Consider the following 128680-nt stretch of genomic DNA (forward strand, 5'->3'; position numbering starts at 1 on the left):
ATGTTGGGTCGCGGTCGCTCGTTTTCTCTCCGCTCAGGTGCGTGCGTGTGTTTAGTGAGAGCTAGTGTGTGTGGACTGGTGATTGTCATCAGTAAATTGAATTAAAGCCAACAAAAAATAAATGAAATACTGCCCATCACCGAAATATGTTGCTGGCTTGAATTAATAATAAAGTGTGATTTGCGGGTGAATAACGCCTCGCAGTTTAGAAAATTCCAATAGGAAGGCCAAAAGTTCTGCAAAGCACAAGAGAGGGGCCAAAAGAGAGAGAGCCAAACAGAGAGCAAAAGCAGTTAGAATAGCAGCAGCAATTTCTGCATTTTGTTTGTTGTTCTCGATTTACGCGAGTGATTTTGTTGTTGTTCATTAAAACTCGTTTTTTCTGAATGATGAAAAGGAGATTTCGAAAATCTAAAAAACCCTCCTGCTTTTAACTAAATAACCATCCCGCGCCACAAGTCTCAAAGGGCAGGAAGTGTGATGTCACTACATTTTGCCCCGCGGCAACAACAAGTTTCACTATCGTCAGCAGAAAAGCAAATATTCTCCCTTCAACCACAAATATATAGCAACATCAGTTATACAGCATTGATCTGAAGATGTTGCAAGTGCATTTGTTTTTGCTACCGCTGCTGCTGCTCAACACATGCTTGCAACACATTTTTCAGCCGGCGGAAGCGACGGCGTTCCACCAGCCAGGAGAAAAGCCAAAAGGTGAGTTCCCGGAAAAGTCCCGGGGGGGAAAATCGGACATTGTTCGTTCCCACTAATCTACAGGTGCAAGTAAAGAAAACAACAGTTATCAGTTTTTTTGCATTTAATAGTTTGTGGTGGCTATAGTGTAATTTTCCCAAATAAAAAGTTTCAGTAAAAATACATATTATTGACAGAAAAAATCCCAAACAGTAAATATAAATTCCAAATTATGAATTGCATAATAATTTGATTCATATTTTATTTAAAATTCCATAATTCAAACAATATGACAGAGGGAAGCTAATCTTCCATTTGGGGTTATTCTCAATCTATCGCAACACAAGACGAAAATATTAACAGATGCCAGTGTAAAATATATACCGTATTTTTGCATACACATAATATTTTACGATTAATGATATAATACGATATTAAAGGACATCCCCCTAATGAAACAAGCACACTTGAACATTTTAAGTTTATAATAATTAAAGTTATCTTAAACCCTTAAACCCTTAAACCCTTAATTTAACAATTTTTTCCATCGCTATATGTTGGTAACGGTGTGGTTATACAGACTACAATCAATATTCTTTTCTGCTCTCGTGTCGAGTTTGTTGCCAAATAAACTTCAGCTAGCAGCACGCACAAGTACAGTGGCTGCAAAAGCTCAGCAAAAGAATGTGTTAACTTTATTTGGGCAAAATATGCAGATAACAATTCGAGCTAGTGTTGGACCCACAAATGGAATGAGTTAATTTAATAGATAAACTACCAGTTCGTGATTCACTTTGCGGTTGGTCTACTTTTAAACCAAAATACAAACCGCTTGTCACATTAGATAAATGCTAAGGTAGTCCCCAGTAAACACAAATAATTTCCTGTTATTTTAATAGAAATCTAAGTTTTAAAGCAGCGGTCGGCAAGGCCCTGCATATTTCAACTGTAGTCTTTAATTTGTATTGATAAGGCAAAAACCGTTTTCTTATAATGACTTAAAATCGCTAGGCTTTAAAAATTATTGTGCTATTAAATTAAGTTAGGTATTAATAGATGCATTATGCAACAAGTTGATACTAGGATTGGTTTGCTGACGAATTGGTGGAACTCATTTAAATTATTAAAGCGTATTTGGACTATCAATTATATTTGTATTCCAGTGAATCACACTTGATAATTTCTTATTAAAGCACAAACAAATTTGTTGATTATTAGGTTCAAGTAAGTAAGTGTGTTAAGTATTTGTTTCCGACAAGTATTTTTGTTTTTGGCGATATCACATTATTAAACCAGTGTGCCGTCGCCCATTTGCCGCCTAACCCGCCTCGCATTTATTAATCTCGCCCATCTGAACAACCTTGAAAAACCAGCTTCTATTTTGTTGATTTTGCCACTGGCTTGGCTACTTCCACTACAGATTCGTTGCAGGGCCTCTGGATTGCGACAGTCACAAATAGAGATACATCTTCCCGGCCCTTGAGCAAATCCCCTCCTCGAACCCTTTGGGCCACTTGCCACTTGGTTATCTGTGGAGTGGCTTTCGCTTTGTTTTGCCCATTTCTGATGAGTGCCATTCGGGGTGTTTGGCTATTGGCAGGTTGGGCGTTTACCTTATCTGAGTGTCGCTTTTATCAAAATCTCACGTAGTTCCGAGATACAGAAGGCGCCCCTAGGGCAGCACTTTCCATGCAAATTCACTGATTGCCTTCACTCACGTAGCATTTAATATACCAGCTCAAATGATTCGTTTGGCCCTTGCCCGTCACAAAAAGTCTTTCAAAAAAAAAAAACAAACACAAAAAGTGGCAAAAGTAAAAAATCGATTATAAATGCAGTGGCGTGCTTTACTTTTACTCTCATTGTGGCAGATTTATCTGGGAGGTAAAAACTTTCTTCTTTAACTTTTTTCTTTTCCTTTACGAAAAAAGCCTCTTTGTGGGTCACAATTTGTTCCAACGCTTCTTGTACTGTTAAAACTTTTTTCATGTCTGAATGTATTTACTTTTTACGATTTTCATTGTCATCAATTCTGGCCCCAAAAGGTCAGCGCCTTAAGCGCACACTCGAACTCGAACCTCCATTCTGGCCAACACTTCTTTTGGCAACTCGTTTCTTGATTGTGGTTAGGCTGTTGCCATTGTTCGATTTGTTGTTGCCAACTGCTGACGTTTTCTCAACCATTTTTATGTCATTTGCGCAATTATATGGCCAAAAAGCAACCTCAGCGACTGGCCGAAAGTAAGTGGTTAGGTGAGGTAAGACTCGTTACTCAAAAATGAGTAGGAGGTTGGCTAGATAAATTTCAAAAAAAACTGTAATTAAAGGTATTTTAATTATAGGAACATTAAACTATAATTATTATTTTACTTTTGTTACTATTACAAGTGTCTAAAAAAATAAAGATATATTTATAACTTGGTTTTAGTAATAAAAACTTGGTTTAATAATAATAATAAATTATTTCACAATTAGTTTATGTTTTAATATAATTTCAATGCCTTCTTGTGACATCAAGAGTTTGTCCATCAGACACGCCCCCAAAGCAGATAGAGGTCTGGTTTGTTTTCTTTATCACGCCCTTGGTTTACCCAAGTTGAACAATTTACCATTATCATTATCATGAGCACAAGGCAAGACAGGTGGATCATTAAAATGCGGCAATGTTGAGGCTTAAATGGGCTTGGCTCAGAGCGTGGGAGCCTGGTCGACCTGGCCAGAATCAAGTATCTGCCAGAATGGCACTGCATCAAAATGCAATTGCCAAGTAGTTTTTTACCTTTCTGAGTTAGATGCTAACTATGCGGCAACTTGAGTGGCCATCAAGCTGATCATCAGTATCATAATGATCGACTTAATTGAGGCTCTACTCAATTTAAAAAACTTAAGTGAACTGAACTGGACACGGCCACAAGCTTCAAGCTTCTCTTCATTGAGTCAGGTCAAAAGAATTTAAATGGAACGGGCTTCTCCGCTACACTTCTCCAATTCTCTGATTCTCTAGTCTCTAGTTCTCTCGTTCTCGTCGCAACGGAAGCCTCTGAGCATGCATACATTAGTGGTCTTTCTCCAAGTCTGGGACTTTGAATTGAACGACATTTACATAAATTGCGTCGCCTCATAGAACGTGTTTAGAGAGCTTGACAAAGAGGTATAGACTCCAGGAAATCTACTTAAAACCCAAGCTGGAGGAGAGAAAACCCCGCACCAATTAAGAAATAATAGATGAATGAGGCAAACTGTCAATATATCAAGTAGTTGAAAAAAAGCGATACAAAATGCCAAGGATTTCTACTTTTTGTCTTCACGTAAACAGAAAAAATGTTTTGCTGTAAATTCAAAACAGCATTTTATTTTAAAAGAATAAAAAGTACAAGAAAGGAAAGCTAACTTCGGGCGGAGCCGAAGTTGATATACCCTTGCAGAATATTATGTACATTATATTCTCCAAAATTATTCACAAGATGCATTCTTAATACACATAAAAAATCCCAACTTCCTAACTTTAAAAACACCAAAGTTATGGCATTTCCAATCGTTCAGTTATATGGCAGCTATAGGATATAGTCGGCCGATCCTTATGAAATTTAATAGGTCGGATTGATTGGCCAAAAATAAAACTCACAGAAAATCCCAACTTCCTAACTTAACAAACACCAAAGTTATGGCATTTCCGATCAAGCAGATATATGGCGGCTATAAGATATAGTCGGCCGATCCTTATGATATTTGGTAGGTCGGATTGATTGGCCAAATATAAAACCCATAGAAAATCCCAGCTTCCTAACTTTACAAACACCAAAGTTATGGCATTTCCGATCAATCAGTTATATGGCAGCTATAGGATATAGTCGGCCGATCCTTATGAAATTCGGCATGTCGGATTGATTAGCCAAATTCAAAACCCATAGAAAATCCCAACTTCCTAACTTTACAAACACCAAAGTTATGGCATTTCCGATCGTTCAGTTATATGGCAGCTATAGGATATAGTCGGCCGATCCCGGCCGTTCCGACTTATATACTGCGTGCAAAGGAAAGAAGGGTGTGTGCAAAGTTTCAATTCGATATCTTTAAAACTGAGAGACTAGTTCGCGTAGAAACAGACAGACGGACAGACAGACGGACAGACAGACGGACAGACGGACAGACGGACGACGGACAGACGGACAGACGGACATGGCTATATCAACTCAGGAGGTGATCCTGATCAAGAATATATATACTTTATAGGGTCGGAGATGTCTCCTTCACTGCGTTGCACACTTTTGACCAAAATTATAATACCCTCTGCAAGGGTATAATAAGTATTTTATCTAAAGAGAATTTATCTGATAGAGAAACATTTTAGACATTAATATTGCATATGTAGAAATAAATAATCAGGGATAGTTTTCCCCATATTGTTCCGAATAAAATGCAATAATAAGACAATGATATTCGAATCGTTCGCATCTAAATAAATGTTATTCGTCCTTCCCTTAATAACTTGTATAGAAATCGATAAAAATGGATTTGCCTTGAATTGAATGGGTCATTACTATATAATTGTGGCAGAAAGAGGACACGTGCAGCGTGGCGAGTACGCTGATTCACTTTTGACCTGGCCACGTGCCTGGGATCTCCCTCGATTATCAGACCTAAGTGAGGGTTTGTATCCCCGAGCAGGTTACGTGGAAGACCATCGCATATCGGAGATTAAGCCTAAATTAAAGCTGGTTTAATTGCACCACAAAAACAAGGGAGGGTGCAGGGAACAACTTTTGTATTTACCACTCTCGAGACAAAAACGAAAACAAAGTTTTTGGAGGGCAACTCATGTTATTTATGACTCTATTTCCATAGTTTAACCAGGGTGAGTTTGCCATACAACCCCGGAAAAGAAATGTAATGTGACTTTTGCATTAGTCATCCAGTGGGAAAGCTGGTAAGAGGAATCACATTGGCACCCTGTACAGTAAAGCAAGGAAAGAATTCCCCAAGAAAGCACTTGAGCAACTTTGTTTATACAAACCGCCAAAGGAAATCACGTTTGTTTGCAGCTACAGCAGCAATTTCCTCTAAACAGGCAGCCAAACAAATAACAAAGAAATGCCTGCCGTGGGAGATGAAATGCATTGAAGTTACACGGAAAAAATAAAAATAGTTTCTAACTGATATAGATTCGATATTAAAAATAAAATATTTCGAGTCGTTCAAGTCTCTTAAAAAATTAAATATTTCTTTTATTTACATAGTTTTTTCATTTATTTAAGATTAGGTATATTTCGATATTTCAAGATGTTAAAAGGTTATATTTCTTTTACCATTCGTGCTTAAGCTATAAAATAGGACTCACTTTAAAATTAAAACTGATCGCAAATATTAATATGTAAAGTCAGAAAAAATATAAAATATTTATTCACTGTGCATTTCGTCAGGCATCAATTGTGGCTGATGTTGTTGTGCAATGCCAATGCAACGCTTGATTGGGAATTTAAGGGGGGTATAATGGAAAGGGGATGTGGAAAGAGATTTTAGGGCGAGGCTGAGGTGAAGAAGAGCTGGCACAAGGTAAGCCCTCTCGATGATTAATCAAAATAAAAGAACTGAAGTGAGGAAAACCGACCAGAGAGTCGAGCGGTTCAGAGAAATGCAATCAAGTGAATAAATAATCATAAAAACGAAGGACAATCCGAGCTTGGGGATCTTAATGGAAAATAGCACTCTGAAGCTTTCTTTCTCGTTTTGTTTCGCTTTTGGTTAATTTTATGCATAGAGCTATTGGGATTTTTGTTGTGCACTACTGACTAGCATCAGTAATGGGATGCGACAAAAACAGCGGCAGAAAATATTCGCAACGGAAATGCGACAGCACGCTAGAGTGAATCCGGGATCGAGCTGGAAATTCACACTTAAAAAAATAAATTCACCAATTTAATTCATAAAATCATTTTGCTATTACATTTTTTAATTTTACTGTAGTTTCAAAATTTTTCAATTCAATCTCAGTTTTAAAATCCCACTAATATTTTATACGTTATTAATTTGTTTTCCAATATCTGAGTTTGATACTGTATACTATGGCGTTAAATATATTAATAAATATTGGTTAAAATTGTGTTAGTAGTAATAGAAAGCATTTGTAACCTATGCATATATTTGCAATGAATAGATGGTTATATCTTAAAATGGAAACAATTAAAACTCTTAAAAATATGAATGAAAATTTATTTTGGATAATAAATGTATTTATAAAATTACCAAATTTTTTTGGCCCGATTTTCGGATTTCAATTTGTCTCAGTGTAAGCAGAAACCTCTTCCTGGTTATGGTCAGTGAGCTGGGCCCGGATTCAGAATTGTGTTCATTTTGTGCCTGGACAGTGGCTAATTTACCTTCATTGTGAGTCATTTGCGAACATTTTGGCTATTGCAGTTGCTGTTGCTGTTCCATTTGCAAATTGTAGTTTTCGCAATCAAACGCACTGGGAATCACTCATGCACTTCAGCCCGTCTCTTTTCACTCCTCTTTTTCTGTCATTGCGTAGGTGTTTTGTGCTTATTTTGAAAACTGAACAGAAATGAACGAAAGAACTGTGGCGACATCCACTATGATGATGACGTAGCATTTTAGGTCATTGATCCCTGTTTCTGTTTACTTTCTCGTTTTTTACAAAAGTTTGTACAAGTTTTGGTTAACATAGCGTTGTTGCTCTCTGTAAATACATTGTATTTGTTTGTTTTTGGGTCATTTTGGGTGCTTTACACTATTATAAATTACAGCACAAAGCTTTTTAGATCAAAAAGAGCTGGATTTTATGGCAGTGTTAAAAACTGGTTCGTATAAAAAAATAAATAAAAGTGTTTAATTAAGAAAAGTAGGGTAAAAGAGAAATAACTATAATTTAAAACACTTTAATAACTAAAGAATGTTATTTAATTTATTAAAATAAAAGTATTTGTATTTGTTAATTTTAATCGGGGCTAATATAAAAATATATAATACATTTAGCGAAAAGTAATAAACTGCTAACTTATTTAAAAATTGTCGCGGCGATATTAAAGTCAATGAACTGAACAACAATTTTTGTTTATTTCTCAATTTTTATCGCCTTATTTAAATTGTGTGAGGTCAGGAAAATGTTGTCACATTATGTTCCCAATATGCTAAACGCTTGAGGTAAACCTCAAAAAGCCATCCACCAACTACTAGAGGCTCATGTAAACAAAACAAAAAAAACTAAACCAAAATCTTCGACCCATAAACACCGAAAAGGAAAAACAGCGCCAGCCGATAGCTAATTGAATTAACATGTTGGCGCTAATATTTTGTAGGTTCTTCTCAGTCGATTTTATTTTTATCTCAAAAAGTTTCGAGTATCTCGGACTCATTTGGAGGCTGGCTGAATCTTTTATTTTGTTTTATTTCACATTATTATACTCTCGGGAATCCGAGAATCCAAGTTCTCCCCGATATTTCGGAGAGTGATAAGGCGATGGCGACGTCGCCGCTGAGCTACTTACTATATGTATATTGAGAGCGGAGCCAACGACCCATAAAGTAGCTCGGTCAAGAGTTTGGCGGGAGTATTTCGAAAAAAGTATCTGCGAGCGAAGTGCTCGATTGGAGCAACCGGTCCTCTCCTTCAGCTGAGTGGATTCCATTGTTCGAGCGCGTTATTAATTAAAATATGAAAAACAAAGAGAGGAGAGAAGACGGGAAAACTAAGTGGGAAGTGTGGAAGCTTGTAATGCCGTTCATATATTATCTGTAATATAAAATTTATTAGGGCATAATATATTAATTATTAAAACCTAATTATTAAAACCTTTTACATACATTTTCTTTTTATGAGTCAACAAAGAAGATTTTTGACATATATGATAAAAATTGAGGAAAGTCTAATGATGATGATGCGTTCTTTGGAATAACCCTTATAAGTAAAAATTTGCGTGATGCACACACTCTTGATGAATAAGAGAACATTTATTTTGATAATTAAATATTTCTCTCTTCTCTCGGTAGCAGCTTTAACGTGGTACGAAATACTGTTATCATTTTTTTTCCGGTTTATATTTCTGTTTAATAAGGCACCATATTTGTCATGCCTAAAAAATAATTAAATAATACTTCTTATAAGTCAACCAAAGAGATTTAGAACTAAAAGGATAAGAAAAATACAAGGTATATTGGTAAGTCCAATAATAAGACCACAAAAATGTATAAGCTTTTTTATATTGATATTTTAAATGTTACTATTTCATTTCCGAAGTGCTTTGCTTGTGCTGTCACAAGTAATTGTTATACCTTGTTACCTAAGCCACATTTGCACTTGGCACGTGTCTAACTTTTCTCTTTGTCGGTCACTCCATTAACTGACATTAGTTAATTGCGGTTATGCAAAGCATAAAGTTTAAAGCAAAACGAAAGTTAGACAGTTTGTTGTGTCTATCTGAGTGCCTACTATTTTATCGGGTGTAATTTTCCTTTGAGCACTTCATACTTGGAGTACTTGCAATAAAACTTTATTTTATTAAAGCTCCCTTCGGCACGATGTATCCGCCGGATGTGTATTACGTACATGGTAGGTTCGTATCTGCTACTCAGAGGGCACTTGAATGAGCTGATAAAATACTATTTAACATCAAGGGAGCTTATTTATATAAATTATTCTTCTAGAATTTATGGCATTAAGGTCGATTACTTTTATGCGTTCAGCATGGAAAAACAATGAGTGCGGGATTTTAAGGGAAAGTCTGCTTTTGTTTCTGGTATATTAGCCAGTAAATTGAATGCCATGTCAGAGTTGCCTTTGGGTTATGTTTGTATTGTTAAGTCATAACCATTTCATTTAGAATATTTATTTTTTGGGAAATATTTAAAAGAATATTATTATATCAATTGGTATTACTTTATTTATAATAAAAGGTTTATTGGTCTTGACAGAGTTGAGTTTATGGGCTGTATAAAATATTTATTATTCGTCCTTGTAGAAGTATCCTTGGTTTTTACAAGCCTTTAATAATTCCTCCCCTGACTGTATTCCCCACTGCATCCTTTCGACGCGGTTTGCAAACAATTGCGCTAATACATGACTCATTTGGCCTACCACTCACCCACAGAGATCCGCACCTTAGCACGCAAGTTATTGTGGCTAAGTTAATGGGGTACTTACATAGATACATTGCAAGTTTTAATAAAGACAATGTGCACGTGCTCCGCTGAGTCAACTGACTATAGAAAACACTATGAATCACATTGATTTGGGACGCATTGTAGGCATTCGTATTGTTTTGTATTTCGTATTTATTATTTAATAGCTCGTCGGCTACTGACATTCGATTGGTCGCGCTGGCAATTAATGTCGGATTACGTAAAATGCCAATTACGCCTTGCAATTTCATCAACGGCTCGTCGAGCGTGGCTAAAAAGATGTAGAGCATGTCGATGTGTCCACTGCTAAGACTTCCCTCCGGCTTCCAATTCGGCCTGATCCGCTCCCATTTCCTGGCTCGACTTGCTCCGATTTGCATTGTCGATTCCTTGTCCGCAGTCGGGGACAGTGGAGCGCAAACAAATATTCAACAACGACAAGCTGTCTCGGCCCCTTTTCGAATCTACAAATAACAAACTGAATTCTGAGGAACGGTTCCCTGGAATGTTTGTTATATCGTGCATAATTGCTGACAGGAAAGTTTGGTTAGCTGGCTGGCAAATTTGATGGTACGGTAGGAAAATTGTCAATTTGGTTGGCATTTGAACAAGCAAACAATGTTTGTCCTGCGGGTTGAAGGCTGTCTGTTGTACATTTGGCATTGAACAAATGCTTGCATTTATGCAAAGGGCTTGGTCTTCCCCCTTTATTAAACTTAACCAAATAAAATACAAATTGTATAATGTACTTTTAAAAGAACAATCATTTTTAATGTTGCAAATAACTGAAATGTTAAGGATTTCCAAATTATAAAAAAAGTAAATACAAAAACTATATACTACACATATATATATATATATAATCAATGCGCTGAATTAATTTTGTATTGGAAACTATATTTGTTAATTTAAACATGTACTATTAAATAATGAATGATTCAGAAAGTTTTAATATAGATAGATATAAATTTAATTTGGTAAAAATAATGATTCATAAATTTATAAACAACGCAATCATTAATAATTTCTCATAGACTTCCTCTTACTCAACATCTTGAAAATTTTCAATGATGAATTTCTTTTTGAAACATTTATACGATATATTTGGTTTAAATATCATGCGATTCATAAATAAAACACAAATATTTTCATATAATAATTATTTTCTTAACACTATCACATATTTAAAGTACATTTTGGTTTTTAGTTAAGTATCATCAAGATACCATCACTAGAACTTGGAATTTAAAAATTGTTTGCGTTTCGCTCGACATGTATTTATTAGGTATCCGTAAGATACTACCCCCAGAACTTGTAACTTCTTAAATGTTTGCTTATCTGTTGGTATGTAGAGCAAACTTCCTGTCTTGACAGCCTGGTAAATAAGCTTAATTTGATCAAATTCCCCCATCGAGATAATCACTTTAATTACACTCTAGAACAAGGCATCAGTTACACGCGTGGAATGCGGCAAAAGTATCTGAGAAATGCGTGCGGTCTCGCATGTGGATGCAAATGGCGAGCTGTTGACAAATCAAGCTTAGACTGACAGATACAATTGTGCGCAGCATGAAATCTAATAAACAGCAAGAGAAAATTGCTCAACTCAATTAGGTCAACGAGGTGACGAGAGGGCTTTTGCCTCTGGCCCCTCGGGGTTCATTGACGAAGATTCATCCGAGTAAATCATTTGCAATGGTTCTCCATCTGTATCTCATTCATAGGGCACACTATGTCTCATCGGCTCATTAGCATAACAGCGAATGTGGCAATTCGTAGAACTGGATCGTGAATCATTTGGGATACAATTCTGGCAAAAAAAGTATTAAAGCCTAAACTGGTCAGTCCAGTCCCGAGAATTCATTTCTATACATTTTTTAATATTTTCGCCAAGCGCCAGAGACTCAAGTGATCGTGCATGTTCTTCATACTTTTGGCGGGATTAATTAAGCACAAAGAAATAAGGTTAACCCAATTAGCTTCAATTGCCTCCGCGGAAACATGCATATACGACCCTCGGCCAAGTCATCGCATCATCTTTTTAGAGCATTTCCGTCTCTCAAAGCAATATTCATGCAATTTTCAACCGATCATTTAATGCTTTTTCGGCTTTTCCCACTCGTCATGGTTTTTGGTCGGCCGCTTTCATCAGCCATCAGTGAAAAGAAAGTTTCATTGATTTTGTAGATTACGTTTTTACTTGATTTTCTCGCCTGTTTGCTTAGATTTCACTTTTACGATTTGTTTAGTACAGCCCAAAAATAGCTTAATTGATGTAGATTTTCTAATGTTTGCCGACCTACTTGGATGAGATGGCGGGAAATTTTAAATTTGTATTCATTCTATACAGTGTAGCCAAGTGTTGGAAATCTTATATGCCAAAAAGTTTTAAGTCATTTGATATTTTTCGGACAGTGGCCGTCCTTCACTGCTTTTTGTTTGTGCTTGAATTGGAGTCTGTCGGGTTTGGCATTGGCTCAACTCAGCTCAACCCTCATGTGAAGGCTTTCCTCCAGTTAATTATTTCAATCTACGCCCTCTGTCACAGTTCTCGGTATTGCTTTAAAGATTGATAAGAAGCACATTGAAAAATGTTTTTCTGATGAATGTTTCAAAATAAATATCAGGGTTTTTTAAATGGCTACTGTTTTTTTCATTCCTTGCTTTTTTAAGTGTTAAAATATATACATATTCTTTATTTAAGAGTGCATTTACATTAACATGGGTTCTTTATTGAGCTGCGCAGCTGCTTTTGCAGTTGTGTGTCCTTGACACGACTTAATGGTGCTCTTGGAGGAGTTCTAAGAAGTGTAGATGCCACTGGATATTTATTTCCATGCGGGTCCTGCCCTTTTCTCTTGTGCGCCCGCAATTAATTTCCAGCCAGATTTTTTGTTATCGATTGCGTCAAAACAAAAACAAAAGAACATGAAATGTCTTAAAGGGTGTTAATTTATGTATCCTTGAGCGATCCCAGGGGTATAACCACTTGGGCAGAGATAAGAGCAAGCCAAACGGGCCCAGATGTAGAAGCAAGTTTATCTTGCAGCTACATTTACTACGAATTTCTCGAGCCTAGCTCAAATTTGCTTTCGGCTGCGTGCTCGTGTATAAGCCTTTAATGAGTGTCCTTCGGCGTTTTGCGAGGCTACATGGGTTACACGTCCGTGACATGCCCCACATGACCCATTGTTCTTGTTATTTTTCTTGTGAAATTTTTCTCCTTTTTTTTCTGTTGCAATTGACGTTGCAGGAAATTTCAGCCGTGGAAGGGGGAGGAAAATTTGCATATAAGCGAGTTGGTTCAAGGTGTGTTTCGATGCAAAAGTGGGTGTGGGGGAGGCGTGTCTGGATATTTTAGTTTGCAAGTGTTTTTCATTTGAGGAATTCTCAGCTTTTATTCGTTGCATTAAACACAAGCTTGCAGCACTTACGCCCGCTGAGTTTATTACATTTGCTGCTAAGCGAATTCCCCTTTCATTTCGTATTTTTTATCGCGTTTTATTTCTGTGTCGCGCTTTTAATTTATTGCATTTCCTGTGGGCAGCTGCAGACGCCTCCTTTTCGCTCGCTTAATCTTGGTCTTTAATTGATGTTTCTCTTTAGTCCTCCACTCCTTCAGTCCTTCAGCCTGTTTGTTAATTAAAGCAAACGCATTGCTGTAATTAGCAATTATATGGCCGTAAATACAGAGACCCATCAACGAAACAGGACAGATCCGGCATTTCTTTTATAAAGCTTCTGTTGTGACGGACTTCATTGAATTATCCGCAGTCACAACAATTAGTTGGGCGCTTGACTTTCGCATTTTCAAGCAGCGAATATAACAAAAAATATATAAAAGAGCAAATCAATTAAATTCGTTCACTGAACCCGTTCAGGCTGCCTTTTGTGGAGCTGGTAGCCGCCCAACCGGATAAACTCTAATGGAACAAGATGCCCAAACTCATATTTTTATGATGAAAAAATAAAACATGCCAAGCTAACCACTATCATGACAATTAATTGGCCAAAGATTCGGGTAAAGTTGCTTTTCCCATAACCACTCACCTGAACCTGATTGCAAAATTGATTTGCTGACCATATGGATGCAAAAAGTGAAAATTTTTAGCCGCCTTCTCATAAAAGTTTGCGAAATCATAAAATAATTTTTGTTATTTATTTTTCTGACTATCAGAGTGAGACACAATGGATACCATATTGGATTGCTGTTTTGTACAAAACTTTTATATTTTTTAAGGTGTTATTAAACTTGATATTAGAGATGTTTTTAAACTAAAACCATTTCTGATCAGAAAACTTTATGTTGTAAATATTTTATTACAGCTTATGTTAGTACTTTCTCTTTTAAATCAAATAACAAAAGTTTAAGCTGATTATGGAGCTGATTACTCTAGTCAAACCAAAATTAACGAATAAAATTGAAAGGCAGGTGCCAGGTGTCTATAAGAATGTAGACCTAGAATTTTTCAAGGTCATACTTTTGCAATTTAGAAAGCTCAAGATTCACCTTTTTTTGCCCAACACGATAAATAAACAACATCATTAAAATAAATTTGTTTTCATTTTTTTTGCCCGCTCTTTTCTTCAATAAAGGAAATTGTTTGGTCTTTCAATTCGGCAGCGGGTAGCAAGCGTGTATCTTTTAGATACCCCATCTGTATCTCTGGAATATATAACCCTATATATATATATACCAGAGTTCTGTTGATGCTCCTGTTGTCGTGTATACATTTTTGTGTTGCTTTTTCCAAAGTTAATTGGCAAAATTTTGCGCTTCCCATCGGCGACCGCAAAAACTGAACTTAACCAAGCAATCGACCTTGAAAAGTTGTCTGTCGGTGGGTAGAAATGTTTGGCGGGGGCCGGGGAGTGAAAATGGAAAACGAGAAACCCACAGACCGCCCAAACTCGACTCGAAAAATGTTCACCGAAAACCATTTTTCCGCTTTGCCATAAATGATATCGATTTCACTTGAAACTAAACAACAACAAGTTGTGGGCCTTAATTGCTGTGGTGACATGTGAGCGAGGCTACACTTAAAACAAAAAGCTAAGTCCAGAAAAATACCTGAGCTTTTGGAAACATCAGTCTCGATTTTACATATCCTTCTGTTAAATGAAATCTTTTTTGAGTCATATGATTTATTTTATACCTGCACTTCAAGTTTCATCACCGATATACAAGCGATTGTAAACATTTTTGTCTAATTACTTAAGATATTTTCGTCTGTGTGTACTGTGGCCATAAAATAATTGATCTGAACTTGTTTTTCTCACATTTGTTGTCTTTTGGGCAAATATCGAAGGGGAATTGTGTATCAGAGAGAGCTGTCTCGATTTGTATGATTTATTTGAAACGCGTGTGCGTTTGGATTTTGACGGATCTTGGGAAAGTTGTTGCCCCTTGATCTTGTCTGCAGATGCGTTGCCGCGGCGCCGCACTTTAAGTGGTTATTAATCATTATGGCAGACATTGGAATAAGTGCAGTTTCACTGTCTGCCGCCGCTACTTAATCCTTTTCCTCAATGTTAATTTAATCATAATTTTCTTTCTTTGTTCTTGCAGGTAAGTCATCGCATAAAACTGCACTTCCTGCTCGAAACCAACGGATTGAAGGAGAACCGACCCTATCCACAGTAGTGACTCACCCAAAAACAGATGGTAATGGCCACTTGGGCTTGCCCCTTGGCTTCTGTCTTTTTTTTGTGTTGGCCAGACATTAATAATATTATAATTTCTTTTTTTTTTGCAAGATCTTGATCTTAGCAGTCTTACTAGTTTTGTGTGTCAGCTAGCGGGAACACACTCAAATTGTTAAACAAACCAAAGACAGCACAACCCTGAACTGAAATATAATCTGTTGTTCATAATGGTTTAGTGCAGAAATATAAAAAAATTGTTCGAAAACTACAGATACTCTTATTCTTCAAAAGTAAAAAAAAACTTTATTTGAATTTGAGTAATAAACCAATAATATTTCGGGTTCTCAAACAAATAAAACGTGTTATTTAAAACTGAAATGTTTAGTAGTGAAACAACTTCTAAAATGATCAGACCCCTTTGAAGAAATTTTTTTGGTTTTCTAAAATAATCAAAGTAAAAGGAGCGCAATAATGGCAACAAAATGGTTTTTGGCCTGAATTGAGTCGTCATCAGCATAATCATTGTTGTGCTATGATTATTATTTTTCGCTAGGTAATGTTGTGCCAGTTGTTGTTGCACTTCTTGCCTGTCATTTCGCATTATTGCCTTATGTTTTGGCCAAACAGCTGTTAGTCATGATATAGCACATGGTTCTTATTTATTTTTTCTATTATATCTTTCTCTGTTTGTTGGCTAAATCCACCTACATTTTTCCAGTTCTCGCAAATGGAGAAGGTAGATTTATCTTTTGGGGTTTACCCGTTTTTAGCATTTGCATAAATTTTGTCTGTGCGACTGCCAAATAAACCAAGTTTGACAGCAAGAAAATCGATACACAGTTGTACTTATGTACCCAGATATGAGTGTATAAATATGTACATGGTAAATATATACGCGTATACTAATATCCTCCAGCTGACAAATATTTGGAACATTTTTTTTGAGTCATTTTCTTTTGGTTATTGAACTTTCAGAGGGGTATACTTTTAATGCAGGAAAGTTTATACTTGTGCTAAAGTTTCACGAGTTCGTTGACTTTATCTTTGGTATGCCAAATAAGAAAAGCCTTGAAAATTCTTTGAATAATGTATAATTATCCGCTTGAATGTTACTTAGAATTCAAAACTTGTTCAAAGTTTGTGTGAATAATAATATCAAATATGCGTCCCTTATATCCTGCATACTTAAACATATTCATTCTTGATTGCTCAACATTTCCATTGCGTAAGCAATTGTATGGTTCCAATTTGTGCAAACCAACTTAAATAAAATTCGCCGTTCCCAAATCCGAAAATTCTCAAACCGAAAATGGTCAAGGCTAAGCCCAAAGTCGTTGGCTACATTTAAATAAACTGGAAATGTTCGACACATTGTTGCAGCCGAAAGTGGAATGACATGCTCACTCTTGGCCAGGCCAAATTACTTTTGGCAAGTCCAAAAAAGGTTTGAAACCCCTGGTGAATTAATAATGGTTTACCTTACTTTAAACCTAAATTCATATTTTTCAATTTGCCTGTGAAAATTTTTGCCTAAAATCAAGGAAAAGTAGGAAAGAAAAATGCGGTACTGTTTGCTTAGTTTTCATAAAAAGTTTACACATAACTTGCTTTTTGGCCAAGGTTCTGGTTGCGGATGTGACCTAGTTTTTTGTAAGGCTGTTGAAAACTAATGATAATTACTCTGGGTAGAAACTAAGAAGCCATAACATAATGAAATTCAACATGAAAGGACCGAGCCGAGAGACTAGCATTAGCCGCAAAGAAGGAGGAATCCGTAGGACCATTGATACGCAGGACAATGGCAACGTTCTTCCTGCAATTTCCAATATGCAAGCGGACGGACACGCCCACAAATCCTAACAATCCGCCTCCCTTCCTGTGTTTTCTTTATTGTGCATTTTTTCCATTTTTTCTTCCGCTTTTTATGCAAACAATTTCTTGTTCCCAGAGCCTCAAACAAAGAGAATTCTTTGGAAGCGGGTGCGTTGCTCAAGGATCATTGACCACATAAAATCCGTTATGGCCGCAGAGAAAAGGAAACACTGAGCAATTCCTACCTTCTTGTCCCATGCATTTTATTTCCTTTTTTGGAAATGTTGGCAATCAGCCGAAGTAGCCAGCTTATACTTTGTTCTGGCCAAGTTCTTATATACGACTGCAAAGGGTCGGTGTGGCCAGAACTCCTACAATGTAAAGGGGGGCATTGCAGTCCAAAAATGGCCAGAACAATGTTTTCAATTTTCTCTCCTCGCACTGTGCGTAAAGTTGATGCTAAAAATGGAAAAAAAGAGAGGAGAGTTACAGAGGAAGGGGAAACTATATAAACAGATGGAAAGAAGTATATGCACTCAAAAATGGCAAACACATAAAAACAAGAGTAGACATTAAAAATATATTTAGCTAACAAGTTTTATAATAAGGAGGGCAACAAACTGATACGATCTTACATTTCTAAAATACTTTCGATTTGTCTTGTATTTATTTTCGCTATTTGGCATAACATAGTTAACATAATCCCGTTTAAAAATCATTCACTAATATTGAATAATTTTTGCCAATCAATAAGCCATATACTTTGCAATGTTTAATTACTTTTTATAGACTCAACCAATCTCATACTTTATTGACCATTCATTCGTAAACAAACCAGAATGTTGCCAAGACCCTAAAATGTTGCTGGAACTTTAAATTATCGCCCTAGAGGGCTGTCATTGAGATTGGCGCCAGCTGATATAAATCAAACTGCTGGTCATTGTTGTTTTGCATATAAACAGTCTATATGGTGAAACAGCTCAATTGAGATTTATTTCAGCAATCACTGTCAGTCGGTCAGCAACATCGTCATGATCATCAGCTGCTGCCTTATCTTCATCATGATGCCTTGTGGCCGTAAAGTTGCTAGAGATTGTATTTATTGAATTAACTTCCTATATACTCAACTGACGACAGCTGTAAATATTGTAAATCATAAAGATTCTTTATACAAAAAGGAGATAAGAATTGCACAGTTTGATGAGATAAATCAAATGAGACAAAGAGGTGTAACCGGGAAGAAAAGTGATCTAGACATCGACTTATCGACTTGGTTTCTTTATTGAAAACAAAGCTTATTATGATCCAATTCTTTGTTGAACTTTCTGTCAAGTATATTACAAACCAGTGTATTTACTTTATCATCTTGTTGTTTATTGGTTATATTTTGTGCAAAAATTGTAGACGTTTATTATCATTTTTAAAATTAAAATACATAGTATAGAAATGCTGACATCTTGAGTATTAAATAACAGTATGTGGAACAGCCTATAATATACTATAGAAAACTATTTCCTGCCTGTAAAAAGCAAGCCGCACAACTGTTGATTTAGTATCGTTTTCCAATTACGGTAAAGTTTTTATCGACTTGTTGACCTTTTCTTTACAGCTTTAATTGTCGCCCATTTCTCTGCACTTATATGAGTTTATGACAGGTGCAACAGTGGGTGATATCTGCGCAATTAACCAACAAGTTGCAATCCCCGTAGTCGTTCTTGTTCTCCTTTCCTTTAGACATGATAGTGCTGCTGTCTTTATCAGCCGGAGTGACCAATACCTGGCCCAGGTTATTGGCTTTTTTATGAGCCAAGCTGGCATTAAACAACACGGCCTGATAATAAAGTTGACAATATTAATGCTAAAGCAAACAATGAACAGGGGGACAGAGAAAACCCAAAGAAAAAGTGGGTGAGGAATGGATTTGAGAGTCGGGCAAACATTAAAATCCTTTGCCAAATAGTGAAGGTGAATAGGCAGGAATTTCGGTTTATCGTCACCTACCTGATCCTGATGAGAATCAACCACAGCGGGTGTGAAATTTCACGGATTAGCTAAAGGTGTCTACCTGAAATTGCTTTGTACTTTTTACAAGTACTTACACTTGGAAACAGTTATCTTTAGATTTTCTTTATCATTTTTGTTTCAAAGAGGAAATAACATAACCGTTGATTTAAGAATTTATATTCAACAAAAATATCTTTATTCGGTGTCTTCTAACTAATAAAAAAATTTTAATTTTTTCAATTAAATTTATATTGGGTAATAATACATATGGTCAAAAATAAATATTTATTTTATGCTAAAGATTTAGTTTCTTTAAATTCTCATTTATGAATAGAACCGAATTCTACATTTCAAGGTAATTTTGAAAACGTATTCCTTAGTGTGTTTCGATTACCTGTCCCTTGTGATGTGGGCCTTTCCATAGATTATCTTAAGCAGGAGCAGGTGACGTGCTGGGCAAGTCAAAAAAGGTGTTCAAACCATGGGTGGTCCCTCAACTTCACCGACACTTGCAAAATCTGAGGAATTGTGAAAAATGCCGCTTGGGTGTTTGTGTGTGCTAAATGCCACCCGCCAGCGCTCAGGGTGTTAATTGCCTAGGCTCTTGACCTTGGTCCAGCTGCAGCTCAAAGTCCAAGCATCGAGGAAATAGGGGGAGGATAGAATAATAGAGATCCTTGTCATTGAAGTGTTTCGGATAAAACTGCACAACACGCCTGCTGTGCTGTACTCGAAACCATTTCTTTGTTTTATTAGATTTTGCACAGATTCCGTTGCACATGGGCAATGTTGACCTGGCCAAAACCATTCTGCCCACCAGTGGAGCTATTGTTTGACCCTCAATAATGCAGAATAGCAGATGGCAGGTGCACCAAAGACTTATGATATTTATCTAAATCGGCAACGAGCAGAGAGATACCTCAATGAATTCGCACAATGCTGATTATTGCATTGAAGATCGTTTATTCATCTTTTGTTGTTGAATTTTCAGCTAGGGAGTTTTCCGCTTCGCAGGAGGTTTTAAGTAGATGAGGATGAAACTGATTTGCCCCATCAATTTGCAGAAGTAATTGGCTTGAAATTGATTGACAGGGCAGGCTCAATGAAAAGGGAGCTAAACAAATAGGTCTTTTAGGCTATAACCTACAATATAGTTGAATGAAAAATAAGAGTTTAGAATAACAGGAAGAAAATATACTACTTTTACTACCTTCAAACGCAAAATAAATGCACTCACGTAAACAATTTAATAAGTTTTGTTTTTTTGAATCTGTGTATTAACAAAAAGTTTTGCCTTAATATTAAACTCTTGATTCACGCCTTCGTAAAGACTTACACAATTTTATAAATACCATTTCAATTGCTTACCCAATCAAATTCAAATATATTGACATCAAGACAGTCCCTTAACCCACTGAATGTGCAGCGGCACAGTGGCGTACATAAAAATAAGGTCACGGCTGCTTAGCCGACATCTCCAACGATTCCTTCAGCCTGCAGCCTGTCAACAAGTACCGAGGTATTGATTTATATAAATGGCCGCTTTGAGAGTATAATTTATGCACAACGCCAGCCAAATCCTGTCGGCAATTAATTTCCGCCAAGTGAGGGGAAATTAAAACAGGAAAAAGAATAAAGAAACAAACTGAAGCGAAAGTGAAACAAAAATAAAGCAGACATGGAACTGGGGTCTCCATAGTATTTATAGAAAGTAGATTCAGAAATAAAGCGATCATCTCCCTAGGTTTCTTTTGGAGTCTTTAGATTTCCTATTTAGATCCATTTCTAGTTGTGTCCATTTTATGGCTTTCTAATGAAGGGATCCTAAGCCAGCATAATGAAGTTGGCATCTCCTCGAACTGACAGGTGCCCGGTTTTCAACTGGACCACACAGAATCGAAAAACCAAATCTGAATGTCATGGGGATGATTGGAAAGAAAAGGGGCTCCACCTTTGTTTAATTTGATCTGATGCGGGATCTACCTGTCTGGCGCCTTCGTTTTTGTTTTCCCAAATCCGACAGCGGAGACGTTGAGATCGAGAATCCTTCTACTTCATTTGCCTGAGTGCATATTCAGCCACAGGCCAAGCCCACTTCTCCGACGATTGTCAGTTGCCCAAGTGCTTTTCACGCCTCGAAATGAAAAGCCCGGCAATGAGATATGGAATAAAAAGTAAAACCAACTCGAACAAAGCGGCTTTTGTGGCCTGCCCCCATCTTATTTACCTCCTTTGTCCTTTTCTGAGTCTCGCACTCAAGTTACAATTTGATTTCTGATTCCGTTTGCTGCTCTCGCTCCCCAGTCGTGTGTCTGCAGTTGGTTGTTTTCATTTCGTTTCGTGCCCTGGCCAAAGTTTTATTTATATTCAAGTAGTTGGTCGGGGGCAGCAGTATGTGGAGGCGAGGGCAGCTTATAAATAATTCAGGCGGTGGCCTTATGCATGCCCCAGGCACAGGAACTAGCTGCAGGCAAAAACCAGGCAACCTGAAGTCCCAATTGAACTTTGACAAGATTCATGTGAACCAACAAAGGGGGTTACAAACCAATAAGCTATGATCCTAAATTGAAAACAAATCATTGTGATGTGTATAGCTGCATCTTTATTTATTGCAAAAAAAAGGTATCTAAAAACCAAAATACAAAAAATATATATGTCATAATTTTATAATCCTTAATTCGAATAGTATAAACCATATTTATTAAGATACATTTGCTTTTTGAATACATTTTTGATGTAATATAATATATTTTTCCAAATTGCATTCAGAGATTATAAATATAGATTTACATTTGCAATATAAAACGAAAGAAATAAACATGAAGAGGAAGCCGGTAGTCTCGGCGATGTCTCGCTGAAATTGGATAAACGTTTATTTCTGTTCATAAAGAGCTCCTCAGTAGGTGGTTAATGGCTTAATTATCTCGTTAAGATTGTTAAAAAAAGATATAAAGATATAAAATTAAGGCAAAAATACCCACCGATTTAAACTTAATTTCAATATCCTTTTTTGGAAATTGACGTTTTTTCTAGCACTTTTTAATCTGAATGAAATATTCCAATATACTTAAATGTTTTAAAATTTATTTTAAAACTTTTTAAACAATATTTTCAGCTATTTGTTTAACAAATTCGTATGACATTTAAATCGTTCTCCCTCTGATTTATCCATTAGAGATATAAAAGAAATGGTTTATAGTTCCCAAACCCATAAACATGTCAATAAAATCCATATGAATAATTTAAACTTCCTTTTTAAAAGTTTTCTTTAAATACATTGCTATTAATGCCATGGCATAATGTTTTCAATTCAGAACCCCTCTTTAAAGACCCAAACAATTTAATTAAATTGTGATGAGTGTGTGCGTGTCGTCTTGCTTACAATTGAGTTTGCTTTCGTTTGTCGGGGTTTGTTTTGAATTTCTCCAACATTTAATTTCGTTTGCGCACCAAAAAACAATTGAAGTTTTTTTGTATTATTCAATTATACTTGAGGCGAGGCAGTAACGCATTTTGTTAGGGGGAGAGGAAAAACTTGTGTATGCATTTCCAATTTGTATTCGGCTGCAGTTCGCAGCCCAAAATCGAAGCCGAGTCCCAAATCCGAATTCGAATCCGAATATCTCCAACCGACGTCATCGTCTCCTCGCCTTGTTTATCAATTAGGCACACATTCGATTCGGTTCGATTTTTGTATTAGTATGAATGCCTTTTCCTGCACCGAAGTGGAAATCCCCGCCCCTTTTTGGCCACGCCCTTGCCTGCACTAATCTGTTTATGGCAGCGAGATTCTATTAATATTTTACTTTTGGGGGCCCCCGTTAAAGTGTTGGAAGTTTTACGATGGCATCCTAAGAAACTTTGCCCAAATTGAGTTTGGCGTATCTTGTCTGGGGCCCGACAGTCATAATTTAAAATATTTAAATGCCCCGGGATATGATTGAAGAATGCAATGGCCCAACGACCACTTGAGAGGGTTTCACATTCTTCATCATTCAAATGGAAAGCAATATAAATGGTTTTCATTCCCCATTCTATTAAATTTTCAATGTGAAGTTCACTAAACTAAATGCCTTATGCATTGGATTCATTCAATTTTTTAATGGCAAGCCAGCAGTTATTAATAAATTTATTGTGGCCTCCGTTGATTGTTATATGGAAATGAAGGAGAGTGGGGCTGGCAGGACGGAGACACATTTATTTATTAACCCCCCATCTCTGCGAAGTTTACCCCTTGGGGGTTGACAAGTGACAAATGCAGAGAAGAAATAAAATTAAATGTGTGAGCCGAAATCAACCCCCCGCAGATAGATTCAAACAAACTAGTCCAAACAAACACAGTTTATAACACACAGCCATGAACATCCTTACCAACCAACCTCATTGCCATCAAATCCATCATCATCGGCATATGTGGAGTATCAAAGAACGCGACGACATCAGTTCGTCAAAAAATAAAATAACGCGGCATCGCGCTGAAATTTGTTCCTTGATTTAGCCTGCGGAATCCATCATCACTCGATGCATGCATGACCCGTGCGATGATGGACGGACGGTCTGATTTACCCTCGGTTAGGAACCCTTATGCCATATGTTTGCCTCGAGCTCAAGACTGCGACTTGACTTGCTTCCAGCGTGCGATAATTTCCCATTTGTTGAGAATTACACTGTTGAAAAAAAAAAACATTTAAAATTAAAAAAAACTGTATTTTTGGGAATCATGTTCTGCGTTACTGGATTCTGTTACTTGTTAGCAAAGCTCAAGAAAATTAGTAAGAAAAAATACATTTGTCATAATAAACTTATTATAAATAAATAAAATTCTTACTTTTGAAAATAATGTTTAAATTGGTAGAGTAAATTTAATTTACAATGAGTTTAATATGAAATCAAAAATTTAATTTGAAAGGTTCAGTATAAAGCACAATTGTATATAATTTTAAGGGTGTATCTTCACATCATTCTCAGTGTATTATGGGAAATTATTTCTCTGCCAAGAGCTATCTATGCGTGGGTGCTTCTGCTGTGTTCTAGTTTTAATGAGTTTCCACTCGACGGAGTGTTTCGGGACAATAGTCCTTGAGGCGCCTCCTGGCGCCAGTTGCTGAACAATCTGGTGTCATGCCGATGTGTTGTCCTGAATTCTCGAACTGCCAGCAGACATGCATTCTTGTGCATCCTTATCGCAGTTTTTTCAGCTGCTTATCAGCTGAGAAACTCGACACCCACTTGTAGATACTTTTACAGCTTGAAGAAAGTTACGTCGAAAAAAAGTAGTTAACCCATATGAGCCGGAAAAACTTATTGATGCGTAGAAGGGGGGCCCGGCAGTGCGACTCATTAGTCATTTGAGCCAATCAATCACTCAAGTTTACTTTGGGTTAATTGTTTTCCGTAAACAATAAGAAATGCCGGCAAACCCCCTTTTTCCATATGGTGATATATACGGCAGATGCTTAAGGAAGGGATACATTTGGGTCAGAGGGAATTTTCATTAGTCTGCCAGTCATTAGCTCTGTTTTACGATGTCTCACCCATTAAGTAGTTTCAGCCCCAATCCTTGTGGCGGGCACACCCTTTTAGAAATACAATTCTACACATTCCGCTTTTAATGGAATTTCGATTTGCATGGAAACATCTAAATAAACAATCCGAAAGTCATTTTAATTTATATGTGCAAAAATAAATTTGTTTACACATTTTTTGCTTTTAATGAACGAAATATTTATACTGATTCTTAAATAGATCAGTCAAATGACTGTTTTATATTCTAACACTCGTGAATCCATCAATCACCTATATAAAGAAAGGTGACCCTTAATGTCGAGAAGTTTTTGGCTTTTACCAATTTTTCCCCATTTGGCTCACTCCATAAAAGTCCCCTTAATGTGTACGTTATTTATAGTCTTTATTTGTTAGTGACCTAATAAATGGGTTAACGCTAACATATTTCTCTCATTTCATTTTCAAAAAATACTTTTTCACAACATACTTTTCTTGATGATACTTACAATTATTATAAATGTTAAAGAATATAAATTCATTAATTCAGCTTAACGTTAGTGCTGCCTTATTTTCTTGAGATTTTTTGCAAGCCAAGTGAAAAAGGAACATGTAAAAAATCATATTTTTATATATAACACACTATGAACAACTTGGCTCTTCATGATTTTGCGTTAAACGTCGGGTGTGTTAAAAATAAATACAACAGAATCTCGTTTTTCTCTGTTGGTACTTTCAGCACTTTGAGACGCGTTGCGTCGTGTAAAACAAAAAGCCCTGACGCGTGTGACATTTGGCGCTGCAGACTGACTGTTGAGCATGAAAAAGGGAGCTGAAAAATTGAAGAGTTGTTTTGGGGACGAAAGAACAGGGGTAACTTGGTCTTCTTGGTTTATTGTTTCCTTGTGTTGGCCCCAGGACTTGAGTGATTTCGCTTCTGGGGTCTGCGTGCGTGTGCACTTTTTCACTTGTACAAACATACAACATTGTGGTTAAGATTTTACCACCGTGAATTTATTTTTTATTCGATATAACAACTTTTCCAAATTTGAATATTTTTACCAAAATTGAAAATTTTAAAGAAAGTACTTTAAAGTACAAACCATTTGGCATTATTTTTGGAAATTAAGATCATCAGTAAGTTCATTCGACCGGATTAGTTTAATTTGTTTAGAGTCTTAGAAGTTATATTTTTTAAAAGAAAGTCTTGCTTAGTGCTATTCTCCCGACCGCGGCTGTATTTCGCCCTGCATCCAAGAGCTAAGCGCATCTGTATCTGTGAGATACATGCCAGGGTTGTCTGACATCTGCGCTGTCTGGCAGTTCGCATTAATAAGATGTGTTCTGTGCTTGTCCAAAACTCTGTCTCGTATCTATATAATATTATTTATGAACTTGCTAATTTTAGCTCTGCCCCTGGCCTGAAAAGGCCCAAAAGCACGATGGGTAATTCTCTGCATCTTATCAGAGTATCTCAACATGCCCGGCAACATGTTAAATGATTATCAGAGCAAGGCATTCGCTTCGCCTTAATTTCGGGCTCAAGTTGTCAGCGTTTGAGATGGCAGCGTTGACTTTAAGCCTATTAGATACAGCACACTTTGCCGCAGAAATGCTGTGTTCACCTTGAAGGGGGAAGGGGGGGTTTCTAGGTTGTAATTAACAGCATTTACATCACCACAATGAATGTTTCACTCTTCCTCTGTTGCAGCGCACACCGCCGATTATTTACCCGTCCTCGACGAGTTCTCAACTCACACTGTGATACGACCGCAGGTGCAACATGGACGCACCAAGCGCAGCCTGCTAACCACTCTGGATGCCACCGTAAGTAGCAAAGGACAGGGGTAAATCTTGGGGTAATCATGCTAAATGATGAACTACATGTGACATTATGACACTCCAGAACTTTAAATACCAAGTTTTCATACTCATTCACTTTAATGTTATAATATGGGCATATTAATTGAAAAGTTTTTAAGCTCAGGATGGCCTGTAATAATGTTTTGCTTAAGACATATAGAAAAGGAATTCTGAATACTTTAAATTATAAGGAATTTTATAACCCTTACACCATTATTGGTGAGCAATTATTTGACAGTTTTTTGCAGTTTTATTTATAAATATAAGTAATGAATAAATAATATAATTATATTAATATTTTATTTCTAAAAGTTTTGTAAATTGTAACTTCTCTAAACTCTGTAAAATCAACCGTACATTAGATACTTGTTAAACTTTTACGATTGCTTGTTGCAAAACATTTATGTTATGTTGTTAGCTGAGCACCAAACTTTTTGCCATTTAAAACTCATCAGATTTTTGAACAATTTACCATTCCCCCACGCGGCGGTAAGGTAATAAAAATTAACCCGAAAATAAGGTCTCCCAGTAACGAAATATGTTGCATGGAATTTATTTCATGCCTGGGGGAGAGAGTACGTGGAGTTTACTGGGTGTGCTGGCCAAATGCCAAACCCGTTTTAATTAGTTTCAACAAGCAGCCACCGCACACACGTGGATGGTTTAAGGGAAGAGGGTTGGAATTTCAGGTAAAAGCCGCGGCGGGCAGGACATTACACATTCACACCTCGTCACTTTGTCACGCCCACAATTTGCATGCGAAAATGAAATAAATGGGGATGACCGCGCCAGTCCGAAATGGCTTAATCTTGTTAACGTTATCTCCCTGCTCTCCTGCCTTCCAGGACGGCCTTCACACGCCGCACATTAGCCTGAGCTACACCCACGAGGGGAAGCGGGTCACCATCGACCTGCAGCGCAACGATGGACTGCTGCCGGACTCCCACTTCCTGCGATATCAGAACTCCTCCGCTGGAGGAGCCACTGCTGGCCATGTGGCTCGCAACTTTACCAAGACTGAGGTTGATTTATGCCACTATCAGGTATGTTCAAGAAATTTTAAGAACACATCCCACTGAAAGTTTTTAAAGAAATCCCTTTCCTTACACAAATAAATATATGGAAATTAAACTCTGATAAAATTCATTCTTTGTAATTTATTCTTTTAAGATAAAAACTTAATACAAGTATATTAAAACATCTTAACAAAACTGTTAAAGCTGGTTGTATTTTGGTATTGCCTTTTAACGCCATTTTTTTGACTTTAATTGAATCTTTCATGCCTTATTCGAATGTTTTCATTTTGAACTGAAAGCTACAATTCTAAAATGCATTTTATTTTATTTACCCATCATAGGGTCACATTCGTGGTCAACCGGATTCTGTGGTGGCCCTTTCCACCTGCGATGGTGCTCTGGATGGCATCGTTTTCGATGGGAGGCAAACGTACTTCATCCATCCACATGTTCATGGCAGGGGACGATTGCAGGATGACCACTATCTGTTCAGGTAAGTTAGACAATTTATCCCAGTAAATTAGGTTAGCAAAACTTGATAAGGAGAAAGAAAGAATAGCAAAAATATTAATTGCTTTAAGGGACTTTGCTTTGCGTGCTCAACAAATAACTATTCTAAATATATTTTAAAATTAAAAAAAATTAAATTTAAAAAGTGTTTAATAATAAAATCAAAATTTATGTAATAAAAACGTATTTATTAGTTTGAATATAGGCCACTCGATGACTTCGGGTAGTGATAACCACGCAATCGATGTTAAAGGTGTCTATTCCTCGATTTACGATACCGTTTGAAGTACGATTCCCCTTTTTAGACGGCGCTTATCTAATCGAGAGTTTTTGGCCTTTTTCGACCCGAGCAAAATATTGTTTACTGACTTGTCATAAATGTTAGGGCAGTTCAGAGACCGAAAGGAAGGGGTTTGTTGACCAAATGTTTACCTATTTGTGGTTCAAAAATATTTGCCTTTTCGGGAATATTTGCCCGAATGCCCTAACTAGAACGAAACCCGCAACCATAACCATAACCTACTCATTCATTATGTTTGTGCGCCACCGTCACTTCCGTTATTAATTTCTTTTGTTGGCCACGGAAATATCAAATTACCTTCGATTTGTTCTTCACAGGCAGGCAGACATACATCCAACGAACGCCACCTGTGGCTACGACAGTCACAGGGACGACCACAGTCACGACGGCAGTCACGAAAAGGCTGGAGAGGATAATGGACTGGGAAATGAGATTCCTTCACTGCCACTTCGCCTGGATGGCGGAGAATTCCAGAGAACCCTGCTCCGGAAGAGGCGTCAAGCGGACGACAGCAGTCAACTGATCCGGGGTCCGTACAATGGCAACAAATATTCCAGCTACGTAGAGCTGGTAATCGTGGTGGACAACAAGGTCTACAAGAACTTCCAGGAGAATGCCAAGAAAGTTCACCAGCACTGCAAGAATCTGGCCAACATCATCAATGCGGTGAGTTAATTAACTACTGTTTTAATTTCATTTCATTTTCCATCAAGAATCTTTAACTAATCGAATTTTACAATCCCATTTTAAGCTCTATGTCCCACTAAATATATTTGTGGCTCTGGTAGGCGTTGTGATCTGGAATGAGAACAACGAGATCGAGTTCTCAAGCGACGGTGACGTGACGCTGCGCAACTTCCTGAACTACCGGAGAACCAAACTGGTGCTGGATCACCCCAACGACAATGCCCAGCTGCTGACCAAGGAGAATTTCAGTGGCGGAGTGGTGGGCAAGGCGCTGAAGGGTCCCATCTGCACGTACGAGTTTTCCGGCGGAGTGAGCATGCAGCACAGCCACAACACGGCGATGGTGGCCACCACAATGGCCCACGAGATGGGCCACAACTTTGGCATGGAGCACGATTCACCGGAGTGCCACTGTCCGGACGAGAAGTGTGTGATGGCGGCCTCGAGTACCTCGTTTATTCCGATCAACTGGAGCAGCTGCAGCATCGATCAGCTTACGATCGCCTTCTCGCGTGGAATGAACTACTGCCTGAGGAATAAGCCGGAAAGATTGTTTGATTCGCCCACCTGTGGCAATGGTTTCGTGGAGCCGGGGGAACAGTGCGATTGCGGTTTGCCGGAGCATTGTCAGAACGCCTGTTGCGATGCCCAAACTTGCATGCTGCACGTGAACGCCTCCTGTGCCACCGGAGAATGCTGTGATCTGACCACCTGCCGTCCCAAATTAGCGGGCAGTGCCTGTCGGGGAGCGGAGAATGAGTGCGATTTACCGGAGTACTGCACTGGGGAATCGGAGTACTGTCCGGCGGATGTCTACCGGCGGGACACGGAGCCCTGTGATGGCGGCCGGGCCTACTGCTTCCACGGCACCTGTCGCTCGCACTCCAATCAGTGCCGAATATTGTGGGGACCCACGGGTGATAACTCGGAGCACTGTTATGATAAGAACAAAGAGGGAAACCGGTTGGGAAATTGCGGCTTCAACCGCCCGAACAAGACCTATTTGAAATGTGAATTGGAGCATATCAACTGTGGAATGTTGCATTGCATCCATTTGAACGAACGCCTCGAATTCGGAATGGAATCGGCGGCCGAGTTGTCCCATTCCTACATCAGTCACCAGCACAAGATTGTGGCATGCCGCACGGCCTTGGTGGATCTGGGCCTGCAGACAACCGATCCCGGCCTGACGCCCAATGGAGCCAAGTGCGGCGAGGATAAGATGTGCGTGGATCAGCGATGTCTGCCAGTGGCCACGGTTCGCCTTAACGGCATGGGTACTCCGTGTCCCGAAGATTGCAATGGCAATGGTATCTGCAACAGTCGAGGACACTGTCACTGCGAAGTGGGCTTCGGAGGCGAGTCTTGCTCCACGGCAGGATCAGGTGGATCGCCGGACAGTGGACCAGCCACAGACCCGAATGGTAAGCTCGAAATACATACATACACCTCAGTTGATGTATGTTTTCATATTTTGAGCAGCTTAATTAATGTTTTATTTACCTTTTCAGGTTCCGCCGGTCTCAAGCGTTTCCTGTACATCCTGTTCTTCGTGGTGCTGCCCATGGTGTTGGTCTTCTGGATCCTATACAAGACGCGATTGCTAATCCGCAGAAAGCTGTCCGACAATATGTATGTATCGACCTCCTCCTTCAGCATCGGCTCGAAAGAGAGCAGCAGCCCCGACAGCAGCATCACCACCCAACTAGCATCCACACAGACCCCTGCACGCACTGCACCACCACCTCCTCCACCACTCCACACTAATCACCAGCCAGCTGAGGTTGCAACTAACACGGCTTCGGCCACCATTACTAACATACACGCCATCCTGCCGCGCCACAAGTCCAATCCAGATGCAGTGCATCAGGTTCATATACAGCCGCCATTCGTGCCCAAGAGCCAGAGTAGCTTCGAAATGCGGCGCAAGGTATTCACTGCGAAACCGAGTGTCCTGCCGCACTGCCCCCCATCCTCCTCCAACAACAACAACAACACTGAGTCACTTAATAACAATAACAAAAGCAACACGAACAACAGCACACTGAGACGCAAGCTGGATATCACGGCTCCAAGGCTTCATGCCACCACAAATCCACTGGCACTCACCGAGGGCGCCCAGTTCATACAGAGCGACCCCGCGAGGTGCGCCAAAAACTAGACCACAAATTAACCACAGTGAAATACGCTTGCACTGCCACCAAATACTGCATGACTTTGCGCTTGGCCGTGGCGTTTCAGTACCCTTGCAGAATTTTTAAGCAAATCACATAATTTCAAAAATAAATCAAAATTTTTTAGATAGTACAATTTTTTCACGTTTAGACTTATCTTGCACATTTTATCAATTAAAAAAGCAGTTATTAAAAGTTTTTTTGTCGTGCTTAATTCAGTAAATATATTTTACGTTTAATGGTTTTGTTATAAATAATTTGGAAATTTTCAAAAGAAAACTGATCAAAATGAATTAACCTGAATATAAATTTGCATTATACTAAGATTCAACAAATACTTATGCATACATTACGAAAAATGCATTTTGTATTAAAAATATAGGAACCCGGTTAAAATAATTTTTTCATTTCCTATATATGGTTAAAATTATTTTTCTTGAGTGCCTTAGATCAAATAAATGAAATCAGAAGTGCAATACTAATAATAAATGAAAAGCTCACGACAGGGTGAGAATTGGAATTAATAGAAAGCACAGGATATAACAAATTTTTTAGGGTATATAGTTATTCGGCAAATAAAACCTGCAGGGGTATTATGCAAATTCGGGGAACCGAAGACAAATTTTTCGTTCATTTTAACACGCCCCTCGTTTGCACGTTTAAGCTGATATTAAATTAAAGACTACTAACATAGCTATAATTATATGTTTGTTTTTAGTTTATGTTGACTTGATTTTTTGTGTGCTTTTGAATAAATGTTTTGCTCTAACTTTTGGTGTTGGTTTTATTGTCTTGCTAATTACCTTTCTTTAAGCTATATGTTTTACTATCCTATCAATGGTGTTTGGTTTATGCACGTTTTTTCAATTTGGTATGTTACACAAAAACACTTATAAAGCTTTTAACTTTCAAAGACTCTTCCTCATATTAATCACTATAATTCGATGTCCTTGCAGCTTGAAATCCTCTGGAGGAAGCAAACCCATCACCCCGCGATCCAATCAAAATGGCAGTGGTCCACCAACGGGAAATGGATTACTTAAATCCACACCTAGTAGTACTGATGATATGGATTCGGCGCTCCTTAAATCCCCAAGCGACTCCACTCCCACCGCTGGATTATTTGGGAAATTCGACGGTTTTACTCTGCGTCCGCTGAACGATGCCTCTTCGCCGGCGAGCAATTACAGTGGACCAAATGTGGCCTTTGTGCAGCCCACTGTCCAGCAGGATGTACCACAGCGGATGGCACCTCCTCCGCCAACTGCGAAGCCTGGAACGTCCCCCGTTCGTGCTCCCGCCTCTCCGAAACCAGAAGTCACTTCGGTGAGGCCAGCACCTGCCTTGCCTCCGCCCAATCCGGGTTCCACAGCGCGGCCTATTATCTCACCACCAAAGTTGGATTCCAGTACATTAACCATGGTGCCGCTCAAGGGCAGCACGGAGGATCTCTCACCCACTCGATCTGCTCCAGCTCCTCCAGTTCCACTGCACGCCGATCCCAAGCTAAATGTTAAACGAGATGGTACCATTCGCCGCTTAGCTTCGTTCCTCAAAAAGGAGGATAAAGCTCCGCTAAAGGAAAAGACCTACATCGAACGGGAGCGGCTGCGAACCCTGGAAATCTCCGCTCCCATGCCCGTGCCCGCTGCTCCTCAAACAGAGTCCTCCAATTCGGATTCGGAGACCACGCCGCGCGAAGAAGAGACCCAGAATCTAGTAAAACGCGCCCAATCAATGCGTTCCCCTACGAAAAAGACACCACTACAGAGCTTTGGATCTATGCGTTCACCTCCGGGACTGCCACGCCCGAAAAGTGGTCAGGTGAACAGCAATAACACTTCGAGACCGAAGTCGCCACCACCAAGGCCCCCACCAGTGGTGGTCAAGAAGACCAACTCCATTGGCTCATCGGGCTATCAGAGACCAGTGGCCACTGCCCAGAGATCAGTGGAGAACACCTACGACGACTGCGAGGTTGTGGAGAACGAAGTTCGGGCCTCCAACGACGACATATACTCCGTGATTGATGAGATTCCACCAGCAGCACAGACCCTCAAGCGGAGCGATTTGGTGGCCAGCAGGGCGAGCAATGGCAGCGATATGGGATTGCTAAATGAAATTGTTAATGAACTTGAGAAGATCAACGGAGATTCAATATATTCAGGAAAACCAGTAGCTGCAGCAGCAACTCCTCCTCCTGCAGATCCCCCGAAAAGTCCTCTGCGCCCTGCTCCACCCAAGCCAGCGAGCAGTGTGCTGGAGGAAAAGGCAGCTAGTGCATCTGCAAGCACATATCATCGACCGCCCATTGCTAATGCGCCCGTGGCTCGGGTTAAGCCCACGGTGGCGGACAAATCGCAGCCCCAGCCCAGCATGTCCAGCTTTAAGCCGCCGTCGGGAGTCGGTGGTCAGGTCCAGCCAGCGCCAGTTGTCCAGCTGGCCAAGCGGAGCAGCAGCGGCAGCAACAGCGGAGTAACCAACTCCACCCGTCCCAAATCCTTCATGAAGAGCACAACGAAAACACTGCCCAATGGGACGGCGGGAGCGGCGGTCACGGCGCCCTCGGCCACCATCCAGAAGCCCAAGCCGCTCTCGGCCAAGCCATCGTTTAGCGGCGGAGGGGCGGTCGGAGTCCTGGGGAAGCGGGCAATCGGCGGGGCAGCCCCCACGCCGCCCACAGTGAAGGCGGCGGCGTTGGCGGCGCCAAAGTCCAACATTGCATCGCTGACACAGCGATTCGAGCAGAGCAAGTAGATTAAGATAAACTACTATAAGGACCGTGACCAAGGGCATAGCGAGAAATATTTATCGGAAAGAAAATAAGAAAAGGGTTTACTTTCTTTTTTTAAAACTGTTAATCACCCATACCAATTTTTTTACTAATTTAATTCTAATTTATAATAACCATTGATATTTGTAATTGACTTAAAAAAAGATTAGAACAAATAATTCGATACAATTGATAAAATGATGATGTACCACAATTTGATTTAAGATATAATTTAAGATTTTAATTTTAAAAAACCAATTGTTTTCCATTGCTTACAAACCCAAAAACGATATGTGCTGGAAAATTAGGAAAAATGTGATTCTTGGCTATGCTCTTGGTGTGGCTAAATCCCCACCCTCCGTGGAATTGACTTAAGCTTTAGTTAAGATACGATCAAATTTTATTTGGCACTGACTATGACTACGACTGCGTCGCCTTTGATATTCATTCCTTTACCGATGTCCCACTTGTTAGACGTAAGGCGTTGCTTAACCCATGTGCTAAGTATGTATCTCAATGGTTAATGTTTAAGCGCTGCATGTGAAGTTTTATTTTAGCCCCTAACGGTAGCTACGTACGTGTATCTGTATCTATACTATACTCTACGGTAATCCCATGTATTTATTTATATATGTTTATACGCAATATGCTTTTGTAAATAAAAACCAAAGAAGTTAAATTGTCACAACAAATGCGCCGCCTCGAAGTAATCAATTAAAAGATGTTGTAAAGCTGGAAATATTGAAAAGTAATTAGAAAAGCGTTTCAGTAGAGAAGTTAATTTAAATTGTCTCAATGTTGCAAAGAATTATGTTACACCACCTAGGTAAGAACGATATCAAAATGTGTATAGAACCGAAGTTATGTTAAAATATATGTTTAACTGAATTAAAGATAATTGTGTTTGCGGGAGGGAAACACTTCATTCGTATTTGACCAGGATCGAGTCCAAAAACTAAAGCTTCCCTTCTTTGTGTAAGTTAAAATGGAATGATGTTTCGAAAATTTGTGGACAGATCCAGCCACCACTTGGCTAATTGCATAAATAACATTAACATTCTTATTATTATTATTATTTTGTATTTATGATCGAATCCGATTTAAAGCCAACTTTTGAATCTGGAAATCTTTATCGATTTTAAAATCATTAAAATAAACCTCATTTTCATCATGGTTATTTAAAAAAATGGCTTTACAGAAAAAGTCTCAAAAGACATCCGATTTTAAAGTGGCATACTTCTAAATGATTGTGGTCTAATTCTCTAAAAATCTCTGTTCAAATCTTGGTTTGTATTTTTGCGTCGATTTTTCGTCATTTTTATGTAGCAACCCCTTTCAAAATTTTCAGAAAATGGATTTGCAGAAAAGTGTTAAAAACTGCACTTCACTTTTGTGTTCAAATCATGGTGATAAATTTGGTTTCGAATTATAATTTTAATTTGCTGAGTAGCCATTTTGTTTTGCCGAAGCTTTCTTGATTTTAATTGAAGAAAACCAAGATTATTAAGAATTGGCTAACCAAATATGTTTATACGGAGTATTTTTAGACAGAAATATTTTATTTTTAGACAGAAATATTTGCTTAAAAGTATTATAAAGTAAGTAATTATAAGCCCCAGCCCTTTTATATATTCTTTGAATGGAAGGTAAATTTAAGTATTTTTGAGATTATAAGGCCGTTTTGTTGTGATGTTTAGGCATATTTAACAGAGTTTTTTAGATGTGTACAGAACCGAATATGAGTACTGGAAACACGAAAATGAACAAATCCGATTGACTTTCCTTAGGAATGTGATATATTTGATATATTATTATTAACGTTTGACAAATTTATTTAAGATCGCGGTAACAAACAAATTATAATTGGACCTTGCGCTTGCGCTTTTCCTTCGTGGGTCCTTGAGGAGTGGGGGTGGAGGTGGCCTGAGCCTCAGAAAAACCGGCCATGGTAGTTTCCGGTGCTGAGGGAGCTTCTTTGGCAGCCACTAGTTTTTTAACCGCCTTGACTTTAGGCCTGGACGTTTTCGGCTGTGCCAGAGTTCCAATGGATTTGCGGGGTTTTTTCGACTTTCCCACTTCGGATGATTCAGCTGCTTTCTTTACGCTGGACTTTGCTGCCTTTTTTCCATTTGTTGCGGGCTCGGGAGTTTGCAGCAAAGCCTTTACGCCGGCGGCCGCTTTTTTCTTTGGAGGAGCTGTTTTGGCTTCGCCCTCGGCTTTCTTCTTCTTTCCGACCTGTAGGTTGTACATTTAAAATAGTTATAAATTTCTATATTATTTATTTATGAAAATATCAAACCATTTTGATATTAACTATAAGCATATCTATTACCCAATAGAAACTTACTTGGTTCGTTTTCCGCTCGGCCTTTTCCTTGTTAGCCTTTTTTTCCTTCGACTTGGCCAACTTCTTTTCGGCCTTTTCCTTCACAACTTTTTCCGCCATTGCCTTTTTCGCCTTCTCCTTCTGCTTTTTAGCCTTCATTTTTTCCTCAGCCTTGGAGGAGTTTTTGTACTTTTCTGTGAGTTTGAAGGATCGCTTTACCATTACCACATCGCCCGAGGTCACGGCCAATTTAAGGGCCCGATACATAATGCGTGCGGCTTTCTTAGCATCCTTCCACTCGTGACCATTGTTCTTCAAATATGTCATGATAGCCCGAACCGATGATCCCGAACGACTGGATAGCTTTCCGATGGCCATGAGTGCTAGGGATGTGGGCGACTCCTTGACTTTTGGAGCATTCGATTTTGGCTTCTTATCTTTGCCGGAATCGGGAGGCGCCATTTTTGACCCATCATCGGGCGGTGGAGTAGGATAGGGATGTCGTACAGCTTCCAGATTATCGGATTCGGGCTCTTCTCCTTCCCGCTGTTCCTCCTCCTCCTCCTCCTCCATTTCCTCCTCGCCTTCATCCTCATCGCCCTCATCTTCCTCGCCATCATCCTCCTCCTCCATTTCCTGCTCTTCTTCGCCTAAATTGGAATCTTCCTGAGGATTATCAGATTGCATCTCCTCTTCGCCCTCGTCGTCTGAGCTGTCATCAACCCTTTTCAGTTTCATGGCAATTATTTTATATAACAATTAACAAAAAAAAATACAACTTAAAAATTTTTAGGACAGGGACGCCTCAACTTGATGTTACAATGATAGAAGTCGAAGTCCAAAGAATAAAAACGGTACAGAAAGTACAGATTTAAAAAGAAAGCTTTTAAACGAACGAGAATAACGACCACCATGGGAACGATCTTAGCCCATGCCAATATGTTAAGCTTAAATTCAATATTTATTTTAACATTAAAGGGTTAGCAATTATTTCAATGAAAATGATTAAATATTTTTCGATTGCATTTTTAAAATATAAAACAAAAATTAAGCCGATTTTAACCATCATTTTTTTGTAATTACTTGTCCGTGTTTTTATTTGCTATAGTGCCGAATTTTTTAAAAATATCTTGTGCATACAAATTGTTGATTGCGGTTGCTTCACAAATTTATTTAAAATACTTTTTTTAATGTGCGATAGCAATTGGACAATAAGCACAAATACTAAAATATATCAAATTAAAATATCGGTATTTTGATATCACGATAAGAATATTTATGTTTCGTAAAATATCGATATATTGATATTTTGATTTATTTTTCACATCCCTAGTGTCCACGTCTGTCAAAAGTTGCATGCTAACCGAAAGGCGAAAGTTTAAGTCAGAGGATCAAAGATAATTACCACCCACGAGTCCGCTGAGAAAACAGGATGTCAAAGGACGCCAATTCCAAGGAGGCGCTGATCAAGGCGGCCTACGCCGATGTGCACAAGTTCGGCAATAACCGCGAGTTCGACAAGGCAGTCAAGGCGGTCAATCGCAGTAAGTTTTGGGACATTCCGAAGTTATGGCACTCATTTCACAGTCCTCATGTTTTCCCATAGTCCTGGGCGTGGCCCCCGACGATCCCACGGCCTTGCACTGCAAGGTGGTGTGCCTGGTGCAGCTGTCCAAGTTCGAGGAGGCCTACAAGTTCATCGAGAAGAATCGCCTGTCCTCGTTAGCCTTCGAGAAGGCCTACTGCGAGTACCGTCTAAATAAACAGCAGCAGGCGTTGAAGACGATCGATGATGCGGGCCTGCAGCCCCTGCCTCAGAACCTCAAGGAGTTGCGCACCCAGGTCCTTTATCGCTTGGAGCGCTACGATGACTGTCTGGACTCCTACCGCGACATCATCAAGAACACCAGCGACGAGTACGAGGACGAGCGGCGAACCAATCTGAGCGCAGTGGCCGCCAACCTGGCCGTTGACCAGGCCAAGGAGGTGCCCCAGGTGCCGGAGGACACCTACGAGCAGTACTTCAATAGCGCCTGCATCCAGGCCAACCGTCAGAAGTACGCCGAGGCCGAGAGGAAGCTGCGCACCAGCGAGAAACTGTGCCGCGAATTTCTCGAGGAAGAGGGCGCCTCCGAGGAAGAGATCATCGAGGAGGTGGACGTCATCCGCGTCCAGTTGGCCTACGTTCTACAGCTGCAGGGCAAGACCAAGGAGGCGGGCATCATCTACGCGGACTGCCTTCGCCACAAGCCGAAGGACGCCGCCCTAGTGGCCGTGGCCAGTAACAACTCGGTGGTGATCAACAAAGACCAGAATGTTTTTGACTCCAAGAAGAAGATTCGCGCCGCCCTGGCCGATGCATGTGAGCCAAAGCTAACTTCACGCCAGAAGCAGGTTATTGCTCTCAACAACTGTCTGCTGGCCCTATACACCAACGCCGGCGACCAAGTGCAGCAGATCAGCCAGAAGTTGGCGCAGAGCTACCCTCAGGTGGAGTTCGAAGCGCTGCTCATCCGCTGCAGCCAGCTGGCCAAGGACCGCAAACACAAGGAGGCCATCGATCAGCTGCAGAAGTTTGCTGCCGCCAACAAATCCCATCAGTTTGTTAGCAAGTTCGCCGTCATCCAATTGCAACTGCTGCAGGTAAAATTTGTACATCTATAAAGTAATCCCAAGATGGAATCTTATCCCCCTGTCCTTTTTCCTTTAGGGCAGCCGCAAAGATGCCATCGAGACATTGCTTTCATTGGGTGAGGCCAAGTACAAGCCTGGAGTCGTTTCCGCTCTGGTTTCCCTTTACCTGGGCACGGACAATAAGGCAGCGGCCTCGGCGCTGCTAAAGTCCGCTGTGGACTGGTACAAGAAGAACAATGTGAGCAGTGGTGATTTGTCGGATATGTGGCGTCAGGCGGCTGAGTTCCATCTGCGCGGTGGGGCCTCAGAAACGGCCGCCAGCTCGCTAGAAGAGCTGCTTAAGTTGAACCCCAACGACACGAAGGTGCTGGCCCAGCTGGTCATCGCCTACGCGCAGTTCCAGCCCAAGCGGGCACTTGAGCTCAGCAAAAAACTGCCTAAGCTGGAGACGCTTACCACGGCTTCCGAAATCGACGCCCTGGAGGCGGCCAACTGGGTGATGTCCGCCAAAGCGGCCAAGAAGTCTGCCAATGCCAAGATCGAACCCTCACCGAGCACCCCCATAGAGAAGAAAAAGAACCAGAATCGGAAACGAAAGGGCAAGCTGCCGAAGAACTACAACGCCGAAGTGGGTCCTGATCCGGAGCGGTGGTTGCCCAAGTACGAGCGCACTGGATTCCGGAAGAAGCGAGGTGGTGCGCGAGGCAAGGATGTCATCAAGGGATCTCAGGGCATGACATCGGGAGCAGCCGATCAATAGTAAGCATACTTTTGCGTAAATTGATAAACGGTTTTTCTAATATAAATTTGCCTTTGCAGCGATATGTCCAACCGCGTCAATCTGAGCAAGAACTCCCCCGCCACGCCCGTTTACCAAGAGACGACCCCAGGACCAAGGCAGCAGCACCGCAAAGGTGGCCACAAAAAGAAGAAGGGCGGCCGCTTCTAGATTAACACAGACCTAAACAAATGTCAATACTTTCGAACGCCAATTATACAACCCGCTTTGAATGTTATCTTGTTGTCTCCTTTTTCCACGTATTGGGCGGGATTGATTTTACGTTATATATTTTTATATTATGCTTTAAAATTAAACTTTTTTAAATTTAATTAACAAAGCATTTATGTAACTTATAAAAAAAAAACGCAAATTATGAAGTAAGATTTAGGCCAGCAATGTTTTGTTCATTCTAATATTTTGCATTCTTATTAATTTGTAGAACAAATGAAATATTCGAATCTAAAACTTATAATGAACGTTCTATGGTCTTTGATATCCACAAAAATCAACACATCGTAATGCTTATTCATCATTATCATCATCGCCAGCCTTACTCCGCTTGCCATCCGTGGGCGCTGGGGGACCATCCTCCTTTCGCGTGTCGTACGAATGATAATGCAACGTTCCTATCCAGTCCAGCATGTTGCGCTGCTCGGCCTCCGTCTTGTAGATCTGGCTAAAGATCTCCCGCTCGATGAACTCCTGCACTTGCGCATCCTGCGCCTGCCACGTTAGCGGGTTGTGTATGCCATCCTTGCCATATCGGACGTTGTAGCGCTCGTAGTGCACCGTGTCCAGTACTAGGCCCAGTCCAGGGGCCATGGGCAGGTCCAAGCGCTCCTCCGTCAGTGCTCGCTCCAAACTTGTCGTCGTCGTGTTGCCCCTAACAATAGCAATGGCTAGACCCACCATCTTGCGGATCTGATGCAGCATGAAGCTCTGACCCTTCACTTTAAGGGTTACGAACTCAATGCCTTGGGGACTCTGGAATGGCTCGCTGCTTGTAAAGGACATGATGAACCGCTTGGACGAGGGATCCAGAAAACTTCTGCAAGGGCAGGCAATCAAAGGTAATTAAAACCAGTAAAGGACAAAATTCTGATTAGTTTACTTTTTGCTAGTGAAGTTGTGAAAGTTCTTCGTGCCCTCGTAGAGTTTCAGGGTCTCTTTGACTTTCTCTAGCAGTTCTGGTGAAATGCGAAAGGTGTCGTGCAAATCCTCGACCTTTTCTTCGTGGGGAGCAAAGGCCATTGTGGGTAGTGTGTAGGTGTAGGTCCGGGCATTGCACTGATCCTTGGCATTGAAGCCCTTGGTCACGCGCTCCACACCAAACAGGCGAATCTGCTCGGGCAAATCAGCGTTGAAGGCCTCCAGATCCAGCTCCTCAGCTAAATATATAATTTTTGATGAATATTTTTAAACATGATAAGCTGGTTAGGGTATCATGGGTTCAGACCCTCACAATAAGCATGGTTTTAAGCTATGTTATATGCAAATTGAGAATAATTAAAGATACTCGTTTCGTAATTAGTTTAAATATGTTGTAAATCTAGCAATTGGACGTTCCAAACTGGAAAACTATTTTCAAAACTAAACCATAAAGCTGCCATCAATAAACAAAAACACTGAACCCATGAAACTCCTAGGAATGGACCTCCCAACTCACGCAGCTTAACGGAGCACACCTGGCGGGCGGCTGAGACGCCTTTGTCTGTTCGGGCAGCCCGCTGGAAGCTTGCGATCTGCACCTGCTCGAAACTGTCCTCCGTGATCCACTTGTGCTTGAGCATGGCTTTGAACAGCTCCTCCTCGATGGTCTGCATGCCGGGATTGCGTTGCATCCCGTAGTAGTTGGCCCCAGAGTAGCTGAGCAGGATTGCACTCTTCTTCCGCTTGATCCGCTCGGCGGGATCGAAGGGCTCCCGCTTCACTCCGCTGGCCGCATCCTGCTCGTCCTGCTCCTTCCAGTCCACCCACTTTTTGCGCTTCAGTGTCCGCTTGATGCGATTGGCATCCTTTACGGCCTCGTTTTCTGAGCTTTTGGCCTCCTTCCTGGCTTCATTCTCCAGCTCCAGTTTATCCAGAGCCTCTGACATGGCCGCAGCAAAGGATTTGTGCCGATTCCAGGGAGTACTTATGGTTTTCAGGCGTACTGTTGGGAATGAAATATGTAATTAGCTTTGGTTTGGAGGCTATAGCGATAATAATTAACCTGCCTTGGTGTAGCTGTTTAATAATCGGCTTAAAAACATTAAATAAACAAATCACAAAATCGATGCAGTGGAATTCCCACACGTGTGTTGACTGTTCTTCTTCTTCTACTTCTGTTAGAGCTCAGCTGTTTAAGGGAAAAACATTAATTTCCTTTTAAATGTTTTTTTTTGTAAACAAGTACTGACTATTAATTAATTTAAAATGCCGATTAACTAATTTATTAACCTTCTTTAATTAAAGTTATAACTATTAAATGTTGTGACGCAGTGCAACCGCATGTTATGGGCCAAAAATTAACAGTTTTTTATAACCTAACGTAACAGTAATGGATTAACAGAGTAGCTCACGTAAGACGTAAGTTAAGATTTTCAAGAGAAATTTTACTATAAAGCTCAAGCCCATTAAAGGAAGAGCTATAAAATAATAATTAAAAAGTAAAATATCAAAATTAAAACAAAATATAATGCCAAATTTAACAAATCATAGCAAAATGCAGCCGCGACCATGCCAGATCGCATCATTAGTGTGACCATACACGCTTACGTTGTTACGGCCGTATGTAACAGCCCCTACATTCCGACGCACTGGCAACGCCGACATGAATTAATTGAATCCAAAATGGCTGAACATTTTTTGTACAGAAGAAGCGTCCAACGAGAGCAAACGCCGTGAGACCGTGTGTTTTTGTAGCGAATTACGCCAATAAAACTAAACAAATCCACTTAGAAACGTCATTAAACAATTGCAGTGCGTGCTGGTGAAAATGCCGCAGCAAAGGGAAAAGAAAAGTGTCGGCCAGACGGGAAAATAGGGAAATTCGAGCGAGCGAACGTGTATATGTAAAACGAAAGTTGTGGCTGTCGCTCTGCACGAAAGAGAGAGAGCGAGAATATTTTTGCAAGCCGAGAAGTCGAAGGTGAAATGAAAATGCATTAGCATCTAAATGAAGATATGCCCCCAAAGACAAAACGATAAAAATTAGCAAAAACCTTTGATAAAAATCATAAATCGTGAATTGGCGTTGTTTTTGCTTTCCCACGCGCGTGTGTGTTGGTGCGCGCCCCTCTCTGTGTGTGTGTGTGTGTTTGTGAGAGTTTGAGCATAGGAATGGTAAAACCAAATCCAAAAAAACTTATTCCAAAACAATAACCTCGTCCAAATTGTAATCACAACACAATAATCATGCTGTTCCAAGGCGGCAGCTGTTGAGCAAACATTCGACCTCTTCATTCGGTTGCTATAATTAGCACTCTCCCATTTAAACCAACAAAGTCGACCGCGCACGCGGACAGGATATAGCCGACATGGATATGGATTTGGAGCAGCTGAAGAACGATTTCCTGCCACTGATCGCCGGTATCAAGCAGGAGCAACTGGACGCTGTGCCCACGGATGTCCTGCCACAGATGAGCATACCGAGCACGGCCAGCGGAGCACCCACCACCTCGTCCTCGAGCTCCTCCTCTTTGAGCCTCAGCAATCCCTGCGACAGCGCCGAAAAGCGGGTAAGAGTCACATCAATACAATACATTCTTACTAAAATGGTGTAAATACCGGAAACTTATATAACCACATATGTGGTTCCAAAACATATTAAAAACACAACTGACAAATCAAATTGTGTAAAAGTGAATTAACCTTAACTTGTGTTAATTGAGGCCCCCTAATCACACGTGTTTTCACTGCTGATAACAACCGGCTGTATAATTATCCCTTCGTTCACTCGGTAAACTTTTGTTTTGGTTTGATGGGTTGTGTGCTGCGTTCCTTATCAAGAGCATTTCGAGTCTCGTGCAAAAAGCATTTGTTATCTTTTTCCCAGGCCAAAGCAAACAAACGCAGCCACGCACACAAGTAAGGCAGGCAGACAAACAAACTGCAGGCAAATGTAAGTGTGTTTCACTTTCGCGGCCCAGTCTCAGTTTTTACACAGAAAAAAAAGGAGATTATTCATACTCTTAAACCATAATTCTTTTTGTGCGGAGTAAGGAAAATTGAATATTTATTTTATTATAATAAATTTATTGAGCAAGAATGGAATTTGATCCAAAAACAGAATACAAAAATTAATAAGTTATGATATATAATAATATATATATATTATACAACATAATTTTTCATCAAAACTTAAATCTATTTTTTTACTATTAAGGCTTAAAGGAATTTACAAATTGTTGGGTAGCTATAAAATGTAAGTAGGTTTCTATATGTTTCATGTAGGAGCCACTTTTTTTTCAGTGTACTTGTGACTTGAAATCTCGTGCTGATGGTCTCCGGTTCCCCGTGTGCAAACAGATCAGCAAGCTTGATCTGGACTGTCGTTCGCCCGCTCCCATTTTCTGTACGAACTGTTCGGAGATTCTCTTTCCCGAAGAGCAACTCCACTTCCCAAAGCTCTCAGCTGAGTTCCATTTGGGATCAGCTGCAGTTGCCACTCTTCAGATGAGCGAGAGTGTCTGCTTTTGTTGTTTGCGCTCCGTCGCGCCTGAGCTGCTCTTTAGCTACAGTAGAACCTAACCAAAAGAAAATGTTTGACTAAACAACTAGTGGCTGATTAAAAATATATAAAATAACAATAAAACTTGTTACACTTTTACAAAATAGACATTGAAATTCAATATATATTTGAATATACAATTTTATATTGAATAATTATATATTTTGATATTGAGATTGAGATTGTATCAGTTAAAGTGGGTTCCTTGTATTCAATATTTACTGTTAAGTCGAAAAATAAATATAATTTTTGGACCTACATACATAAAATAAGTAGCCTAATTACAAATTAAATTGGGCAAATTCAAATATTTTTTTTAAATGAATTGTATACGACTATACTATAGAGATTTGAAACTAACAACCATAATTATACTTAACCTATTTTGTAACTATGTAACTTGAATGAATGTGATAATTAGCTACATTATCTTCCGTGCTAAATTAATCTGAAACAAGTTTACAGTAAATTAGAAGTCGCTCGAGCTCAAATTTTCTAAGTTGCATGTGATGCTTTCAATTGTGGAAGTCTGACTGTATTCAAGACTCAAGCTTTACCATTCCGGCGGCCCGTGCAAATAAATGTTGCCTTGAGTACATTTTTTCCTTTTGGAGTGTCCACTCTCTCTCGCACACAAACAAATGCTGGGAATGACATGCACTCATTCAATCCGTCCGTCAATCATGCAGGCGATTGTGTTTGCTGCGGTCGGTGGGGGCACTTAAGGCCCCAGACTCCGGGACCCAGACCCATACCCATGCCCAGATCGCCCTCGAGTAGTCCCGACCTTAGCCCTACAGCTAAATCCCCTCCATATCACTTAATGCCCATTTCTGATGTGAGCAAAATGTTTGTGTAACCTTTTAAGTGGAATGTACTCCTTCAGGGTGTTGAGATCAGAAATGACTGAAGATGAGAAATTATTGGGTTCAATTTTAGATTCAAATTAATACTTTAAATATAACTGGGATATGATAAATTTTCTTAGACAAATTTATCTGAATAGCAAAGGTTTCAGCTTTCTACTTAGCCAATAATATTAAAATATATGTTAAAACTTTAGGATTTAGTTATAATTAACCAATAAACATTAAAGTCTAATATATCATTTCAAATGAAAAAATATTCTATGTAGCGTAATATGATGCTTTCACTAGTTTTAATTGATAATTTTTTTGAAAGCATTATTTATTGTTCGTTTTTTAATTACTTAACGCAACACCTAAAAAACTATCTATACATACTGATAGGCTTTTTATAAAATAAAGTTATGGACACAATAACACGAATAGCTAAACAAAGAGAAACGCGAAATAAAAGCTTAGCCCTGCATCAAAGGTATTACTTAGCAAGAAACATTTTGTGTTATATCTTAATATACAGAATAGTCGTACTCCTCAAGGAAACTGAAAAGCTTTGTATTATTATTGGTTAAAATGTGTTTATTGAAAGCACTTCGAAGGTATTTTGGTTTAAAATTATTATACCTAGGGGCTGCTTTTGTTGTAGATTATTTGAGCTTCCCAATACTGTACACCATTCAAAATCACTGGAGCTTAAACGAAAAGAGAAACCTATTAATCTTTCAGTCCTGTCAAAATGGCGGGTTTAAGTCATTAAAAGTGACAGCTGACGAGGAAGTGCCCGTTGGCGAGCATCCATATGTCATCTCCAAAACGCTGCACCTGAATGCACTTTTCCAACCCTCGACGAGGCCATATTTAATACTCCCATAAATATATACGTTCGTTAGTACGTACTTTGCTTATTGCCACATGCATGCGACAGGTTATAATTAAATTGCTTGACACCGTAATAAATGGAAACCCAAAATCATACGACGCCATTTTGTTAGATACCGACGAATGCCGAAACGAATTCTCAGAATTTGCCTTTAATGACGTACAATTAACTCTAATTTGATGAGAATATGCAAGCAAAGCAAAACGAGGAGAAGGCAAAGTGCCGATGGCCAGTCGGTGCTAGGAAGCCCCAACCCTTCCAAATAAAAGTCGTTGGGTTCACAAAAAAAGTAAAGTTTCTAATTAACTTGATTACCTGGCAATCGGGCCGGATAGATCTTGGAAAATGCTTTTCTTTTCACTTTTTACCATCTACCTGCTGACACTGCCACCATCTCATTCACAGGCACCATTCACCTATCATCCTCGGACCGTTTCCGTGCTATTTTCTTTCTGTCTTTTATCGCACATACAGTTAAGCATCTACTTTTTAATTCGAGACTACTGGCAATTAGGTAGTATCAAAAGTCATGCCATTAGAAATCAAATTCCAGATTTTGTAAATATTTGTAAGATTTGGTAGGTTGGATCTAATAATTAAAGATTTTTTGTGTTGCGCAAATGTCGCTAATTAAGACACCCTATAAAGTCCTTCAAAGTCTGGACTACAACAGTGTTGCTTACATTAGTTAACTTTTAAGTAAATCAATATAACTAATCTATACGTATATTTTGATAGTAATCAAATCGATTTCGCCTGCACCTGCTTCTTTCCCAATATTATAAAGTTTTTGTCATTATTATAGTACCATCTGCTAGTCTACACGATTGCAATTATTGTGTAACTTTAATTTTATATAATTGCTTGATAAAATAATTGATGTCTGAGAAAATGCCTGATAATTTAAAACAGAAAATTAAAAATGGTTTCATCTGTAGAAGTTGGACTGTATATCCAAGAGATACACATTTTAATTGCTTTTCCCGGGCAGTCAGTGGGCGTAAGACCGCCCTAATCCATCCATCGACGTCCAGTGCGTAATTAAAGTTGACTGCGACTGCGGGATCAGTGCGGATGGATGAATGGAGGATGGGGGTGTGGGTGCGGGCGGTGTTCATTGGCAACATGTGTACGCTGGTCGCACTCCTGTGCGGGGATTAGGTGCTACACAGGACATAATCCGATCACAAAAAGAGGATTATAACGTACAACAATAAAAATTGTGCAGTCGAGCTACGGTGGCAAAGCAAACCAAATTGACGTTACTTTAAAGTGGAGCGTTTGTCAGTGGAGGGGAATAGCAGATAGCATACGGGAGATTCGTCTCTGGCAAAGTTTTATAAGCTGCATTAGTCCTGAGAAACGAGACGGTCTGATTGCCTATTCTACGGCTCCTAGGCACAGGCAGACGTAAGAAGGTTTTTGAGCTGCGTCAGCTTGTTCAGCTGCCTTGGCCCGCCCACGGATACGCCCACGCCTACGCCCTAGCCCCATATCGGCCATATTATGGCAATTCCTGCAACTGCCGTCACGATTTTCGGGCCCCCTGCTGACTGGGAAGTCTTACCGGTTTGTGTATCTACATCTGCAGGGAGTCGCCATTTTGGAAAACACTCGTACTTCGTGCACACTCCATTCATTCCATATATATGTATATGGTATTTACGTGTCTGCTGATGCCATGGCCTCCGGGAGCAGGAACAATTGCATCGGGCACAAAAAGAACCGCAAACCGCAGCAGCAGCAGCAACGGCGGCTGTGACGGCTTTGGTAAGCTCCTAGAGACCGAGGGCCACCAGCTCGTCGGACCAACGCAACCACAACGCCCTGCCCTGGCCACCACCGACCGTCAACCGTCGTCTGCAGCAGCCCTGGGGTCCAAAATCCGGGGACCAGCCGACAGCTCAGTCCGTTCATTAGTTTGCGGTTTCCTGGTTTCGTTTCAGTTGGCTCCACGTCTTTGGTCTTCGGTCCCCACTGAGGGATTTTCAATTTTGAATTTATGCTCACAACATGATTGGGAATGATAATTATTATACATACCTTCCCAACTGAAAAAAGCGGAGTGCCTCCAACCCAAACATCCCCAAGAGAACATTTTAAAACCGCAAACCCCATTTATAAAGCATTTTTAGTTCTACAATCCTCTAAAGAGAATAACTCTTGCCAAGAAAACTGGTTTGATAGCGTATTCGGAAATTACATCTGTGTGGTAACAAAAAATGGTCATTTAATAATTAAGACTTGCAAATTTTAATTATTGTCTGATACAATAAATGTTAAAAACAACATACTATTGATGCCTCATAATCGAAAGACTACTTCTGCTTTCTTTCTTTGTGCTCGTGTGTCCTTGAGTTTCTGTTTATATATAATCTGTTTTTTATTTTTTAAGTAAACATTTTAGTATTGGGCCAGCAAGCAGCTGAGTAAATATACTAGAAATTGCAAAATTTTCCATACAATTGGAGTACATATAATTAGGGGCTAAACAGAAAATGATTAACTGCTTACCTTGAAGCGAAATCGTATTGCAGTGAACAGCTATTAAGTTTCCTTTGGTAACCGCTGTTCATAAATTATCTTTGTAAAGGATCCGATCGATCATCACAATCAAACTATAATGCTTGGCTGTCATTGTAATCTCAATGAATCACTTTATTACAGCTCGTTGGGTGTGTCATTCTGGGCAGAAAGTTCCACTTATCAGCGCCATTATGGATTCCCTAATGTCCCAACAAAAGGGTCTGTCAAATGATGACATTTTTGTGGAAAAGCAATTTTATTTACATAAGCACAGACGACTTCCTTCAGTTAGGACCTGCAGTTTGGCAGTTGCCACCACTTTTAATGGGTTCCATCGATTTTCTCATAAAATAAAGCAAAACTTTTCTGTTCGTTCTTGGCGTGCCATTTACGATTTCCATACAATTAAATCTTTACGATGGAAACGATGTGGTTTGAGACATTCGAGCAAAGCAACCGAAGGATAAAAAAGTATAATATTTAATGGGTCTCGTCATAAAAATAACCATTTATGTGTTAACCTTAAAATATAGATAGCTTCCCAAAATTTTTCGAAAACATTTCACCCCTGTTTTCTTAAGAATGCTAAATGAAAAAACCCAAACACTTGAAATTATCTTGAGTTATACTTGGAATTTTAGATATAATACATATCTAAAATAAATGTGTAATTTCCGCCTTTTTCTGAATCGCTGTGTTTTATCAGCGGTAATCCACAATCATGCTTTATATGGTACAATTTTTATAGCAATTTATTTATATGTACATACATACTTTTTTTGGTAGCTTAAATTGCGTTATGAAATGTAATGTTGGGTCATTAGGGTCTGTCCATTAGGTGGGTTTCGGGTGGTTCATTTCACTCCTCCATCCTCCTCTTTCTCCCTGACGGAAATTGCAGCGACGTTGGCCGGATATGTCCGCGATTAAACCAAATGGCCAATGGCCCAAAATGGCGCTGCTCCTGCTCGCTTCCACCTCCCTTCTCATTGGTAATAGATACGAATCCGATTTGAAGTGTCCGCCACGATTTGGAATTCGGATTCGAATGCTTTTAGTGCGTATACGACGCCACTCGTTGCGTTTGGTTATTCACAATTTTATTTATTTATGCTGTACTCGCGAATTGGGTTTGTTTATATGTATGTACATCTGGCGGTGGCCCCACCATTAATATTTATCAGCTGCTGCACCTTTCCTGGCCCTGCAACTCGGTTGAGATCCCGATGGCGTCGCATAAATCGCAACAACTTTTGGCCCGGCCCGACACGCCACGCCCCCCAACGCCCCGAGTTGGCCTTACTTCCTCTGGGTTCACTTGGTTCACAAGTTCCAGGTACAATCAAGTTTTTCGCTTTTATTATGGGGAGTATAATATATTTTATACGGCTCTATCTGCCTCCTTCTTCATTGCTCCCTCTACCTTTTCTACCAATTTATGGCGGCCATTTTGGAGAGCGTTGTGTCTTTGAAATTTTAGTTTATTGCAAAGCCTCATAAATATTTCAAGAGCAAGTTTTGTCTTCATCGCTCCCGCTCGATATAAACCTGGATGGTTTATATGTGCGGGGGAGGGGGATTTTATGGGGGTGAAAGAGAAAAGTATCATAAGGTTGATGGACTTTGATGTGCCAGTCTGTCACCCAAGTCCTAGTGCTCGGCAAAGAAGTTATTTTGAGTGCTTCATGGATTTTCCATAAACACGATTGCACATTTACTGTGCTTCACCGGATGATTCATACGATTTGTACTTTCCCCCAGATAAATTGAACATTGGCCGGCATTAATTAGTATTATCATAAATGGGGCTATAAATATGGCTTCATTCCATATTAAAATCCGGGTCTTGCACTTTACCAGCCCCAAAGAATCTCAGAATTTATTGTCTCAGCTTGTACATATCTGGGGAGCATTTCCAATTTGATTACTTTGATCAGACTTAATGAACCGGCGACCATAACGACGGAGCATATCGAATGGATCCGCTGTGCCCAAAACGGGAACTGTGGCGAATGAACCTTAAGTGGAAAGCGTAGCGAACTACATGCAATTAATTTACATTTGCGTAAATTGTAAATTTAAATTAGATGTATGCATTTCCTTTAAGGGTATGTATATATTGTTTTACCAAACCGATCGGAGATTGCTTTGTCAACTTCTAAGGACAGACTAAATGACGGATTGAAGATTTGACCAAAATGTGTGCCCAGCCGAAATTCTAAACGTAATTAATTTTCGGCTTTTGTTGTATCAAAGGAATTTCTTGATGTCAAAAAGTTCAAAGGACATTCACGCACACATATGCTTGTGCCATCTGATGCCTGCCGTTTTGTGTTGTAAATAAGCAAAATAAACGAAATTGATGTAGGAGCAACAATAAACAAGCGATGGCCGGCCATCATCAACCGCCTGAAATCCGAAGAAACCCAGGAAGGACCAGCAGCGTGGGGCTTCATCTCTATCTGAAATCGGCAGGCAACCAGAAGGACGACAGACCTCCCATGATGCATGTCTCATATTGCACTGATTTATGGCCTGGTCAGCGGGTGGCGTGTGTGGGTTGATGTGGGTGTTGGCTAATGGGAGGGAAGACCCCAGAAGTGCAACACGAATACTGCAACTGCAAGCAGGCGCTGCGGCTGTACAGAGTCCCTCCGAGAGTCATTCACCACATTGCCCAACTCTCCTTAAATTTCATTTAAATAAAGCTTAATTAAATTGTAAGCCTACCTGAAATTGAGTGACAAGGAATACCTCTTATCAGGACGAGACCACGCATGGAGGCAACGTAGGACAAAATGGAAGCCGTCTATGTGTGTATATAGACTCAATGATTCCAGGCTATTTTGCCAGTCATATTATATAAATTAGGATTTGATTTTTTTTATTCGACAGTCGCTAGGCTTTGATCATAATTATATAGCTATTAGGATTTACATTGTTTCGTCCTGCGACCATTTTTGGTCGACCAATTTTCTGTTTTGCGGTACGGAAAACTAAAACTTTAAATCACAAAAGTGACTTTTGATGCTGATCAGGAATCACTAAAACCATTTTCGACACAAAAAGTCTCTCTTTTATTAAAAGCCTCAGATAGTTGCAAACGTGTCTAGACAAAAACATTAGTACCAATTAATACTTCGTGTATTTCTATCAACCATTTTAAAATCAGTATTCATTTATTTAATGTGCTATTTCCAGGCACTAATCGACACGATTTAGCAGCCCTGCTTATCTGCTTCGAAACAAAACGATTTCCCCATTTATACAACTGCCAATACAATTTCCCAATAGACTTTGTGACCCTAAAACGTTTTTTAATCACCAAAACTTTGTATAATTAAAATATAAATAGTTTACAACTCTTCAAAATATTGAAAAGGCATTGATTACCTTGGCCGCTGACTCTGGCGATATATTCCGCCATATCTGTAGATCTCTGGCTTTTGGCGTTGGGGGACTCGTTCTGATGGAGGGACGTTCACAATTAATGGATTTGAGGGTGCCTCAGAAAATGGATTTCGAATTTGAAATGTGTCCGAAAGTTGTCAATGTGGACTTTAAACAGATTCTGGTATTGTGACAGCTTCAAACCTGTGGAAAAAAAAGAGAAAGGGGAGAGAGTGTGCGACCGAGACAGGGAGTTACGTGCGAGTGTGATGGCGGATGGCGAACAGGAGCGAAATACAGTTGTGGAACTTCTTTCATTTAATTTCTGCAACAAAGTTTTCTGTGTGACTAACAAGACCGAAACTTTTTCGAAAATAAATTTGAAATTAAATTTTGCCAAAGCCTTTTAAAGTCCGTTGCCAAGCCAATCGGGAGACGGGTGCGAGTTTGCTGAAGTGGGGAAAACTTTTTTCACAATTTACTTTCATCAAAATTACATCAATCATAAATGCACTCATTCAGTCGTTGTCATGTCGCCATTCCATCAATTCCCATTTCTAGAGCTTCGTGCTGATGCTTTTGTGTGTTGTTGCTCGACTCTAGTTAGCCGTTTTTGCTGTAGTTGCTATTGGGGCATCCTTTTAACAATTTCTAATTGAAATTGATTTAGAGTTATTTTTGCCTTCGACTTTTTCCCTCCATTTCAGTTGAGTTTCGTGTGAACGTGCTGTTTTTTGATGTGCGTGGCAAGCTAATGGTCTACGTGATGAAGACTCTCGTATAATGGAGGAAAAATGCCAAAAATTTTAATGGGTTAAACATGTAATTTATGAACCTTTGTACTTACTTCTAGAAACTTGGTCTTAAATTAACTGGTATGCTGTCAATGCTGAATATAAGGTATATCCTCCTTTACTGTAAAAATGTATAAACCAAAGGATTTATATAAGGCATTTTGCTATATCACAAATTCTCACAAAATGTTCAATTTAGAGTAACAGGATGTTTTGTATTAGCCTTGGGTCAGTTTCATTTTCCATTTGAGTGACTCGGATGATTGAAAAATCTATTAATTCGAATTACTTGCAGAAAAGCATTCTTTAAATTCTTGCCACATGTCGGACGGCCATTTAATCGGATGGGATGCTACGGACATAGATACATACACACAACTTTTAATGGTATATAAATATATATGCATCGCATTGTAGGTGCGGGCCGAGAAAACGAGTTTGCTACCCGCTTCCAGTTGCGTCAAGTCATTGCGATGCGATGGAAGCATGGGGGTAGCAGCTGGTTTTTCGCCACATTTATAATGGCCTGCTCTCTGGGCCAGTGCCGCGGGTCTTGGGCAACTCTAAGTGGGTTGCGCGGCACCGATCCGAACTGCCGAAAACAACCCGAACATAACCGATCCAAGCCCGAACCGTGGCGAGAAGCTTGCGGAGATGGGAAGAGCCCATGATGAATGGCTTTCAAGTGGGACGCAGCCTTCCGAGCACCCGGCCGCCTCCACTCCGAGATGCCCTGCGCACCGCTTCACTGGTTGCTATGCGTGGGTATATGGCGAGCTTCCATTTACAATGGATGCCAAAATAATAGACGTAGACAAATTATTTCCCACTAATTTTATTGCTTTCGCTATATCCTCGATATTATATCAGAAAATCTGGATATTCAACCGATGTAATAATTAAAAAAAAAAGTTTATATAAAAAATTTTCTGCCAGGTGTGGGGTTCGAACCCACGCTCTCTCACGAGAACCAGAGCTTAAATCTGGCGCCTTAGACCGCTCGGCCAACCTGGCCTTGAAAACGCTTTCTTTTTAAGTATATTAAAAATATTCAAATTTAAATCAGTTGGAGTTTAAGGTTTATTATTTAAAACTTTGTGTTATGTTCTGAATCATACGTGGTGTTTTTATATAAAATATGTGTTTTTTACTATATACCGTTAACCGCAACTGTGCTTAGCAACGAAATGGATGTTTCTTGCATGATTTATGAGCGCCCGCCGAGGCGTTTCGAAAGTGGCGAGCTGAGTTGGCAGTTGGGCTCTGGAGAAAACTGAGGCGAAACTTTCTTTCGTTCGGAAGATGGATCGTCGGATCGGCTCTAGCACTGGGATCCGTGTGCGAAAATAATGTGCGCTGCAGTTCACCCTCTCAGTTTCCCTAACACCCCCTCTGCCAACCCTGCAATGTCCGGACTCGAGTCCGGATTTCGGTTCCTCCTTCGGGCTGTTTTGGCGCATTCATCAATGTCCATGGCGCTTCCGTTGGTATATGTATACACTGTACTTTACTCGGTGGAGCTGCATGTAAAACACTCGCACACCAGTGCAACAATCTTTATCGAGCACAAACATAATCAATCAATTGGATTTATGTGCTCCAACTGAAGATAAAACTAATCAATCTTCGCCAGCGACATTCGGAGACAGAGTTGGGGACGCCTGGCATTGGATGGCCATGAAGAGACGTTGGAAATCCCAGTTTCAGCTCCAACATCAGGCACTATTTATTTTTCAGTCCCTCTCAAAAGTGGCTGCTATTAATTGTAAAGAAGTTGTGAGGCTTGGACGTTGAGAGATGATCTCGGGCACTTGACGGCGGTTGAGGAAATATAATTTCCGGTTACAAAGTTCAAGTGCAGATAAGCCTCTATATAGATAAGACAAAAGGTTTACATAACTCGTCTGTTAATTTTACTTTAAGCGCTTTACATGTGCACTGGGGACTTCAAAAGGTCAACTTATTTGATTAGAAATTTAAAAGCGAGACTAAAAACTGATTTTGATCCTAAAAATTGTCAATTCCATAAAGCATTAGACTCAAAAACACATTGCTGCACATGTCAATCGTATATTTACATAATGTCACCTACGTCAAAAAGATTATATTATATTTGGGGTTTTACCCTCATAAATCGTTCGTCAGTCCTATCGGAGTTGAACAGATAAGATAAGATTCACTAAGTCACTATAATAAGAGAAGTGAAAGTGCGGTCCTTATATGATCCAGGCCTTATTTTATAGCTTTATGATTGTACCATTATAGCTTTATGATTGTGCCCTATAAATTATCCTGATTATCTTATCTAAAGTTCAAATTCCGACTTATTTAAAGATAATTTTGAGATGGAACCCTTAAGAATGCACACTGCACATAATTTGCTTTAGTCTTAAAATTAAATTTTGATGTGCATACATGAGATTTGTTTTCAATCAGTTTAGTAATGGAAACCTCCATATTCTATCTTTTCAGTCGGAGTCCAACTCATCGGCATCGGCCAAGTTCACCCTGTTCAAGTGTGTCTACTGTGCCCAGCTGCTCGGATCCAACGACCGACCCAAGCTGCTCGAATGTCTCCACGTGGCCTGCGCCCAGTGCGTAAGCACCAAGTTCTCGGAGCTGGACCGCTCCCTCCCGCCACTGATCCATTGTCCGGTGTGCGACAATGCCTCGCAGAACGAGTTCATCGTGGACAACCAGTTCCTGATTGAGCAATGTGCCGCCGGTGACAGTGGCGATGGGGTCGGCGCTTTGGGTTTGATCGGCGAGGGCCAGAAGAGCGCTGCCGCGGCCACTATCCAGTGCAGCAGTTGCTCCGATGGGGCGGTGGCCACGTCATGGTGCGTTGACTGCTCGGAATACATTTGCGACAGCTGCGTGCAGGCCCACCAGCGCCTGAAGATCACCAAGGACCATACGATCAAGCCCAAGGACGAGGCCAACAACGAACAGCTGGCCGGAGCTGCTGGCGTGGACAAGCTGCACATGTGCCAGCTGCATACGCAGGAGAAGCTATCGCTGTTCTGCGAGACTTGCGACAAGCTCACGTGCCGAGATTGCCAGCTAAGCGATCATCGGGATCACAAGTACAAGTTCGCCCACGAGATCGCCACGGAGTCGCGACAGGCGCTGTCCACACTTGTCTCCGAGATCAACTACAAGCGCTTCCTTCTCTCCTCGGCAACCAAGGTGATCGACGACCGACAGCAGCTGATCCACGACAAGAAGAAGGACCTGATCAAGGAGATCACTGCCATGGCGGTGAAGATTACCAACACGGTAAACACCCGCGGCAAGCAGCTAATCATGCGATTGAACGAGGTGTGCGATAGCAAACTGAAGGTGCTGGTGGAAAAGAAAGAGACGCTGCAATTGCTGTCCGACAACACGGATCACTGCATTGACTTTATGCAAAACGCCCTGGATAAGGGTAGCGACTTCGCCATCCTCTCCAGCAAGAAGTCGTTGGTGCGTCATCTGCAGAAACTGAAGTGCCAGCGGGCGGATATTCCCAACCCGGAGATACCGGTGCGCATTCAGGTGCAGCTCAATCAGGTCTCCGATCTGCAGAAGGTAATCTCGCAGCTGGGCATCATCATCGTGGATGGCAAGCCCTATCCGCCCACGGCCTCGCCCAATGGCACCCCCCAGCCGCAGCATCCGCCGCGCCAGCCGCCCAGCCCAAACATGGCCCCGCCCCTGCGTCCCGGACTTCCGCCCGGAATGCCAGCCGGTCTCTCGCCGAACGGCCCGCCTGTCAACTTTGTACCGCAGAATGGACCGCCGCTCTACAGTAACGCCGCCCAGCAGCAGTTCAACAATCTGTCCATGAGTCGCTCCTTTCCGGGCGACGGGTCAGGTAAGGGTACGCATGATTTTCATTTTGTATTATTTGTTACCTTTACACGATACTTCAATTAGTTTTTCGATTCTTAATATATCAACCTGCACTTCAGTCAACTAAATACATTAATTAAGACGACAGTCTAGTTGCAGAATAATTATATGTAAGTTTATCATTAGCCGAGTCAATTATGTCCATTCGAAAATCGAGATTCCGCATTTATCATAGAAGTAACACGGTTGTAACAAGTTGTTTTCAAAATTTGACTACACCAACAAATCGTGAAATTTTGTAGCGACATGATAGATAAATATTTCTGAACGGCATACAATTATTTCAGAAGTTAGCTACAAAATTACGTTCAGCATAGTCAATAATGTCAGTCGTAGCAGATAAATATACCTTATATAAAGCGCTCCTTTTTGTTTTCATTTCAAATTATAAGTTAATACCAGGTGTTTATTTTCTTCACAACTTCTCCCTTAAATAATAATAATAACGTGGTTTAGAAGCAATCAATGTCCCGGGGTGTTTTAAGCTTTGGTTCGGCGAACCAAAGCTTCTTTTGTTTCTTCAATGATTTAGTGATATATCAGCTGCTTGGGTGAGCAGGTATGTTTTCCCAGAAAGACGCTACCTCCTGCCAGGCAGTTGCTGTTATAATTTTCCGCACAGTTTTTTAATGGGTTTTCGTCTATGTTGCAGTTCGCTTCGGGGGCATGCCGCCAGTGGGTATGCAGCGACACGGCCAGCCGCACGTGAGCTCCTCCACGCATCCGCAAAATATGGGTAGGTGCCACGGGCGGAGTCCCAAGTACTAGGCAAGGTGGAAAATTAATTTTCTGCTCGCGCATTTTCAGACATCAGCCTGCGGGGCCTGCTGAACAACCAGGCGGCGCAGAGTCCCAACGCCCACATGGCATTCAACGGCCCACCCAGCTATCCGGGCGGGCCGCAGGGAGCACCGGCGCCGGCCCACCAGCAGATGGGCCCCCAGATGCGTCCGCATTTCATGCCCGGCCAGCAGGGTTTCCCGCAGGGCGGTGGTCCAGGAGGCGGGCCACGGGACGCCAACTTCATGAGCAGCAATGCCCGCTTCCAGTCACAGTATCAGCGCATGGCCAATCATGCAGCGGCCATGGCCGGAGCAGCGGGTGGCGGCGGTGGGCAGATCCCCTCGCCGGGTGCACTGCAGCGACCCCAGATGATGTCGAATCCCATGCAAAATGTGAGTGCCATGCAGAATGTAAGTTCTTAAAGTGAAATTTCTTAATGGTAAAGTCGCAGACCTAACCATTCATCTCCTTTTCACAGTCGTTGGGGTTTCATGGGAGCCAGGCTGGCTTTAATCCCGGCCCACCGCAGACCTCCCCGCAGTTAGGCGGCGGCGGCATGCACAGCCTGGCCAAGTGGCACATACCGCAATCCGCGCAACAGTCGAACAGTGAGTAATTGAAATTAACAAACCCTAATTAATTTATTTTAAAATAATTTAAATGAATATCAAAATTAAAAATGCATTTTAAAAAATATTTAGCTTTTTGATAAAGAAAGTATTTTTCTACAATATATTTATATTTAATATGTTAATCTTATCTTTTGTCCTTGTTATACTCTTAAATTGAAGAAAGTTGCGGATCATAACTCACAATTGTGGAATTCGGTTATGATAAGCTAGTTAATGCGAGTGTTTTCCAAGTGAAGTTCTATAATCACAAGACTCCTTATCATATTTTATTACAAAGCGTCAGCACATTTCCGTTCAAATAGTATTAAATATAACACAAGAAAAATAATTGTTTTAATTAAACTATATGAAAAACAAACAATAACTTTGATCTGTTAAAAATAATAAAAAGGTTATTGACAATGTATCCTCCCATTTTTAGTGTGTACACAGCAAGGCCCCCTTTTGCCTTTTGCGAATGGCCGCCAGACCTCGGAAAATTTTAAAATCTCACTGAAATCTCCAAACACGCTCAAGAACAGCACCCCGCCCAGCCTGGGGGGCGGTGGTGCGGGTCACCCGGGCCTCGGAAACGGCTCCTCCAGTGCCCAATTGAATGCAGCTGCCCTGGGATTGGGGCCAGCCGTTTCGATACTCTCAAATGTCACCTCGACGAATCCAAAGACGCCCAGTCCCAGCACACATGAGGTGGGTGTATAGAACACCTCTAAATAGGCTTGGTTGCCTAATCTCTTTCACAATTATAGAACACCAAGGACTTCACCGAACCCATAGACAAGGTGCGCGACGACTCGATCAACGATCTAATTGCCACCATAGCCAAGTTGGACTCAAATGGAGTGCAGGTGCTGCCAGAGGGTCGTACCAAAACCACCTCACCGCAGGTGCATAGCTCGACGGATCTGTCAAACACGCAGGAAGGTAAGTACTCCGAAGGCTGTCCGCCTCCAAGTGCTTCATGTGCTCCATGTGCGTGTGGCGTTGTAGTTGCGCTGAATCTCATGCCCTAATCATTCCGAAAAGGTGGAGGAAATCCAATTGTTTATGTCTTTGAGTGATTACCTGCTTGTTACCAGCTTAAGTTTTAAACATCAGCCGTCAAACCGCTTTAGTTGTATATTCTGGTGAAGGTTAAATACCATTTGTTTTGGGACTTGTCTGTGGTTGGGTACGCTACGCTGCATTATTACCATTAGTTTTGCTTGCTGGCTTACCAAATAAAATTCTAAAATTCTCATAACTTTGCTCTCTTTATTTCTATTTTCAAACATTCCAAAACAAAACTCGTTTTCCAAATAAAATCAAAACGCGCAATAAACGAACGACACTTATAAATTACTAACAATTGAATCAATTCCAAACCAACACTTCAACACACTCAAACCAACTCGAATTAATCAACAACAATGCATACTCGACACACCCACATGAACACACATCCGAACCATGAATGTGAACCCAAAACTAATCATATCAGTTAATAATAAAAACGAACAAAAAGATGATCCCAACGAGGACTGGTGCGCCGTCTGTCTGGACGGAGGCGAGCTGATGTGCTGCGACAAGTGTCCGAAGGTGTTCCACCAGAATTGTCACATCCCCGCGATCAGCTCGCTGCCGGACGAGAGCGAAAGTTGGCAGTGCCTGCTGTGCGTGAACCTCAAGGAGCTGACCAAGACGGAGGGCAGTGAAAAGAGCTCCTCCGGCGATCTGAGCGCCCTGGAGCTGCGCATCCTGCAGCGCATCTGCTTGGAGCTTTACTGCCAGTACGAGCAGAGCCTGAACTTCCGGGAGCCAGAGTCTCCAGCTAACACATCATACTACGAGATTGTTTCCAGGTAAATTTCAACGTTAATTAACTAGTCTATCTGGGGTTTTTGTTGGTACTAAGATTATATCTCTAAAAGGCGGATTTGAGAAGTTACCTTTTAAATTAATATATTTAAATGCTTAATTTGTAGTCCCATGTCGCTAGATGTGATCCGCACCCGCCTGGATCCATCCAGTCCCAACCACTACAAGGACATTGCTGGCTTCGTATCGGACGTACGTTTGATTTTCTCCAACACATACCTCTTCTATCAGGTGAGGGTGAATATTGACTCAGCCTTATTTGCGATCCCTACTAATGCCCGAATTTTCGGCCAGGAGGACACGAAAACCTACTCCAATGCCAAATACTTGGAGAATTTCTTCGAGGAGCAGCTGACCAAGTGGCTACCGCAATTTGAGGGCAGCAAGCAGCTGGGCAAGGGCAGCAGCTCCAACTCGCCGGCGCTGTTGGGTGTCAATGCGACTGGCTCGCCGTCGCCCATCGAGAACGGACGAAAGAGCTGCGGATCAGCGTCGTTGGGCGATAGCGATGGTGGCTGCTTGCCGGCCAAGAGGGCGCGACGGTCAGGGCACGAATAGAACGAACTGATGCCCGGCAGTAAGGGCACGGACGCGGATCAGCCGGAGGATTCGGGACAGCAGCGCCGCCAAGGGGAGCCGCAGACGGGGCAGCAGCAATTGCCTGGTTTTCTGGAGGAGCTGGATTTGGAAATGCCGCAACGGCCGCACAGCCTCGGCAGCAATGTTATCCAGGAGAGCGCTGACTACGTGCTTCAGCTTTTACACGCATATGCCGCCGCCTTTGGATTGTAGATGCCGCAGAAGCTACGTTTCCGAATTCAATTCTAGTGTAGGCTTTATGGTGAGCGAATGACCCGTGGGCTTTCCCAAAAACATGAGTTACGTGCACACATCTAAACAGATACACCTAACAAAAGCTGATGTGCCCTTTGAACCTCAGTGTCCGGACATATTTATAAACAAATTGTAAATAGTAAAGCCAAGCAAGTCATTTGATATGATTTTATTTGTACGTAAAATGGAATAAATTGAATTCTTGGGCGATCGATAATTGAAATGAGATATGTTTAGCTAAATTCTAAGTGTTGAATATCCATAAACATTAATATAAATATAACTATAAATATGTATACCTTTCTGTAGAGAACCAGTAGAGATTAAAACTAGTTGTAAGTGTTCAAGTTCGAGTAAAATCGTCATTCTTATTTTAACTGATTTGTATTTGAGATAAACCCCATTCTGACCCATCTCTGTTGGAGTTGTATTTACTTTTGTGATAGCGAAAAACAATAAGATGAACAAATTACCCATTATTCATTAATTAATTATTATTACCATTAAATTAAACACTGTGACGTAGCTCTACATTTATTTCGAATTTGTCATGTACGATATTTATTGCCCGCTAACCATCCATCAGTAGGACCTAACAAGGCCACAATGTGTAACCCCAAGTCCCTGCTCATCCCAAGAACAGCATACATTCGTATACCACGTAAGAAGACACTTGAAATAAGATAGCTGCATTCTAGGCGTGTAGGCTCCGCAGATGAATCAAACCTTTAAATTACGGATAAACAAAACATAGATATTTGGATGTTGTACGTTTGACGTAATAGCATAGAGTAGGTGTAAGGAGTGAGTAGCTCTATTTATTACCAATCGATCGGCGGGACTCAACTCCCGCGGGCGATGTACATATTAATCTATACATATTTCCAACAAAGAATCACCTTTTCATATACATATATCTTTAACCAAGCGTGTATGTAGTTTTGTATGATGCCGGGTTGAAACTAAAATAAAACCAAACCAGCTAGGGCCGATATTTTCATAAATGTTTTCAATGCAATACACAAAGAACAGACACGATCAGAATCCGCACTGGACAACTAAAAAAATATAATTAAACTAGATAATAATACGGCTACTACTCCTAATGGCGCCACAATAAGGATGATAAGGGGGCGGAAACATATTAATGAAATTAAATAGCCATGCATAAATGTTTGTACGACGTTCCCAACGGACGACAATGTGTGCTATCCTATCAAAAAACTAAAGCTTAGCAAAACTAAAGCGAGCACAGGAAGACCATGCATAGCATCTGCGAATGTTTATGTGTTAAATGTGAAACTATGGAAATTATTTTATCTGTTTTAGCCGTAAGTTTTACGATAACTAAAGATTAACCACTGTATATGAATGTACTACTTACTATCAAGTGGATTATAAAATAATAAAAAAAACTTCATGTACTCCATTGATTTTATTCATATGGCAAAGAAACCATCCTCCCGCAGATATTGCTCTTCGCATGGGGGCTACAAGAGGAATCTTTCGTCAATGAGTGTCTTGCGGGAGACATTGCGTCGAACCCAATGGCGAAACACTTGGCGCAGCAACTAAAATAAATAATGGAGATTAGTTGGTTTGTATATCATTGATTCCTCAATGTGGCACCCTACAATATTTAACACACAAGCTGCAGCAGCTGCAATCAACAAGCTTGAAGTCATCAGGAAGATGGATAGCAGCAAGAGCAGCTCGAGCACACAGATATGCAAATGGTTACCCAAAAGAAGAACTCGGGAGAAGCTAAACGAATCGTCGATGTAGAATGTTCCTTTATCTGAAATATAAAAACAATCTTACATCTGTGCAAACGATACCTTAATGATTACTTACTTTCAGTAATGTAGTTGTCGATTTCGCAATTGAGCAGTTGCTCCATAAAGGACTTTTCCTTTATTATGTAGTCCATGTCCTTGATGGCCTGTCACAAAAATATTTAATTAATGAAAATACTTTTTAAAGAATTAGTATTTTGCGAGATTGAACACCTCTGACTTACTAAAATTTCTTACATCATAAAACGATTTTGAATAAACTTAAACTCTAGTTCTGAACGCTTGTTTAAGTCAAGCATTAAACCTGAATTTAATATTTCAAAAAGAATGTTTATTTTCAATCTCCATTCAAGTAGTAGCCATAATTTTTCGTTTATTTTTGGAAACTGTTAAAGGTTTTTTTTTAAAGCAATTTGATGTAGTTTGATTTGAAATGAACAACTTTCCTCGACATTACTTTTTTTATAGGTGGCTCTGATTCTATCTTAAGCTTTATTAAATGTGACTCACACAGTCTTATGCGGATATGTATTTTGTTTTTTTTTTTTTTCGCACGTTGATGCATTATGATCAGCGCAAACAAGTGACAAGTCGGTACTTACATGATCAATAAAGGCGCAGAAAAAGCGATTGACGCTAGCATATGCAATGGAGGTGCGTTCCATCTGGCCATCGATGCTGGGGACGATATCCTTCTGGTAGAGAAGGGTCTGCGAAAGACTGCCGTTGAGGCTTCTTTGGAAGGGCAGAAGGAGCCGCTCCAGGTAAATGCTATACAAATCAACAAATAATAAATAATGCCCCGTTAAAATGACAGTCACAAAACTCACTGAAGACTCCTGGGTGGCAGGATGATGTAGGCCTGCTTATCCGAATCCATGAGCAATCCCCGTCGGCCACTCATAGTCTGCGTCCTCTGAAGCTGCAGAATCATTGAGGACATGTCCGTATCGGCAAAGCCATGTGGGGATCGTCCGTGAATGTAGTAGCCAAAACCGGGCTCCGTCAGCGAGAACAACGAGATGTTGGCCAGACTGCAGAGGTCAATGAACTTCTGCAGAGGATTGGCCATGAGCAGATGGTGGCCTATTATTTGAACCAGATACGTGACCAGATAAAGGGCGGCTATCAAGCAGCAGCGCAATCCGAAATCCCCGGTAAACCTCTCCAGAAACTGATAGCCAGCGATGACCACAAAGACTTGACCCAATGTGGAGTACTTCTGGCTCACACTCAGGCGAATCCAGGCATTGGCCGTGAAGAGCACCCGCCAGGCGGAGACGCTGCTCTCGGCGACAAAGGTGCGCACACTGGAGCAAAGGGAGGAGCTGTCCAGGTTCAGCCGCTGGCCCTCGCAACTGCTCCTCGGTCTTTCCCAGTCGATGAGGAACAGTTCCAGCTGGCTGGAGCGCCACAGCTGAACGCCCAGGAAGACCAACTGCAGCACACAGGCGGGATAGAGGAGAAACTTCAGCAGGCGTGGATTGGAGGCCTGAAGGAGCAGGAGCAGCAGAGCGGTGGCCAGTAAAGCGTAGGCCACATTCCCGGCAAGCTGTAGAAGAAACTCCAGAAGGCTGCTCATCTGGCAAAGGTCGGATTTCCTTCTCCTCCGCAAATTTTGAAGACGGAAGACGGCAGCTGCGAGGGCCAGCAACAGGAGCAGGGGCAACGCCACCTCCAGAACCAACCAGTCCCAGCCTCTTTTCAATTGCTCGTAACTAATCCTCAAGCGGAATGGATAAGGCTGGGAAAGCGAGGCATTTCCCGATCCCATCTCAATGCGGCGGTAGCGCAGGCGGATGAGGGGCAGACCCACTCTATCCGGATGATCCTTATCCAGGGTATAGTACACCTCTATATCCTCCGCATAACGCAACGAGTTATACAACTGAAGCTTGTGGCCATCCTCGTAGCGTGGCAATGTCTGGTGGAGGCGATTATCCCGCGGTGAGACGGATATGAGCTGGAAACGCTTCACCAATTGCCACTCCTCCGGCTGGGGGCGCTGGAAATAAGAAAGGGGATTATTTATTCAAGAGAGGATTACAAAATATAAGAAAAATTTATGATTCCCTTATAGCTTTTAAGGGGGATTTAATGGTAACCAGAAATCAATCCTCACCTGATTCTCCGGAGTCAGGTTTTCAATGAGGACGGGAAGCTGGTGAAGCAGATACTGCCAGTTGCTGCTGAAGTTGAGGTAAACCGTGAGGAACTCATCGTTAGCCTTCCGGCTGGCTAGATCGATAAGTCGATCCAGAGTTAGATGGCAAAAGACCTCCGAGTCCTTTTTGGGCAAAGCCAATAGCAAATTGGGTGCCGGCTGCGGGCATAAGTTTAGCATCTCCAGATGGAAAGCACCCCACCGTTTGAGTCCGCCATCCAGGCTAAAAGTGGTGCTGAACAGTCGGAGTTCCTTGCGATCCGCCATCTGGAGAGTCTTCGAGAGCAGGTCCTTGGTAACGCGCCCCTTCTTGTAGAACAGAAACGGTTGCAGGGAGCGCACTTGCTCGCCGGAGTGGGCATACTTCATCACCACATCCGATACTTGGGTGAGCAGGAAGGCACTGCACGGCGAATGCTTCTCCAGCGAAAAGTGCGAGAGCACGCAGAGATTGGCTAGCTGCTGGCAGGCGGTATCGTTTCGCAGGGTTAGGCAGAAAAAGGCCACGAACTTGAGGTCACCGAAGTGGTTGGGTGCACCCGAATCCGGTCTGGGACTTGTGGTGGACTGCCAGAAGGCATTGTAGTGCAGATACGGACGGAGCAGGGTGCTGGCCAAGCAGAAATCCTGGTACCGGAAATTGTGACCCATTTCGCAGGAATGGCAATCGCCCACGCTGCTCATCGGATTGGTCTTGGTCAGAATAATCCCGGAAATGAGCGGATGCACAGGCAACTGGCTGGCGAAGACCGACGTGGAGTTGAGGTACCGATAGCTGCATTCTGTTGAGGGACGGGGCTGCGGAAGCCACACCGAGGTGCAATTATCATTCCTGTCCGGGCTGCAAATCTCGTCGCAGGTGGGCCACGTCTTCCCTCGCTCATAGATGGAAAGGTGACCAATTGGACACTGGCAAGAGAATTCTGGAATAAGGGAAAATAATTAGAGAGTATATGCTGGAATTAATTTAATTAAGTTGTTGGCGACCAAAACATTTTCTTCATTGCTCAAATCTTTATTTATTGTGTATTTTCGATTTCGATTTAATTGTAAGTTCTATCTGTAGGCTTTGATAATATATATTCTCTAGAAAAACTTAATAAAATCTCATTCATTCCCTAATAATTCCTCTTTCATAATAATCTAAGTAGATTTATGGTGAGAACTGAAAGTGATCTTTCCTTCAAGCTAGGACAATTTAAATTAAGGATCACAAATGATTTGGAGTAAATGTTCCCATTCAACCTGTAATGACATATATACGTCAATACAAATATGAAATTTGGAAAAGCACTTTATGGTTATTCTTGAAATTTATTTAAGTGCCTTTATGTGTCAAACCGATTTAATTTTTAGTCATATATTAAAAATCTAATGTAAGATCTAAATATATTAAATATATGTCACAGGTCAATGACACAAAAAATAATACATCCCTTATTGCATTTCATAACTTGAAGAGCCCAACTCTACTCAGTCCAAAGATTAATAAATAAATAAAGCTCTCAGATATTGCAATCCCCTTTAAATCATAATTCAAAATCATTACAATTATTAAGGTTACCTAAAATAGAAGGGGTTAACAAACATATACATATTTTCTTGGATAGCATGCAGTTTCTTGCCCCTTCGCTTGCCAACCCTTTTCAGTTCTGTTTGATCAATACTACCACTCACTGTCGGGCTGCAGTTTTCCCAGACCCCCATCTCCGGATGCAACCTCATTGCAAGGCACACAATCGAATAAGTTGAGGTTGTAGAACTCGTTCTTGAGGCACTGCAGCGGATTCTGGAAGCGGAAAGTGTGGGGCGTTGGCACCTGCGTGGGATTTGGCGTAGGATTAGCCAGCGAACAGTTGGCGATTTGAATTAGTAAGCCAATCCAAGCGAGTGGAAGGAACCAGTTAATAACCCGGAGGAAGCACATCGTGTTCCTGTTTGATTTCCGGAGCTTATGCCGTCTTCGTTGCCACTGCGCCAAAATTCAAAAGGATACTGAACACCCCATCGATTGCAGCTGCAACTTGAAAGGCGCCGAGGAAGGCAAGTAAACAAGTGGACTCGTAGTGGGAGCGGTGTTGCCATAGCTACCCAACCCCCGGGACTCTGGCCGGGCACGCATGCAAAATGGCCATTATCCGGAGGTTTGGCCCAGGTGGTTGCTCCCTCGACCGAAATTCCGGGTCAGGAGGCCGCCACATCAAGTGTAATGAGTCGCCGAGACTTGTTACGCCTGGGACTACCGGACTTCCCACTGGCTTTCCTTTTATATTTCAGCACTTTGCGTGCTCAAAATTGTGATTGCCATCATTACTTTCTTGGCATTTTGCACACGATTTGTAGGAAAATATGGCAGAGGCTATTTTAGAAATTAAATTCAACGCGATGGAATTAATTCCCGGTCAAATCCTTCTACCATCAATGGGGTTATTAAATTAATTGAGCGCACTCTTATATTAAATATTCACCACGAGGAATTTTTTATTCGCTAATAAGCATTTGTCTTTTTAGTAATGCACATCATACATATGTAGGTATGAAACCCTACTGGCTGTAGATTAAATTTCTTATAATTAAAATTGATCAAAGTAAATGCGAACAACATTTTTGTATCTGTGTATATATATGGCAAAGCAATTGGACATTTTTAAGTTTACATTAAAATTGTTGTATTATTTATGCATACATATTTACAGTAATAAAAAAAACAAAAAGTTACTGATTAAAGTTTGAGCCTGATGCTAATTTTAATTAAAGTTTTTTTGTTTTGAAAAAATATTTCTTGGGCTTAACTATTTACTAGTTATTATTATAACGTTGCTATTTTAAACAGACTGATACACTCCAATATATATATTATCGGTTTGTAAATGCTCATAGTTGTTATACAAAAAAAAAAAAACGAATCTCAATACTTATACTTTCTCAAAAACCAAAACAAAACATTTCTCTCATGGCCGTTACATTTGAATTCTAATTCTGGTAAATTAAGTAATACTTGTTTCATTTAAGATTTTGTAGCTTTGGAAGCTTTGCATGATTATAATTTAAAAACGAGTTATATACACCTACCCTAAAAGATAATCTTAATATATAAATGATTTATTTTTGTACTTAATTAAGTGCTTATTCAAATTGAAACATTCCATTAAGCCGCCTTTTAAACTTTAGGGCTTTTGGCTGAGCCGCGCAACGGTCACACTGCTGGCCTCCCCCACTTCCTTGCAAGGACAATTAGACGGCGGACACATACAGTTTTTTCCCCCGATCCGTGGCCGCCAGTCAGCCCAGTCTCGTCCCCCAACCGACGGGTGAATCCCCAGCAGCCGTTGGTCATTCGAATCCAGGATGCTTCGCTGGCGCCACACAGATTAGAGACATCCGCAGTCCCAGACGAAAATGAACAATTTGGTGAGTGGGCGGTGGCGGGGGATTCGGGTGTCCCCCTTGTCTGAATGTGTGTATCAATCAATCAATCACTCAATCCCTGCAGGAGCACGCCAAGCACTTCTATCCCGACAACTACAAATTGGATCTGTCCGAGACCATGAAGGCGGCTCTGTCCAAAGGACCTGGAGGCGGTGGCGGTGGAGGGGGCGTGGCAGGCGGGGATCTTCTGCCCCAGCCAAATGCCGGAATGCCAGGAGTGGGCTATGTAACCGAGAAGCTGTACATGCTGCTGCAGCTGTATCTGCAGAACAAGGGCTGGAATCCCAGTGCCGAGTTGCTGCAGTGCTTCAGCGATCTCAAGGACAACGCGATGCTGCCTAGCGCCGCCTACCTGCAGTGAGTAGGGGAGTGGTACTGGCTAATAGCACACTTAACTCCCTTTTTTTACAGGGTCCTGGCCAATCGCCTCACTCTGGACTCCCAGGGACGCCTAATCCTGCGCGACAATGGCAAGATTGTGCTGCCCTTCGAACACTTCGCCAATGCAGTGATGCTGAAGCACATGTCGGGGCCACATGGGCTGCACCTGAGCGTGGATGCCACGGTGCGGGCTGTCATCGAGTCGTACACCATCGGACGTGATCAGTTCGGCATGGAAAAGGAGTTCATCATCGAGGTGGTGCAGTCGTGTCCCAGCCCCGCTTGTCGCTACTACAAGAATCACATGGGAATCTCGCCCATGCCGTTTATGGAGCAGCAGTATCCGGGTGTGAATACGCCAGAGTTCCTGCAGCGCCTGTCCCACCTGCCGCCTGGCGGAGCAGCAGGTTCCGGACCGGGAGGATCGGCCGCCGGTTCCGCCTCCAGTGTGGCAAGTAGCTCGAGTTCGGCAAACGTGGAAATAGATCTGTCCAAGTCGACGGGAGCCAAGGTGCCCCAGGTGCCGGTACCCCCGCAGTTGCAGCATCTGACCAAGCAGCAGCAAAGCAGTATCCAGACGCAGCTCTCCCAGATCAGTGCTGCCGCCGCCCATCACCAACAACAGCAGCAGCAGCAGCAACAACAGCAGCAACAGCAACAACAGCAGCAGCAACAACAGGCAGCAGCCAAACACCAGCAGCAACTGACTGCGGCCCTAATCCAACAGCAGAACCGCGTCCTCGCCCAGCAGAGTCTCGAGAAGCTAAGCAATCACCTGAGTCCGTTGGAAAAGCAGCGCGTATTCGCTCAGCTAGATCCCAAGCACTTCGATCCCATGGCCGTCGCAGCTGCAGCCGCCAATCTTCAGATCCAGGGTCTGATGCAATCGCAGGCAGTGGCTGCCGCAGTGGCCGCTAACCAGCAGCCACCTCCGGCCACAACCACATCTGCGGCAGGAGGATCTGCAGCTGGTCCGCAGGCCCATCACGGACACCATTCTTTGCCGGCGCCATCACAGTCACCGCATTCGTCCTCTTCGTCCTCCTCCCACTCCTCGCTGGACCAGATTACCCACAAGAACGTGGCCGACTCCTTGCGGTGAGTGAAACAATCAAGTTAATCATTTTTTACTTTGTTCTTAAAATGTATACAAAATTTAAAAGAAATAAGTTTGAGCTTAATTCAAATACAATTAAATTATGAATTGTATTTAAATTATTCGACTCAAAACGAACCGTTTAAGATATTTGGCTATCAGCTATGCATATATGTTCTAGGTTCTAAAAAGGTATTTTTTAGATATACATATGAAATAAAAAAAAAATATTCTTATTAACTAAGATTCATTTTAATCTTAATTAATTATAAAGTTGTTTTAAATTTTATTGTCTTTATAATAATTATTTTTTTCTTTATATTAATTATCGTATGATATTCATATCTCGTTACATTGCTACATTTTCGACGATTTCAGATCTAACCTGGACTCGATAGAGTCGAATAAGGATCTGCTGGCGCTGCACAATGGGGCCTGGGCCACCGGTGACGCCAATCGCATGGATCACTTGGCCGTTGGCCAGGACAAAATAGTGCGGATCTTCGCGGAGCTTATGCGGAACATGTCGCGGATGAAAACCTACATACGTCCGTCTATGTGTAAACCCTACGGAAAGCAGAGCGAGAGTCTGCAGAAGAGTGAGTAGAAAACTGGGAACCGGTTCTGTTTGCCAGCAATCTAAGATACTGACCGACTCCTCCTGTTCTCTCCCTCTTCTTCTCCTCCGCAGCCCTCATGGACACCATTCAGATCGTGCAGACGCTGCGCAACTGCCTGCCCGCTCCCCACATACCCGTGTCCTCCTGGAAAAGCGAGAGCGAGGGCAACGTGGGATCAGGTGTGGGTGTGGGTGTGGGCGTAGGCGTCGGAGTTGGTGTTCCACCAGGACTCAACCTGAGCGCCGCCTTGGGTCTTCCATCAGGCAGAGTGGACAACATGCACTAGGCGTAGGATGGTGTTTGTCTAGTATCATGCATTATCTTTTGCATGCACCCACACTCACATTCTTCCAAGAGTTCGAAAACAATTAGTATTTACACGCAGAAATACGCCTAGATTATAAGTATAGCAGTTTACCCTCGTAGGCTTGGCTCCAGTTTTCCTTTTAGCAATTATGTGCCATGTTCAACACAAGACTTGATTTAATTTTCACATTTGACTGACATTTAGATATACAATGTATCGAATCCTGTGGTTGGATTCGTATAATTTCATTCTCACCACTCTGGGTTTCCTATTTGGCATGCAAAATTAACAAACAAAACGGCAAATTAGTTAAACAATTGGCAAAACGTCTGTGATATTTAAATTATGTTGGCAAAAAGGAAAGTGAAACTAAATTTAATTTATTATGTTGTGTGCCCTCTGTTGTAACGTCTTACGATTTACTTTGTGCAATATCTACTAAGCATCTATTCTTAGCCATTCTCGTGCAATCGACAACTTCTCGCCCATATCAAAAGCAACTCGAATATAGCCTATACTTAAACTAATCTACTGATAATCGACATGATAGACGCATAAGATTTACATTATATTTTGCATTAGTACTTCAGAGAATATGAAGTATACTTAGACGGAGGCCGCGGCGGCAAACAAGAGAGATTACGAGTTGTGTTTAAATTTAAGAAGCAGAAGAAGGGTTGTATTCCGTATGCAAAGGCTATTTAAATATATATTTTAACCCGCCCAAGCTCACCATTACAAGTAATACGATTAACGAGCAAACAGTATTATATGCAATAAAAGACACTTGCAAGTTGCAACCATAAGTATTTACCTAGCCGAAGTGTGGGAATTTATCGTAACATACCATATTATCGCTTAATGTTTACCTTCTGGACTTAATAAAAAATAAATATTTTATTCTACGACTAAATGGCGGATTTTTTTTTAAACTCAACTGGTGAATAATTTTGATCTGTCGATTTTAGAACTGTCCGCTAAAGTCATTAAACCTATACAAAACACGGAAACGAAGTCAATATAATTTTATTTGGATTAAAATACTTAACTCCTGATTTAAAATAAATTCAAATAGTCGTTGCCTATATACAAATTGGGACTGTATCGATTATTAACATTTTGAATAATTATTAACCATAACCATTATCCTAAATATATTAATTCTGAATATATTGTATTCAAATAAGTTATTTTTTAATTCAATTGAAACCTGGCATCACCGGGCGCTCCCATCGCTGCTGCAGTTGGCAACGTGCTGCAGCATTTTATAACCGGATTCCTCTGACAAATATTTTGGCACTCTGCTTAATGTACTACGTACATTACAAAAAAAAAAATTAAAATAAGAAAACCGTGACAACGTGGTAACGATTGTTAATATTTTTACTCCTTTTCGTGTTTATATATTGATTGTTCGATTTTATTTGAGAATTTAAAAATTTTATTTTTAAAAAAAATATACCTAAAAATATTACGTAATACAATTAAAAAAAAACGCTTGCTCCTGACGTGAGGTTTAAATCAAAATGTTAATTTTTAGTGGAGTCACTCACTTCTAGAATTTGAAAATATGTGAAAGTGGAATTCGGCTATTAGCCAGCATGCTGGTTAGCCCTAAGGATTTTGCCGTTCTCAGTTGACGGTCACACAGTGCGCTCCGAGCTGCGTTTTTCGTTGATAATTTTTAAATTTATTTATTAGTTTATTGGTTGGAAACAGAGCTGCCCCCGACTGCCCGATGACCCCACCCGGGCGCCCTCGGTCCACCGCCCCCCGCTTTAACCGACCATCGGCTATCGATATATACGCCTGACGGTAATTGGAGAACGTTTTTTCCATTTTATCTCCACCTTGTCCGCACTTCGTTTTGTGCTCTCTTTGTGCGCTGCCTCGCTTAACATTTGGGCCTAAATTGAATCCAATCGAAAAAGCCCCGCCGTGTGTGCCTGTGAAGTTTGTTAAATACCGCCCAACGGGCCAATGGCCAATATGCAATAAGAATATGTGTGTGCAATAATAATAGAGAACGGGGTGCCCCAAAACAGGAAAATGGTGCTAGACGCTCCTAACGCCGTGCCGAGCTGGCATATTTTGCTTAGCGACGCCGTCGGCGTCGATTTTTCCGGCCGCGAACTCTGCGCGAGGAATTTACAACAAAAACAATGAGAAAAAGAAATGGTATTTAAATTGTGCATCCGAAAACGATTTAGAAATGCGGAAAAGCGGTAAATGTCGATCCAAAGCGAATGTTTTTCTTTTGAAGGCCCTGTCTAAATGACGTCACAACAAGCGTAACAGAGTGCAACAGACAACAATGACCGATGAGCATAAAAGTAACATTAACAGTAACAGCAGTAACTCCAGCGACAACAACAACAGCAATAACAACAACACGGCAGCAAGTAGCAGCAGTAGCAACAACAACAATAACTGCAACGAGAGCAGCAACAACAACACTAGTGGAATAATTGCAGAGGCGGCCGCCAAGTTTCTACTGAAAAATGGCCTGAACGGGAGTAGTAGCAATAGCTTTCCCCCCCTGCCACCGCCTCTGGCCGCCAACTTAAGCAGGACGACCACGCCCACGTCTACGCCAACGCCCACGCCCACGCCCTCATCCTGCAGCTCCACCCCCACAAATGGCTTTTTGCCGCATGCCAAGACGCCCAAAAGTAGTAGCATCATGGCTGCATCCGCCGCAGTGGCAGCCACCATCGTTGGAGCTACTGCGTCCAAGCCCAGCATTGATGTCCTGGGCGGTGTCCTGGACTACAGTTCCTTGGGCGCAGCAGCCACTGGATCACTGCCCACCACTGCATCATCAGCGGGAACAGTAAAAATCGCCAAGGGCAGCAGTTCCGGCGGCAGCTTTGATATGGGCAGGACTCCAATATCGACGCATGGCAATAGCAACAACAGCTGGGGCGGCTATGGCGGCCGCTTGCAGTTCTTTAAAGGCAAGTTTCGTATTTATTTTTCCTGGCTCCCATTTAATATAATAATGTCTAACCTTTGGAATTCTTCTGCGTAGATGGAAAATTCATATTGGAACTGGCACGATCCAAGGATGGCGACAAGAGCGGCTGGGTGTCGGTCACGCGCAAGACCTTCCGCCCTCCATCGGCGGCCACCTCGGCCACTGTGACCCCAACGTCAGCGGTGACCACAGCGTATCCAAAGAACGAGAATTCCACATCGCTGAGCTGTACGTATCACATGGCATTCCGGTTCCCTTTGGAGTACCTTTTTTCTTAAATAGTCAATCCAATCGTGAATCTTATTGAATCAATTAAATTCGGTTTTAAAGTTAAACTAGATAGGGTAGCAGTTTAAGAAATGAGCTTACTCTTCAAAATAGTTCTTAATACACGTATGGGATAAAGTCCAATTTCGTACATTTAGCCTTTCTAAAAACATTTTATAAGTATAATAGTATTCAAAATCAATAAAATAATGCAAGAAGTTCGCGTCCCAATATCATTCAAAAGATAACCAATTAAAATTATTTTATTTTTATATTTTTCATCAATCCGCTAATAACATCCTTTTACTTTGTAGTTTCGGACGACAACAGCTCAATACAATCTTCGCCGTGGCAACGAGATCAGCCCTGGAAACAATCCCGGCCCCGGCGCGGCATATCCAAAGAGCTGTCACTCTTCTATCATCGCCCCAGGAACAGTGCGCTTGGGCGGGCTGCTCTCCGGACAGCCTCGCGCAAGCGTCGGCGGCCTCATGAGCCGTTAACCACCAACGAGGAGCAGCAGCCGATGTTCGAGGTGGCGGTAAAGGCGGAAAACGGCGACGATACTCTTAAGGCGGAAACTGCAGAGGTCGAGGAAGGAGGCGCTCAGTCGGAAAATTCCGCAAATGAGATTAAAACTGAAAAATCGGAAACGATCAAACGCGAGGAAGATGCTGAAGGCCCCGAGAAGGCGGTAAACGATGATAGCGAGTCAAAAGAAGCAGCGTCCGCTCTAAAGGTGGATGTACAACCAAAAGACGAGACTGTGGAGAAAATGAATACTAGTGAGGACGAGGAAGCTGTCACGGCCCCGCTTACAGTAAGCACGATTCCCGTGAACGGAGACTTAAACGGCGAACTGATTGCGAGGGTTGGGAAACCAAAACCGAAACAGCGGGCCAAGCTCAGCAGCATCATCCAGAAATTAATCGATGGCGTGCCAGCACGTCTAGAGCAAATGTCCAAGACACCAGTGGCAACAGCTACAACTACAACGGCGTCAGCAGAGCGAAGCGGTGGCGGAGTCATTGGAAGTTTAGGTCACTCCTTGACGCACAAGGTGAGTTTACTTAGTGTTACATAAACTTGTTTTTATTTTTTCAAAAATGTTAAAGGTTTAAATGAGTTTATCGTGTCTTACATAAATAAAACTTGAATTGACCATTGAATATCTTTTTTAAGGTTTCTCCGCCTTCGTCGGCATCAGCAGCTAGCCGTCTAGTCGAGTATCACCACCAGCACGTTTCGCCCAGGAAGAGGATCCTGCGCGAGTTTGAGAAAGTGTCGTTAGAGGACAACGGATGCGTGAACAACGGTAGTGGTGGTGGAAGCAGCGGTGGAGCTGGTGGCAAGCGAAGCCGCGCAAAGGCTTCTTCGACCTCGTCTGCGGCTGCCAAGGCGTCGCCAATTAATCTGGCCCCGCCCCAAGGAAAGCCGAGCCCCAGTCCCGGCTCTAGCTCATCCAGCACTTCACCAGCGGCGGCGTCCACGCAGCCAACGCGACTGAACAGCTCTTATAGCATCCACTCTCTGCTAGGTGGGAGCAGTGGCAGCGGCAGCTCATCCTCCTCCTCTGGCAAGAAAAGCGGGGACCATCCGGCGGCTATAATCAGCAATGTGCACCACCCGCACCACTCCCTCTACCAGTCCAGCTCCTCGGGCTATCCACGAGCGCTGCTCACCTCGCCCAAGTCTCCAGAAGTAACCGGCAGCAATGGCGGCGGAAAGTCTCCATCGCACGCTGGAGCCAAGAAGCGTTCGCCACCGTACACGGCTGGATCACCGCTACCAGTGGATTATGGTCACTCCTTCTACAGGGATCCCTATGCGGGAGCTGGTCGTCCTACCACAACGAGCTCGGCGTCGCAGGACCTCTCCCCGCCCCGCTCTTCGCCAGCATCGCCCGCCACGACGCCGCGCACTGTGCCCAAAAAGACTGCATCGATCCGGCGCGAATTTGCCTCGCCGTCAGCCAGCAGCAGCAGCTGTCCCTCGCCCGGAGATCGGAGTGCCTCGCCTCCGGACCGGCGGCACATGCAGCAGCAGCACCTGCAGCGCAGCTCACCTCTGCACTATTATATGTATCCGCCACCACCTCAGGTGAATGGAAACGGATCCGGCGGCAGTCCGACCTCGGCGCCAGTGACGTCGAGCAGCAGTGCAGCTGCAGTGGCGGCGGCAGCAGCGGCCGCAGCCACCTACATTCCTTCAGTGGTGTCGCCGTCGCTATACCACCCTTACATATCCACTCTGGCGGCGATGAGGCACAATCCGCTGTGGATGCACCACTATCCAGCAGGAGCTTCGGCCCTGCTGCCGCCACACCCACAGGCCGGTAGCTCAGCGGCCGCCGCTGCTGCAGCTGTTGCTGCTGCTGCGAGACTGTCGCCCCAATCGCCCTATCACGCGTTCGCGTACAACGGAGTAGGTGCGGCCGCTGTTGCGGCTGCAGCAGCTGCAGCCGCCTTCGGACAGCCCGCTCCCAGTCCTCACACGCATCCGCACCTGGCCCATCCGCACCAGCATCCACACCCGGCTGGGCTCACGACCCACCACTCGCCCGCTCACATGGCCACGCCAAAACTGACTGATAGTAGTACCGACCAAATGTCTGCAGCGTCCAGTCATCGCACCGCCTCCACTTCGCCGAGCAGCTCGAGCGCATCCGCCACTTCCGGCGCCAGCTCCTCCGCAATGTTTCATACTAGTAACCTAAGGAATGAACAAAGTTCAGGTGAGCAACCATCAGCGCGGCCTAATTGCTGTTGGCAATGGGAAAAACAAAGGTTTTGCCTTCAATATCTTTAGAACTTCAACTGCTACACAAATTTGTGATTAGATCGAAGCAGTTGTGCCCATCAACGTCTTTTGCACAAGTACAATACATATATGAATTTACTCTTATGAGTACCAGGAATAAAAATTTTATTCGACGAGCTATTTTGATCTACAAAATGATCATTAATTATAAACATCAATTAAGGGTCTATCTTAGGTTCCATTATTTATTAAACCCTATTTTAAATCACGAAGAACATAATATAAATACAACGTTTTTCTCTCCCTCAGACTTACCACTGAATCTGTCAAAGCACTGAGACATACACACGCCCAGCTGCCCCAGTTTCTGGGCCGACCATCGAGTTAAGTACATTATCGCACTAGTAGCGCTTAAGACGACATTCAACTACACGTAAAATTATTTCATAGGTTCGCTGATAATTTAGTTTTAACGTAATTGTTTTAGCCTAAGCCTAATCGTAGGTTCTTAATTAAGGCCGAACATTTAAATTACTAATACGAAAAGAGAAGAAAAACTACGGGAAAAAAAACTCAACTATGTTTTTTAACCAGTTCCAGAACTTTTTATACAAACAGTTGAGAAATGGAATTTTCGAAAAACATATTTAATATGCAAAGGAATTTTATTCTATGCCGACTAATAAAAAGTAATTTAATAAAAACATTTTTCTATAGGATGTATGAAATGAAAGTCATGAAGAATCTCAAAAAAGAGTTACGTTTTTTTCATCAAAACATTTCCTTGAAACAGACTGAACCTGATTTTTTTTTAGAAAAAAAAGATTAACTTAGTTACGGATCGCAGCATATAACTTTTTAAACTATATTTATCAAATTACAAGAACAGATTTTTTATAAAAAGCTTGTGCCTTTAAAGATGAAAATAAAACTAGGGATACAACAATTAATATGTAAACCAGAAGACAAATTTACTGAAAAAAGATAAAAATACGCAAAAAATAAAAGATATTCTATGGTAAAAACTTTAGATATCTTAAATATCGAGGTCCAAAATAGCAATCGACAGAAATTGGTGCTAGGTAGATTATATACGATTCGAATTGTTTTTAAAAATTTTGGAATCAATTTTGAAATTGATTTAGAAAGCTTATTCGAAATCAATTTTAAAATGCATGAGTTCCAATTGTAATGTTCACGATTTCATAGAATCATTTTGTGAGTTTTCTTTAAATTCATTGACTGACTCTAAAAGTTAAAATTTTTTTAGATAGGTAAAAAAAGTTCATATGTGAAGTTCAAGTTTAAATCCTCGAGGGATTTAAATTTAACCATTCCATTTGATGTCTTTCATTTACATTGTTGTATAACTTTACTTAGTGCCAATTCACTGTCAATGCTGTCCAATCAAAAACAAATGAAAATGTACAAAAATTCACATATACAAAATATTTACAAAAAATTTAAATAAAAAAAGATCCTAAACAGACAAATTCAAACCGGAATTCGTACAACTGAAACTAATACAAATAAAAAAATATTCCTAACGCAAAAAGACAAAAACAAAACGCGGTTTCTCATATTTTCTAAATTATTTATATAAATCAAATGACTATTTATATTTACGGATATGTTAATGTGTAAGTAAATAGTTGTAATTGTAAATACAGTATTTTTACACAACAACAAAGTAAACCGATACATGAGAAATAACCAATATATTTAAAATAACTATTTTTATAACGGATTTTAACAAAATACTGTATATTTTGTATCTGATTATGTAGAATAAAAAACAAAAGGATTCCATAAGAGGTCAAGAAGAGTTTGCACAAGGCCGATTGAAACTTGCTTAAAATTTGACTCTCTGTATGATGTTGTGAGAATGGAACCATCTGTTTTAAGCAGAACTAAAAAAGTTTCCAATTTCAAAATCAAGACACAAAATACATCCAGCTTGAACAATTTTAAGCAAGTGCCATTCGGCTAACCTTTTTAGTAAGCGTTACGAAAAAGATAACCTAAACGAATATAAATAAAATTTCCATAAAAATTCCATACGGTTTTTACTACCTACGGTTTAGTTAGTTAGCTAGGCGTCTAGAAACTATTATTTTATTTTTACTTTTAAAACGGTACTGTGTACGACGTTTTTGTTTTATTGAATCGTAGTTTTTATAATTTAAATATAGATGTTGCTATTGTTAAACACATGTACTTTCTGCATTGTAGAACAATGTGCGTAAACCCGAAAATAATGTTGGCAACAAGTGAAATATAAAAAGTAAGCAGAAGGGTTTCAAAAGGCTGCATCTTTTGATGTTGGAATGTGTGTAAAGTAACGGAAACAAAATTAATTTTAAAGAAATATATTTTATATAGGTATATATACTGAAACTCAACTTGATGTCAATAAAAACTTATACTAAATGTATGACAACTAATCTTTAAAAGTTTTGCTGAGTCGGGGATGATTAACTTACACATACATAGATGAAGGGCTCAGTCAAAATCTTTAACCCGATTTCCCATTAAAAACAACTATAAAATTGTTGAGACGAATACATACTATCGTAAACGTAGAAGCACATTATGTATCTATATTTTTCTTCTTTCGATTAAATTGTATACATTCGTTCGTTTATGTATTTTAATTGTTTCATTTAATTTTAGTTATCCAGCGATTTACAAAAAACGTACAAATATTAGAGAACATTACAAAATGAAACCGGAAACACAAACATTGATTTTGTTGCTGGTGACAGAAGCAGACAAAAATTATAGTACACAATTAATCGTAATGTAGGGATAGAAAATCGTAAATTTTAAACTTATTGAGTAAATGTCTAAAATTAATATAGCATAATAGGATACAATTTTTTGCACGTTCATGCGCGAGTGTGCATGTATGGGGGTGTTCAAACAACAAATGAATAATAGACAACAAAACAATTCCAGGGTCCAAGGGTCACTGTATGAGAGGGCGAAAATTGATTAGAATTACAAGAATGGGTGAACACATAAATTGTACAAAGTAACAGTAAAGTATATTGGAGCACTTGTGGGAGCGACATTATCATCTATGGGTCAGGGGGTTGTCTGTATATGAGGGGGCGTGTTGATCGGGTATATCTCGGCCTAACATAGTGAACACATAGTTTTGAACTTTATGAATTGGATACAAAATTGTACTATGCCTTTCGCAGAGGCTTAGAAAGGCGGGCAGAAAAGAAAAGTTGATCCATTTAGACTTGGTGAGTGGATTTGTTTGTATGGGAGATGTGGTTGACTTCTATACGGTCGTGTTGCCAAGTTCTTGATGTCAATGTAGTTGTCTGTTTATGGTTTGTTGTTTTTGGAGAAGTTGTGCGAGGCCCAGTTAAGGGAAGTCTTCCAGGAGTTGGCCAAAGCTTCGCTGAATTTCGCTCGGAAATGTTCGCGCGCTTTTTCCTCCGTGTAGTCCAGCACCTTAAATAAAATTTTGCGTTTAGTTAGTATGAGCTTCATCCAAAAGTTACAACCTAGGACATACTAAAGTTTCACGAAGGTAGTTCAAGTCGTTTTCGGAGGACAGTTCTGGCAGTCCCGTTGAAATCATCATTGAGAACAGCGATAAAATAAGGCAGCCGTGTTTTCGCAAAACTAAAAAGGCCTGCAAAAGTACATAGTATTAATATTCCGCCTAATAGATAGGTTTTGAGGGACTTACGCGCTCGCACAATTCCTGAAAGTGACAAAACTCTTTCGCCTCTCGGTCATTGCAGCCCTTGTTGATCACGTATACAAAATCATGGGTCAATACGAAGGGCACTCGCTCTCGCCGCACTCCAAACTTTTCCTTGAAGTGGCCCAGTATGTGACCAAAATCGATGTGAAAGAGCTAGGAACAAGATGGTGCTTTAATAGTTTTTTTTGGGAAACAATAGATTGGTGAGTACCTGTCCATTTCTTTTGACCATTATATTGTCCGAGTGCCGATCGGCCACGCCCAGCACATAAGTGGCAACGCAATAGCCAGCGCAGCTGAGCGTAAACTCGTTGATGGCCATGTTCAGTTTGTCGGGGGGCTTGTTGTGATCCTTAAGCCAACTGTAAAGGGAGCCCTTCTTAAACGCCGCCGTGGCGGAGAACATGCCCTTCTCCTTCTGGATGTTCGCAATGGTCTCTGCGTGAGGCACCACCTCAATCATGCCGAGGCGTTGCTCCATGCTAATGCAGTTGTATATGTTCATGCGAAAATCCATGCTGGCGGGGAGTTACAAATTTGATTATCTTAGTTCTGAATGCCCTTTGCTGCATTAGGCTTACCCATCACGTTTCCAAAGCTGGTCCATAACCCTTAGCATCTGCAGCGTGAGCATATCCTGGCGCAGATCATCGCCATTCTTGAAAATGATGTGCACATCGTTGGAATTCATGTCCGCGTTCTCGAAAACAACCCACAGCGGACGCATTTTGCTGTCCATAACCTTGCACTTATCTGGAGTTACGCCGCTGCACCGGAAGCTAGGATTAAGTGGATTCTGGATATTCTGAAAGACCCCCGAGTTGCGCTGATCCCGCAAAAAGTCCTGCAGCATTGTCTTCACCTTTTCCTTGCTGCCTAATTTGGCAATCTGCGATCCCTGTTTCAGCTTCTCCAGCACATGCAGCTGCTTGCGGAGTGGCGCCACGTGATGTTTGCAGCCCTTGAGATAGACCTCCAAGAGGAGACCAAACCGCGTCTGCATAGACGGCGTCTGCATCTCGGAGCGCAGGTGCCAGAAGAAGTAGTGACCGATCCGCTGGTTGCGCAGCGCTCGCTCTAGCAGAAACACTACCAAATCACTCTCCAGATAGGATTCGTGTTTGATGGCTTGGACCAGTTGGAGGAGGTACAGCAGCAGATCCTCGTCCCTGTAAAATATTATCGACATATTCACTTTGGCCAAACAATTTGCACATCAATATGAATTCGGATTATTTAAACAAACAAGACAATCTAAATTCGTTGATTGAACCTTCCTGGACGTTTTGGGGTGCTATATACATAAAGGTCATAAAATATATTGGTATTCGGAAATAAATACCAATTCTAATTTTCCTTAAAGAACTAAAACAAAAATGGCACAACATTAAGGATGATCGTACTTGAGAAAGTGTAAACACCGGATGGCAAACCGCCGCACAGCCGGATCTGGATAGGCGTAGTCCAGTAGCTCCAGGGAGCGCTCAATGGAAATTAGCGGCCACTGCTTGAGTAGATACCAGATGTCAGCCACGTCATCTCGTTCCTTCCAGTAGACGCAGTGAAGCAGGATGGACAGCTCCTCGGGAAGCTCTTGCATAATGTCGTTTCTGCCAGTATCAGAAATCGTTACATGAGAAAACTGCATTTGCCACATAAACAGAAAAACTTTACCTTCGTTCCCAAATGGCATTGCGGTCCTGATCAACCATCTCGTATATCTTGTCCAGCCCCGTATAGTTGGATAGCAGATCCTTCAGTTCTTTAAGAGGCTTTTCCGGCTCCGCCTGCTGCTGCTGCAGTTGGTTATCCCTCCAACTCCGATCCGCGGCGTACTGCAACACAACCTCTTCGCTGGGGTATCGCACGTTTCCGGTTCCGCTGCTGTGGAATGTGATGTCCACCAGAGCGCACCCTTCCTTGCGCGGGTTAGGTTCGATGGTTCCCAGAGGGTGGAACACCTCGTCCGACTGAATGTCGTCCGCATACGTCCACGTGTACAGCGTCTGACGACCGGTGCGCAGGGTGTCCTTGTAGTCAAACAGCGTTGTGTTCACCCAAGCCAGCGGGTTTTTGTTGTAGGATACGTCCTTGAGACCGCTGTCCTTGTTGTTGGAGGACTTCTTGGAGCGCGACATCTTGGTCACCTCAAAGATCACAATACAAAGGCGCGTCATTCGTGGCAGGTTCCGCATCTGTATGTCAAAGTCGATCACCTGGTCGTTAAACAGGAACGTGTTAAAGTTGCCGTTTGGCGAGTCCGTCGTTCGCTGCGAGCATAGCTTGTGCTCGCCGTGGAAGAGGCCGAGATGGACGCCCACCCTGAAGGCGCGCGCCTTATCGTAGTTCACATTCGAGATGCTGTGCAGCGTCAATTGGAAGAAGTTGCCCATGTCCCACAGCGAGGAGGGCGTCTTGGGGAGAAGGGCGGGTTGCTTCTTCGGAGGCGGCCGTTTGGGGACCATGGCCTGCTCGTTGTGGTGGTTGATGTACGACTCCAGGCGGTACACCGACTGCAGCACAACATTGGGCACCGCCGAGTCTGAGAGCGTCTCTTGGATGTACAGAAACTGGATCAGCGGATAGTCGCCGAGCAGGTACTCGTCGCGACCGCTCACCTTGAGTATGTAGTCGGCAGCCCGGTCATTCATCTTCATCTGTGACCGGTTCATCTTCTGCAGCGTGCTCTCCGTAAGTGAAAAGGGAGTGTCCTGTTCGTTAACCGACAGCGTAAATGTGCTTTGGTCGTTCTCGTTCTTGACCACGATCAGGAAGGTCTTGGTCTGATGCCGCTCTCGGATCAATTCGGGCATCTTCGTCGAGTCGGCCAAACGTAACGGGTGCTCGTACAGAAGGCGCTGCTGCCAGGTGTAGATGCTGCGCTCCAGCTCAATGTTGTCGCACATCTGCGTCATGAACAGCCGAAAGTCGTCCATCTCGGGCGTGCCTTGCGTCCGGTGGTGGTCAAAGGACTGACCGATCATCCCGCTCACCATCTTGGTGAGCTCATAGTCGCTGGAGATGGTGGTGGTGTCGGCGCGATCGCCCAGGGTGAGCAGGCCGAAATAGGGCTGCACCTCGCTCAGTCGCTTTGTCTCGTCCGTGTAGGGTTCGATGTTAAAGGTCGAAATACCGTACACTTGGTACTCGCAGGCATCCTTGATCACATAGCTCAGCGGCATTTGTTTCGCCTGATTAACCATTTCCGCCTTGACCATCTGGATGGTCGTGGCCGGGTTGACCCTTAGTCCTAGCAGGAACCCATTGGGCAGCAGGCAGATGAGCTCCACATAGTCCAGACGATCGTTCTTCCACAGGTTGACGGAAAAGCGCATGCAGGGCGTGTCCATCTCGTCTACTGGTGGCTCATATTTGACCTGGTGCTCCGCGAAGGCCAACTGCCGGTTGTTCATCATGGCGACGCCAGCGTGGTTCATGGCTTTCTGATCCTCGAACCCCGATCGTCAATCTAGGATCGGAGGATCACCAGTTCCTCCTAGTTGGGCTTCTATGTGTCGTTTTTGAACTTATGGTGGCTGGGCTTTCTGGCTTTGATTGCAGTTTTTAGTTGGGCTGTCTCCTTTTTCGTTATCAGACTGTTGTTTTCAAAGTTTTCCATTTAAATCAGCTCGACAATCTCATTGTTAGTCATCTCTGTGAATAATAAATCAGAAGGTGGCGCCGCGTTACTTAAAAGTAAACATATGGCGATTGCCGATCGACTGTTTTGGTGCTTAATTACCGACATTACTGAAAAACACTCGCCCACCCGTTGATAAGAAGGTGACCCCCGAGCTTCCCTCCCAAGATCTATAGAGATCCGTCGTAAAAAAGAGTCAGTTTTATCCGCTTTGAAACCACTTGGGATAATCCCTCCAATGCTGTGTTTTTAAATTAGAAAAGGGTGGAAGAAACTGCCTCTGAATCTTTAGTTCTTGTTAATTAAATGCAAAAACGCTGACTTTATATTTAGTATGAATCACGCAGTCATAAGTTGAGGGGCGGGCTGGGAGGGGTCAACTTGAAAACAAAAACAAGAATGGAAAATGAGGTGAACCAAGTCGACCTTTCAATGCACTAACTTGTTTTGAAGAGAGGTAGTGGCCTTTTGCAATTGAAATGACCAAGTTATACGATTATAAGATTGTGAAAGATTGATAAGGATGTGATGAACTTCAAAACATGGCCCTTAAAACGACATATCAACGGAGGGGGGTCAAATTCCATGACGGAACAGGTGGAGTTGAACCCGCGGAAAGGGTATGCAAAAAGTTACGCGGCACCGATGTCTCATCTCTAAGTCGCGATGCCACAATAATGGAAAATGCAGCTAGAGGGAAAACCCATGAGGAACGCGCGAGTCTTGAACTTTTCCATCATATTTTCACTGGTATTTTGGCCTGGCCCGTTTGTTTTTGTTTTTCTTCACCATTTTGGCCAGCCCTCGCCTAATTCTCTTTTTTTTTTGGGTGTGAGCTGCGCAGTTGCTTTTGCTCCTTACTTGTCTTCCCGCACCGGCATCCACTGTTGGCCACTTTCGGCCATTACGCACTATTATTGTTTTTCAAATGCACCGTCTAAACATTTCGGATTAGAGTTTGATTAAGAAATATTTAATTGTTTTTATTTGTATTGTTGAGTTACGTGCTGTTAAGCGTCTGTTAACCTGCACAGGGTGACTACGGTTAGCCACAGGGCGTGCCATGCACAAAGAAAAATACACGAGCCGAGAAAAATACCAGAAACTGTGACCACTTTATCTCGCCTCACGAGGCTGAGAGCATCCTTGGCATTCGAGCTGCAAGTCGTCAAATTTGAAAATCTTGATGCTCTTCACAAATATTTAATTTCTATAGCTCGATTTGTAAAATGTTTTTCATATTTTTAATAAAAAAATAAAGAACAACAATCTGTGTGCAGCGTTATTAACAAGCAAACGTCTCCCTGAAGTTAGCTTTAAAAATTCCAAAGTATCTGATTTATAAAAATAATCTTTTCTTTAAACCACCTCACTTGCAATCGAAACCCTAACATCGATAATGTTTTTCAAAAACTCGATATTGATGCTATCGTTAGTGTTTTTTGTCCAGCTCTAACATATTTCGGATTTGTTTTTATTTATTCCAGCATTCAGCCATAACAATTCGAAAATTTATCTGAAATGGAAATGTCAGACGGCCAACCATTCGAAAAGCGCATCAAAACCGAACCAGGTAAGTCTTTTTTAACATATATAAGAGTGCAGTTTATCAGTTCGTTAATTTTTTAAAGAAATTATTCTATCGGAGCCAGATCATCACCTAATTTCAAACGTTTCAGGTAATTTAAAAACTCTAGTTATTGAGTTTTTATTTAAGTTTATCAATGAATCTGTTTTGCAGATTATGATCATCTGGAGCTAACAACACAGGAGCGCATAATATCTGTTATTCGAGGTAATTCACTAAAAAAATTTTAAATTTATATTAGGTCCCAATTTATAATGTATTTACTATTGCTTTTTCAGCGGAAAATCAAGAACTAAGGGGATCCCTTGAAGCGCTACAGAGAAATGTAACATTGCTCTCAGAAACAGTGGTCTCTCAGACGGAATTAATCAAGCAATTATTGAACCGACAGCAGATCAATAGTATATTACAAATTAGCACTTTCAATTTTCCCATAAAAACAGAAGAAGATCTGTTCTACATAGACAAAGATATAACGTTGGTCTCCCAAGTCAAATATGTAGGTCAATTAATTAATTAAAATTGTATATTCATATTTAAACTATTTATTTTAAACAGGTTAATGAAATGAAAAATATATTTAGTCAAGCGCCGCTATCGAAATCATTAAAAAAGGTTCTGGCCGTAGAACTAGTCCTGGACTTTAATATAGACGGGGTGCAAAAGAAGAAAAGTCTGCGAGCTTACAAACAATTTTTCTCTGCCCTTATGGGTAGGTTATAATATAAATTGAAACTGTTACATTTTATTAATAATATATTTTTTTAGAGGCCGTTCGGTTGACCGATAGCACTCAGCCTGCGGAAAAGGCACTCCGAAAAGCCATGCATTGCGTTAAAAACAATGCATGCAAAAGAAAAGTAAGGGCAGAAAAAAACTACATTATCGATTTGGAATAAGGCAAGAATTATAATAAAAAGAGTGATAATTAGAAAGTAAGGAAATAAACGAGTTATTTTAAAATCTTAAACTCATATACAAATTGTGGAAAAGTTTTTTGTGAGTGTGGATAAAGGCCATGAAAAATAAATATCATACGTGATTCAGCATTGATCATTCCTGGGTGATTCATATAATTCGGAGTCACTAAAAAATTGCGCCAACGCACATGTCGTACAAATAAGAACAAACGGACACATTTTGGTGATAAGCCGTTATTCTAAGAATTTAAATTATAAAACAAAGAAGTTTGATGTAATAATCATATGATACTATTAATCATGAAATGTTTTTAAATACTTTCTTATTGTTTTTCTGGAGCATAAATATATATTTGTCTTATACAAATCAAAAGAAAAGTACAAAGTCAGTGTGAATGGGCTATTGAATCAGTTGACAACCCTAAAAAATCGGTTAAGGCTTTGACTATTTGCATAATCTGGTCTCACTACAAAAAAGGTAAACAAAGTGAAAATTTCGCGAAATGTACAAATAAATTAAATAAGAGTATAAACTGGTGCTAAACCTATGTAGTTTGTCCCCAAACCTCAAGTAATAGAGAGAAGGAAATGAACGACTATAAAGCCTGGTGAAAATCATATAACAAGCAATGAGCGACTCCGATGAAGGTGAGAACAAAATTATTAAAAATAAAACAACTATGTATGTATGTTTGGTATTCAGTCTAGTTGTTAACCTAGTCGAATTGCAATTGTTCATAAACCTCTCCATAAATAGATTTAATTGGACCAATTTAGTCTCCAAACAGTTGTTATTGGTTTTTCAACAACACTAGCACTCACAGGGTGACTCGGGTGCAACTAAAGTGTGCGCGCAAAATTGTTTATTTTTAAATGCCACCTCCCAAAAAAGCAACTGGTGCGCTGCAACCACTGGACCATTTGACACCCACGCAAAAAAAATCAAAACAAATGCCACGCACCCAATGCCAGTCCCTGACCACGTGCAAAAGTTGCCGTGCTTCTTCAGGCTCGTCTTGCGCAGTGCGTCGAAATCCAGCCTGGATCAATGACCACAAAAGCGTGGCCCGGGCAACGCATCAATGGCACAGCAATCGATTTTCCCCATCAGTTCAGTTTTCGCAAGCGCCGCGTTCGGTTCTCTTCTCCGATGCCAATTAATTTTTGGGGCTCTGTCGCGCCGATTTGGGTTACATAATGTCTTGGAAATTCAGCATGGAGCAGGCCAAGCCTGGCACCGAAACCGCTCTGGAGGCCTGCGACTATTTCGTGGATGAGGTCATTGAGCCGTCCTCACTACGGGGTGGGCGTTGGAGAAAACCCAAGGGTGTTGGTCCATATGTCTAACGCTAGGATAACTCTCTTTCATAGATGCTCGGGAGGAAGTGCGTCAGATCAAGCATGGAGAGCTACGAGCATCAGTGAGTGCCGGAGATGAGCGGACTGTGCGGGTCCTGCTGGCGGCCCTGGGGACTGAGCGGCAGATTATAGTCAATATGGCTCCTGCAGGAGCGAATACTCTGCTTTTCATGTAAGAAAAAGTATTTTATAGATTATTATAAGTTAATCTAATGCCAATTCCTTTTCAGAGCTTGTCAGTCAGGATATGAGAGCATCACCCAACGGCTGCTGGATGCTGGAGCGGATGGCCGTTCCCATGCCGTCACCAAATACTCACCTCTCTACGCCGCCGTCCATAGCGGTCACTTTGGCATTGCCCGGCTGATACTGGACCGCTTTCCGGAATTGATCCAGCAGCCAACCGTCGAGCGCTGGCTCCCGCTGCACGCGGCCTGCATCAATGGACACATCAAGCTGCTGGAGCTTCTTATCAGCTACAGCTATCCTGACTACCTCTACCAGACATATCGCGACGAGGAGGGCCAGTGGGAATGGCGGCTGCCCTTCGATGCTAACGCCCACGATGTGACAGGTCAGACCAGTCTGTATATAGCAAGCATTCTGGGAAACAAGCAGCTGCTTGGGGTACTCCTCAAATGGCAGCTTCACTGCCGCCGTACGTTGGGCGATTCCGCCAGCTCGGTGAGCACTCCTATCACGCCCACCAGGAAACGCATTTCGTTTGGCATTCAGGCCATCATGTCCAAGCTGCACATATCTAGTGAACTGGAAGGTCCCGAAGACCAAGCTACCCAGGAGTCAACAGAATGCCAAAAATGTCCCATCAACGTTAATCTTCTGTGTGGAGCGGCGAGGGAAACAGCATTGCTTGCGGCGGTTCGGGGTGGCCACTTGGACGTGGTACAGGCTCTTCTGCAACACGGAGCCAATCCTAATATTGTGGCTAAGCCAGTGGAGGATCACAACGACCCCAAGTGCTGCGAGGAGATATATGGACTGAGCAATGTCCCTATTGCCGAGGCCTGCAAGCAAAAGTCCCTGGCAATGTTGGATCTCCTGCTGAAACATGGAGCCCACGATGAAAATGGTTCGGCTATCGGCATGGCCATAACTGGCGGCGATGAGGCAATCCTGAGTCGCCTCTTGGCCCGACGGGTACATCCGGACTCGGACTACAAGATCAACAAGAAGGGCCTACCGACACCGGTGGAGGTGAACGTTTTTTTGCCGTCCACCAGCAACATATCGTACAGCGCCATGTTCCCCAACGTACCCACCATCATCGACTGGCACAGCTTGGGCTCCAGCGTTCAGTTGTCTGTGGTAAGAGTGCCCTGGATGGTCAGTGGAGTGCTGCTCCTGAATCCCAAGCTGCAGTCGCATCCCCGTCTTAACGAGGTTGCTCTGACTGCAATCACGCGAATCGATTTCTCGCACAATGTTCTCACAGCAATTCCGCAAGAATTGTTCCATCTGGTTAGCCTGAAGTAAGTGAAATCCAAAAAAATAATTTCTTAAAAGACAATAATAACAAAACAATAATTAATTGTATTCGTTTAGGTATCTTAATGTGGCTCAAAACAAGATCACTGAATTACCCGCGCCCATGGGTAAAACCTATGCCTGTCCTGTTCTGGACGAGCTTTTTCTGCAAGACAACCAATTAACAACTTTACCGGCTGCCATCTTTCACCTTCCTGCTCTCTCTATTTTGGATATTTCAAATAACAAGCTGCAACAGCTTCCCTTCGACCTGTGGCGTGCGCCCAAGCTGCGCGAGTTGAATGTGGCCTTTAACCTATTGAAAGATCTTCCAGTGCCGCCGATGCAGACGAGCAGCTCACTTCTGAGCCTGGATAAACTGCAACTGCAAAGTTTCGAGGAGCCGCAGTCAAACAAGCCGCGAAACGTGACTCAGCAGCGGCTAACCCATCGCAATCTCTGGTCCGCTTCGTTAGACATAACCGACAACGACATGAAATGGCAGAATGAGCAGGATTTCGGCGACGGAAAGACACCTGGAATGGGTTCTTCACAGCTTAGTAGTCTAAATATAGCGAATAACTTGTTCACCAGCATTCCGGCTGCTTTGCCCTGTCTGGCGGTTAATTTAACCCGGCTAAACATGTCATACAACAGTCTGCGTTCTATGGGCCATGTAACAAGCTATCCGGCCACGCTAAAGCAGTTGGATCTAAGCCACAACGAGATCTCTTGCTGGCCAAGTTTGCCTCGGATTACCGAATCGGATCCGCACCTACTGTGTTACAGCTGTGTCCAGCTGCCGGAGGGTCGGGAGGAGGAGCAAGCTTACAAGACGACGTCCTCAAAGGGGAGCTGCTCCTCCGTCACCTCCTTCCGCGCTTCGGTATTGAAGAGCGTGTGCCGGCACAGGCGTCATCTGCGTCTGGAGGCGCTGCGCACGTTGATCCTGGCGGACAACCTGCTCACACGCATCCAGCTGTCGACCGACGACGCCACAACGCTGTTCAATGAGAGCGAGGACGCCGACTGGAGTGTGGTAGGCGTGAACCGATCCAAGGTGATATTTCCCAACCTATCTATGCTGGATATGACCAATAATTGTCTGAAGGAGATTCCCGCCTCGTTGCACGAGCTAAGCAGTTTGTCAGTGCTGAACATTAGTGGAAACGTTAATATCACAGAGCTGCCGCCCCATTTGGGGCTTCTCTCGCGACTTTGGAATCTCAACACGCGCGGATGCCTCCTGCAAGAGCCACTGCGCTCAATGATCGAAAGCAAGAAGCATAAGACTATGGACATCGTGGGCTACCTTAAGTCTATCTACGAGGATGCTCAGCCTTATGCGAGAATGAAGCTGATGGTTGTGGGTGTGGCTGGAATCGGCAAGAGCACACTGCTCGATTTGTTGCGCCAGGGTGCGGGATCAGGTTCCAGCTCCAGTTCGCATAGATCTCGCGCCAGCGAAAATCATTGGGCCAAGCGAATGGGACTCGCGCGTAGCACCTCTCGATCGCACCGCCATTCTTCCGCCTCCAGCGCGAATATATCCACGGTAGGTGTGGACATCGGAACCTGGATTTGTGAGAAGCGGAAGCGAGCGCCCGGCTCCCATGGGCCGGTGGTGTTTCGTACTTGGGATTTTGGCGGCCAGAAGGAGTACTACGCAACCCATCAATACTTCTTGTCCAAGCGGAGTCTGTATTTGGTGCTGTGGCGCATCAGTGATGGCCACAAGGGTCTGGCGGAACTGCTGCAGTGGTTGGGCAACATTCAAGCGAGGGCTCCAAACTCTCCCGTAATCATTGTGGGCACACACTTTGATGCGGTCGGCGAATCCATCTCTCCTCAGCAGGCGGAGCAACTGCAGCAACTAATTCGGGAGAAGTTCATTGCTATTCCCGATGCGGAAAAAATCGGGCTGCCACGAGTGATTGACTCCATTGAAATTAGTTGTCGGTAAGTGTTGTGTGATTTCTTAATGCAAAATTATTTTGTAAAACTACAAATTCTATCTTCTTCGTTTTAGTACCCTACATAACATCCATTTGTTGGCCAACATCATTTACGACACCGCCATGCAACTGCGGTCTCCTGGCTCCAAGGAGCCAATGCTGCTGCAGAAGATCCCCGCCAGCTACATTGCCCTAGAAGACATTGTGAATGTGATTGCCTGCAATTTACGCGCAGCTGGCCGAGATCCTGTCCTGGATGGCGAGCAATACAGGCGCTTGGTCACCGAGCAGATGCGTCTGCACAATTACAAGAGTTTTCGGGATGCCGCTGAGCTGCAGCAGGCAACCACTTGGTGCCACGAAAATGGAGTTTTGCTGCATTACGACGATGCTACGCTCAGGGACTACTACTTCCTAGATCCGCAGTGGCTTTGTGACATGCTGGCCCATGTGGTCACCGTGCGCGAGATCAACCCATTTGCCCCGACGGGTGTAATGAAGTTGGACGATCTCCAGCTGCTTTTCCGCAGTGTACAAGTTCAAGGAAATGGAAACCGGAGGTGAGTCTTTAACTCTTTAAAATTGAACTTTTTTGACATCAAACAAAAAATTACCTATCAATTAATAAAAGCCCCAAATAGTTAAAAATTGATCGTACTAATTGTCTGTAATACTTTTGTAGCTATATTGTAAGCTTGTTGAACAAGTTCGAAGTAGCACTGACGTGGGACTCGAGAACTCTGCTCATTCCGTCCTTGCTGCCAATGCAAGAAGCAGCTACGCCCAATTCTGGTAGCACAGTGAAGCTTTCGCAACGTTCCCGCGGTCGTAGTTTAGGTTGCTCCGTCTCGCAAGAAGTTAATCTCAATAATCTGATCTATGAACAGAGTTCAACCCATTCTTCACCATCTTCATCTGCTAATGCTAGTCAGGGACTGCGACGCATTCTTCTGATGACTTATTTCCCGTCGGGATTCTGGTCGAGATTAATAACGCGCATTCTAGCCGATGAACAGATCATCGAGGCTATCCGTGGCGTATATGTAGCTTCGCAGGAAGTAAGTAAAACACTTTAAAACTGTTAAAAATTAAATTATTTATTTTTCAGAAGTATGTGGATTTTGATCTGCGCACATCATTGGAGCAGGACACCCAATGGAATCTGTGGCAGACAGGCCTAGCCCTATACTATGGACCAATCTTAATATTTAAGATCTGGGAAGTCCCCTTTCAAAACACAGAGCGAACGCAACCGCTCCGCACAAATGGCAACCGCTTTAAGCTGAAATTAGATGGTATATGGAGCGACGTCAATCTGAGCTCCTCTAGCATTCTGGAAGTCTACTTTCCACTTCATGAAGTGAACATATCCCAGGAAGTCGATGACCGAGAACGCCAGTTGTTGGCCGAACTGCAGCCGCATTTGTCCCAGGTGGCCAAACTGTTGGCCCTAGCAGTGGATCATATTGATTTACTTCTAGAGGATTGGTATCCTTCGCTGGGAACGCGGTTTGTTCACACTTCGGAGGGCCGGTTTCTGATCACGCGATTGGTGTTGTGTCCGCGCTGTCTCTGGAAGCTGCAGTTGCAGCACAGCAACGAACCTGTGGATCGGGAGCTGCCTCCCATGGGATGCAACAGACCAAGTCGAAGTAGCAGACGAGGGGCGGGAGCATACTTCCTGCACGGCGTAGGTGACCCCGGTGAGGACGGTGCTTTGAACGTGTTTTCTGCATATCTTAACGCCACAGCAAGAAGAGAGCGACGTTCCGAGGATTCATTGGGAGCCGGGTCGGATGCTGACTCAGGCGTGGGTCCCGATTCCGCTGGTTCGTCACGCAACACTTCGGTTGACGGACATCCAGGCTATCACCTGCCTGATAACTCAAATGTTTGCTACGCCTGGATGATTGAGGAGTGCATCCTGTCCGTTTACAATCAAAGCAAGATCAGCTGCCCAGTGCATCTTGAACAGTCGATGGCCCAACTAGCTCCGGATGTCATATTTGCTGATATACCTGATAAGCACACTATTCCACCCGAGTGCATCATAAAGGGATCACTGCTCGGGCGAGGAGCATTTGGATTCGTCTTCAAAGCGAACTGCAAGATAAGGGGCGCCAGATCCTTCAAGCCGGTTGCCATGAAAATGCTCCAGCCAGTTCCTCCCGGAGCTCGGGCCAAGGAGGTGAGTAGTCAAAATTTGGAAAAACTGTTTGCAATTTTATCGGCTTACCTTCATCTTTAGAGCGCTTTGATGGCCTTTAAAGTGGCTTTAGGCAAATGGGACCGGGATCCGTTGCAGCACTCCTGCAAAGCCTACTGTACTGCTCGTCAGGAATTGGCCGTACTACTAACACTTAAGCATCCTAACATTGTGCCACTGGTGGGGATCTGCATTAAACCATTAGCTTTGGTCCTGGAACTAGCTCCTTTGGGCGGTCTGGACGCTTTGCTTCGACAGTACCGACGCAGTGGCGCCCACATGGGTCCGCATACATTCCAGACCCTTGTACTGCAGGCGGCGCGGGCAATCGAGTATCTGCATCGAAGAAGAATAATCTACCGTGATCTAAAGTCGGAAAATGTTTTGGTTTGGGAGCTTCCGCAGCCTCACACCGAAGACAGTCCTCGCAACCATGTGCACATTAAGATTGCCGATTACGGAATCAGCCGGCAAACCGCTCCCAGCGGAGCAAAGGGTTTTGGCGGTACCGAGGGCTTCATGGCTCCCGAGATTATACGCTACAACGGTGAGGAGGAATATACTGAAAAGGTGAGTTAACAAAATCTTCAATGGTTAATTTAAGTATAATAACTCATTTATTTATTCATTTTTTAACCTATTTTTGATTTTAGGTGGACTGTTTCTCATTTGGCATGTTCATATATGAGAATATCAGTTTACGGCAACCTTTTGAAGGACATGAATCCATAAAAGAGTGCATCTTGGAGGGCAGTCGGCCGGCTCTAACGCAAAGAGAGACGCAATTTCCTACCTGCTGTTTGGATTTAATGGTTCTCTGCTGGCATGAACAACCGCGTCGCAGACCTACGGCCAGTCAGATTGTCTCCATACTCAGTGCCCCGGAGTGCATTCACCTGCTGGATGTGGTTGCCATGCCGCACAGCGAGAAGATTGTGTGTGGAGTGTTTCAGTCGCTAGTCGGCGTGGGCGATGAAGAGCGGTGCGGACTAGAGCTGTGGCTGCCCTCCTTCGGCTCCCGTATCGACATCCTGGACTGTTCGCCTTCCGGCAGCCTGCTTCAGTGCAACAGCATCAGTTGCTCTCCGCAACCACAGGCGCCGCCTAAGCCCGAAAACGGGGCCCACTCACGTGCCCGTTCCGCACAACGATCGCCCAAAATGAACATGCTGTGCTGCTGCCTAGTGGGCGAGGCCATCTGGATGGGCGACGTTTCTGGCAACCTGCACTCCTATAGCACCTCCACTTACGCCCACTTATTTTCTTACATGCTCGATCCGGCCATTAAGTCAGCTGTGATCAGTCTAGTCTACATGGAAAGGATAGCTCGCGTGGCCGTTGGTACACATAATGGTCGGGTGTTCCTGGTGGATGCCACTCAAGTGCCCAGCAACTGCGCTTTTGCCGAGGGCTCATTTGTGCTCACAGAGATCTGTTCTGGTTTTGTTTTACATGCTGCTTGCTCAGTTTTTGTGGATGGGTAAGTTTACATATCTTCAATTGTTGCTCTTGTTAGACTGAAATAATTTATCTGTAGAAACTATGAACTATGGTGCGGCGAAATTGCGGGAAAGATAAATGTGTTCCCATTGAACGAGACCGGAGTTTCCGGCCATCAGGCTCTGTGCCACAGCGAGGAGCCCAATTTAATAGAAGACGTCAAGGTGGCCCGTATGTGCAGCAATGACAGCCACGTCTTCAGTTGCCTATATCCCGGCTGCATGGTGTATCAGTGGGGCGTGGTTTCCAAAAAAATAGAGAACAAGCTGGACTGCTCCAAGCTTCTGCCTTGTTCCGAATCCCTGCAAAGCATTGCGATCGATGAGCACGTGAACTTGATAAAGTGTCAGATTTCTGCACTAGCAGCTCACAATACTGAGCTGTATATTGGAACCACCTGGGGTTGCCTGATCGTGGCCGAGCTGCACACCCTTCGTCCTATTAGCGTCTTTCGACCCTATGAAAATGAGGTAAGGATGGGGGAATAGTATTTTTCAGCGTTAAAATTAACTTATTTCTATTCCTCCTCTAGATAAAATCCATAATAACGCTTTCTAATGACAAAGTGCCCCTGATCGCTACGATCGGTAGACGATATCGCTCGCTAATCTCACGCTACGTAGACTCCGCAGAGACATCCACTATGGGCTCTGCCGCCAGCACACCCACACATGGTGCAGCCAAATCCGTGCCACCGGCGGATGTGGATAATCACATTCATTGCCTGCTTTGGCGCGCTAAGCACTGGACCTAAATTCGATCTCATTCGAAATATTTGTTGACGTATTGTATTTAATATTCCACTTACACACACAAAATTGTTATGCAAAGTGCTAAAAATAAGGAATGGTCGCTGATTAGGATTTAGTTTCTGTCAAACTAGTGTTAGCTTAACTTACTTTTTGTAGAAAGTTATAATTTTACAGATTATACAATTTGCTTTCTTGCCAAATTAATGGTGCAACATAACTTATATTAACCTTAAATCTCATTTAAAAAACTTTATCTTGTAAAGTGTTTTACAAGTGTTTAAAGCATTTACTTTTATTTGCTATGACCTATCGAGATTTTACGTTTTCAAAAGTTATAACTTTTTGTTTAAAGAGAGGTGTTTTAATTTTTTTTAAATAAAATGCTTTTTTTAGTTTTGTGAAGAATGACTCGTTAAGATTTGTATTCCTCCTAACGCCTTAAAATATGATCAAAACAAATTCTAAATGTATACTTTGATAATTTATTTTTATTTGTAAGAAAAAATTAACTACATTAACTACATTCCGCAGCTCAGTTTTAGAAGCATTTTAATCTTTTAATAAAAACTTGCATCGTAAATATTTTTTTTAGATAATAATATACCACCTGGAAATGTGGTTTAAAAAAAGGATCGGCATTACCAAAAGTTTTTTGAAGCTGATTATAACTAGGCGAAATAAAGCTAATGTTATATCTTCAAATTTCAATTACGAGTCCTGGGCCACAGAAGCTACCGACATGGAGGACTGACGGCTGCGCGAGTAGATGGAAGCCGAGTTTTTCAGCACGCGCACATAGTTATTGAAGTCGATTACGAACTGGAACTCCTCCTTGAGAGCATCGCGCAATGGAACCTAAAATATGATTGCCAATAACTACGGTTATATACATAAAATAATTTGTAAACCCACTCGATAATGGTGAGCTTTCTTCATCACAAACAAGACCCAGCTAATAATGCCGTAGAGCAGGGCGCCGCAACTTCCGACTAGGAGTACTAAGAACACGCCCTCCAGGTTGTTCATGTCCAGGGGCGTGGCATCTGGAGCCTCCTCTTTGGTGGCGCAAATTCCGGTGCCCACCTCGTTCCACCACTTGTTCTTCATTTTCTCCAGCACTCCCTGTTCCTGCAGCTCAAGCAAAGCATTATTGAACTTGTCGCGATGCGGCCAATCTAAAAGACATCTTGTTAGAATTTTACCTTTTGGAAATATTTTACTTACTCTTACGCATGGCTATGCCATAGCCTTTCTCGTCCAATGCGTCCCCAATCTTTTTCAGATTGCATTCTCGCTTGGTATTGTACTCAATGGAAGTGGATTCCATCAGGAATGCATAGTGAGTGTGTGTTTTTACTCGATTTACTCCCTCCATGTTGTCTGCGGTAAGATGTTGCGGATTTTCGGTCATGAATTTGTTCATCTTCTTGTAGCGCTCATCTTCGGATGTCTAAATATAAAAGATTTAGGTAAGGCAATAATTATAAGCACTTGGATAATACCAAGAAGAAGTTCCTGGTGGCTCCATTTTTTTTTGCACCGTAGACTACACCATCCTTGTTATCTGCCAAATCGTCAACGCTGTTGATCAAACTTTGAGGCTTTTCGATGGTTAAAAAGGCAGCCAAATTGGCGGTGTATGAGGAAACCACAATTAGAGTAAAGAACCACCAGAAACTGGCTACAGTTCTAGTTGATAGGGCTCTGCCAAATAGTTGAAGATAAATTAGAAAAACATTGATTAACTTGGATTATTCTTCATACTTTGGCCCAATTTCAGAGCCTTGCTGCAGTAAAGCTCCCGTGGTAAACCAAATCGAGTTGCCTATAGTGAATTGATTTTCTAGTTCCTCTGGCTCCTCAATACATGGATACGGGTTATCCCATTCACTTGGCGACAGACGGCCCAATATGAAGAAACTCAGGGACACGCCCAAAAAGGAAAAGCCCAGGAACCACCAGACCTCTTCGGAGAAAGGATCCATGAAGGTAAATAGCTCGGGAGTGGCTTTCTGGGGCTTCAAATAGAGAATTGCAATACCTGGAATAAATTAAGTCATTCAAAAATTTGGTTCAATAACGCGAAACCGTGACTTGCCAAGATTCATAAAAGGAATAGTGAAGTCAATGGCTTGTTCGCGTTCTGACGTAATGGTTAAATCCGTGATGGCCAAATCAGCGCGCTGCAAGAAGTTGTGTTTACTAATGAGTTGCAAAATTTAATGATTCTTACCCACCCCCATTATAATCTCCCTCAACATGCCCGTCGATTCATTCGAGGATTTGTTATACGATCCATAATCATTGCCACCATTTACGAAGGTAAAATTAAAGCCCAGTTTATCGGCCAGTTCTCTGATGAGATCCACGCCATAGCCTTCATATTGACTATTGCCCTCCAGCTGCTTAAAGCTCTCCACCAGTTGGGCATATGGTTTGTTCTGCAGTTGGAAAAGGATTGATTACATAAGGTACGAGTGGTTTTGATTATGGTCACCTACCGGCACGGAGAGCAATATAATGAATGTTTTATTAGCCAGAGAATTGTCAACATTATCGAATAGGGCGGTGGTTGCTGCCAGTCGCTGGGGTCTGTACTCTCTCTGTTCGTCCCAGGTGCCCACCTTTACAATACCCGAGGGCTGCAGCTCGATGACATCCAGATGGTATCCCTTGCGGACGTTTCCCTCGAAGTAAATGGGTCCAGTAAGCAAGTTTTCCGAGAGGCGCAACTGAAAGAGTCAGTAAAAATATTCAAATATTGATATTATCGGAAAAGTTTCCGTCTTCACTTACCGTTCGCATGTAATTCTTAAATGAGGAGCCATCATCACGGACACTTTCCGTTCTCTGCGAGCAATTCTGGGGAATCGGTTTGAATGGAAGATTCTTTAGCGTGTGTGCGAACAATTGAACGGCATCGTAGGTCAGAGCCATTTCCACGGTTATGGGACACGAACCTGAAAGAAAATTAAAATAAGGAATGAAGAAAATTAAGACCGAAGAAATGTTGTTAAATCAAAACATCTGCCAACCATTTCGAAACTCATCCTGGTCGGTGGGATAGCCCAACTTCATGAGCACCTCCTTGACAACCATCCTCTCCGGTGAAAACAAACGCAGCCCAGTTATATTCGCCTCACTGTACTTGTACTCCTCCAAATCAAAAGAGTGAAAGTCCAGGTTTCCAATGATGTACTTGTAGTCCTCGTTGATGATTCCGACTTGTTGTGCCTGGTTCAAAAACTCCGGCATCGTCTCACTGGAGCCCACGACCACAATCCGATTGTCCACGGACTTCCGCACCCGCCGGAGGACCTGTTTGTAGTTGCCATTCAGCTGCATGTCGTATCGCAGCACCGTGACCACGGGTCCATTCATTCCGAACAGCGTGGTCAGCTCATTCAAAATGTTCAGGTAATCGGCTGCGAGCAAAACAGGAATTATTAAAGGACCCCATTTGTTCCGTCGACAAAGGCAGCTCACCCGACTCGTACAGGAAAATGAAACGCGTCCAATTGAACTCTGTGATGAGGCTAAAAAGGGCCTTGGCCAGGTCCGCCGGATGCGGATGCAGATTGAAGCCCTCGGCGTACTCGCTCATGTAGGAGTAGATGTGGGGTATGTCCATGGCATCGCATATGGACATCAGATGTACAGCAGTGTGTCGCGATGAAGGTCCAAACACCCCCGCGATGCCAGTCTGAAAAATAATAAACAAATTTCAAATTTTAATGTGTTTACTTTTAAAATTTCATTTCATTTACTTCTTATTTGAATATTGTGTATTGTGTGTAATGAGTGATCGAATCCTTTTATTAATATAATTTAAAAAAAAAACTTTTTTTACGGAATACATTTTTTAACAAATGAAAACTTCGCAAAATGTGTTTCATTTCTCGTATTTTGTAAATTCTGTAGTATGACTTAATCGAATGTGAATTTTGTTTAACTTTAAGCTAATGGTTTTCTAGAGTACTCACTAATAACACAATGTATGCTTAGTTCTGCCCGCTTTTTATCATCCATAGTAAATATACAAAAGTACTTACCTCCAGCATTCTGCATAATTTGCCGTAGCTCTGGTAGGCATCGCCGTAGTTGACCTCCTCCTTCAGCGAAGTTAGTGTGGTGCCCACCTCTTGGTTGGCCACATCGATGGCATGGTCGAAGACTATGTTCATTTGGTCCGTGTTTTGGTCGGTGAGCAGGCCTGAAACCGATAAATTCTCTCACATCCACTTTTTCGCCATTTCCCTCTTGCCGGTTTGTTTATAAACAACAACTTGACCTAATCATCCCATTCGGTCGGAAAACCCAAACAAACAAACAAATACTAAAACCGTTTTTATGAGCTTTCAGCGTTGATGGAACGAACAGCTTGTTCTCTTTATGAGAAATTAAAAATAAATCGCGCGTTAAAAACAGTTTGTTTGGAAGTGCACAAAAAAAATATGGCTCACGCGACACACATTTTTCATTTGAGTTTTTTTTGGTTTCTTCTCGAAACTACTTACCAATTGGGACATTTACCAAACTTTGGAAGTTGTCGTAGCCGCCAAAGTTTTCATACTGAGCGCTGTTACCAGAAAATTGAATGCAAATAATGGTCCACAGAATTATACCGTGATTGTTAAACATTTTAAATTATTTTTATTTAAAACATATATATATATATGTATATATATATATAGCATTTAAAAAATAAAATGATCTGCTTTCCGAACCGAACACTTCGAGTAAAAAGCCACAACTGACGTTTGCTTCCAAAATGTCAATTTGGAAAAAGTTTTGAGTGAAATTTTTAAAAAGCTTTAGCGAAACTTTGCAGAGAGTATTGAGATTGATCAAGAAGTATCTCAATGTTAATCCTCAGCTGGACTGTTCTCCTCGGAATCCGTTTTTAGGGACTCAATGGACTGCGATGAATTCCGACTGCGGGAGTATATCGACTGAGCGCTTTTAAGGACTCGTTCATTTTCCGAGAAGCGGATGACAATTTTGAATTCCTCAGCCAGGGCGCCGGAAAAGGGAACCTGGAAAATATTATCACTTATTATCATCGTAATAGGCACGGTGACAAGCAATTGTACCGCATATAGTTTAGCTTTCTTGTAAACAAAGTAACACCAATATAGTATGGAGACAATCATGGAAATGCAGGATCCGATGGCCAGGACAGCGTAAATACCACTCAGATTGGCCACACCCAACTCAGAAGGTCCATCATTACCGGATTTAGCCTGGAACACGAGATTTATTATGGGTTTATGTTAGCCCGCAAGAAACTTACACTGCAAACACCGGCGCCAACTTCGTTCCACCATTTGTTCTTCAACCTGGCCAATACGCCCTGTTCCTGCAGCTCCAGCAGGGCGTTGTTGAACTTATCACGATATGGCCAATCTGTGGGAAGGTTTCTAATTACACCCGATCTAAGGTAAGTCCCAGCTACCTACTTTTCACCATGGCTATGCCATATCCCTTCTCATCCAGGGCGTCTCCCACTTTTGTCAGATTGCATTCCCTAACCGTATTAAACTCAATCGAGGTCGATTCCATGAGAAAAGCGTATTTGGTGCCTGCCTTCACCTTATCCACGCCGTCCTGATTGCTCTCCATCAGCATCTCTGGATGACTAGTCATGTACTCGTTCATTTTCATATAGGTGGGGTCCTCTGAAGTCTTTGGAGTCCCACCAAAAATGTAAAATCGTTTGCTTTAAATAATTTCTCGACTTACCAGAAAGAAATTCCTGGTGGATCCTGTACGCTTAGCTCCATACTGAACTTCGCCTTTATTATCGGCCAAGTCTTCAACGCTGTTGATGGGACTTGTGGGATTCTCTATGGTCAAGAAGGCAGCCAAGTTGGCAGTGTAAGAAGATACCATAATTAAAGTGAAAAACCACCAAATGGCCGAAATTGTACGAGTACTAAGGGCTCTAAAATGGTATACAAAATTGATTAAATAAAAATCTTTTATATTTCTAGGTATTCTTACTTGGGAGCAATTTCTGAGCCTTGCTGCAGTAAAGCTCCCGTGGTAAACCACAGGGAATTGTTGATGGTAAACTGGTTTTCCAATTTTTCTGGTTCTTCAATGCACGGATAGGGATTATCCCACTCAATGGGCGAAAGGCGGCCTATAATAAAGAAGCAGAGCGAAACACCCACATAGGCTATACCCAAGTAGAGCCAGACCTCCGATGAAAATGGGTCCATGAACGAGAAAAGGGCGGGCGGTGCCTTTTGAGGTTTTACATATAATATAGCTATGCCTAGTAATCGGAAAAACATCGTCAGATAATATAACCAGCTGGTATCAGGTATACCTCACCCAGATTCATAAAGGGTATGGAAAAATCAATGACTTCTTCTCGTTCCGCTGTTATGGTAAGATCAGTGATGGCCAAATCAGCTCGCTTTTATAAAATACGTTTTTAATCTGTGATCAAGTAATATGGTATCAAACTTACCCCTTCTACAATTTCCTTGAGCATTCCTGTGGTGGTATTAGTGGTTTTATTGAAGGAGCCATAGTCACTACCCCCATCACGAAAGATGAACTTAAAGCCAAGCTTGTCGGCCAACTCTTTGATCAGATCGACTCCATAACCCTGGTACTGATTGTTGCCTAAGAGTGTGTCAATACTCTCCACGAGACTGGCATACGGTTTGGTCTGCAATTGAAATTATCATTGGAAAAATGAAAACCATTCTAAAGCTATTAACTTAATCAAAGCTCACCGCAATTGATATTAGAACCGTGAAGGTTTTGTTGACCAGAGATCCGTCATTGATGTCATTAAAGTTAATAACTTCAGGAGGCCGCTGGAACTCAAAGTCCTTACCTTCCTCCCAGGTGCCGATCTTGACCAAGCCACTTGATTGTAGCTCGATGACATCGAATGTGAAACCCTTGCGCACATTACCCTCAAAATAGATGCGACCAGTAATCGTTTTTTCCTTGATCTCCAGCTGTTACGTTTTTATAATTAGTAAAGGTATGCATTGATTGTTGAAGTTTACATACCGATCTCATGTAGTTTCTGAAGGTAGAGCCATCAGGTTGAACATTGTCATGCCGCTCGGAACAGTTGAGCATCTGAGGTTGATAGGGCAGATGCTTTGTTGTCTCCGCAATGACTCGAACTGCATCATAGGTGAGGGCCATGGACATGGTGACGGATGAGGAGCCTGCAAAACAACAGAACCTATATATATAAAACCTTTGAGAAAAAAAAAATTTCACTCTCCCACCGGTATTAGTGGGTCCACTTTCTCCGAGTTCCTGGTGCAACTTTTCATCCAGGTCTCGCACTGCCTCCTGATCGGGTGAGAACATCCTTATGCCCGTGATGTTCGCTTCGCTGTATTTGTACTCCTCCAGTTCGAAGGTGTGCAGATCCAGGTTACCTACAACATAGGTGTAATCCTCGTTCATGATGCCCACCTGTTGGGCTTGACGCAGTAGCTCGGCCACGCCCTCTGTGGAACCCACCACCACAATGCGACTGTCCTCCGATTTTCTGATGCGTCGAAGAACCGACTTGTAGTTGCCATTCAGATTGAGGTCATAGCGCATTACTTTGATGACAGGACCTTTGGTGCCATACAGGGTCATCAGGTGGTCCAAAATATTCAGGTACTCAGCTTTAACAGAAAATTGGGAACTTAAGTTAAGAGTCATTGTGGCATTACTGAAGCACCAACCGGATTCGTAGCAAAATATAAAGCGTGACCACTCAAACTGGTTGACAATGTCGTACAGAGCATGGGCTATATCCTCCGGACTTGGGTGCAGATTGAAGCCATCCACCTGGCCACTCCACGAGAGATGCGGGTATATGAAGGGAATGTCCTTGGAGTCGCAGGCGTTCAGCAGGTGGGAGGCTGTCTGCTTGGCAGCCGGCCCAAAGACGGCACCCACGCCGCCCTGATAGGAAAGCATAGTCAGGTCCTTTTATGTTCCACAAAACTGCAGTTGCCTCACCTGCATCAGCCTACAAAGTTGGGCAAAGGCCTGGACGGAATTGCCAAAGGCCACCTGCTCCGTTTCTCCGGCCAAAGGAATACCCAGCTCATTGTTTACCACCGATATGGCGTGCTCGAAAGTCTGCCGGATTCTGTCGGTGGCGTCGTCTGTGATAAGGCCTGCATTTTTTATTTTGAGTCAAATTAATTCGAGAGTGAAAACTTGTTAAGCTCTTTGAACTTATTCACTCACCGAGGCGAATGGATTGGCCACTGGATGAGCCATAAGTACTGCCTCCATAAAACTGTGCCTGCACTTTGTTAAGGCAATGAAAAGTCAGCAAAATCCAACAGAAATGCATTGCATTCATTTATTGAATATTCGATTTTTAACTTTTCATTTCTTTCCGCTGGTCTTTTGCTTTTTAACGATGCGTATATATAAATATATACGTATATTTTTGGATCACCCACTAGCGCGATGTCTTTGAAGTTCTACAGCCGCCGAGCGCACGTTCCCAACTGAATGGGCACTCATAATTGCTTTGAAAATTCCACTCAAAAGTTTTCCAAAATATTTGTTTTGAACTTGAAAGCTGCCAGTGTTAAGAAATCATTCATACATTAAAAGTCATCGAATTTGATAATATACATTTAATTAGAATTATCACAAACATAAATTGCATCATAAACTAAACTATTGCAAGTTACAAATATAAATAGTTAAGGGCTAAGAAAAATATATAGATTTGAAAGTTCATTTTTGGCACTGTATCTTTTTTTGTGACTGATGGGAGTCGAAATAATCCCATCCGATCCGAGACATTTCTTTGGGAATCTGTCAATTGAACCCTGAAATGGAGATGTAAATCTTTATCGAAAGTATTAATGTTTCTGCGAAGATAAGCTATATTTAGTGCAGCACTACTCCAGCCCCAAGAACATTCCAAGTGGCACGCACCAATTGCGGTTTTATTGGAAAGACAATTGGAGAAGTTGCTCCCCGGAGCAGAAACTGAGCCAACTGCTGGGCATAAATCACCATTAATTAAGTGAGAGCGTCCCAATTGAAGTGCGATGTCGTTGCTGGCACAACAGCACTGGGAATGGGTAACGAGCCACAAGGAAGCTGCACCAGACACCGACACCTCCACTTCACCACTTGCTCCATTGAGTGGCGCCCAAAGTGGAGCCATTAGAGCCCCGATTGTGAGGTTCTTGTACTCACCAACTGGCTTGCCTTCGGTCTTTGGTCTAGGACTGCGTGGCATACGTCATTTGTAATACTCTTAGGCTATAGGTTTGGTAACGCGACTACCAAACGCTGCACTTCTTCACGGGATTCATTGGCGAGCCCACGGGACAATTGAACTCCCGCGCAAAGTCGAAGGAGTTCGAGAGCGTTCCGATCACCCGGAAGCGACCTGGACTATGGATGGCCGTGTTCAGCTTGTTCCTAATGGCCTCCGGTCGCATTGCTCCGCACCACACCTGCCCGAAGTTGAGGAAGAACAGCTGCGACCCCGTCATATTGAGTCCCGGCAGGACCTCGTCCTGGACCTCGCTGGGGTGCTCCTTCAGCCAGCGCTGGTAGGCGTGGAATGCCTGGCGCAGGCCCCCATTATCTGCGATATTCTCACCTGAAATATGTTATTATAAATTAACAAAATACTATAATAACATGCTAAGAAGATGTAAAGAAGCTTATATGGTAACTTGCTTCATAATTTCTAGTTAAATATTTTCGAGTCAAACTATTTGAGTCCAATATTGCGACTGAGAATTTGTTTAACGGAAGACAGGTTTCCTACATTTTTAAATTTCGCTGTCTTCCTGCTAAATCCATCTTTGTCAATCCCTTTTGGTTCCAGGCACTTTGTCATTCATAAAAACACACAGATGGACAGAAAGACAAGACTATAGTAGATTAAAAAAGCTGATTTGCTAATTAAAATTATACGTATTTTGTAGAGCTAAAAACGCTTCCCTGTAAGTTTACTCTTCTAGTAATTGGTATATATGGCAAATTGGATCTAAGCAACTTACCCTGCGTACTCTCTCCATTCAGGACGATGCCCACCTCCTCCACGGTGTAATTGCTGTACTGGGCGATAATGCAGCGGGCACGCTCGTCGAATCCCCGGATCGAGGAGTCCGTCCACCACTTGTGGATGTTGCCGTTGCGGTCGAAGAGCCTTCCCTTGTCGTCAAAGCCGTGGGTCAGCTCGTGGCCAATGACCACACCGATGCCCCCGAAGTTCAGCGACTTGGGGAAGTGGCGGTGGTAGAAGGGCGGCTGCAGGATGCCGGCAGGGAACATGATCTGGTTCTTGTTGCGGCTATAATACGCATTCACGATGGCCGGCGCCGTCTGCCAATTGGTTTTGTTGACCCGCTCGTGCAACTTGGCCTGCTCCGTTTTGGCCGTGTGGAGCAGGACGTTTAGCGTGTTCTCGAAGTACTTGTCCGGATGGATTTCGATGCCTGCGTACTTGCTGTTGAGCTCACCCGGATTGAGGATAAAGTCCGGGTAGCCGATCTTCAGGGACATGGCGTTCACCTTCTCCTCGGCCAATTGTTTGGTGGTGTCGTCCAGCCAATCTGTGGTCTTCAGGATATCGCGGAAGGCTTGCTGCAGATCGTGGGTCATCCGCAGTGTGTCCCGCTTGCTGTTGTTGTCGAAGTAGCGGCTCACGAACATTGATCCCACGGCCATGCCCATGTTGGTGTTCACCTGGGCGATGCACACCTTCCAGCGCTGGGGACTCTCCTCCCGGCCGAAAAGAGCGTGGTAGAAGTGCTGCTTGATGTCGTCGAAACGATCGTCCACGTTGTTTATGCGATGCCTCACAAAGCGCCACATCATATAATTGGCCACCGTTCGGGGATCGGTCTCCTCGAGCAGATTCACTAACTTACTCATGTACTCCACTGCGTAGATGACCACCTCCTCGGAGCCAAGGACCTCGCGCTCCTGCAGGCTCTGCAGATAGGCACGCCACTTGATGTCCGGCACCACCTCCTGGAGTTGGTCCAGCGTCATCCGTTTGTAGAGCTGCGAAATAATAGGAATCCGGATTTAACAAGGCATATCATTTCAGTACTTGAGTTTCTTAAAACGTAAAAGTTATGTTAGTTAGTTCATGATTCTTAAGTCCCTTTATATTAAATGAAAAATAAAAATGTTAATTAAATTGGTTACATTTGAAATAGTTTCATACACAACTTAAATGTAATGTTCGATTATATTATTTTGACTTCTTTTGAAAGGTGTAATTTATAAATTACGCAAAGTGTTTTGGCTGACTTTTTAATTTATTAAACAACACTTTTCTGTATGTCTAATTTGTTTTGTGTGATCTTAAAAGTAAAGTTTTTGCTAGTTCAGATAGTATTTCAACATCTTAATGCATTTATCGTAGAACGATTCAATGACAACCTTTTCAGAAGTACTAGAAAAATGAAATAAATGTTTTTGGGACCCACTCACCTTGGTCACATTGAGTCGCTGCTCCGCTGGCGCCGTAATCCCGGCCAGCTGCGTCTCGAACACCACCAGTTCGTTGGCCACCCGCTGGGCGTCCGCCTTGGAGGCGCCCATCTTGTGCATCACCTCGGCCATGTAGCGCTGGTAGGCCTGCAGGTACTTGGTGTTGCTCGGCTGCAGGAAGTACTCCCTGGTGGGCAGGCCCAGGCCCGTCTGGTCGAACTGGACGATGTTCTCCTCGGAGTTCTTGATGTCCGCCCCCACCCACTGGACAATGAGGATGTCGTTGTTGTAGCGCCTCAGCGTGGCGGCCAGCACCTGCCAGTTGAAGTGGGAGTCGCTCCACTGCGGCTCCAGCACTGGCCACCCGCCCAGTTCCCGGATGAGGGTGTGCAGCGGCTCCAGTCCCCGCTTGGCCAGCACCTGGCTATTCACGCACGAGCGGTATAGGTTCTTGGCCTTCACCTGGGCGTCGTGCTGGGGCTTCAGATAATCAGTGGGGACATGCAGTTGCTCCTCGGTCTCTGACCTATCTTTGGACTTCTCTTTCGGCGGAGCGGCGGGTGGAGCAGCTTCCTCCTCTTTGGTCCTCTCACGCGGCGTCTCGATGAGGCGTTTCCGCTTGGTTCCGTTGGTGTAGCGTTTGTAGCGCACCAGGACCCGGTTGAGCAACTGCCTCTTACTGACGATGTGGCGACGGAGACGTTCCGCCGTCAGTTCCGCAGCCTGGTCAGCTTCACCTTCGCCCTCGCCCTGCTCATTGAGTTTGAAGAGCGTATTCCTCACCGGGCTCTTTCGTGGTTCCGCCGCTGGATGCACCGGTGCATTCTTCTCGAGGAGATTTCGCAGCACCAAGTCCAGACTCTCGCGCAGCATCTCGAAGGTATCGAAACCGGCTTTGTCCTTGGGTATCGGATGCAAGCGCTCCCAGTTGCCGCAGGCGTACTTGTAGAAATCCACGCAGGGATCCACTTTGTTGTCCATGGAGCGTTTCATGGTCTTGGCCTGGGTGAGGCGTATGCCCTCCCGGGTTCCCTCCTCGTTCCAGAAACTCTGCAAGGCGGCGATGGCGTCGCTGATCTCGGGACTGGCCTCTTCGGCCTGGCGTTCGGCCTCGCGCCGTTCCCGCCTCCGGCTCCACTCCAGCCAGTAGGGAGCTATGTCCTGGTAGCGCTTCGTCTGGCGCCGATAGAGATCGTCGTCCAGGGGCTTGATGTCCAGGTCGACACCACTGCCGAGGCACTCGCGCGGAATGCCCAGCGGCAGGAAGGAGGTGCGGGAGTCCTTCATCAGCGTGTTGCGCTCCTCCAGCTCCATCGCCTCCCCATTCCCATAGCGGTAGGGCTGGCAGCGCCGCTCCCGTTCGGCGGCCAGAAGTTCCAGCTGGGCCCGCTTATCCGCCGGCAGGATGAACTCCTCCTTGATCAGCTCATTGTAGGTGCTGCCCTCCGGGACCACGGATTCAAAGTCTTCAACATAGGCGGGAAATTCGGCAGCGGAGTTCTGGCGATCGCGCATCCTCTGCTCGTTCAGTTGCAGGGCCGCCAGCATCCCGTCCAGCCGCATGATCAGGATGAGCACCAGGGTCAGCGGCAGCATTACCACTGGAAGCAGTAGAAGCAATTTGCAGCAGGTCAGGCCCGGACACCACTGCACCCGACCTGTCCGCTGATTAACGCCCAGGCCCAGCTTCACGCTCCGAGATTTGGAGGCGGATGAAGTCGAACCAGGAGATGGAGCAGCAGGTGCCCCGTGCACCGAGGGCATCGCTAGCTTCAGCTGGCTGTGGCGACTCATCCCACGAGCGGCAGCCGTAATTGAGGAGCTCGCTGGCCTTTATACTTTAATTAAACGCAATTTTTCGCGCAACGCAGTTTGGCGACAAACCGAACGGGACGTAACCTAAACCGAGAATGGAGAGCCGGAGAATGATGAGCCTCAGAATGACGGGCCGCGGACCGGAGATCAGAGGCTGGAGACCGGAGACCGGAGACTGTGGCCGAGTCGTGCTCGCATTGCCAACTGAAAGCGCCGCATGGGGATGCGCAATCACGGCGCGCGACAAGCAATTGAGCGGCGACAGCAGCAACTGGCGACAGCAGCAGCAGCACAGCAGCAACTAGCAACTAGCAGCATGCAATCAATGGATCTCCAGCCAGCGGGGGTGGATTTGGGGGTCAGGGGTGGCTCTACTTGGGCTGATCTTAGCAATACAGATCTTGGGACAGGAAATATCCGGTATTTCCTCACAGATACCTGCACTGATTTGAACCATTAACCTCAATCGCTTCATTAATTCGCCTTTATATCTTTGTTAATCAACAGGAACGGCAACAAAGCAGATCGTTCAGAAATTTGTGTCACTATCACTGGACTTGCAATAACAAACGCCTCTGTAGAAATAACTACACAGTGAAAAGTAAAATTTGAAAAAAAAAACCGATTGGTTCTAAGTGGGACGTTTAAAATGTGATCGTCTTTATAGTTCATCGTTTATGAAATTAAGAAGATTAAAAAAAAATGTATGTTTTCATCATATCATTTTGATCTTAGCGCCTCTTGTTTTTTTTCCAATCTTAGTATTCTATTTATTTGTTCCTTATCAATTTTAATATTGTCCATTTTATTCAATTAAATTTTCAAATCGTCGTCAGCTACACAGCAAAAAATTCGAACCGATATATTTCAAAATCGGATTAAAATTTTATTATTTTAATTCAACTCTCAATGTTTTCTAATGAGAATCGGTAATTGTTAATAAACCTTTGACTAACTTATCATTTTAAAATTGATATATGAAATCAAGTGGGAACGAAGATATTTTTTATGAAACACTGTAATTGGACAATTACCAATGAGACTTTATTAAATAATTGAATATTTTTTTCCCCGTGCACAGCAGCCACCCAAGCACCTCCGCATTGACCTCTGCCCGAGTAGCGTCTAAATTCAATCAATTTAATTTAATTTCACAAAACAATTGCACAGACCGACGGCGGACAGCTGGCCACGGGTAACATCCTCGAGTGTACCCAGTGACTCGGAACTATGCTTTTGGAGTGCAAAGAATCCCAGATACTCATCTTATAGATGTACTCCCGCCGAAATCGCCCTTTAAAGAATGTCAGCGGCTCTCATAACTCAGCCGTTTAATCTGACCATTCAAGCGTAATGTAAATGGCGTCATTGGGCGCCACTAACTACTCCAGTCACACGTGTTTTGGGGCCCGTAATCCCCATCTCCGTGCCACTATTTAAAGGGAATTAAAGCTCTGCGAGGCGTAACCGAAACCCAAATTGCCGCTTTAGAAGGCGGCGGGGCGCGGGCATTTGGTTTGGGCTAGTATTACAAGATTATGCGGGTAATTGGTGGCATGCGATGCCATCTAATGTGCCCAAAACCCCTCTCCCCTTCGCTTTGCATATACACATGCCTATATTGGAGGGGCTGTGCTGGGGTGGGGGGATTGTGGTGGATCGGGAGGGATGGCTTTTGTTCACGTCATGTATGAACTTCAGCCTCATGGACACCAAACACGCAGGTGTATCTGTGTGAGATGAGTGCGTCTGTTTGGGTGTACATCTGTTTATGTGCTTATGCTGCCGGGAGAACTGACGATTGCTTCATATGCTAATTTTAGCCTTAAACCTTTTAATTAGCGACTATGACCGAGATTAGTCGACTGGTCCATTTGTCAATCTCATATGCGCTATGCTGCTACTCTGTGCACAATCTGCAACTGTGTGTTTTGGGGGATGGCCTGCAGCCCCTAGTGCAAATGTTATGCAATTTGCCAACGCTCCGATGGATTCTAATTTCAATTGGCTTTTGTGTTCACTTGATCTGCGGTTCAAGACCAACCCGTCGACGCATGACCCACTGAGCCGACATGCGACGATACACAAACACACATTCGATTGCGGCATCGGGTTTGCGAGAGGTAATCGAACGAATCGTGAATTAATCAATTGATGTAAATAAACCCGGCATCGGTCGGGGATCGGGTGCTGTGTCTATATAGTCTGCGGATTGCATTCGATTGCGGTTGCGATTCGGGGGTATTTGCCGAATGAAATCGGGCTATCGCCACCGGATTAACTAACCACCTTAATCATTGGGTGATAATCAGATGTCAGGATTGCTTGAACTCATTCATTGTTTTGTATTAACTTGATTAAGTGTTCACATTGGCGTAGGCACGATTTTATTAAAGGGTTTTTAAAGAAAATTCGCTATTAGTATTATTAGACAAACTGATAGAATTCTATGCCCGAGATTATTTAATAAATTAACCATTTTTCTTATTTACCCTATACGTGCTTACTTTTTAATTATATTTTAGTTACCCTAGTTTAAGGTATACAAAATAATCTTTAACAATCGGTGAACGAGCACACGTTTTTACAAAAATTGTTCTGCAAATAAAAACAAATTATTTTGCCCTCATTTGCATTTCTTTTGCATTGACTGATTCTAGATGCCAACAGAATGTCGAAAATCCTCAAGAGGAATAAAAGCTCTTTTCACTACTTCAAGGTTAACCAAATGCAGGAGAAACAAGTTTCCACCTGGATTGCAACCCATTGCGATGCATGAAAGTGTTTCTGCCTTTTCTCTTTCGTAAACCGGTGGAAAGCAAGCTATGGATTTAAGCCATGGCCAACTGTTGCGTATGGAATATGGGGAAACCTGAACTTGAGTTTGGCGTCCCAAAGAAAATCGTAAAGCACACTCACACTTTATTGCCCGTTGCAGTTGCACCGCACTTCAACACTTCAGAGCCCCGGATGTCGAGAATCGTCCCACTGGAACTTAAATATTATTCGAGGTAAACAGAATGTTACCGCCGCGTTGCGAAGTCGTTCTAAAACTGATTTCGAGCTTAAATTGTGGAACTGTGTAGCTGCTACCGGCGTGCTTGGCAGTGATGCATCTGCTCGTTATCGCCCAGGGGTTTTACCAGCGAGCTGTTTGCTGTTTTCCGGCCGGGAGATGATATGGAACTGGTGAGTTGGTCGGGATTAATTCTCGATCGATCGCCACTAATGCAAGTGAATCACGGCCATTCACCTGTCCACAGGAGATCTGCTGAAGCAGAATTTTTGAGACGTTGACGTTTGTAACAAAGCAGACTGCTTGTGCACTTCAAAAAATATAAACTGAAAAAATTAAATACATGCAAGGTACTTTAAATACCAGGTGAGCGTATTATAACGTAGGAAATAAAAAAACACCAATAACATGCACATTGTAGACATTTTATTGACTTAAAACCATAAAACATATTTTGTAACCCTTTGTCAATATTACGGATCAATTTGTAAGTTAATATTAATAATTTGTGTATTTTGTAATCTTTTGTTATGTATTTTGTAACTAATTAACCTTTGCAATTTTAAATCTTTTCTTCAGTGTTGAGGTAAACAAATTTATTGAAATAATTCCGTGTGCCTTGTAGATAATTCACACGTTCACAGTACCTGTGCCATTATTAAAATGCTAATTGAATTCATAAAGCACAATGTGCTATTGACAACTCCATCTGGCAGTCGAGCAGTTTAATTAATTTAAAGCCAGCTAAAATATCATAAATCAATGGAGTTGGCTTTGTCCGTTCTAATGGCCACCATCATTGATTTATCCACTCACGTTGTTTGTTGTCGGCTGCCAAGAACATTTCAATTACAATTTGATTGGCTAAGACCACACCTGACTATGACAATGACAATTGTCGATCATGTTTGTTTAGCGATGCCCGTTTTCCAGAGCCGCAGTTTACTGAATAGAAAGATTTGTATTATTCGAGTGACTTTTATGGGGTCATTCAATATTTTAGTCACTCTGACTTCATTAATTAGAGTGGCGAGCATTCCTGTGTTATGTGCAGCTAATGTATTTAAATTTTATTTGTAACCTCCCGTTCCGTTCGGCACATTTAATTTTAATGGGTCGCAAGGTGGTGAGCCAAAAACTTTTTTAATTACATTACCATCCGGACGGGTCAATTAATTTCGGCACCGCAAATATGCAAATGTATATGTGTAGTCAGTTTGTAGAGTCCCACTCACGTTTCCATTTCACTAATGCACTCGCAGCAGCATTGCGGCCTCATTTATTAGTCTAATTATTTGTGAAACACAACCGTCAGCATCGACAGTGGCGAACGTTTTGACTGAAACCGAAAGCCGGCAAGTAATGCCAGCATTTTATTAAGCGCCAAAAAAAAGCATAAAATAATGGGGGAACAGCTTTGGCGACTATAAATTTTGCACTATCGATCATTGTCGAGCTGCGAGATAATTTACAATAAATCTGCGCGCCGTTTCAGAATAACAGGCAGATATGCAGGGCAGCCGGGGCAGCTAAAACTGCATTAGAGCGACCACCACACAACATAAATTAGGACAAGAAATGAAAGCTAACTTCGGGCGGAGCCGAAGTTTATATACCCTTGCAGAATACTCTGTAAATTATATTCTCCAAAATTATTCATATGATGCATTCTTAATACTCATCAAAAATCCCAACTTCCTAACTTTAAAAACACCAAAGTTATGGCATTTCCAATCGTTCAGTTATATGGCAGCTATAGGATATAGTCGGCCGATCCTTATGAAATTTGATAGGTCGGATTGATTGGCCAAAAATAAAGCCCATAGAAAATCCCAACTTCCCAACTTAACAAACACCAAAGTTATGACATTTCCGATTAATCAGTTATATGGCAGCTAAAGGATATAGTCGGCCGATCCTTATGAAATTTGGTAGGTCGGATTGATTGACCAAATATAAAACCCATAGGAAATCCAGCTTCCTAACTTTACAAACACCAAAGTTATGTTATTTCCGATCAATCAGTTATATGGCAGCTATAGGATATAGTCGGCCGATCCCGGCCGTTCCGACATATATACTGCGTGCAAAGGAAAGAAGGGTGTGTGCAAAGTTTGAACTCGATAGCTTTAAAACTGAGAGACTAGTTTGCGTAGAAACAGACAGACGGACAGACAGACGGACAGACGGACAGACGGACGGACAGACGGACGGACAGACGGACAGACGGACAGACGGACATGGCTATATCAACTCAGGAAATGATCCTGATCAAGAATATATATACTTTATATGGTCGGAGATGTCTCCTTCACTGCGTTGCACACTTTTGACCAAAATTATAATACCCTCTGCAAGGGTATAATAATTACAATTGCACCCACAAGTGCCATTCGAGCCATTTGTGTTGCCTTTTGCCCATTTTTTTTTTGCCCCGGGAACGGCAAGAATTTTGATTGCATAAACACAAACAGACTGCAACTTTGTGTATTGCAAATTGTCAGCAACGGGCGTTCGAATGGAAATGAAAACGAAAACACACAAATACAAAGCTACTAAAATCCAATATCCAAAAATTAGCCAAAAAAGAATTACCAACCGTGCCAATTACAACAACAACAAAATCAACAATAACATAGCCAAAAGCAAAAGCAACAAACGCAAGAGGGGAGGGGGGTGCCCACAATTAGGAGACGCTGGAAATGGCCGCAAATATTTGCCAACTCCTTGGCCAGCCCGGTCATGTTTGTCCGAAATTAGTTGGCCAAGCGCTGATTTTTTTTGGCCAACCAGCGGTTCAGGTGGGGTGTGTGGCGGTGCGTTTTATGAGCCCAGTTCCTGCAGCAAAACAAAATCAATTAAAACGAATCGCTGGAGCAAAGTTCCAGCCAACTCCGACTGGCTCATTCATCCGTGACTTTGCACTTTGCCGGCATCGACTATTGCGGCGCCTCTACTGCGGTTCGTTGGTCTTTTGGTACACAAAGAAAAATACATACACGATCATTAATTCGATTGGAAAATAACTTTATCTTCGGGTATTGTGGCCTAATAGGAAAAGGCGATTAATGAACCCTAAGATCAAACCGTTTGGAGCATTAAATGTACTTATGAGCAGGTATCCTTAAAACACATACAACCTGGTACTTTCGATTGATTTGCACGAATTGAATTACTTTACTTTATTATGAAAAAATATTAAGTATTTCTTTACCAATCCTTTAAAGGGTAATTCTTTTTATGAGCAGTTAAACTTTCAATACAAACTTATATTTGTTTTTGTGCAGTAAACAGTACTTTTTATGTGCCGTAAATATTTAATAAATTTATTTTCTGTGCAGTATGGGTAGTTTATATTTATTTTGTGGCTCTTGTTCCCACTGACAGGCCGACCACCCGCCGGCGTCTGCAGTTCCCAGTCGCGTTGCGCATGCCAAAGGTGTTGCTCAGTTGTTCGGTTGCTGAGTTAGCTGAGTTTGCTGCTGCCGTCTGGCATTCGATATGCTTTATATTGTTTTGCATGCCGACTCGATGTGGCCGTTGCTGTCTTGGCCAAATTGCAACAAGCCGGGCTTTGGAAATTGATATGGAAATGTATCGCTTAACTAATTCCAAGCTTAAGAGAAAACTCAAACGCTAAGGACTTGCCGGCAATTAAAGTTAGTTATTGCATATAACGAGATAACTAAAGTTGGGCAATCACTGTTTGTGGCTCAAGCGTAAAATTCATGTGTATCACAAGGGTAGATGGGATTTAAGTACCTATGTAATTTTTATACTTGGGCATTGCTTAAGTATCATTATGTTAGATAGTAAAATAGAAAGTAATAGCCAAGATGTTTACAATATATTCACCATTGAAACTCTTAACAATACCAGTTGAAAGATATGGTTAATAAATTGACCCCCTACCGTTGTTCACAAGTCAATATCTGGGTTTAAAGTTTTTCAATGAACTCTGAAAAATCAGTGCACAATCCATTCGAATCGAGTGTGTTTCTAACCGACGCATGTTCGATTTTCACGCACCTCGACATTGCATTGAATCCATGGCATTGACTTTCAATACGAATTCCCGTTTGGCGCGGAAACTGCACGGCTGCGACTGGTTTTATTTGGGGCTGTCCCTGAGATTGCGTATACGCAACGGTGTGCGACCACGCATGCGCCACCGAGCCGAATAATTGCTGTGGTTTGCGGCAATTTGCCACACTTGTCACTAATGTGGTTCACGTGTTGCAATACGGGCTGCACTCCGCTCGAATCAATTTAATTCCAATTGATTTGCTTTGATTGCAGTTGCACTACAATCTTTCTGACAGACTTTCACACTTTGTGTGCCAACTTTTATATTGTGGTTGTGATTGTGCTAATCGATTGCAGTGGATTATGCAAATGCGATTGCAGCAATTAGCCTGTGGCAAAGTTTTAAGTGGCCTGCATCACCGCATTCAAAGGACTTAAAGGAATACTAAATTCGCGGAACTTTTGCTGCGCATGAAGAGCAATTAGCCAGTAGATAAGTTGTAGGACGCTGGTCCTCCGCCGATTTCTTTTACTTTTTTTGTTAAATCAAAGGGAAGGGATAACCGCCTGCCATCCAGCGGTTTTCCTTGTTAGCTGACTCGCTTTGCAGCTCACTTTGCACTCTACCCTTTAAATTACCCGCTCGCCTAATTAGTTTTTAATCCCTTTCAGTGTCATGAACCTGGCGTCAAGTTGGCTGCAGTTCACGGGAATGTCGAACCACGTCGTTTCTTCCCCTTCCGCCGCCTGCTAATTGGCCTTGAAACCACCGACCCACCGCCCCACCGATCCATCAATTGAAACTCTCGTTCTTGTCACATCGAACGTGACCTTTGTTATTTTGCTGCTCGGTTGACATCTCCCCGAAAGCCCCAATCATTGCGTGGATTTGAAAGTGAGACGGCTGCTGGGCTGTCAGATATGCGATTTGACAGATGGATAAGAGCCCCGAGTGGCGCACTTGAGTCCGATTCGCTTTTCCCTGGATTTGGATCGGACATAATGCCAAAGGTCGAAATTTTACTAACATTTCGAGGGGATTTTGTGGGCGTCTCGCAGGCGTGACCTTCATAAGTGGGCTATGAATAATGGAGGTGCCACTATACGTGGGTCTTGGCACGTGAGCCAGCTCCGGGGATGGGATCAATTTGAACAAGAAAGGAAAGCTAACTTCGGGCGGAGCCGAAGTTGATATACCCTTGCAGAATACTCTGTAAATTATATTCTCCAAAATTATTCATATGATGCATTCTTAATACTCATAAAAAATCCCAACTTCCTAACTTTAAAAACACCAAAGTTATGGCATTTCCAATCGTTCAGTTATATGGCAGCTATAAGATATAGTCGGCCGATCCTTATGAAATTTGGTATGTCAGATTGATTGGCCAAAAATAAAACCCATAGAAAATCCCAACTTCTTAACTTTACAAACACCAAAGTTATGGCACTTCCGATCAATCAGTTATATGGCAGCTATAAGATATAGTCGGCCGATCCTTATGAAATTCGGTATGTCGGATTGATTGGCCAAAAATAAAACCCATAGAAAGTCCCAACTTCTTATCTTTAAAAACACCAAAGTTATGGCTTTTCCGATCGTTCAGTTATATGGCAGCTATATGATATAGTCGCCCGATCCGGCTCGTTCCGACTTATATACTACCTGCAATAGAAAGACAACTTTTGGGAAAGTTTCGAGCAGATAGCTTTAAAACTGAGGGACTAGTTTGCGTAGAAACGGACGGACAGACGGACAGACTGACAGACGGACAGACGGACAGACGGACAGACGGACAGACGGACGGACAGACGGACGGACAGACGGACAGACGGACATGGCTAGATCGACTCTCCTGGTGATGCTGATCAAGAATATATATACTTTATAGGGTCGGAAATGTCTCCTTCACTGCGTTGCAAACTTTTGACTGAAATTATAATACCCTCTGCAAGGGTATAAAAATAGGGATTTGACAGGCCCAAAATGGGGGGTTTCTAATCCCGGTTTGATGTAAGCATGAAATTGTTATGCCCTCGACAAAGAAACCATAAATTATGTCCTGTTATCCCACCACCTATGCCTCTAATATTCTCCGAGGGCCATCTTTGAGTTTCCGGGAAACTCTTTATGACGTTTTTTTCTGACAATATAAAATAGACATCAGCGTGCACCGGTCTCTAAGGTTTTATGGCCCCTCGTTACGCTCCATCCTGGTTGTTTACTTTGTTGGCCAACTTTATTTTCACCCGGCTGACTCCGCACGTTGCCCCATTCTGGGTGGTCAGTTTGGAGTTTTAAGGTCTCGTTTTATGCATGTGGGTTAGCCACGGATTTTCGTGTCTCTGCACTTTTCTATTTTTTTTTTTTGGCCAGATTGGCGGGTGCGCCTCCAAAAATGTTGTCCATTCGCTTGGGCGCACTTAATGGTCACGGGGGTCGCGAGTTTGTGGGATGACGATGACTGTCATGCGGCGGATTTGCGTTGTTAGCAAATGGAAATATCAAATTGGTGGGCCCGTAAACCTGGCCAGAACCGCGCTGGCCCATTCGTGATTGTGCGACATTTTCGGCCAGGACACATGTGGGTGTGTGCGTGTGTCAACTGCAGGAATCCGGCGATGTGTGGGAGTGGCCTCCTGCGAGGAGGCGGAGGAGAGGTGGCAAACTGGCGCCCAGCTGGTCAACCAACCACTCGCTGCTGGCCCAGATGTTGCAAGTGAACAGAAACCCGTTTGTGGCGTGTCAAATTGCTTATGGCTGGATGCCAGCCTGCCACACTGCCACACTGCGCTTTTGACCAGTTTCGAACTGGGCCATTAGATCGCAGTTCCGATACCGCCAAGAACCTCCGTACCCTCCCACGCCGGCCATCTGGGAAGGAATCTGCGCCACTGCACCCAGCAGCGGCATCCCAGAGCCAAGCTCAGGCTCTGCCCGTTTCCAATCAATCATCTGAGAAATTTGCAATTTAATGTACCCGCCAGCAACGCCCGCAACTTTGGGTTGGCTAACCCCACCAGCATTCTGTCAATTAGTTTGGCCCGCCATGTGACAACCACGGATGCAGATGCAGATACACATACTTATGGATGCTGGGCTACGCCCCCTTTGGGCGGTGGCCCCTTGGCCCGGTTCATTCGTCAGCTACACCCTAATAATATGTTGGCCAAAGTCCCTGGGTGTAATTTTCGTAATTCCACGTTAGGGTGGCCCCTGTTCATGAAATCAAATTGAATCGAATCGCCGACCATTCAACACGATCCGAAGCCAAATCCAAAAGAGTATAACTACCTGATCTTGGCTGGCCATTCAATCCGATTCGATTAGAGCTGTTGCAGTTTGCTTTACATTTTATCTGTGGCTATAATTGAAGCCAATTAAATTCATAAATTTTAATGATTTATTTTAGCTATGCACGCTTAGCACACTGAATTAATTCTTGAATGGCGGCAAACAGGGTGTTTTAGACATTCTTGTAGTAGATAATTACTGAAGCGGAATATCGAGTTGAGTAAAGATATCTATACTCTTATTCTTTAATTGCAACCAAGAGTAAACCACCAGAACCTATTTTAACACCCTGTAGCCACGAAATGCTTACTTCTCGCACCATAAACTTATTTGTCTTATGGCCAACAACTGGCCGAGCAATTAACATTTTTATCCGAAGCAACAGTTTGTGTAAGAACAAAAAGCTCAAAAATGAAGCAAAGAATGAAATCAACAAACGCGATTGCTTTTGCCATTGCCTTCAATTGGCCATTCCCAAGACGCCACTTACACCCGCGAGCGCTCCGATTGCATCCGCCTGGCCAAAAGTCACTCAACGCTTCACTGCACCGCTGGGCAAAGCAGGGCAGACCGTCTGAATGGCCAAAGTCTGTTTTTGCCAGAGGAATTTCAATGCCAAAGAAGGACGATGGGACAAATGTGCAAAATTTTGATCACCCTTCATTGAAGAAAATGTGATTAAATGTTATCTTTTTAGATCTTACCATCGAAATATACGTTTAATTTAAATAAAATTTAAAAAAAAAAAAAAAAAAGATACTTAATTTTTCTTTTGATTTCCGTGTTTTTAGAGAATAAATTAACAAGTACTTTTGGTGCAATGACAATATTTACTCATTTAAAGTTATAAATGGATTAGTTTAATTAGTTTCATTTATTTTCATGACAAGAAAAAAATTATTTAAAATTTATTTATTGTTTTTATTTACGGTACTGATATTAATACTTTTTGTAATGTTTATTTGTTATTTTCTTATATGAAAAATAATGCCAATTAGTTGTTTTCAATTATTTTTTGGCTACAGATCCACTGTCTTTTGGCTCAGTGATGCGTTACCAGGTTGGAAGGTATCGACGTTAGTGTTGCCATGCTAATTCCGATTGCAATTGCTATTGGCCAAGCCAGTTTCGGTTGCGTCACGCCATGCAGAATTTTATTGTCTTGCCGGCAGAATTTTAAATATTCATTTCAATTAATTGCTGCTGCTAGAAGCAGACCACGCTTCATTTGCCTAATGGCTTCACAGGTCGCAAGTGGTCAGCCACTGGACTAGTGACCATTACCACCCGCTATCCATCTTAATTATGTTGTTTAACAGCTAGTTCAATTAATTGAACATGATTTAGCCATGTGTAAATATTCAATGGGAAAAAAAATACAAACAATTGCAGAGTCAACACCTGCCCACACTAAGGTAACTCTATGCAAATGTTCTTTTCCTGCCCATAACTGTAAATAACAGCAATTAAATAAGAACTGAAATTGACAAAGCAATTTATCGAAAAATATCTATTCAGCTTTGCATCCCGGCTCGATTTGCATATATGCAAACAAATCAAAGGCAACAAGTAAAGGCAAAAACGAAGGAGGTTCTGCCCAGCCCACGCCCACTTGAGTAAATCTTTTTTGTGGCCTGCAATTGTTAGACATTCCCTGTATCTACGGATCTTAAAAGCCGCATAGAATTCTGGGAGACTCTTAAGCTGCTCAAAGTTAAATTGTTTCGAATGTTTCTTTTCGGTCGAAAAGACAGTTTGGCATTGGAACGTGCTAAGCAAACAATGAGTAAGCTGAAAAGACAATCACTGAAAATAGTTTTGGTGGAAAATGTTTAGCGCGAAATGAGTCAGACCAGCATATGCTTTTGGAAACAATACAATAACAATTACTAATTGAAGATGTTTAGGACTACTTTGTTTAAGCAAAATATTTTACTTGGCGTAATTTAAATCATTGAAATATAATTAATATTAATTCGAATGAAATAATGCTTAACATGTTCATGGTCTAGTTTTTGAAATAGATTATCAATTTAATGTTTTTCTACACTTACTTTTTATTAACTGATCTATTTATGATTTCTATTTCCTTCCACATATATTTGCGTTCAAAGAAATACATTGCCTACATTTTAAATAACACTCAAGTCTGAACGACTTAGATTATAAATACATTTAGATAAATTGATTCTGATTGCATAATACGTGTTATTACCAGGTAATTAGTTAATTTTCCCCCAGATACAAATCAGAATTTATATGCCCGACACCCGAGTATGTAGCGCTCAGATGGAAAACCAAGACAATAATTACGCTCGCAAATGGAGCTGGATTGTGTTGGAACTGGCTGAAGGTGGGCACCTCGACAATCCACAAATGTGTGGATTGCACTTGAGCCAGTCAGCAACTCAGCCAGCCAGTCAGCCAGCCCACAGCTGTCGACAGTGGGCCGAGCTAATAAAATGAAAACAAAAGTGGCACGGGGAATATAATTTATAATGTTGCGCATACCGCAAAAATGTCAAACACGCCCCAAAACGATCGCCCGCCCGCGCAAAACACACATTCGAGTTCAAAAGAGCAGTTTGCATTTGGTTTATTCAAATTAAATTGGCGGCAGGCGAAGGCAAACAAATTAAGTTGCCGATACGAGTACGAGAATTTGGAGTGTGCCAGAGCTATAGAGCCGTAGAGCTATATACATATACCCGCTCTCCCGATGGCGCTTATCGAATGCAAATAATCGAACCCAGTCGGAGTGCAGCCACTCATTATATTGCAACGGACCAAGGAGGCTCGTTGGTGCACTGAGCCAAAAAATGCCTGTTATAACTACCTTAGAATTTTACCTTTACTCCTTAAAATGTGCACTAGCAACCCAATGATAATTATCATAAGTAATGAAATGTTAAAATTTATTTTATTGCAATCTATATTAAATATTATATTCCTTTAACTATTAGAAGTTGTTTTTTGAAAGTCTTTTGGAAAGTAGCATCTTTATTTGGAGTATGTATTTTTTATAATTTTTCTCTCTGTGTACTTGTGAGTGCAACATCTAGATTAGCGGACTGCAAAGAAATGCTGCAACATGTGGCAACAACAGCGGCAGCGTCAGTGGCCAAAAGTGGATAGAAAACCCATTTTTCTGTCTTTTGTTTTCCGCTGGCTTCTTTGGGCCGTGCTCTTGTTTTTATTTTTAATTTGCAAACTTTTCGTTTCGTTTTCCGATGCAGTTCAATGATTAAAGAGGCAAACGCCCAGAAATTGGCCAGCTCACATTTCGTTATGGCCCCCGTTGGGGCATGTTGCAAGCGGTGGGTAAGAATTTTTTAATTTGATCGCCGGCCAGCTTGGGGCGGGTCTCTTGGGCGTTTTTTGGAAAGGCACAGAGCGATAAGATCGGCCTAATCCCGTGGCCAAATAATGAGTGCTAATTGCTCATAGCGCGGAAGTTAAAGAGGTAGCCCCTCAAAAAAAAAAAACAGAAACCTCAATCGTTTAAGCCCAGTCGAAACTGAGCCGGCAATTAAATCGCTTTGAAAGCAAGGTCATGGCAGCTGCTTTTCGCAGTGACAAACGCAGCGGCAGAAACGCACGAGCAACATGTTGCTAGTGCAGCGGCACGCCAGCAACATGCTGCAGCGCTCTCCTACCAAAACCATTTGATACACATTCGGCTGCGGCTTCGATATCCACTTCGGCTTTGGCCAAAACCCGCTTCGAGCCCCGATTAAAGTGGTAATTCGATTACATTGTTCTGCTCTTGCTCTCGTTGTCTTTGTTGTACGGCCGATATTGCTGGTGTTTTGCCATTGTTGCTGCTGTTGTTTTGCTGGTGTTGCTGCTGTTACCAATGTTGCGCATGCGCCGGCGTCTCAGCCCGAGTCTCGGCTCCAGTGTCGCTGCTCCCCAGTCTCCAGTCGCCGGTCTCGGGCGGTATATATTAGGGCCACCAGCCAACAGTCAGCACAGTTCGTTAACAGTCCTAGTCGTGGTTCTAGGAGGTTCAACCAGCGTCCAGCGACCAGTGCTTGTGTCGTGCCGTGTGTAGTTAGTCTTCCGCTCATCCCCAGTGTATCCCCCGAAACTCCTTTTCGAAGCTCAGCCGTGTGATCTAAACAAAAATGAAGCCATTCGTAAGTATGCGATACCATGCGATCAAAAGGATAACGTCAAGCAAAAGGATTTATAAAAAGTATTCGACTAACGGAGTGTTTAAGTTTAAATTAAGCTTAAAGATTTTAGTACCAAAGTAAACGTTGCGAGAAGAAATCAACGAAATCAAGAAATCAATCAAAAATTAATTTAATTTTTGTTAATTTTATCGTACAAAAGATTAGGAAGTTCAGATATACATTATTTCAGTTGGTCAGTTCCATTTTCATATCTTTCCATTTCAATATTGCTCACAACTGACCTTAAGAATGGAAAACTTATTACAAAAATAGAATTTGATGAAATGATTGTTTAAACCAAGCTTTTTTAAAACCGTTTCCATTTTGTATTTAATTACTAGTATGATAGTGACTTGGCATAAAATATGATTGCATTCTTTGCATTCTTCTTGAGCTAGTACCTCAATTACTTTCAAATTAAATTGTCATTGCTTCTGTGAATTACATTCGATTCGCTTAAATTCCGATCCAAATGGAATGGCACCTGTGCTGCAGCTACCGATATAAATAAATCCTTCCGCTCCATCCGAGAGTCAATTAAGCCGGCACTTTATGCTAAGCGAACCACCCAGAAAAACATCAGCTGCCAGCGAATTCTGTGCGATATCCCGTTGATAAGCCGTTGACATGTTGCATGTCGGACAGTTTATTTAACCGCTTTTCCACCACTTTCCGACCCGCTGCCCCACTCACCCGCTGACACATAATATGGTACATAATCGCGCCGCATGTGGTAATATCTGCGAATTGGCCGAATGAGTATCTCGGAATCGAATCAAATGGTTGCGCTTCGCAGCGCTCGAAAAGCGATTCCAGAGGAAAAGTGGAGAGATGGGCTTGTGTCAGTGTGTGTGGGAAAGGAAAAGCGAGAGGAAAACGTTGGCGCAAGCGCAAGAAAAGCGAAACCTGTAATTAGGTTAGCAGAGGCGGCCTATAAGCTTCCATTGAGTGACACCTGCGATTAAAGATTTTAGGCGGTGGCTACCGCGAGAGTAATTACTGAGCCATGGCATAATCCCACGTCTCACCTCTTCTAAACAGTGAGAAACTAGTAAATGTTACAGTATTATCGTGTTTTTATTGAAACGGTATTTTAAGGATTAACTATGTCAGTTCTAAGGTGTCTTAGTAAGCGATTTAACAAATATATACATTACTTTAATTGTATTAAAACGTTTTTATTATAATATTAATAGAATTTTAGTAGGTTTTAATAAACTACAAAACTAGGCATTGATTGTTATGATATGATTTTGACAAGAATTAATTTTTGTTATAAAAAGTTAGTTTTATAAACAATTTTATTTTTAACTAAATGTGTTTTTTTTACTTTTTTAAAACAAAAGTTCATTAAATTTATAAGTCAATTATTTTAAATTAGAATTTAGAAATTAAGTATTTTGGGTAAAAAATGAAACGACAATAAAAACAAAATACTATAAGTGGTGTTTTGCTATTTATAACCCGTAGTTGGGAGACTGAGATGATATTCCTATATTTAACTCGCTGAAGTCAAACTTAAATCATTTGTTTCGCTGTTTAGTTTATTGCCGCAGCCCTGCTGGTCTCGACGGTGTCCGCCTCGTGGCACGGAGCCGTCTCCACACAGTACCAGCACCTGGACCCGCACAGCCACACCTACTCCTACGGATACGCCGATCCCAACTCACAGAAGCACGAGTCGCGCGGCCATGATGGCACCACGCACGGCTCCTACTCCTACGTGGACGGTCATGGTCACGTGCAGTCAGTGTCCTACACCGCGGATCCGCATCACGGCTTCAATGCCGTGGGCACCAACCTGCCACAGGCTCCCCACGCTCATGCCGCCCCCGTCTACGCCGCCGCCCACTCGCACGGCGCCTATGTGCCCTACGCCCACGGCCACGCCCACGGACCCATCCACATCCCGGTGCTGACCCACGGCGGAGTTCCTGTCGATACACCCGAGGTGCAACACGCCAAGGCCGCCCATGCCGCCGCCCACGCTGCTGCCGCCCACAATGCCGGCGGACACCACCTGTACAAGCGGTCGATCTACGGCGGAGGCTGGGCCTACGGACAGGCCGCCCACGTGCCGCTGACCCACGGAGGCGTGCCCGTCGACACGCCCGATGTGCAGGCCGCCAAGGCCGAGCACTATGCCGCCCACGCCAAGGCCCTGGGTCAGGTGGCCCATGCCCACGGAGCTCCCGTTGAGACGCCTGAGGTGCAGCACGCCAAGGCCGCCCACTTCGCCGCCCATGCCGCCGCCCGCTCCGGACATGCCATCGCCCCAATTGCCCACGGTGGCTACCACGTGCCCGTGATCCATAATGGAGTGCCCGTCGACACGCCCGAGGTGCAGCACGCCAAGGCCGCCCACTACGCCGCCCTGTCGCAGGCCTCCGCCCACGGAGGTGCCTCCCACGGAGGATCATCCTGGGACGATGGCCACTACGACGGACGCTGGGAGCAGAGCCACAGCAGCTACGCCACCGGCTACGCGCACAAGGGACCCATCCACATCCCGGTGATCCACAACGGAGTGCCCGTGGAGCCCGCTGAGGTGCAGCACGCTCGTGCCGCGCATCTGAATGCGGTGGCTGCCGCCGGACACGGAGGAGCCCCCAGTCATGGTGGTTACTATGGCGGAAACGGACACGAGGATGATGGCCAGTACCATGCGCACTACGACCACTACTAAGGCGAGGGGTCGGAACTCGAGTGGGGTTTCACATCCGATTGACGACGAGCATCTCTATACTCTCTGCCCAACCGACTACCGCAGCCAGCGTTGCGTATGCGTAACGTTGATATTGCGCATACGTAACCGAGTGCGACTTTAAAGCAGCATTCCCATCTCTGTATCTATCTGTCTATTATCTGTCTCCTTACTGTAACTATCTTTCACTCTCTGAGAAATGTCCACATAAAGCAACTATAAACACACGGAAAAGCGACTACACCCGGGAGATTGAAGTTGTTTCTGAAAACGGCTTCCTTGCCCGCTGGGTTTCGATCGATTTGGATTCAAGTCCAGGTCACGGCACACACATCTACCTACTTACATCTCTCTGTACCAGCCTTTCTCTTCCCCTTCTCCCTTTCCCCAAACTCTCTATTCTTCTTGTGTTACTTCAATTGAGAAACGCTGTATGAGTATGTTGTAAATAACTGTTGTAATCTTTATGTATCTGACCAGATATAAATCTATATTTTATATGAAACTGCAAACAGACAAATAAACTGCAAAAATGTATTTGATCACATTTCGAGTGTTTGGAATTGGCGGTGGGATTTTGGTTGCGGACATAAAAATGTAAATCTATTATACACTTATTTGGATGAGCTTAATAAAATCATTTGATTGATTTCATGCTTTGGAGTGCCAAACAAATCATTTGGTAGATACAATTATATAATTTTTTGGAAAACCTGGATTAATTTGCTTTATACCCATAACATTTATTGTTATGTGTTTAAATATTTCATTAAGTCGGATGGAAATGTTCCGCACTACAATTCACGTTTGGATATATTTGATTCCCTTTAATAATACCTATTTTTGATTATTTTTTTTGCATTGCATATCTCCAAACAAATGGTTTAAGTTTAATTTTAACATTTAGAAGTAGACAAAAAAACTACCGGAGTTTCTTTTGCAAATACCTGTGTGTCTGACATACAAAAACGCACTTAACTCCAAGAGTGTTCAAATTTCATGTAAATATTTTTAACAGTTGACTAGTTCAATAAATACTAGGCTTAAAAACTGCAGCCACTGACTTGGCTTTGTGCTTGCTTGAATTTAATTTATCCACCCGTATTTTTCATTTTTATTTTCATTTCACATTTGTATGCTATTTCTATTGTTTTGTCATATTAATTAAAAGGGCATCCTGTTATGAGGTACGCCTGTGTCTGTGGGAAATTCCATTTCCACCCTACGGATATGAACCAGTCACAGGTCAACTGCTGCACCACCCAAAGAACAACCAACTAACCCACCATCATAACCCCCCACCCCACTGACTGTATTGAAAGGAATATAAATATTTGCAATGCAACGATTGAAATTTGCATACCCACACATGTACCGGATGGATGTGTTTGTGTGGGCTGTGTGGAAATGCCTCCAGGGGGAGTCGGTGGGCGGTGGGCGTGGCAGCATTCCCAGCAGAGGATTGCTGAATGCGGCACGACACTGAGAGCGAACAAACAATCAATCAATGCGGTATGAGTATTGTATTTTTTGCCTAGCCGCCTGCAAAATTGTGTGTCTTATGTGGGGAATGTGTCACTCGACTTTGGGTGACTCGAACTATTGGCGAAGGGAAGCTGGGCAAACAATTTGAGTAAATAGATTGCCAGGCATTTGTCAAGTCGGAATTGAATGTGCGCTCCCCAAAAAGAGGGCCAAAAGTCTGGCACCGGGGCCATAAATTCAAGTGCAACCTTTCGGCCCAATCAGCGACCTTGAGCGAGTGGGGACCTAGTTTATTACGCAAGCGGGCTGTGGGGCAGCTAATTAAAAATTAACAACCCTTGGCTGGCACGCAAAGGTCAGCGGGCAGGTGAAAATGTGGGCAGCGATTTTCAATTTTCCACGCATAAACAAGCGGAGGGTGCGCCCAGCTCGACTTATCGTAAATATCGGGACCCATCCTGGAATGGGTTGGCTGCTTGCCATTTCATTAAGCATGCATTGGCATTTCGATTTACGACCAATTGTCGGCTAACAGTGGCAATAAGTGAAATCGGTTTTAAAAATATGTGTATACGACCTTCGGGGCAGGTGGGACTTCGACTGCGATCCGGTTACTGACCCGCCAGTTAATTTAATTACACGCCAGGCAGCACATAAAAGTCGAAATTGTTCGAATTACCGGCCATGCGATTGTTTATCCGCAGTTCAGAATATTTGGCACCCAGCACCCGGTATTCAACGGTAG

General features: G+C 42.6%; 15 protein-coding genes and 1 non-coding gene across 33 annotated transcripts; 8 read left to right on the forward strand and 8 right to left on the reverse strand.

Annotated features, from left to right (window-relative positions):
- The first annotated feature begins 6 nt into the window (after positions 1 to 6).
- Positions 7 to 34808, forward strand: LOC108043374 (disintegrin and metalloproteinase domain-containing protein 12). The gene is made up of 8 exons (XM_017122059.2): positions 7 to 714; positions 26504 to 26619; positions 27501 to 27698; positions 28013 to 28164; positions 28800 to 29148; positions 29234 to 30593; positions 30681 to 30801; positions 32300 to 34808. Exons 1-8 carry the CDS (start codon positions 600 to 602, stop codon positions 34098 to 34100), a joined length of 4212 nt encoding a protein of 1403 aa, XP_016977548.1. The 5' UTR covers positions 7 to 599; the 3' UTR covers positions 34101 to 34808.
- Positions 34809 to 35894: 1086 nt separating this feature from the next.
- LOC108043385 (histone H1.0-A) lies at positions 35895 to 37292 on the reverse strand. Its single transcript, XM_017122080.2, has 2 exons — positions 36464 to 37292; positions 35895 to 36351 (listed from the first exon to the last, which is right to left on the reverse strand). Exons 1-2 carry the CDS (start codon positions 37178 to 37180, stop codon positions 35974 to 35976), a joined length of 1095 nt encoding a protein of 364 aa, XP_016977569.2. The 5' UTR covers positions 37181 to 37292; the 3' UTR covers positions 35895 to 35973.
- Positions 37293 to 37777: 485 nt separating this feature from the next.
- Positions 37778 to 40092, forward strand: LOC108043380 (signal recognition particle subunit SRP72). The gene is made up of 4 exons (XM_017122071.2): positions 37778 to 37986; positions 38049 to 39085; positions 39153 to 39835; positions 39896 to 40092. Exons 1-4 carry the CDS (start codon positions 37875 to 37877, stop codon positions 40023 to 40025), a joined length of 1962 nt encoding a protein of 653 aa, XP_016977560.1. The 5' UTR covers positions 37778 to 37874; the 3' UTR covers positions 40026 to 40092.
- Positions 40093 to 40235: 143 nt separating this feature from the next.
- LOC108043381 (tRNA pseudouridine synthase A) lies at positions 40236 to 42386 on the reverse strand. Of its 3 annotated transcripts, none has more exons than XM_017122072.2 (5): positions 42297 to 42386; positions 42070 to 42195; positions 41524 to 42009; positions 40969 to 41245; positions 40236 to 40905 (listed from the first exon to the last, which is right to left on the reverse strand). In XM_017122072.2, the coding sequence occupies exons 2-5, from the start codon at positions 42107 to 42109 to the stop codon at positions 40380 to 40382; spliced, it is 1329 nt and encodes a 442-aa protein (XP_016977561.1). In that variant the 5' UTR covers positions 42110 to 42195; positions 42297 to 42386; the 3' UTR covers positions 40236 to 40379. The 3 variants fall into 3 exon arrangements, with proteins under 3 accessions (XP_016977561.1, XP_016977562.1, XP_016977563.1); XM_017122073.2 differs by having other exon boundaries at positions 42257 to 42382; XM_017122074.2 differs by lacking the exon at positions 42297 to 42386 and having other exon boundaries at positions 42074 to 42198.
- A 295-nt stretch (positions 42387 to 42681) lies between these two features.
- On the forward strand, positions 42682 to 62445 carry LOC108043371 (transcription intermediary factor 1-alpha). Of its 9 annotated transcripts, none has more exons than XM_017122048.2 (10): positions 42682 to 43576; positions 55494 to 56886; positions 57571 to 57654; positions 57726 to 58111; positions 58180 to 58309; positions 58755 to 59020; positions 59080 to 59254; positions 59811 to 60171; positions 60295 to 60418; positions 60482 to 62445. In XM_017122048.2, the coding sequence occupies exons 1-10, from the start codon at positions 43376 to 43378 to the stop codon at positions 60743 to 60745; spliced, it is 3384 nt and encodes a 1127-aa protein (XP_016977537.1). In that variant the 5' UTR covers positions 42682 to 43375; the 3' UTR covers positions 60746 to 62445. The 9 variants fall into 9 exon arrangements, with proteins under 9 accessions (XP_016977537.1, XP_016977538.1, XP_016977541.1 ...); XM_017122049.2 differs by having other exon boundaries at positions 60485 to 62445; XM_017122052.2 differs by having other exon boundaries at positions 59835 to 60171.
- Trnal-uaa lies at positions 53952 to 54035 on the reverse strand. The gene has a single exon. It is a non-coding gene; the product is annotated as a tRNA-Leu (tRNA).
- On the reverse strand, positions 62442 to 66950 carry LOC108043373 (meckelin). The gene is made up of 7 exons (XM_017122058.1): positions 66659 to 66950; positions 64940 to 65904; positions 63648 to 64822; positions 63420 to 63588; positions 62876 to 62963; positions 62656 to 62819; positions 62442 to 62592 (listed from the first exon to the last, which is right to left on the reverse strand). Exons 1-7 carry the CDS (start codon positions 66906 to 66908, stop codon positions 62512 to 62514), a joined length of 2892 nt encoding a protein of 963 aa, XP_016977547.1. The 5' UTR covers positions 66909 to 66950; the 3' UTR covers positions 62442 to 62511.
- Positions 66951 to 68179: 1229 nt separating this feature from the next.
- LOC108043383 (neurogenic protein mastermind) lies at positions 68180 to 71727 on the forward strand. Its single transcript, XM_017122079.2, has 5 exons — positions 68180 to 68392; positions 68475 to 68767; positions 68822 to 69889; positions 70266 to 70486; positions 70579 to 71727. The coding sequence occupies exons 1-5, from the start codon at positions 68381 to 68383 to the stop codon at positions 70791 to 70793; spliced, it is 1809 nt and encodes a 602-aa protein (XP_016977568.1). The 5' UTR covers positions 68180 to 68380; the 3' UTR covers positions 70794 to 71727.
- Positions 71728 to 72444: 717 nt separating this feature from the next.
- LOC108043366 (protein hairless) lies at positions 72445 to 78641 on the forward strand. Of its 3 annotated transcripts, none has more exons than XM_017122040.2 (6): positions 72445 to 72629; positions 73078 to 73771; positions 73846 to 74019; positions 74373 to 75118; positions 75241 to 76792; positions 77128 to 78641. In XM_017122040.2, the coding sequence occupies exons 2-6, from the start codon at positions 73129 to 73131 to the stop codon at positions 77154 to 77156; spliced, it is 3144 nt and encodes a 1047-aa protein (XP_016977529.2). In that variant the 5' UTR covers positions 72445 to 72629; positions 73078 to 73128; the 3' UTR covers positions 77157 to 78641. The 3 variants fall into 3 exon arrangements, with proteins under 3 accessions (XP_016977529.2, XP_016977528.2, XP_044315156.1); XM_017122039.2 differs by lacking the exon at positions 72445 to 72629 and adding an exon at positions 72636 to 72992; XM_044459221.1 differs by lacking the exon at positions 72445 to 72629 and having other exon boundaries at positions 72636 to 73771.
- A 726-nt stretch (positions 78642 to 79367) lies between these two features.
- LOC108043365 (phosphatidylinositol 4,5-bisphosphate 3-kinase catalytic subunit delta isoform) lies at positions 79368 to 85236 on the reverse strand. Its single transcript, XM_044459220.1, has 8 exons — positions 85047 to 85236; positions 82220 to 84199; positions 81949 to 82155; positions 81127 to 81714; positions 80757 to 81063; positions 80528 to 80698; positions 80351 to 80470; positions 79368 to 80286 (listed from the first exon to the last, which is right to left on the reverse strand). Exons 2-8 carry the CDS (start codon positions 83980 to 83982, stop codon positions 80158 to 80160), a joined length of 3285 nt encoding a protein of 1094 aa, XP_044315155.1. The 5' UTR covers positions 83983 to 84199; positions 85047 to 85236; the 3' UTR covers positions 79368 to 80157.
- A 392-nt stretch (positions 85237 to 85628) lies between these two features.
- LOC108043363 lies at positions 85629 to 86747 on the forward strand. Of its 2 annotated transcripts, XM_017122035.2 has the most exons (6): positions 85629 to 85758; positions 85817 to 85864; positions 85927 to 85980; positions 86052 to 86272; positions 86332 to 86485; positions 86542 to 86747. In XM_017122035.2, exons 1-6 carry the CDS (start codon positions 85707 to 85709, stop codon positions 86670 to 86672), a joined length of 660 nt encoding a protein of 219 aa, XP_016977524.2. In that variant the 5' UTR covers positions 85629 to 85706; the 3' UTR covers positions 86673 to 86747. The 2 variants fall into 2 exon arrangements, with proteins under 2 accessions (XP_016977524.2, XP_016977525.1); XM_017122036.2 differs by lacking the exon at positions 85817 to 85864.
- Positions 86748 to 87170: 423 nt separating this feature from the next.
- On the forward strand, positions 87171 to 96323 carry LOC108043367 (leucine-rich repeat serine/threonine-protein kinase 1). 4 transcript variants are annotated; one of them, XM_017122043.2, is made up of 11 exons: positions 87171 to 87341; positions 88065 to 88224; positions 88283 to 89542; positions 89616 to 91496; positions 91567 to 92052; positions 92175 to 92550; positions 92601 to 93680; positions 93741 to 94268; positions 94352 to 95178; positions 95236 to 95668; positions 95731 to 96323. In XM_017122043.2, the coding sequence occupies exons 1-11, from the start codon at positions 87323 to 87325 to the stop codon at positions 95950 to 95952; spliced, it is 7272 nt and encodes a 2423-aa protein (XP_016977532.2). In that variant the 5' UTR covers positions 87171 to 87322; the 3' UTR covers positions 95953 to 96323. The 4 variants fall into 4 exon arrangements, with proteins under 4 accessions (XP_016977532.2, XP_016977533.2, XP_016977530.2 ...); XM_017122044.2 differs by having other exon boundaries at positions 92604 to 93680; XM_017122041.2 differs by lacking the exon at positions 87171 to 87341 and adding an exon at positions 87803 to 87996.
- A 160-nt stretch (positions 96324 to 96483) lies between these two features.
- LOC108043370 (glutamate receptor ionotropic, kainate 2) lies at positions 96484 to 100591 on the reverse strand. The gene is made up of 13 exons (XM_017122046.2): positions 100468 to 100591; positions 100003 to 100163; positions 99437 to 99653; positions 98986 to 99375; positions 98747 to 98910; positions 98452 to 98682; positions 98188 to 98391; positions 98049 to 98133; positions 97715 to 97991; positions 97453 to 97654; positions 97175 to 97400; positions 96863 to 97125; positions 96484 to 96805 (listed from the first exon to the last, which is right to left on the reverse strand). Exons 1-13 carry the CDS (start codon positions 100589 to 100591, stop codon positions 96659 to 96661), a joined length of 2691 nt encoding a protein of 896 aa, XP_016977535.1. The 3' UTR covers positions 96484 to 96658.
- Positions 100592 to 100799: 208 nt separating this feature from the next.
- Positions 100800 to 104434, reverse strand: LOC108043369 (glutamate receptor ionotropic, kainate 2). The gene is made up of 14 exons (XM_017122045.2): positions 104180 to 104434; positions 103946 to 104106; positions 103666 to 103888; positions 103213 to 103605; positions 102986 to 103149; positions 102700 to 102930; positions 102429 to 102632; positions 102290 to 102374; positions 101954 to 102230; positions 101693 to 101894; positions 101410 to 101635; positions 101244 to 101356; positions 101044 to 101193; positions 100800 to 100986 (listed from the first exon to the last, which is right to left on the reverse strand). The coding sequence occupies exons 1-14, from the start codon at positions 104295 to 104297 to the stop codon at positions 100816 to 100818; spliced, it is 2718 nt and encodes a 905-aa protein (XP_016977534.1). The 5' UTR covers positions 104298 to 104434; the 3' UTR covers positions 100800 to 100815.
- Positions 104435 to 104562: 128 nt separating this feature from the next.
- On the reverse strand, positions 104563 to 112470 carry LOC108043377 (neprilysin-4). 2 transcript variants are annotated; one of them, XM_017122063.2, is made up of 5 exons: positions 112151 to 112470; positions 107417 to 109017; positions 105973 to 106981; positions 105155 to 105566; positions 104563 to 104778 (listed from the first exon to the last, which is right to left on the reverse strand). In XM_017122063.2, exons 2-4 carry the CDS (start codon positions 109010 to 109012, stop codon positions 105241 to 105243), a joined length of 2931 nt encoding a protein of 976 aa, XP_016977552.1. In that variant the 5' UTR covers positions 109013 to 109017; positions 112151 to 112470; the 3' UTR covers positions 104563 to 104778; positions 105155 to 105240. The 2 variants fall into 2 exon arrangements, with proteins under 2 accessions (XP_016977552.1, XP_016977551.1); XM_017122062.2 differs by lacking the exon at positions 112151 to 112470 and having other exon boundaries at positions 107417 to 109508.
- An 11084-nt stretch (positions 112471 to 123554) lies between these two features.
- On the forward strand, positions 123555 to 126987 carry LOC108043362 (histidine-rich protein PFHRP-II). Its single transcript, XM_017122033.2, has 2 exons — positions 123555 to 123707; positions 125290 to 126987. The coding sequence occupies exons 1-2, from the start codon at positions 123696 to 123698 to the stop codon at positions 126430 to 126432; spliced, it is 1155 nt and encodes a 384-aa protein (XP_016977522.1). The 5' UTR covers positions 123555 to 123695; the 3' UTR covers positions 126433 to 126987.
- Positions 126988 to 128680: the final 1693 nt, after the last annotated feature.

Source organism: Drosophila rhopaloa, unplaced genomic scaffold, assembly GCF_018152115.1.
Source record: "Drosophila rhopaloa isolate 14029-0021.01 unplaced genomic scaffold, ASM1815211v1 contig_178, whole genome shotgun sequence".
Taxonomy (NCBI): Eukaryota; Metazoa; Arthropoda; class Insecta; order Diptera; family Drosophilidae; genus Drosophila; species Drosophila rhopaloa.

What these genes read in the sequence shown, in the direction of transcription:
- LOC108043374 (XM_017122059.2), top strand. Translation starts at nt 600, where the DNA reads ATGTTGCAAGTGCATTTGTTTTTGCTACCGCTGCTGCTGCTCAACACA. An exon ending in TTGATTTATGCCACTATCAG is followed by an intron (nt 27,699 to 28,012) that starts GTATGTTCAAGA and finishes TACCCATCATAG; the next exon opens with GGTCACATTCGTGGTCAACC. An exon ending in TGGCCAACATCATCAATGCG is followed by an intron (nt 29,149 to 29,233) that starts GTGAGTTAATTA and finishes TCCCATTTTAAG; the next exon opens with CTCTATGTCCCACTAAATAT.
- LOC108043385 (XM_017122080.2), bottom strand. Translation starts at nt 37,180, where the DNA reads ATGAAACTGAAAAGGGTTGATGACAGCTCAGACGACGAGGGCGAAGAG. An exon ending in CCGAGCGGAAAACGAACCAA is followed by an intron (nt 36,352 to 36,463) that starts GTAAGTTTCTAT and finishes TACAACCTACAG; the next exon opens with GTCGGAAAGAAGAAGAAAGC.
- LOC108043380 (XM_017122071.2), top strand. Translation starts at nt 37,875, where the DNA reads ATGTCAAAGGACGCCAATTCCAAGGAGGCGCTGATCAAGGCGGCCTAC. An exon ending in TCCAATTGCAACTGCTGCAG is followed by an intron (nt 39,086 to 39,152) that starts GTAAAATTTGTA and finishes TTTTTCCTTTAG; the next exon opens with GGCAGCCGCAAAGATGCCAT. An exon ending in TCGGGAGCAGCCGATCAATA is followed by an intron (nt 39,836 to 39,895) that starts GTAAGCATACTT and finishes TTGCCTTTGCAG; the next exon opens with CGATATGTCCAACCGCGTCA.
- LOC108043381 (XM_017122072.2), bottom strand. Translation starts at nt 42,109, where the DNA reads ATGTTTTTAAGCCGATTATTAAACAGCTACACCAAGGCAG. An exon ending in GGTGTGCTCCGTTAAGCTGC is followed by an intron (nt 41,246 to 41,523) that starts GTGAGTTGGGAG and finishes TTATATATTTAG; the next exon opens with CTGAGGAGCTGGATCTGGAG. An exon ending in CACAACTTCACTAGCAAAAA is followed by an intron (nt 40,906 to 40,968) that starts GTAAACTAATCA and finishes CTGCCCTTGCAG; the next exon opens with AAGTTTTCTGGATCCCTCGT.
- LOC108043371 (XM_017122048.2), top strand. Translation starts at nt 43,376, where the DNA reads ATGGATATGGATTTGGAGCAGCTGAAGAACGATTTCCTGCCACTGATC. An exon ending in CCAGTCCCAGCACACATGAG is followed by an intron (nt 59,021 to 59,079) that starts GTGGGTGTATAG and finishes TCACAATTATAG; the next exon opens with AACACCAAGGACTTCACCGA. An exon ending in TACTACGAGATTGTTTCCAG is followed by an intron (nt 60,172 to 60,294) that starts GTAAATTTCAAC and finishes CTTAATTTGTAG; the next exon opens with TCCCATGTCGCTAGATGTGA.
- LOC108043373 (XM_017122058.1), bottom strand. Translation starts at nt 66,908, where the DNA reads ATGTGCTTCCTCCGGGTTATTAACTGGTTCCTTCCACTCGCTTGGATT. An exon ending in CTGCCACCCAGGAGTCTTCA is followed by an intron (nt 63,589 to 63,647) that starts GTGAGTTTTGTG and finishes TGATTTGTATAG; the next exon opens with CATTTACCTGGAGCGGCTCC. An exon ending in CGACAACTACATTACTGAAA is followed by an intron (nt 62,820 to 62,875) that starts GTAAGTAATCAT and finishes TTTATATTTCAG; the next exon opens with ATAAAGGAACATTCTACATC.
- LOC108043383 (XM_017122079.2), top strand. An exon ending in AACGTGGCCGACTCCTTGCG is followed by an intron (nt 69,890 to 70,265) that starts GTGAGTGAAACA and finishes CGACGATTTCAG; the next exon opens with ATCTAACCTGGACTCGATAG. An exon ending in GAGCGAGAGTCTGCAGAAGA is followed by an intron (nt 70,487 to 70,578) that starts GTGAGTAGAAAA and finishes TCTCCTCCGCAG; the next exon opens with CCCTCATGGACACCATTCAG.
- LOC108043366 (XM_017122040.2), top strand. Translation starts at nt 73,129, where the DNA reads ATGACCGATGAGCATAAAAGTAACATTAACAGTAACAGCAGTAACTCC. An exon ending in CCGCTTGCAGTTCTTTAAAG is followed by an intron (nt 73,772 to 73,845) that starts GCAAGTTTCGTA and finishes TCTTCTGCGTAG; the next exon opens with ATGGAAAATTCATATTGGAA. An exon ending in AAGGAATGAACAAAGTTCAG is followed by an intron (nt 76,793 to 77,127) that starts GTGAGCAACCAT and finishes TCTCTCCCTCAG; the next exon opens with ACTTACCACTGAATCTGTCA.
- LOC108043365 (XM_044459220.1), bottom strand. Translation starts at nt 83,982, where the DNA reads ATGAACCACGCTGGCGTCGCCATGATGAACAACCGGCAGTTGGCCTTC. An exon ending in CAGCTTTGGAAACGTGATGG is followed by an intron (nt 81,064 to 81,126) that starts GTAAGCCTAATG and finishes ACTCCCCGCCAG; the next exon opens with CATGGATTTTCGCATGAACA. An exon ending in ACTACCTTCGTGAAACTTTA is followed by an intron (nt 80,287 to 80,350) that starts GTATGTCCTAGG and finishes ATTTTATTTAAG; the next exon opens with GTGCTGGACTACACGGAGGA.
- LOC108043363 (XM_017122035.2), top strand. Translation starts at nt 85,707, where the DNA reads ATGGAAATGTCAGACGGCCAACCATTCGAAAAGCGCATCAAAACCGAA. An exon ending in GCGCATCAAAACCGAACCAG is followed by an intron (nt 85,759 to 85,816) that starts GTAAGTCTTTTT and finishes AATTTTTTAAAG; the next exon opens with AAATTATTCTATCGGAGCCA. An exon ending in CCTAATTTCAAACGTTTCAG is followed by an intron (nt 85,865 to 85,926) that starts GTAATTTAAAAA and finishes TCTGTTTTGCAG; the next exon opens with ATTATGATCATCTGGAGCTA.
- LOC108043367 (XM_017122041.2), top strand. Translation starts at nt 87,891, where the DNA reads ATGTCTTGGAAATTCAGCATGGAGCAGGCCAAGCCTGGCACCGAAACC. An exon ending in TCCATTGAAATTAGTTGTCG is followed by an intron (nt 91,497 to 91,566) that starts GTAAGTGTTGTG and finishes TCTTCGTTTTAG; the next exon opens with TACCCTACATAACATCCATT. An exon ending in TTCGACCCTATGAAAATGAG is followed by an intron (nt 95,669 to 95,730) that starts GTAAGGATGGGG and finishes TTCCTCCTCTAG; the next exon opens with ATAAAATCCATAATAACGCT.
- LOC108043370 (XM_017122046.2), bottom strand. Translation starts at nt 100,591, where the DNA reads ATGTTTAACAATCACGGTATAATTCTGTGGACCATTATTTGCATTCAA. An exon ending in CCACCAGGAACTTCTTCTTG is followed by an intron (nt 97,401 to 97,452) that starts GTATTATCCAAG and finishes TTTTATATTTAG; the next exon opens with ACATCCGAAGATGAGCGCTA. An exon ending in TGGCATAGCCATGCGTAAGA is followed by an intron (nt 97,126 to 97,174) that starts GTAAGTAAAATA and finishes GATGTCTTTTAG; the next exon opens with ATTGGCCGCATCGCGACAAG.
- LOC108043369 (XM_017122045.2), bottom strand. Translation starts at nt 104,297, where the DNA reads ATGAATGCAATGCATTTCTGTTGGATTTTGCTGACTTTTCATTGCCTT. An exon ending in TGGCCAATCCATTCGCCTCG is followed by an intron (nt 104,107 to 104,179) that starts GTGAGTGAATAA and finishes TAAAAAATGCAG; the next exon opens with GCCTTATCACAGACGACGCC. An exon ending in CGGTTCTAATATCAATTGCG is followed by an intron (nt 102,633 to 102,699) that starts GTGAGCTTTGAT and finishes TTTCAATTGCAG; the next exon opens with ACCAAACCGTATGCCAGTCT.
- LOC108043377 (XM_017122062.2), bottom strand. Translation starts at nt 109,210, where the DNA reads ATGAGTCGCCACAGCCAGCTGAAGCTAGCGATGCCCTCGGTGCACGGG. An exon ending in AGCGACTCAATGTGACCAAG is followed by an intron (nt 106,982 to 107,416) that starts GTGAGTGGGTCC and finishes ATTATTTCGCAG; the next exon opens with CTCTACAAACGGATGACGCT. An exon ending in GAATGGAGAGAGTACGCAGG is followed by an intron (nt 105,567 to 105,972) that starts GTAAGTTGCTTA and finishes AACATATTTCAG; the next exon opens with GTGAGAATATCGCAGATAAT.